This window comes from Ischnura elegans, chromosome 8, assembly GCF_921293095.1.
Source record: "Ischnura elegans chromosome 8, ioIscEleg1.1, whole genome shotgun sequence".
NCBI lineage: Eukaryota > Metazoa > Arthropoda > Insecta > Odonata > Coenagrionidae > Ischnura > Ischnura elegans.
In genome coordinates, this window is record NC_060253.1 from 3,874,988 (window position 1) to 4,019,166 (window position 144,179).

A 144,179-nucleotide genomic window follows, 5' to 3' on the forward strand; every position below is an offset into this window, starting at 1 on the left:
ATTGGTTCCGTATAATGCTATTTATTCATGATTTGGTAATATAGTTGTCATTAAGTAAGTTCCGTTTAAATGTTATCAACGGAAGGTTATGCCATTGGCACCGTAGCAGACGAAAATAACATACCATGGAACGTGAACGTAGGATTCAATTGGAAATGTAAATGTCATATTAGAGGAACAAGTTAGGAAATTGTTATAAAAATATGGAGCTGGGTGCAATTAAAAGAAGTGTAATGACGAGGAAGTAAATAAATTGTGATTGGGTGAAATACATATGTTTAAGTTGCGCATTCCAAGTGAGAGAAAATGATAATATTGCGGTAAACCTCATACTTATTAACAAATATCTTCTATTATCGTCAAGGGAATCAATGGCTGACGATGAAATGAAATATAGTTGCCTGTTATAAATGAAAGAAACTGATACCGTTGTGGCAAACTTCATTCTTAAATAAAAAGATCTTATTTCTATGCTGAGAGAAACGCCAAATTGATGATTGAGTGAAATAACAGTCGCCTATTCAGAGTGAGATAAAGTGATAACATTGCGGCAAAACTCATATTTAATCAAAAATATCTTTTTTATGTCAAAGGAGCAAATAAATGATGATAGAGATAAATAAAGCCTATTACAAGCGAGTAAAATTTCACTTAAGTGGTAACATAAATGAGAGAAAGTCATTATATGTTAGCAAACCTCATGTTTTTGAACAATTATCTTATATTTCTGTCGAGGTAATTAATATAGATGATGACACAGTGAATTATAGAGGCGTATTCGAAGGGGCAGAAAAAGATAACATTGCAGAAAACCTCATTATTTACTCGGTGATGAGGTAAAAACAAAATAAAACGTACAATGCGCACATGCGTTCATCAAACCCACTAGTCGGTGGCCGTATCGACACCTTTTTGCTGTCGGTAGGGATACCGACGATCTCCCGTCCTCTCCTCGGTGCCGCACCGATCGGGTTCGTACAGAATCGCACGACTTCTTACTGGGAGTCGGTGTGACGTCGCACCCGACGATCGGTTTGGAGTTACAGAATACGGCCCCAGGGGCGCATCTAGGAATTAAGGATTGAGGGGGGGGGGGTTTGGTGCAACTGACACCGGGGTGTGTGGGGGTGTGGAATACCCACCAGGATAAGCAATAGGTGCGAGATTAATAAATTGTGGACTTTTAAGATAAATGGTTCAAAATGGTGAGTTTTACGGCTTTCTTAGGGATATTTTATTAATCCTTACAATATTCTATTAGTAATATCAATACAATTAAGTGAAATGGATTAAAATTAATATTTCTATGAGCTCTGGGGGGGGGGTTAATCCCCCAAACCCCCCTCCCCCCCGCCCCCCTCCCCCCGTCGCTGCGCCACTGGCTCTGCCTGTCGGCTGTTGTAAAACCATTTAAAAGCGCAAGGAGAGACCGACCGAAGCCATTCTCTTCCATTCTAGATCGCAGCAATAATAATAATAATATTCGTGGTGTTCCGCGGCCGAGGCTATCCCAGAGTGGAATGAGGTGTGAGTCTCCATGCTAATCCCTCACAATGCACTCAGCAATTCGATGCTTAACCGTAACTCTGCGCTTCTTAGCTCTAGAAACTCAAGTTCTGCTCGTTACGCCTGAACCAATCACGCGATCATTCTTTTTTCGTCCCTCCGAGTGATCGCTCCAATGATGTCGGATCACTTGGCGCGAGGGATGGAATGGACGGACCACACAATCCATTTTTCCATCGCCCGGCAAGTGCCGTTTTCCGTCATCAAGCTCAGCCAATCGGGTCACACGGCCGCTAGCAGCGATTTCAACGCCACGTCTGGCTTTTAGCGGGATAATAGTCGTAAATGAGCAAATAGACGGGATAAGCGAGGGACAAAGGAAGGGACGACCGTGAAATATGCGAAAAAAAAAGAGATCAGGGAATCGGGCATTCATTGGATGCATCTATCTCACGATTTGAACTCGGGCGCACGGGCAGGGGTGCCAACACTACAGCTACCACTCCAAATTCAAAACTATTTTTTTTCTAAAGTGCTTCAACTGTCAACTTCGATGATAAATTGTAGGAATAGATTGGCGATTCGGTTGAATGGGTCCTGTCTGCACTTTCCTCCGAATAAGTGCGCATCTCCGCATAACTACACTGCAAGGGCGCTAATCAAAACGTATCATTATTTTAGGTATGTTACAATCATTGGTTAACTTTACCTTTATTAGTTACTGCCGGTCAAAAACAACTTTTTTAGGTGTGAGTTCGTAATTATGGTGACTATAACCATATTTTATCGTGTTTCTTTAATTCCCGTGAAAAATAATTACTTGGATTTGGGTTGGTCGTAGTTTTTATGAACACCACATCCTAAAAGTTCCTTACTCCTCGTGGTAAGACGACTTTATTTTATGTTTTCATTTTTATTTTTTGGATAATGCTTAACTTTTATATTATTTCCTTAAATTTCGCGGAAAACATCAATTTGGGCAACAAAATATATAAGTACGGACGGCCGTCGAACGTTATCAAGTCGATGTGAGTGAACGTCGCACAGTCGAGAGAGAGAGGGGATATGATGATTCGGCCCATCCGTGCTTGCGGCGTCTTTCTTTGGGTGCGAATGGACGGAATGCGTCGGATTCGCGTGCATCTACAGCGCCTCACGTTGTGCTCCACTGGCGAATGGAGCCGTGAAATCGGCCCTTCGGAAACGGAGAATTCGCTCGCACGGCACAGACACGATCAGATCGCAAAAACGATTATCGGCGAATCCACGACGACGATACCAACGGTAAACTGGAGACGAAGAGACGGATTTACAAAGATTCTTTTTCAAGGCCGGACGAGATTGCAATCGGCGCAAGTGGAGTAGAATTACACATTTGCAAGTTGTGTCCAATTTTTTCTATTAAATTTTTATTCTCAAACCACCAAATACAGCTCATATTGGCCCGGGTTATTAATCAAATAATCGTACACGAACGACCATGCCATGGATAAAGGAAACTTACCCAGGCGGGACTCGAACCCGCGACCTCGTGTTTGGCAGGCGAGGACCCCGCCACCACCGGGCCGTGACATTAGCGTTTTCGTGGATTTCCAAATGGAATTGGCGAGAAATGTCGATTAGACATTTTTAAACATTAAAAATCAACCATAGTTGGAATTAAACAAAATAAATTCTATTAAAATAGAATCTCTAAATTCAAAGTCCTATCTTCAAAATACGTAATCAAAACAAAAACAATAGAGTCTCTACGACAACTGGGTGGAGTGATACACGGAATTATCATCATTGCTGATGGAAACGCATCAACAATACGAATTCACTCAGCAACGCATGCACACCGAGGGGCCCAACAATCACCATAGGAACCATTCCCTCCGCGGCAACTCTGAGTCTAAGCTCACGACTGAAACATGAAACAGCAATGGGTCAGTGGGCTGGCGTCTCATTAGCACGTCGAGGAGGCGTGTATGTACATATGTGGGTCGTTGGGAGCAAGGCCACGCCGAACGATCAATGGTGCGCTCAAATAGTATTTCCCTTCGATTTGCGATTATCCAGATGCGATTGCGATTCCCTTCACTGCTCATCCTGCTCATCGCGACCGAGTGCTCAACAAGGGTTGATTTGAGCGATGGTTCCCGGAGGAACGCTCATGAAATAAATTCTCAAGTGAATTAACATACTTTTTGTACTGAGAAAAACAAAATTTCCAGTAACTTGCTAACATACATCTACTGGACAATATCTTTTCTCCTAACACCAGTTGCCAAATACCAGGTACAGAGAAACTAAGTTCTAACGATAATTTTCTTAAAAATCATAATTAATTTCTAATACAAAAATCTTAAGTCATCACCAACTGCATTACTTTAAGAGGAGTATAATCCTATTAGTATCAGATGAAAAGGAAGAGCGTGCATTTTAATATTCCAATATTCCAAAATTCTGCGCACCAAGGAAAAAGCATCGATATTTCAGGAGTGTATCTCGTGCGTGATTTTCAGCGCTTAGGCAGTGCAAAACACAGCGTCAACTCAATTTTAAGACTGACGATTAAAATCGTGGGAAACCACCCTATCTTTCCAAGATAGGGTTTTTTTATTGACTTAATCGGAAGATTTTTACTCCTGGAGTACACATTTCACAGTTTTAGATTTTTTAATGACGATATGTATTTTTCGCGATTAAATGAAAAGTGAAAATTTTCAAGCGCGCAAAAACGCGATGGGTAAGTATGAATGATGGGTAATCGCCGTGTGACGTCAGCGGTAGGTGACCTTGGTACGAGAGCGCCGCGCCGCTTCGAGCAAAAACTATATTTCTCAAAGAAAAACTCAACAAAAAGTTAAACCTGCACTTCAAATGCACAGTATCTCAGATAACCGCTTTGTAATGGATCTTCCAAGATTTTTAAATGCATTGACAAAAGTGGTGCACGTCTACTTCAATATAAAAAATGTAATAGCATTGTTAACGGTTGGTTATGGTACATACAGAAGTGAATATGATGAGAAGAACTATTAATTAGAGGAAATTAATTGTATTTTAATGATAGCAAAATATTACGCTGGATGGATATTATGTCGAAATGAATTAAATTCATTTAAAATTCTTAACAGTATTCTGACAAGGTTTGGGGGTAGGGCTAGAAGCATATTCCCTTCTTTCAAAGGAGAAACACAAATATCGACTTGTATTACGACACAAGTGTTGAGTTACAATAATGTAAATATTAACTGTTGGGTCATAATACCTTCACGATGTGACTCCAAATAGTTTTCATACAATAATTAGTAATTTATTACTACTGGCAAAAGAAATTCACATGGCTCTAGCCGCCTCGGATCCGCGTCGTAATTAATAACGACTGAATACGAAGGCTTATATCATTATTGAAACAATGATGCAATGCCTTACGTAGGGCACTCCTCTACACTGAACACCCTCCTCCCCAAAGTCCTTAAATCCAGTGTTTCATAGCGTCTGCTGAGTGACTTGAATGTCCGTGGTAGGATGGATGCCAGCAAAAAATCTATATATAAAGTGTGTTTTGTGCCAAAATGTCGTTCTACAACGCTTAAAACTAGCGAAAAATCGTTTGTCACGGTTCCTCTGAGTGAGAAGAAGAGACTTTGTGGTTTGGAGCGGTCAGAAGGGATTATACAACCCGTAATAAAAATACTCGCTTTCATTGCTGTATAGACCATTTTAAGGTTAGTGCTTCCTTATCGACGAAGTGGAAGTAAAACGAATATTCATACACGGAGAGGAGGTTGGTTTACATTGAAAAATTACTTTGATGATCTCCACCACCATGGCCATATCGACTTTCGGTAAATTGTCCGAACTCCCTCTAACAAAGCCAGACTGTGAGGTCATTGAGCTTGGCATGAATAACCTAAGCATTTAGTGAAGTTAAATTTCACGTCAATATTAATTGAGGGTACTCAATTGAAACACAAGTTACAACGAGAGTACAACACTGAGACCCTTCAAAACGAGACAGTGCGAGAGAATCTGTAACGGCATATGTATTATAATATAACGGTACTACCGGCATACAAATTTCGTTATTCATTTTTATGCGCAATGCATGCATGCGCATGCGCAAAGAAATTCCGAAGTCGAAGAAAAGCAGAGCATGGCTGTAGCGTAGAGCACCTTGCTGGCAGGTAGCACTTGGCTTAAATAAGGATTATTAATACCTTACCAAGCGAAGAAAACTTTCTAACCATAGGTAATTTTAATAGGTTATTAATGACAAATGTTTCCCTGAGCTCTGTGCCTCATGCATGCATTGGTAATCTCAGACGACGTGAAACTCCTATCCTCTCGTGTAGAAACTAGGTCCCTGTGACGTCACGTGGAGTGCCCTCACATGGGCGCCATTATGGTCTTTTTCAAGTGAGGTTAAAATTGACCACTGAAATTCATCTAAACTGGGATATCTAAAACCAAATAATTTGTAAATTATGAATAGACTAATGATGGGTAACAAATCGCAATCAGTGCCTTTCTTTTTCTTTGATGAAGGAAACTACCCTATTGTCTTCCGAAACATTTTCAGATTCCTTTTTGATTGCTTAATTTTCAAAAAAAATGCCATTAATTCTCAATTATTCTCCGTTTCACATCACATTTACATTTTGTGCTCCAAAGCTCATTTTTGGAGTGTTAGACAGGGATGGACTCATACGAATATAAATAGAATTAAAATTTTTAAAACTGGAATTCTTTTGATGAAAACAGTCTTTAAAATCTCTACATCGGAAATAAATTGAACAAAACCACACGGACTCCACGGGCACAAATCACTACCGCACGTATTATTGTCCCAGCATTGTCGAATATCTGACGATCGCAGTAACCGGGAAACAATGGAGGAGTTTGTTTGGTACCGATCTTATTCTGGGTGAGCTTATGCGGATACAATTGCCGCGTCTTATCGCACTCGATGCTATGAAAAATAACGCCCAGCGAAGATTGTTCGCGAGGATTAAGGAAAGCGGAAGTCAAGGCGACGATATATAGAAGCATCGGATACCAATCTCTATCCCAGAGAAGGAGGAACAATTGAATGGCGATCACTCATGGCGGGAAAGAGAGAAATAAAATGTTAGGCAGGATATTAACATGGAATTATATTTTACTTATAAATAGCATTTCATGAGATGGGAAGAGATTTCGGCGAGGGTATGGCAGGGAGGGCAAGGCAGGATATCGCATCGGCCGGACATCAAACGACCGCAACAACGCGGAGACAATGGAGGCGAATGTTTGGTAGCAACCGAAATGGCCACTACCACTAAGCTGGGGCGAGTGCACTCCGGGCGTCTTATGATCAAACAATGATGCTATCAGAAAAAGTCATTCAACCCATCGACGAGTTATAAAAATATCTATTTCGGTTAAAATAGCAAATCGATTTTTAACAGTCTGAGACCCAAGAAATAGATATCGAGCTATGATCTTCTGCCTCATTTACATTACGATTGTTCCAGCGATTGTAGGAACTATCGTGCATTCATACGACGGTGGTTAAAACCTGTGCTGCCCTCTATTGCTGAAATCTAAAGTGTACGGGAAATTGACTGCTAGCAAAGCTGTTGAGGTATGCAGGGCGAAGAGTATACTGTGTCCAACGTGTATTTACCGAATAATATTTCTTCCACCCATATTCTTCCTTCCAAGGACAAATCCATGAAAAAAATAGAGCTTTACGAGCTTTTCGTCTTTCTCTTGTCACTTCCGATTCCGGTCTCCCAGCGCCTAACCATCGTAAAGTGGCAGCTTTAGGAACTACGTGAACTATTGTCAGCAAGGGGGCGACATACCCATAAGGATAATGCGTATAGGTTTTGATACACCAGTGCCATCTATGCCAGTGGTCCAATGCTGCCGCGAAGTTTGAATGCACATCTCGGCGCGTGTTTCAATTTTTTTTACGCGTCACGATAGAGCGTGCTATTCAGGCCTAATAATGATACTGCAATTGCGAGAAACTTAAAAGCAGTGAATGTAGGAAAATCTTCCTGAAGAACTTCCCCAGGTTACTAAAACAGTAACCATAATACAAGATTAATGTACAAAGTCAACTGGCGATCTGGTGGTTGGTAAGAAAAATGATCTCGGAAACTTACTTCAGTGGACATTAGTATTTATTGATACAATAACTGGCAAAAGAAATACAACAATAACAATTTCAATATGACATACTAGAGATGAAATCTGAGAAAGTTAACCATTCTACAAGCACATGAGATGCACAAGCAACAAATATCAATGACAACATGTGATGAGCAGCCTTTGCGTAATAGGAGAAAGATTCCATTACTTAAGTAAACACTCCACAGTTATAGACAAAGAGGGTGACCCAATTTTCCTTGAGGTAGATGTATCTTGCAATAGCTCTGGTACAGGGAAAACAATGCTAATCCTGAAACCATAGACCATAACAATACTTCACTAGAAATAAGCATGCAAGTTTGGATATCATTTCATGGAAGATAATTATTTAATTATGAAAGGAGGACATTATTTCGTAGGAAGTTGTTCATGATGAGTACCCATTAAGATATGCAACATATCTTGGCAGAGGAGTCTTAAAATGAAAGGTTCTTATAAGTTAATATCAATCACTTATACGAAAGAAAGTATTCCAAAAGTAGAAAACGAGAAAAGTGAAGAATATTTTATACCAATGTAGTAGAAAATAAGTTCTTACTTCAAAATGAAAGAGATTAAAGTTTTAAGAAATGTAAACATCGTAGAACACTTAATGAATAATGCTCAATTAATGACAATTAAACAGTTGAAAGGACAGAGTTGAAATAGCAAATTACATACATAACCAACAAAATGATTAGCATTAAACAAACGAAAGCATAGCACTAGCGATAAATGTGTAGTTTGAACACTAGAAAAACTGCTAGTACAATGAAAAACTTATTGAAATATAAGGAATACAAGACACCATAAAATTTTGAAAACATGAGAAAAGGTTAGCTAATCACAGGTTGAAATCAAAATGGAATAATGAAGGAAACAGAATTACTCACATTTTCATCACCAAATACATTTCATACCCATGCAATTTTGCAATAACCAAGATCATTGAGACTCGTATCCTTCATCGAGCACATTCCAAAATCGTAAGGGACACTGTAAGCAATAAAAAAAGTCTGCAGTTAACACTAATGACTATCAATAAGCCTCAATATCACGTTTGTTTACAACGAGATTCAATATGGCAGCCCCCAGTTCATTACTGCACAGAAAAACAGGCTACACCAGCGCCTCTATGTTGGGTAGGCCGTTGGACCACTGGGGCTCCGGAAAAATCGAATCGAAAGAGGTTTTCTATACGATATATCGCAGTTCTGTCGCCCCCTTGTTGTCAGGATGTCATGCATTCACACGGCTAGTTCGGACAACTATCGTTAGGACGATCGCTCGGACAATCGTAATGTGAACGAGGCATTCGAGTTTCGATCCAAACTCGATTTTTCAACTTCGATCTTGACCATTTCGTTCGATCTCAGCTACTCTGCCGCGGCCCGCTGAACGCGGGCGGAGACCATATGTATAGAAAAAGCATATACTTGTGTAAGGGGTCGAGTCATGTCTGGTGTTGAGTACGCGGAGAATGCAGAGTTAAGTATGAACCATGTTTGAGTTGGACCATGTTGCTGTGTGTTGTTTTCCATCGGCGTCGCACGGTGGGCTGAAATCGAAAAAAGCTGTCAAAAGCCTCAAAAACGAACTTTTTGAGCTAGGAAGTTGTAATTACACATGGACGTTCTCAAATGAATGATGCATAACTTACCTGATTTCTTTTTTCCTGAGCTCTCACGTTAACAATATATGAAAGGTAAAATTTGAACAAATTTACCGAAAAACGACTAACCTATATTTTTTTCTGGAGATTGCAAACTTAACTCTCTTAAACTCGCTTCATGAATCACTTTATTTACAAAAATGTTGTAATATATTCATAAACAATTCTTTTTCATCTATTTTCAGTTTTTTGGATTATATTTTATCACTAATCGTAGATGTATAACAAAATGGTGGATTTGTTTCCACCCAATTTTTTTATATAAATGTATAGAAAAAGCATATACTTATGCCCACTGACTTGCACCACACCTTTCTATAAAGCTTCTACATCGTGAATCTAAATTAAAATCCTGCTCATACCATCGAGTTTGGATCGTTTCTTCGAGCGTGCGGTGAGTTTGGAGAAGCGATATGCCCGCATTCACTTTTTCTATCTTGATAATCGATATGATAAAGATAGTAAATGGCCGCGATAAAGTAAAATCACTAATAATAGCTGAGAACGACTTCGGTGACGTGTAATCGCGGGGCACTGCAAGAGGCATCCATCGCATCAGAGTAACAGAGGGCTCTGCAGTTGGCCACCGAATGTGCCTTCATCCACTTCAACTGGATTTACAAAAGCCGCCATTCGCGTCGCTGTCGGCAGAGCGATCCGAATTTCACGAAAACATTTCACTGGGGCTATGAAACTAATTTTATATTCACCACGATGTGATTTACAGTTTCAAGACATACATATGCTATTACTCGTAATTGCAAACAATCACAAAAAATGGATCGTCTTATCGCAAATGATACTGATTTATAAGGAATGGGATGTTTTTAACCCCCCCCCTATTGAAGCCAATAAATTCGCCATCTGACCCCGAGGAGAATTTCGCTACATTTGAATTAATGGAATAAATGCACGACTTTTAATTTTTTTCGTAAAATCCGGATTAGGTTGCGCTTTAGAAAAAAACTACTTGGACCACAGACGGCATTTTCTTCGCTTCAACTTACACCCTTTTTTCAATCGAAGTTTGCGCAATTTTCCATTTAATATGTGAAGCGTGGGAGTCAGCCACATTTAGAGGTTGGGCACGATATCCAGTTCAACTCCTCCCGTAATGCATAGCGGCGCTTAGCCTTCAACTATTTTCAGTTTAGAGGCAAACCATCGAAATTAATGGATTGCGAACAATCGGCATAAAGCATCGTTTTGCGTACATCACCGTGAAGGTAACCGATTATAAATCGATCGAATAAGTGTCAGAATAGTAAACGAAGCATTTACGTACGGGAGGGACCTCCGACATGCAGCTCCCTTGGTCTCAAGTCCAACGGAGGAGTTGAAACAATAGAAGAGCAATCCACGCATCACTTACGTCGAGAAAGGGAGAAAAAAAAGTCTGTTCCGGCGTCATCCTTGGGCGGGAGTGGTGTTTAACGAGATGGGAGGAAGCGAGCGTGTTCTTCCTTTGCAAGTTGCTGCCTTCGTCAAAGATGAAATCGCCAACCCCCGTTATGGAGGTCGCTCATGTTTTACGTCACCCACGTACACAGTTGGAGGGGGAGTTGGAGGTGCTGCTTTGGTAAGCTCTCCGAGGTCTCATCTCAACGTCAATTAACCATGCCTCTGCAATCCACTGCGATATGCCTCCCACCCCATGCTTACAGCGGAGTTGCTTTGAAAATAAACATATTTGCATGAAAAAACCTATGCGTTTTAGGGAGGGTTTAAGCATAAATCAATGTTTTTATTTCAAAGTTGCCATAGCGCGCAATAGTTGTGTTCGGTCGAAAAACGAAAATAAGTCGTAAAAATCGGATTATGTCTTTCGATCGCGCAATGCGTCCGAATATTCGAAAAATCCATCATTTTAGTTTATTTCTTCCGAAATTATCTAGGGCTCTCCAGCATACTTTTTTATGCTGTAGTAAATAAGAGATACGACTTATTCTAAGCAATGAGATGTCTCTCCGGCCAAACTGTTTACTATACAAATGAAGACGGACACATCCCGTAAGCCCCACCGCCGAATGTTATGAACAGTCTCCACTCCGTTGGAGGCTGTTCGTCAGTTGCCAGTCTAAATCGTTTTTTTTCGTCATCAAGTAAGTTCTTTTCATTTAAGTTAACGTTATTATTGGCGCTTTCGATCTCGCCTTAAGTCATTGAAAGTTAAGTAAGGCTTTTCAGGCATTAAAATCTCCAATATGTCTTCCGTTCGCAGTGACCAGAAATTGACCCTTCAGTTTCATGAATGGACCACATAGACCAGAATAACAATAGCAAGAAAATACTTGAAAAATGAATACTTTATTTTTTATCGATATATAAATCATTTGTTCCACTCATTGGATGAGAAAGTACGAATTGAGCTGGGCCACCCCATTGGATTACACATAATTCCATCACGAATTTCTTTCGCCTATTCCTCAGTCAAGTATTTAAAATTAAGTTATGCATCGATAATCTTATCTATCCCCTGATTTTCATCTATCTTAACTGGTAGACTTTTCCCATGATAAAAACACAAACGCTAATTTCCAAAAATGACGCAAAGTGTTGATACTATGGTCGGTCGTTGAGTGTTAAATTAAAATTGATGTGAATATGAAAATGTGCGAAAAGATGTGAAAAAAGTGAATATCATGGAAATTACCATTTTTGTTTTTATCAAAAATATAGCAATTTTCCACGAAATCAAGCCTTAAACGATTTTATACGTTAGTAGACGTTGATAAGGCCAAATATCTTTGAACGACCTTAGATAGTAGGCCTTAGTACGTCGAAATAGCATTCTCAACATTTATCACATCTATATCCACAAATTAAGGAAAGAGCGATTTATAGCAGGGAGTGTTGGGACACGAGGCATATATTGAAACAGGCAGGTGGAATATGGAATTTATAATCATTGCATTTGCGAAGGTAAGTTAAAGGCAAATGACAGTATGAAAGCTAATGAAAAATAAAGCAAAGGAGAAGCTGGATTGGATACCCATTGAACGAGTCGCTAAAATCCTGCAGCTAAACTCCTAGGAAATGCATGTGCAAATAATGGCTCGCACATTTCAGGCACGTGGTATCAGAGGAATTCCGTATTGCGAACAATTAGGCAGTTATTGGACTTGGGACAGAAAGTCTAGTTCAGAGAAAAACAGATATTTTGAAACATCGACTCCGTATGAAGCAACTTTATCAGACACTTCTCGTTAATACGAATGCTTTTAATAAGTACTCAGCGCGTTTAATTGAAAAGTTCATCAAAATATGAATTGAAGGTTACATTTTCAAAAGCTTCTCATGCATTGAAAATGCTTGAATTTTAGCAAACAGAAATCCCAAATGTTAGGAATCGATATTGGGAAGGTTAATTACTGAGTTAATTGTCCATTATCCTCAATTCAAAATTCCTAAGCAAGACAAGCACCTAAGCTCCGCAATGTATTTTCCGCTTATGGAATATTGAAGATAAGGAGACGTTAAAGTTAATAAATAGATGTTAGTGCAAATAGGTTCAAAATCGAGATACTCATTAGGATAAATACTTTTATTTTGATAACAGTAACTTCTGAAGTAGTATTCCAAAATAAAGTGAGAATAGTCCTTGTAAAATAGACAAATTTCGTTCAAGCGAGGCTGATATATTCATTTGAGGAGGATCGCCTTCATTGCGTCTCATATATCTTCCATCAGACACGTCTCCTTTACCTCCCCAACATATATATGAATATGGTCATCAATTATTTCAGATCAAATATATGTAAAAGAATTATACACACTTGACGGATGTTAAACGTTAAATGGCGATTTGCCCGCTAAAAACAAAGGGCTTCTACAAGCTTTTCCTAGACAACACCGATTCCATACCCCCACTGTGATGGAACAAACCCCAAGTAGGTAAATATTCATCATTTGAGAGGCCGACCAGGCGTCCGGCACCCCACCGAGATTGCCAGACGAGTCCCTCTGAGTCAATGGATGTCTGAGTCTGGCGGATGGAAGCAGAAGCTTGGATGGAAGAGCACGGCGAGCGATGGCAATTGGGAAGGCCATTCGATGCGCGCATTCCGCGTTTCATGAATGAACTGGGCAACAATGCGAGCGTTTCCTAGAGATGAGGTTGCGGAGATGCAATTGTCATCCGACGCGAATGAATGATCTAGCTGAGAAATTGGGACACTCCAGTGAACTGGAATTACAGCTGAACAGTTACGCGCGTGATAACGGCGAACTTGGCTGAAAAAAGAGGAAAGGTCGTGAAGAGGTCGTCTTTTCTGTGACGTATTACGAAATTGCATAAAAATTAGGCTATCGTTTTGAAATTGTCAAGGAATGTTCTAGATTCACTTGATTCTCAAATTTGACTAATTTTCCTCGATATTTATTCAGATGTCATTTTTATCTGAGATACGAGGAAATGTTAACGCAAATCCACCGGGTAAGCGATGAAAATTTCAAGATGTTGACACCTCATCGGGTGCTACATATGGGAAATGTTTCTCTTTAGGAGCGAGAATTGGACGTTGATAGCAGCAAATAAGTCAAGAGTTCGAAATTTAGTGCTACTGAAGAATGATGAAGATAAAATGGATTGACCGTGTTAAGAAACGAGGAAGTGATAAGAAGAGTGGGAGACTTTTAGGTTAGCAATTGTGAATAAATGTACAAGGTGGCTGATAATATTTTGGAGTGCCTCGCTAACTTACTTTTATTACACTGGAGTGCTTTTCAGGTTACTTCACTTTAAGCAAGATTTCCACGAACGCCATTTAGTTAACGCCAGTCTCCATTCTTCTCATCCCGAACCTCCCGCATAGGTGGCGGGCAGGAGAGCAGCGGTCTATCCCGTAAAATAGATTCACTGATTGGCGACGAGTCTCTAATGAAGAATCCCTGCTTGAAAAAATGAAGGCCGCTCTCTCCTAACTTTTTCTCCCTTGGACTACTTCATTTTAGAGTGCGGATAAATAGGATGACGTCACTACTTTGGCTCCTCGAGCGTCTCCATGGTAACGTGAGTATTGTGTCACAAGGCTTGCGTACGATAAGCGAAATGGTGACCTATTGCTTTGGAACTATTGCAATCGAGTCTCCTGCTGGAAGCACTGGCGCTTAGTCCATCTAGTTTTAAATCCATGCTTCACCAGTGTCACGGATATACATAAATTCACCCGCAAATTTTGAATATTTTCATTGCAAGTATAGAATTTGAACTGGTACTGTCGTTATTGGCGTTATGGCGCTTGGAGTTATGGATTGCAAATACTTGGTTTAAAAATCATAAAAGAAGGTTGTACACGTGGAAAGCACCTGGAGATATATCAAGATATCAGATAGATTTTATTATTGTCAATCAAAGGTTTAAGAATAGTGTTAAAATGGCAAAAACCTACCCAGGAGCAGATGCTGACTCTGACCACAATCTTCTAGTTACTGATATAAGAACACGATTGAAGCTTGTTAAGAAAGGGAGGTTGATAAGGAAATGGGATGTAATAAAGCTGAAAAATGAGAAGAATGAAGCATATAATAAAAATGTTGAGAAAAAATTGGAAGATGTAAGACAAAGTAATGAGGTATCAGAGGAATGGAATAACATTAGGGATGTAATATGGGAAGTCTTAGAAGAGGAAGTTGGTGTTGTACAAAAGGAAAGAAATAGGAAGGAATGGATCACTCAGAGCATGATAGATAAAATGGAGGAAAGGAGAAAGTGGAAAAATGTTCACACTGAAGAAGGAAAAGGACATTATAGGAAACTTAACAATGAACTACGAAGATTAACTGATAAGGCAAGAGAGGAGTGGATGGAGAGAGAATGCGAAAAGATGGAAGTCCTAGAAGAACAAGGGAGATTGGAAGAAATGTATAAAACAGCTAAAAAGTTCACAAAAAGAGAGCCAAAGAAAATAAGTAAACAAGGAATGTTAAATAAATACGGAAAGATAACAACAGGTGTTGAGGAAAACAAAAACATATGGAAAGAATATGTGAAAGAACTATATGATAGTAAAGACGATCATTCTGAGATGGAGCTGGAAGAGGAATGGGAATGTGAAGAGGTGAATAGAGGACCAAACATACTGAGAAGAGAAGTGGAAAAGGCAATCAAGGATCTCAAGGAAAGGAAAGCAATGGGATGCGATAGAATACCATCAGAAGCATTAAAGAACATAGGTAACAATGCAATGAGTCGATTAACAAATTTAATCAATAGGATATATGATACCGGGAGCTGGCCTGATGATCTACTTAAAACTATTCTAATACCAATACCAAAGAAATGTAATGCCAAAGAATGTAAAGACTATAGGACAATTAGTCTTATATGCCATGTTACCAAAGTAATTACAAGGATTATATTAAAAAGAATCGAAGGAAGAATTAAAGAAAATATGGGAGAAGATCAATTTGGATTTAGAAAGGGTAAAGGGACTCGTGATGCAATAGGATGCTTGAGGATGATAGGAGAAAGAATGATGGAAGTGAATAGAGATTTGTACATTTGCTTTATTGATTGGGAAAAGGCATTTGATAAGGTTAATTGGAATGTGTTATTGAACATTTTGAAAGACATTGGCATTGATTGGAAAGATAGGAGATTAATAAAGGAGATGTATTGTAGGCAGGTAGTAGTTATAAAAATTGGAGATGATGAAACAGAAGAAATTGGCATAGGAAGAGGAGTGAGGCAAGGGTGCTGCCTTTCTCCAGAGCTCTTCAATGTTTATGCAGAAAAAATGATGGAGAAAGCTTTAGAAAAAGCTAGAGGAGTTGTAATAGGAGGAGAAAGAATAAAAACAATTAAATATGCAGATGATCAGGCAGTGCTGGCAGAAAGTGAAGAAGATTTACAACAAGTGATGGATGATATAATGGATGTGGGGAGGGAATTTGGAATGAACTTAAACATAAATAAAACCAAGGTGATGAGAATCAGCAGAAAAGAAGGTTGTGTTTGTATATCCTTAGAAGGAAATATCATACAGCAAGTACAGACTTTCCAATATTTGGGAAGTCTGGTAAGATGGAATGGAAGTTGTACTGAGGAAATAAGAAGAAGGATATCAATAGGTAAAGGAGCGTATGGAAAGGTAAAAGCATTGTTAACAGCAAAAAGAATTCCAATAGAGATGAGGAAGAGGTTTATGAAATGTTTTGTGCGGAGTGTAGTGTTGTACGGATGTGAATCATGGACTGTTAAAAAGAAGGAGGAGAGATATTTAGAAAGTTTTGAAATGTGGGTATGGAGACGAATGTTGAAAGTGAAGTGGACGGACAGAGTGAAGAATGAGGAAGTTCTAAGAAGAATAGGCGAGGAAAGAAAATTAATACATATGATTCATAAGAGGAAGGCAAGTTGGTTAGGGCATATATTAAGAAGGAATTGTTTGGAACGGAGAATAATAGAAGGGAAGATAGAAGGAAAGAGAGGAAGAGGAAGAAGGAGGATGGGAATGTTGGATGATATAAGAAGAGGAAGAAAATACAAAGACCTAAAGGAGGATGCTCAGGATAGAGAAAGATGGAGAGAAGTCCAGTGGAAACCTGTCTAAGGACAGTAATCACTGATGATGATGATGATGACTGTCGTTAATGCAACCTTAACTTAACATTTGTATTTACAAACAAACAATGCCAATTATTTATTGTTTTTAGTTTATTTATAGGTATGCATATGCATTTGATAATTATACTTTTATATCATCATTTAAAACCCTGGCACAATTTATTCGACAATAAAACCCAAAAAAAAACCAGTGGGTAGGTCTTTTTTAAACCCAGGTATTTTTTTACAATCCTGATTGATTACAGCTCCTAGATGACGGTCACGAAAATGGTAACTTGGGGAGATCACCCGAAAAAAAACTGGGAATACCGATTCCTATACAGATATCGATAAATCGCTGAACATACGTACGCATAGATTGGACGCATCGCCACAGCGAAAAAAAAAAGAACACGATGGGGCCTCATGACGGCGGAATATCAAATCTCAAACGAATGAATATCAGTTATAAGTGGCGATTTCTTACACACAGCTATTACTCAAAGAAGTTCATGAGTATATTTCAAATTTTATGGTTTGAGGCGTTACTTTATGGAATTTATTCATATTGAATGAAAATTAAATGAATTTAGTCATATTCAATGAATGAAATGGCTTGAGGATGACGCGTAGCGTTGTAACCATGGAAGTGATCTAATAAATATTTTATGTAGAGAAACATAGTTTAATTTTCATTCAATAAGTATATTTCAAGTACAATTACTTTTATTGTTGACGATAACAAATAAAAAATACTCAAAAAGTAATCGTTACCGGAAATTGGATCACTTGTACTGGATCGCCGGCCACCAGTGGGAGCAGCCCAACATGGAGCACATTAAACAAACTAGGAGGCTATTAAAGGATAAGAGGAGACCACGGTCATAATATAACCCTCGTTCATGCGGCGTGCGATATTTGAATTTCAAGCCTTGGAGTGTCCCACGCAGAAGGGAGCGCGGCTCCTGTGAAAAACCTTCGCCACCTTCAGAATTTCAACCCTGGCCTTTGAGGTGGGAATTCAACATGCATACCTAATCACAATGACCAATTAAGATTCGCAATTCATCTCTCATAATGTATTTTGCACGCTTCAAAACACGACAACTTCACTGAACATTTATATGGTAACATTATAAAAAATACTATACATTATAACCCTCTAATTTTCTGATATTATTGTTAGTAATTCTCTCGTATTGATACAACTTGAATGATGAATTCACGATCGATTTTGGAGAATAATCACTGATAATCTGCTCTTTGAAGTCTACGGCTCCGATAGTAGAAAACCCAGAGGTGATACTGCTCATGAGCAAGGAATCATTAGCACAATGTGATTAATTAATTAAATATGGGGTTTCATGGGGAACTAAAACCGACAATTTAAATAAAAACATATTCAAATAGATCCTGATTAATTTTCCTACAAAAAAATCTAAAAAAAATAATCATTTACTTTAAATTTTAACTGGTTTCTTTCAAAATCTGTTATGAATACTTTAAAGAGCAGACTAAAACCAAGTTCAGGAAATTTTTAGAACATACTCTTCCAATGCTATTCAGGGAAAAAAGACATAATTTTCCACGAGAGTAGTTGACATCAATCGACCGGTTTCGACGCTCCCGCATATGACCAAGGGTCACACCCTTGCACTCCCAGCAGTTCACACCCAGAGGATAATTTCGCGGCTGCCCTGGGCAACCTGCCTGGGCGGGAATCGAAGCACCGACCATCGGTTTGGAGGGCGATTCCCACCGCCATCGAATGAGTATTCCATATCAGTGAATTCGCGGGTCGCACCGCGGTAAAACGCGTGGTTTCCGTTCGGCGGCAGAGGAGAGGAAAATTGGCGAGGACGAGCGGTTCGCGACATTGCCCGCCCCACGTATTCCGTGCGGAGGGGTGGGTGAGCTAGAGGTCGCGCCGTGAGAAAGGGAGGGGTGGGGAGCGGAGGGGGACGCCGGCAGAGCGGTGGTCTCCGCAGAGTGGTCGCGGGGGCCGCCGAATAAGCATCGCTATCACAAGTGAGTGCGATTCGCTCGTTGAAGTCTCCGCGAGCGATCCAGTTGAGGAGGCGGCAAAGTGCTTCTAGTGCTTGCAGTGCGTGTGTTCTTGCCTGGAGTGTGTTGAGGAGTGGAGTGCAAAGTTTTCGGAGTGCGGTTGGAGGCGAGATGGGGACGAGGGCGGCCGCGCCGTCGCTCCAAACGTGAGTGAGCCGCACCACACGCAAACCTTTACACCTTTTCCCCCTCCTGGCGCTGCCCCAAGGCGTTTCAGCGCCACGCCGAATTCGAAGAATCCCCGAAAAAGCATGCAGTCCGATGAACTGCGCACCTATATATTAGCTGTGATTTTTGGTAAATTCGTGCGAATACTGACAATGAAAAAGTGTTTCAGTAAACTAAAAGTCTCATGAGTGCCACGGTAGAATTTATGTATAACGGAGATAGAAAAATAAGCCCTTCAATTTTACGTTGGCAACCAATGGCAACAGCAGGGTGAAGCATTATAATCACTTGATCCTGTGGTCATTAACACTGAGTCGTGCACCAAAAACTGCATATATTTGGAATTGCGACAGCTTTAACCGAGGCGGAACTTTCATCAGGTTTCGAGAGGAGTTAAAGGGTCCACGATGTCCGCCATTAATTACAATAATGATTATTAGCTCAAGTGATAATGTCCGAAGACAGGAAAATTGGAAAGCCAACTGAATTGGAAAAAAATTAATTGGTACGTCCGAAACCGGATTTTCGATTGACTTGGAACATCTTCAAGCGGGGGTGCGTCTCTTGCTCTTAGCCCCTCTCACAATCACACTCTTAAGCCATTGTTGGGTTCATCTCCCTCATTATGAGTGCTAATTCGCTCGAAAAACTGTTTCCGATATTTTTTCACTTTTATTGCCTTCCGAATTATCCTTTTTCGGACTCTCTTGATAATTTCCGAAGTTTCTTCTTCCAACTCGGGAATTGAATCCAGTTTTAAGCCATTCATCAAAAAAAAAACGACAATAAGAAAACCTGGAAGGTTCTCTAGTGAATTAGTTCCACCAAATTTGTGAAATTCCACAGCATTTATATTCTGTTTCGCCCAATCATTGGAGAACAACATGGTCTATTGTCGGTGCGGCGATCGTAACTACTGATGTCCTGTATGGGTGAAGCAGATTATAATCTGACACAAAAATACATTGTAAATTCAACGAATCAGTATTATTTTTCACACGTTTAAAGGCCCTGAGGATATTAATTATTAATTTTACTATGCAAGTAAACCATGAACATGGCCGAAGAAAACAAGAACGCCCGAGTACGAGTTGAACAACCATCCAAGCTAAGAAACCAAATTCAATATTATGGAGTCCACAAAAGAATTTTTCTCTTAATTAGCGATTTATTCGGAAATCATGAATCAATACGTATTACTTCAAAAGAAAAATTAGTGCGTAAAATATCACTTAGACTTTAAGGGATTTACGCAAAAAATTAGTAAGAAATGTTAACTTTTGTGGTATTTATTGGTGTTCTTGAAGCATGTAACTACTAACAGAAAATTTTCAACCTGAGAATATTTTTAGTTTTCCGGGAGATTTCAGATCGTTCCGTAAACAATATTTTCCCTTCTCCAATAGCGATAAATTTAAATATTGGTTGGCAGATGTTAGGTCAACTTTTCACGTTCCTCCACTCCCAGTCTTATTTCGTCTTGATATCTCCACGATCTGTTTTATAAAGTGTACCCACCCGCGGTCTTAGCCGTCGCCCTCCCTTCAGCACCCACATTCACCATTTAGGGTTCCGCGGTCACATACACTGGCTATTGCTCGTATCTCTACGCGATTGATTTTCATACCATTCTCCGACTAATTTGCAAATTGATTTATTGTCGTAAATATACGACGAAAATTGGCAATCTAATCTATGATTTTTATCAGAGGCTCCAAATAATTACGCTGGGCATGAGTTTTAGTCGCCCTCAAATCAGGACAGCCCGCTCATGCCATGAAGTTCGGGATAATGATATGTGGTAAAATCAATGGTTATAGATTTTTAAAATCTATTGTTCTATCACATTAGAATTACATAGTTTCGCAAGCGTCGTATATAACCTTTTTAATCTTCGAGGAAAACTAGAGGTGGAAGGATGCATTAAAAATTTGAGCTACAATCCTGAGAAGATAGTAAAAGTTTACTCAATGCCAAGTCGCGCCGTGGTCCGCTTGGCGCTTTTCGTTTGGAGAGGGCTAATGCCGTCGCCGGCCGCGTCTCTCTCCCCCCTTTCTTCCCTCATGGCGCAAATGAGCTCAGCTGTCGGTCGGCTCCCCCAAATACCACCACCAATATGACAACTATTTCTACCATCGAAGGTTTCCTAAGTTATCGATCAAAAGTTATTAGTTGACGGTAGTTACTTAGTTCTGATACTAAATAACTTTAATGTTATTTTACACGATTTCGTTAACAGTCTAGCTTCGTGCCAAAAAAGAGAATTTACTATCACTATGACAAAATAAATGCGGACGTTTATATTTTACAATAATTCGTCGGTATTCCTCAAAAATTAATCAAATATTACCTCCAAATTTGGGAAGAATGGAATAATTAATTTTCCACGCCTTTAATTGGCTGGTTTCGGTTGTTTATAAATTATGTTAAGGATTAAGATTGAAGTTTATTTGATTGTAGAAAGAAATGAGAAAGTTCTAAAAATTAAAATAAAAAATATCAGCTATGGAAAAATAAGTGTTGGTAACAAGAGGTAATGCGAGGGCATGACATCTATGATGGAAGATCACCTCCAAAGTTGTGTATCGCAAATATAATGAATTTTGAATCCATTCTCCCCAATGAGCCAGCCACTAACGGTTTACATGTTCATATTTATTCATTTAATGCGTAATATTGCTCGTAGACACTCACCTGTTGGCAACGTGAACATTAAAATAGGTAAAGTGAGTCTCAAACTCACGTACGAGCAAGGTAAAGTATAAATATACTTTCTTGGATATAACACTGTTCACAGAAATGAAGTATGAAACAAAATTCGCAATTTCCAGTGCTTCCTAAAGAACGGAAAGGAATTTGACAAAGAAAGAGGAAAACTTACTCTTAAAAACGTTAAATTATGCGTGAATTTTTTTGAAAATCCATTCCCCTATGTAGGAAGTATTCCTTCACAATGTGCGTTTTCTGCTTCTTGATATTGATTTTGAGTTCGTGATCGTTCGTTGCTATGCAGCTGGGTGAGTTCAGATAGATCTTCTTCCCTTTTAAAAACGCTGGTTTAGGGAGACTCGACAACGTTCATGATCAGATTTCAACCCTGTCATTTTGACCCTTCCCCAAATATATTTAAGAGAGAATCAATCATCAAAAGCTGAACGTCATATCCCAGAGGATGCTCCTTAAAGTAATAGACGTTAGTGAAGTAAATTCTAAATTATAAAATACTATGGGTGAAATGCAGAGTCCCTTACTTTCCTAAGAGCCAGTTTTTTCCCTTTGTGTTTGATTTGAATGTGTGGTACGTATCCTATTTTCCTATTCTTTCGTTTTAAAACTACTCACACTCACTTAATATTTTTATTTTTATTATAATGTATTATGGAACTGGGTATTGGTAGATGAGTCTCAATTTTTAGCCTTGGTTTTTCCACTTACTTTTCATATTTTGTAAAGGGAATTTTTTATGGCCACAGTTGCCACACCTACTAGAATTAGTCATCTTCATTTCTTAAGTCTCGAAGTCCACGATGAATATCGCCATATTTCAGTCCTATGTCTATCTTCACCCTGGATAGGTACAAGAACTTTCAGGGTTCAAGGCGAACCCTGATGAGGGTACAACGCACCGGGGCCCGGAACCAAGCCAGGGGCTTATACGCCAGGAATCCCGGGGAGGGGGAGGAGAGAGGAAGGAAAAAAGGATGGAGACGCCGTCGCGATCGGAGCCCGCCGGCGCCTCCAGGGAAAGGAAAGGGTTGGAAGGGAGGGAAAGAGGGATAAAACACTCCAGTGCTATGGAAGCAAAGGAGGCCCAATCTAGCGAAACCAAGCAAAGCTATTTCTCTGCCACCATCCCGGAAGGATTTTCCTATGAGGAAGAAAAATCCCAGATAGGGACAGTGGGAAACCCTGGATAGGTACAGGTAGAGCTCAGTCAACGCTAAGTTACAGGGTGCCCGTAACATTCACACATTCATGGCAAGAAGGTGATCATTACCTCTCCCGACCCCACTTTGAGGTTTTTTGGAGAGTCCGACACAGGATTTGAGCCAGCAGTTGAGCACCCTGCCCACTAACAATAAGTAGTCCACCATGTTTTCCCATTTACATGAATTGAAGCATGAGTCTTGTGATTGCACTTCCTTCTGCGGTCCACCCTTCCGTCTAACACTGCCATTCAACCCTATAGTTGCTTCGGAGGCCAATCCACCCCAGACTAACCCATAGGTGCATGAATTATCGCCCGTTCATGGCCAAAAGTTCTCTTCTAAAAGACTAAGACTTCTATATGACTCTGTGTGTATGTAAGGACCATGCGCATGTCATTAGAATTGGAGAGGCGGGAGTAGGCAGCGACGGTGGGGGAGAGAAGTCCCCGAAAGGGCAGCTGAGTTAAGGAGTAGCGGGGGCACCGGGAGGGGATTGTTGGGGGAATAAAATGGAGAAAAGAAGAGAAGGAGGGATGGGCGGACGGACGAAAAAATCCCATTGGGGGTTGGAGTCGGGTAAAGAGTGGCTGGAGTAGAAATTGGACCATTTGTGCTTTCGTGACCAAAGGCATCTCAAGAAGAGCTGGTGACAAACGCTTGCTCATTTATGAGCATACCACTTTGCACAATTATCAGTTGCCCTAAAATGTCTGGCCTTGGGCCCTTACTTTCAAGGTGGGGAATTTCTGGTTGGAAATGGTAAGAATGAGAAGTCTATAGCAAGTGTTTGACGAGCAGTGACGTTTCATCCCCAATTTTCCAGCACCTTTTGTATTCTTTCATTCTCATAATTAATTTTCTATCTGTTTTGCCTATGTAACACATGTTACATGAAACGCAATTTACTCTGTACACGCCGATTTGATGGAAGAATTTTATCTTTATTACGAGGAAGAATTTTACCACGAGGACTATGGTTGCAAAAAGAAACATTGAGTGTATCTTTTAGAGTTATTGGAAAGGCCTCTCACGAGCAATAATCGGCGTTATTTTCATAGATTTTTCTATAATAGGAGGATAGGAACAAAGCTGTGAAATAGGTTTTCTTTCTTATTATCTCTGAAGGATTTTGGTCACAGTTCTTAAGCTGCAGCCATTATAACCTGCAATCGATTTGATTGTGGAAATTAAACGTTTTCAATTGGTTCAATTTAATGCTAAATTGGCAAGTCTATGTAGTAGCATCGAAATAAAAGTGGATCGTTTTTTGGAGGTCATGAGGCATGAGTCACTAGGAATAATTCTGTCACCGTAGCAGGGTTTTCTGTGAACACAAAATTCGTGTTTGTCACCAACTATAGAATTTAAGTATACCGGGACTAGCCACGGTGATAACTTTACGGGAGTCACCCGCAATGCACAATTGTGCGAAAAATCCACAGAGAAAAAATCATTCGCCTTGACCGGGATTCGAACCCGGATCCCTCGATTTCCGGCCGAGTGCTTTAGCCAGTTAAGCTACCGAGAAATTTGTGGACTATACCGGACATGGTGGTATGCACTGCCGAGCATATTATGCGACGAGCAGTCCAAATCGTGCGCATGGCGCCACAGCCGGAGAGTAAAGCCCGAAAAGTTCGGGCTTTACTCTCCGGCTGTGGCGCTCGGGACTCGGGATAATTTTTGGATGTTGAATGTTCAAAAGATTAAAAAAAGTTATCTAATTGTCTGAGACTTCCACTCCAGCAGCAGATTATGTCATCAACGCAACGATACCAGTAGAATATGTTGGATAAGATAGGGTCGTCTAGAATCAAATAATTGTAGTTCTAAATTGTCCATAAATATTTCAGCTAATACAAATGCTGATATGTGATAAAAATTCTTACTGAACAGAAAGTAATTTTGGTTAGCACACAGTTCCATGAGTGGATGAAGTTCAATAGCCACCGCAGCGTCTATGTAGGAATTTCTCAGTAAAGCTTCAGTGAGTGGCTAGGCTTTTGCATAGGTTTTGTAAATAGAGTTTTCACATCAAAAGAAAATAGCTGTGAGTTGGGAGAATCCCAGATAATTGTCTTAAGATGATATTCAATTTGGAGGCAAATGAATGAGAAGGTGAGCCCATGCAAGAAACCACTGGGCGCCATCTTTCTTAGGAGGGTCATTAAATCTAGGAGGCAGCGGATTCATTTGAAATTACTTCCTTTCCTCACTTTCTCTGAACAGTTTTAAGCTGGATGATGAAGCTGCTTGAACACTTTTTAGAAATCTCTCGGTTGGATCACGAGGGAGAAGCACAAAAGAGGACAACACTTATTCACATTTGTCCGTGTATGAGAATTAAAACTAGTGAATGAAAAACCTACCTGCCAGAGAAAAAAGTAAAGGAATATTAAATACATCTACAAGATGCAAAAAGCTCATTAATGTGAATACCATACTACAATCAAATGACATTTTATGCAAATAACCCATGTCAAACGGTCCCAAATTAATCACAATGACATCGATCGAGAATCGAGGAGCGCTCACTCTTAAAAATTTAATATTTGCGGCGAAGATCTTAAAAATATCTTCAGGTGTGTCATTCCACTCCTTTATTCCCCTATGCAGCAATGACTCCTTTCAAATATCCGCGTTCTGCTTCTTGAACTGAATTTCAAAATTTTGATCTTTCCTTCCGAGGTACGGAACTGACTCGTGCATTTGAATTGAGCGTTGATTAAATGAAAATAACTGAACAGGGTGGAATTGTACCAAATAAATGAATCTCCCTCCATATAGTTGAAGCTTTAGTTTGAATGAAATCGGATTCCCCAACCCGTGTGAGATGTCATCACAAATGCGTCAAGCCTTTCCGAGATTTCAACCGTTGTACGAATCGTTGCAGTGCATCACTAACGCTTCAACGGAACACTCGTTCATCGTCATCAAGGAGCGCGAATGACCCTGATGAGGATCAAAGAGTGGTCCTTTGAAACGTTGGCCATACGCATACTCGTGGAAATACAGACGAGATGACACGCAAATAATTCGCCGAGAAAGTATAGTAGTTTTTTTATCACCACATTTGTTCATGAATTACAAATAAGAGAAGAGCTATTGAATTTACAGGCGATTTCTTCAAAAAAACACCTCAATATCGCCACCTGACAAATCGTTTTGCCTGGCGAATGTTGACCTAGGTCATGGGTGCGATTATGTGAATCTGAGACTCGTGAAAATGAACAGGCTGTCGCATAGAAAACTTGAATGGAGAGCTTAGTCGCACCGAAATAAGGACGTTCTTCATATGCCGCGAATCTGCTTATCGTATGACGACGATCCAGGAAACATTGAACCATTGACGTCGAACTTATTTTTGAGCTGACCTTGGACCCACGGACAATTCGAGATTTCACCCAGCATCTGTATCCACGAATTATTCCGTTAGCTTGACCTTCATTCCGCTTCAGTCTTATCCTCATCGCCGTACATCACCACGCCCAGCATTTCCATATGTTACTTCAAAACTGTGTACGGCCAAACTAAAATACAACCAGCTCCATGTAACGGACGGACTTTCCTTGACACTGCAGCGTTCACTCGTAAATAACTCAAAAATCATTTGCTGCTGTGCCCACTAATGAGCACTATTTAAATCGTGATTCTCATGGTTTAGATAAGTTATCACCAATGTTTTCCTGTGACAAAGTTTATATTCTGATTGTACTCAAATATTTATTTCTAGGCTGTAAGGGTAGAATGTAAAAATTGTGATCTGAAAATGTAATTTCCCGACAAAATATCATTGAAAGCTCAATTTTTCATGTACCCTCGATTAAGTGCGTTTATAAAAGCATATTTTGGGATCTTTATGGAAATAACATCGACTTCGACTCTTAAGTTTTGCCATTAAAAATTTTCCGGATTCAAAGATATAGATTCATAAATTAGCAGCGAAGCCAGGCTATAAGAAGACAAACGCACTATTGCATACAAGGCGCATTACCATGTTGTCTTGTGCTGTAATTGTGTGATCAGACATCTGTCGACATCAGAATAAAATCCACTCAAAAGTTTCTTCTTAATAACGAAAATTTTCGCCTACTGAAAAGCCGAATTATTTAATAAAATTAGTAAAAAAAGTAAGGAAACAATTCATCACATGCTCCATATGTCCACAGTGCAGAAAATCCGTAGGCATGGTCGTGCATGTCAAGCTCATATGAAAGCCATTTGTTCATGTGAAACGAAGATAGAGAAGAAATGTTGCAAGATCGGAAATATCACGGAGGTTACAAGCAGCCAAACCACTCATTTACGTAAATGTACGGCCGAGGGTGATCGCATGGATGATGAATGATTAATAACAACGTCTAGTGAAACTTTTATGAGAAATAATTGAACCTGCCCACTTCACAATTTAATGCTAAAGAAAGGAGAACTAACAATTCAACATTTTTTTATGAAATTGAACTTCATTGGGAAAGATCTGCTTAAGGTTTTTAGGAGGCTCAGGCTTCAGGTAAGAAGGTTCTACAAAAAGAAGAAACTTCTTACAGGTACAAGCATAGAAGTAAGGAAAAAATTCATCAGATACTACGTATGGAGTATGTTTCTATGGAAGCGAGGCTTGGACGTTGAATTTAAGAGTGCAAACATTTGAAATGTGGTGCTACCGAAGAATGATGAAGATGAAATGGATTGACCGTGTGAGTAACGAGGAAATGACAAGAAGAGTGGGAGAAAAGATAGGCAAGTATTCTAAAAACCTTACGCAGAAAACGGGACAACTTAGCTGGTCACACTGTGAGACATGATTACTTGATAAAGACAATCGTTGAAGGACAGGTGGAAGGGAAGGAGAGCAAGGGATGGCCTCGAATGAGTTACATAGGATAGGTTCTTACGGATGTAAAAGAGAAGAAATATGTAATTATGGAAAGGTTAGTGGGTAGGAGAGAGGAATGGAGAGCTGCGTCAAACCTATCGTAAGGTTGTTGACTAATGATGTCGATGATTATGATGAGAGATATTTTGAATTGAGTCTTAATTTTAAAATATGTAATCTCGGCAGAGGAGCGGATTATTCGCTTCCGCGCCTTCGGACTTTTTTAAATCACGTATTTCTTGTGAAAAACTTAATTTTCGTACTTAAATATTCATTATAAATGGAGTTTTATTAGTAAAGTATTTCACCGATTAAGGTAGGTGTGTACAGAGCATTTGATAATCACTGTGGCTGTATCCCCCCAGTATAGTATATTGGAGGCAGTATATTGCAAATCCCCCTTCAATTCACAATAACGCCCAATCCCCCTCATTCAATATAAAATTCCTTTGATATCTATGCCCTCCTCGCCGACCAACCATTCTTCCCACCCGCTCGGATAAGTCAACGGTAAAGTCATTTAAAAAGCTATCAATAAATTTCAAAATCGAGCCCCCAATTATTATTATTATTTCAGATTCCGACTCTTAAGATACTTATACCTACTCATCGCTTCCACAATAATGTTCACCTCGAACTTCAGTGTCTATTTTTTGCAGCAATCTCATTTTTTCGCCGGTACATTTTCAATCATTCACTTCTTCACTCAACACTTTCGTCCATCAATAACCACAAAGTCTTTTTAGAAGCAAAATATCTCGAGGTACCGACATCGGGGATGCTCATTTAAAAATAGTTCAATCGATGGAGAAATTGACTTCAAAACCCTCGTTTCAATTCCAACTGAGAATAAGATAATAGACCAGCTCGTCTTGGCGCAATGTCCCGAGTCTAAATTTGACAAATGCAAGAAAATATATTCAAAATCAAAAACGTGATTCGCATTTACTATATATTAGACACTAGAGTGAATTAAATTCATATTCGTGCATGAAAGAATTTCGTTGAAGTATTGTAAAGAATATTCACAAAGAAAGAATTTCATTTAATATTTTGAAATCGATGGGCAGCACTGGTTTGGATTTGAACATGTAAGTAGCCTTTTATCTGTGAAAGTAAAAGCTTGGCCCGGGATTAAAGTACTGATATATTTCCTTCTGTTTATAGTTGAACTAAAAGCGCAGATTTTTAAATTAACTTTTGAATTTATTTTTATATTCTCTTCTTTCCAAGTTAAGTAAAGAAGTTGTTTTTTCGTTTAATTCTTTTATTTGCCGAAATATTATTTTCCCAATTTTGTTTTATAAAAGTGAGGTCTACAAGGCTACCAATAATTACCGCATAAAAAGTGCGAAATAACAAAGCCTAAAACGATGGAAGACGGGCAAAACCATCTTGCAATAAAAAATCCATAAAACATAAAACAAATTCGAGGCCGCAGTCAGGGTTCGAACCAAAAATCTACTGCACCACGACCGAGCGTGTTATTCATTTCGCGTTCTTCCGATCCAATCCTGAACTCCGTGAGGCGTCCCTGGTGCTATCTCACTACCTAAGTTATCAAAATGCTCATTGGCGTCGCCACAACATGCGTTTTTTCTCTTGCACTGATTGGCTACTGTTGTGTGTCACGTGAGAACGTGTTCAGTGAGATAGAAAACGCGACGGCAACAAAACGAGATGGACGGTGATTGCCATAATTGCACCCATTCCTGAAAATGATGACGTCAGAGAGCCGCCGTCACTTGCGTTGTACATATTTGTCGGCCTCCCTGAGCGTGATTCAGGCTCAACTCATTTCACATCATTATAAATAACATCTTTCCGGGTGGGTATTTACCCAGATATGAGTTTATACCCAATAATGTATACCCTACCTTGCTGGTATTCTGAATTACCCGTCCCAAATTAATAGGGGTACTAAGTTTCGAACGCACTATTCAAGGATAGATAATAATAAGTGAGCATTCTGCATAAAGGAATTCCCACGACAAAGATGTGAAACAGGTGGAAAGGAAACTCATTGGTACAGACGCAGAACACGAGTTGGTAACGCTATCGCAAGAACAAACAACTTATGACGCGAAATAAGTATACACTGACATTGAGTTGAATCGCAGCTGTTCAGCAGCTTCACTTCAATGCTTGGTCGGGGATTTTATCTCACCTTTTCCCGCCTTTGTTGTTTGGAGTGGACGACCGCTTAGTCCTGCGAAGTTACTAGAACAATCCTGGAGCCCCGATTGTCTTTAGAAATTAATCGCTAACCTTGGGTTCGACTCTCTCGGATCGAAGAATTTTTTTCATCCAAGGTCCACAATTCACTATTGGGATTTCTCTTTATTGGGCTGGCGGTTACATTTCTTGACAAATTATACGTCAGGATTCAGTGATGATGAGCCATTATCATTGGTCATTTTCCCACACATTTCATGAGGTAATCGTGCTGAAGTTTGTCATGTTATTAAGAAGCAGGCTTAACACTAAAATACGTTGAAATGCTCTATGTTTCATATTTGCCCTAAAAAAATTTGTTGAAATTGTCGCTACTGATGGAAAAGACATTTTAAAAGCATTTCCCTCTTTCGCTTAGGAACCAGTGAAGTTCATCATTCTGATATTGCAGTGGTCTAATTAAGTGTTCTGTGTGGCTCTGTCTCTTGAAAATGTAGTTTACACACACATAGATGTGAATATTATTTGGGTAATCAGATATTTTTTAATTTTTTTAAACAATAAGAATATCCGTAGGTATCATCAATTTCCACATGAAGAGTAAGGTTTGATGCGTATTAGGATTCATTAGTTATACGATTTGTTTGCACTTATTTTATTTTCCCCAACTTCAGTATTTTCCTCTATTCCTCTCACTTTCGGCAATTTTTTTTTTCTGTGAAAGAAATATTCCCGCAATTTCCTGCCGTCGCTGTTTTCCGGATTTATTTTGGAGCATTCCAGCAGTGGCTTCCATCTCAAACGCTGTGTCACTCGAACAATTCATCTCATTTTTCCATCTTATGATTTTCATAAAACAATGTGTAAAGTTTACAGCTGATGTCTCGGCCACAATTAGTCTTATTATAAATAATAAATCGCTAAAGTATTACTTACTGCCTATAGAAACGTGATAAATTCTTAACTCCAAAAAAACGGCATTCAAAGACCGGCATCAAAATATTTGAGAACAAATTACCAGATATAGGAATAACCAGTGACAGGGATGCAGACGCAAAAAAGCGAATTATGATGTTTTCTCGGTGGAGCAATTTGTTTCATTGACTTAATGAATTACCTGCCCTTTACCTGTTTTATAGCGTTGGAAAAAGTGTGAGTCAATCTTATTTTCGGAAAAAATTGTTTTGACTGGTTTACACCGATAACTGGTGGCTATACTATCTGAATTAATTCTCACCACAATGGAAAATAAAATATTAATGCATTGTATAAGGTTTGATGAGTGTGTGCGGTTCATTCCACCAAAGGCAAATGGTTTCTGTCACGACGTATTCCACCGATCTGTAGCCGAGCGCGTGATAGTCACTTGTTTCATGCCACTTGTGACGCTCACGAGTGAAAAATATGGCAAACTTAGCGAGCTTGATAATTTTATTTGCCATCCTTGCCTGCCTTCGATCCTCCAGCGATGCTAGTGATTGCTACTTGGTTCAGGGGCGCCGCTAGGAATTAAGGCTGGGGGGGAAGGTTTTAGGTGCAACTTATACCGGGATGTCTGGGGGTATGGAATACCCACCAGGATAAGCGGTAGGTGCGAGATTAATAAATTGTGGAATTTTTAGATAAATGGGTTCAAAATGGTGAGTTTTACGGCTTTCTGAGGGATATTTTATTAATCCTTACACTATTCTATTAATAATATCAATCCAATTAAGTAAAAAGGATTAAACTTAAATATTTTACTGAGCTCTGGGGGGGGGGTTTAACCCCCAAAACCCCCCTCGCTGCGCCACTGACTTGGTTTACATAAAAGTAAATTCACTATTATGTCAGTCGTCATTATTTTTAACTTTCAACGCTTAACGTATAACTGTCCGTTATCTATGTCAATTCTCCAATCACATTCATGTTCACAAGCGGTAGGTTGCGTTCGTCGCAGACCTGTTTCTTTGTTCGTCGATTACTAACCTATTTAAAGGAATCAAACTATTACCTCTGGATGTTCTTACTCCAATTTTCGTGGTAAATATTCATCAATATTAGTCATGAATTACGAAGGGTTTTTTAGTTGACACGAGCCAAGATAATTAATTCGAATCGTTTCGGAACAAGGTCTTTTCCGTTGAATATATGAATTTCCGCCGAAATTACATTGGCTCATTGGACGTTGGAGTTGTCGAAGTTTCACGCTGTTTTTTTTTAAGGCATTAAATCGTCACTAATCCTTCTCATGCCTTCATGCGGCTTTTTGCCCAGGTGAGACATATTTATGGTGTCATTCCTTAATCTTTTCCGCCTCTAGAATTGTAACGGTATAGTAGCGTTAGATTACCTACCTACCTGTGTCAGTGGCGAATACATATATGGGGGCGGAGGGGATCCGCCCCCCCCCCCCCCCTTGCGGGTCTGCCCGCATTGCCGAGCATTGCAGAATAACAACTGTATCTTTTTCATATCATAAGAAAGCATCGTCTTGTATACGCGTATAATTAGTTTAAATAAGACTATCTTAAATTTTGCATGTAACTTGATTATTTTTCATTACGATAAAAGTATAGGTAGCTCAAGGTATCTTTTGAGCCCCCTCCCCCTAGAGTTTTTTCTGTATCTGTTTTTTCCAGTTGAATACAGGTTACTCGAGTAACTCCCTAAAGTTACCACGCAAGTAAACAACTGACGCGATTTACGCGCAAAGTTAGGAAGACGAGTTAACATGGCAACTTTTATCCGGTGTTCCCATGACTAGCATTCAGCGATTGGTAGCAGTTGAGGCCGCTTTACACGGTGAATGATCATTCAACGTGTTACGATTAAAGTCATGTTAGTGTTGGAAACTGATCACTGTTATTTTCTATCAAATAATTCCTCATTCAGATTCAACGCATCTTCTTTCGCTTTTGAAAAAAGTTCCCTATCCTATCAGGAGAAAACTAAATTTTCGATGAGTCTCAATGATCCAAGTTTACACCGGAACAAGGTGTTGAGAGCTGTTTCTTTTGGAATCTCCGATCAGAAGATTGAAGTGCGAAGATAGATGAAATGAAATCCTTGACCGAGGAGTTTCCCCAAACGCAAGGTCGACGGTCTGCTGATGAGATAGAAAAAGTACAAGGGTAAGGCACAGATAAAACAACCACACACTCTTAGGTTTAGATAGGTAGTTGGTGAGTTTGAGTATTACAGGAAAAAGATATTTTCCTGTAAAAGAAAAAGATAGCACGTCTTCGAGCCGATTGCCAGTTTTATGGAGTCTAACACACATTTTACCCTAATCTAGACATTTGAAATCTACGCCATAGATTGAATGCTTTTATTTTTTCTTCTTTAATCTTTCAGTAACGTCAAAGAAAGTATTCCGGGTTTAAAATGTCATTCGGCATGCTGAGAAAGTCTACGTGCGTAGTAATCACCGCGAGGGTTAGAGTTGGCTCGTGGAAATTCGTCGTTAGTGTTTGTGGGACAGGGCGAGGAACTTTATGAGGGACATCTCAGCGCTTCTGCTAAACCGCTCTTGTTTTATCTTTTGCTCCTCGATGTGTTTCTCGTTTACGACTTGTGCTTCGACACCGAACATTTCTGAGTAATACGCAGTTATCCCCTCTTGAAATCTTCCTCTATCTTAAATGCAAAAAAATATATTTGTTTAAATAAAATGACAAAATTTGTAAATCTTAGTCACCAGCGAATACTGGTACTTGCTTCTTCTCTAAATTGATAATTCAAAGTGAAAAATCAAGTAAGTATTAAGCTGATAACATGCAACAAAATAAAAACAAACGAGTTGTATTCCCCTGATGCCATTCAAGGTCTTGAAATGATTATCTGCATGCTTTGATCTGGGAAGTCTTGCAGTGAAACAGTGGAAGCGGTTATTTATAAACGACAAGGAGAGGGTATGTAAATGTTTGCAGGGGCATGGAAAGGCCTATCGGAGGAGCACACTATACACACACGCTGAGGCGACGGAGACGGGCTGAATGCTGTCAAAATATTTCACATAACGACCGAACAGAACAGTCTTCATCGTCAACAGTTTGTTATTATTGACCGACTTAGGTTACCAAGGTAAACGGCAGAAATTGTCGAAACTTCGGCCGACGAATAAAAAATTCTGTGGACCATAATAACGTTTTTCCGTTTTTTTTTTACTTGTTACAAGACTCCAAAAATATCGCCTTCTACCATAAATTTTGCTATTTCATATACATTAAAAACAATCGCAGCAGTCCTCTTGATGGTATTCATTGCCTTGACGAGTCGAGCGGCAGGCACGAACGTAATTTCAGCACATCTTTTCACTTGCGTTGCATCTCCACTCGTCTCGTGAAAACAGTCTCGTTCGTTTGCCTGCGCGGAAGCGTGTCTTTCCCCGAAGCCAACAGCTGGCCTTTGCATCGCGGAAACATATTCGGCGATCCTCGCCGTTCCGGTGCTTTGAGCCGATAATTAAGCCAGCCCTGGGTCCCACGAAAACAGCCGTCCGGTCGAGGTCGAAGCGATCTGAGAATGTGGCGATCATTTCGAAGCGGAGCCAAGACAACGGGCGTGCTGCCGGAGAAACGACTTTCGACAGGTCAAATTTATCGATTAGTTCGAATGTCTACGATGGACTTCGATGCTTAGATTCTGAATCAACGTAAAATATTTATTGAATTTCATGAAAATGCAAATAAATCCGACAATGTAGAAGCCTGCTGAGACGTAAGAAGTGCAAACTAGCACTAAATCACTGCACTCTGTAACCAGTGGAGTACATATGTAAGTCTAAACTATCTTAATTGTATTTAACGAATGAGAATAATTTCTGTATGGAGCGAAGGGGTCGCTTCAATGAGCCACGCATGAATCACGCGTTTAATAGGGTGGTTTCCTATTATTTTTTTATTGCCTAAATCGAAAGATTATTACTCCTGGAGTACGTATTTCACGCTGTTATATTTTTAAATGACGATATCTATTTTTCACGATTAAATGGAAAGTGAGAAATTTCAAGCGCGCGAAAACGCGACGGCTAAGTATGAATGTTGGGAAAAGCCCGTGTGACGCCATTCTGGTTCCCGGCCCCGTCGTGTGAAGTGACCTTAGGGCGAGGATATAAGCGCTGCTGCGATTCAGGCTGCCAGCAGGTAGCAGAGTACCCGACTAGCAGGTAGCGCTTGGCTTAAATAACGATTATTAATACCTTATCAAACGAAGGAAACTTTCCGACCTTAGCCAGTTTTCGTAGGTGATTATTGAGAGATGTTTCCCTGAGCTCTGTGCCTCATGCATGTATTGGTAATCTAAGATGATGTAAAACTCCTATCTACTCGTATAGAAACTAGATCCCTGTGACGTCACGTGGAGTGGCATCGCATGGGCGCTAATCTGGCCTTTTTTTAACTGCGGTTAAAATTGACCATTGCCATTCGTCTAAACTGGGATTTCTAAAACCAAATAATTTTTATATTATGAACACACTAATGGTGGGTACGAATCGCAATCAATGCCTTTCGTTTTCTTTGATGAAGGAAACTACCCTGTTGTGTTCTCTACAAGCTAACACGTCTTACCTCAGGTGACAAACTGTTTTTAAAAAAGCGAAACTTAAGTATAAAGAGGTTTTGGATAGCCCGTAGCTTTCAAGTTGTAATTATAGGCCGGAAAACTATCCCTCCCCTCTATACGGCCTACATTTAGACGGGAAATTCCCCTCCAATGGTATTCTAATGGCTGAGTTCTGTAGGGATTAACTTTTATATCTTGTTGGACGCTTCATTTTATACGCTAATTCAATTTCATTTAAAATATTTATTCTCGAGGGAAAGCATCAGCATTATTTAACACGGAATCTTACGCAATTATTACGAACAGAAAACAATATAAAGTTTGGGCGCTCCCTCCTATATTATTGATGCACGCTTAGTTAGAATTGTTAGAGAAAAATAAACAATTTAATAAGTTCGGAGAGTCATCTTATGAGCCAATGCTCTTTCTTGTGACATCAGTTGATAACTGTGATAATTTTATGCAGAAATTCACGGTACCAACCAATGTACTCAGCCCAAAAACGTCATGAAATAAAATGTTCATAAAGCTTAATGACGTGCATAAAAACAGGCCCCCACAAATTTCAATTAGATGGCAATCGAAATTTGGATGTTCGGCTAGTGTATGTGCATACATCTCGGAGGATACGGATATATTTCAGTTGGGCATGTAACCCAACGGTCCCTGTTCGTTTATTGGGCGAAGCATTAGAGCACCCCTGAATCAAAAAACCTCAATGTGCGAACTGGCCCCTTGATTAACGCCAGTCTATACGGAAAATAGCAATAACTATAAATTAGGATTAACGAAAATATTAGTCTCACAGTTTATAAAAAAATAAGCGTTGACTGAAGGCCATCTATTATTCTTCTGCAGAACTATAATATAATAGCATGAATAATAGAGATTGAGTTGTTTCTTTTTGTCATAGCATCGATATCCATTCCGCAGCTTAATTCCACATGGAATCCATATCATTTCTCATTCCGAGGTGTCTCATTCCACGGTGCACGCAAAGCGTAAGCAAAAGAAGTCCAATCCGTGTTTTAGCTCTCGGTGCGACCTTTGACAAAATATAACTTCAGCAACAAACACTTGTTGGTAACACATTTGTATTCGGTAGCAATATTCCTGGAAATCACGGTATAGGTAATGTCTTGCTGTCGATTTCTTCTTAAATATTTAGGAAAGAAATCTGCTGTATCCACCCCTAGCGAATTTCTTAACCATGCCAAAGCATTTTATATTAAGTTACGTGGTATATATATTTGAATCGAAGCTTTAAAACAAGCACGATATTTCGTAAGGCAAAATATTTTTTAAAGTACTTAGTTTCAAATCTCCAAATAATTTCAATTCTCAAAGAGGAGCTTCCGCTCTGTCCAACACGAAACACCCATTAGTATGTCATAATCTCCCGAGCCTATTCACGATATGTACCTACCTTCTGAAATTTGCCCCTGAAAATTGCCGGTTTACACCCGATAATAGCGTGTAACATATCTTTTGTATTAAACTTTGCATTTTTTGCGAAAGAGCAGAGAAATTGCGAGGTGAGGTGGTAGAGGCCCCCCTAAATATGTGAAATTCGCACGGCTGAAGCTAATCCTGGGGAAATCTACGCTCCCTTGTCTGATTCTACCATTGGGCTGGATTTTTGGGTATTTTTATTATAGAAGAGGAGATAATGACCGTGTTCACTTCGTAGTTACAATATTTCCAATAGGTCACTTCTCATGGAAGAACATTGAAATCAAGTGGTTCAATAAACTGATTCACTTCCGACATGTCACCCTGTCGATTTCTGAAACAACAATGCCTGTTCGCTGTCCGTTTGAAGTCTGTTGATAGCCTGTTCGAGATTAGTGAACAGGGTATAAACAGCCAACGAACAATCTCGGGTCACTCACAAGTAGGAACAACTTACGAACAGCCTACCAACAGTTTGTACTCTGTTTGCAGCTTGTTCCTTAACAGGCAGGAAACAAGCATTTCGGGAACAATAGTGAACAAGCTTTTAACAGGCAGGGGCCGGTTGGTAGTATGTTTCACCGAACAGGGAATGAACAGACAACAGTGAACAAACACTAAACACCCTATCGATTTACGTAAAAATAATGCCTGTTCGCTGTCGTTTGGAACCTTTTGGAGATTTTGAGAACAGATTATGAACAACGTACGAACAATTGTTTCAAGTTTCGGAATTTGGACAACAATTTGGATTAATCCAAATTTAATTGAGTACAAGGAAGTTTGATTGAATCCAAAGAAAATATCATATCTACTTAAACAGTAATTATACACGGTTGAATTCATTATCACGATTACCATCAACCACGGATGACGGTTATTGAAGTGAGCACGCAAATTATATTACCTATCCGCTCGGCTTACGCACGTTAAATACTTTACTTCGCCAATTACAGGCAGGGGCCGTATGTTTCAGCCAAAGAGTATGTACTCTGTGGTTTCAGCGGACTGGGAACGAACAGACAACAGTGAACGGACAGTCAACAGGCAAGGGCCGGTTCATTGTCCGTTTCACGGTACAGGGGTACAGGGTACGAACAGAAAACAGTGAACAGCTAGTGAACAGGTTCTCAACAAGGACGGAAAGATAGCGTGGTGCTGCTACCTACCTATAGAAGATAGCAAACGCAAACAATGACGCCAATAACCGATACCGTTATCCGGACAGTTTACGAGCACATGGTCGACTGTGTAGTGGTGAAGTTGTTGGTTGCGGAGAAAACAGTTATTTATTTGAGTATTATTTAACCTGTGCTAAATGCCCGCAGTGACGAATTAAGTAATTCGGGCATCCATTCAGTGATAGTGAAAGTCGTGAAGTGATATTTGTTCTTGAGTGTGTTTATTTAATAATTTATTGTGTCTCTTAAGTTTTTGAGCAAGTACTGAGATTTGTATTGTATTTGTATTATGCGTATGTGCGTTACGTCGCCAATAAGAACCGACAAACATTGTCAGAGGACTGTCTTTCTTGTAGGTTTGTTTGTGAGAAGTGAAATCATCGTGTTCAAAAATATTCTTTAAAGGCGTGTTTCTCTTTTAAAATCACACGTATTATGTTGACATAGTGCAGAATCCGAGTTGTATTAATTTAAGGAAGTACATATTTCTTTGATGAAGGCATGTGAAATATTTTGTTGGTGTAGTGGTTGTTCTGTTAATGATGACAAAGCTTGCTTTTCTACAACTATTCAAGATGTTTATAACTATAATGGAATATGTGGAAAAGCACAATAAAAGTTTTTCTTACAATCATTCAAATGAATTTCAACTTTTAATTCTATTTTAACATAAATTATCTCTTGTCTATTATGCCCAACTTAGCAACAGCGAACAGTTAAGGAACAAAGTATGCGCATAGGGAGAGAACAGACAAATAACAGTCTTCTCACAGACAAGGAACAGACAAGGCGTTCCAATTTACATTCTACGAACAGTCGCCTGCCTGTTCTCTCTTGGTCAAGGTACAGGGAACTAACAGCCGAAGAAAACAGGCAATGAACTGACAGCGCACAGTCCCCTGCCTGTTCATTGTCTGTGGTCCAACAGGTAAGGAACAGAGAATGCCGCTTTCTTAACAGGGAGGGAACAGACAAGTAACCCTTTCCTCACAGACAAGGAACAGACAAGGCGTTCCAATTTACATTCTACGAACAGTCGCCTGCCTGTTCTCTCTTGGTCAGGGAACAGGGAGCGAACAGCCAACTGACAGACAATGAACAGACTTTATTGTTACAGAAATCGACAGGGCAAGAACAAACATTAAATTTGAATTCGCGATTATTCGGAGGTTATCTTTACATGGCATGGCGGAATGGTTTTAACAAAGGGAGATGTAAACACTGTTTGATGACACATTCTCATTTCCTGGAAACTTTAACTTTTAAAATTGTTTCTTTCTTATTATTAAATCACAGAAAAAGGGCAACAACGAATAACTATAAAGAACTAAAATGAAGAACAACTTACATTAGTAGTCAAGACGTACCTTAGAGAAATCTCAAGTTTTCTTCCACTTCCCCTCAATTTAGAAAGGTCATTCTAATTCTCCTCAATCTAAGAAATAGATTAGCATAATTATTACGAAACAATGTGCTTCGTCCACGCGGTCCAAATTGTCGAAAGCAATTTGTCCTCGGAACTCAGAAAATACATAACAAGTAAGGATGTGCGAGTAGTACTTTTTGATTTCGAGACGAGTTGAAAACTACTCGGGAGTATCTAGTCGAATATGGTAATTTTCTAACTAAGCAATACAGCAATGCATGCTCCAACATATTGTCATTTTTTTCAATCCCCTTTTGCGAATTTTCTATTTTGAATGCTTAGCTTGATGTAAAACGAGGAAAGTTGATGGTAATTGAGTCACAATGAGGAGATGAATGACACTTAATGTGCCCTAAACTGTTCCATAAGCATAATTGAAATTAATTAATCTCTAGTGATATGACGTCAATGTGTGTATCCAAACTGCTCAGAAGAGCCCTCAATAAAGATATTTGTACAGTTTTTATTAAGATTGCATACGTAAAAGTAATATTTTTGCAGGTTTTGACGTCTCTATGTTAAAGTATTACTGCATGCAGAAAAATATCCTCGGAAACACACTTGTGTTGCTGGACAAGTACTTTCTATCCAATGTTACAAGGTTTGGGACCTTGGAAAGTTTTATTACAAGTTATATCAACGATTTATTTGGTAAACGATTTTAATTTTTCCTGATGAATACTTCTGACGAATATTTCTCGGGTTCTCAGCCAGGTTAATGCTTTTATACCAGCCGACGTTTCGGGAGACGACTTGTCTCCCATACTCAAGGCTGTCTTACTTTATGGAAGTCCAAAATTTCAATCGGGACACCGGCTTTCATCTTATCAATACATGGAGACTTGTAATCAGCAGTTTATAAAAAACATAAGGGTTGAACGTGAAGAATTTCAAAAGACCTGCAGCCAATCGGACGACACCTGAGCCGCATTGTTGTCCTCGGTAAACGGTCGATCGGGTTCAGTGTGAAATTGGACTTCCATAAAGTAACACGGCCTTAAAGATGGGAGACAAGTTGTCTCCCGAAACGTCGGCTTATATAAAAGCATTAACCTGGCTGAGAACCCGAGAAATATTCGTCAGATTTATTTGATCCTTAAATATTATTGGAATTTTAGTTGACGAAGCGAACGAATTCTAGAACTTAGCTTTGTAGATCAAAAAAGAAGTTTCTTTACTTCTTACTTCGTTTAATCCACCATGGACTCTATTTTCTGTTAGTTCAAGAGAGAAACTAAACACAAGGAGGGAATCAACGAAAATTAACATTGGACGTACTTACTGCTCAAAAAGGCTAAAGTCGTCAAGTCGTACTTGCGACGTCAAACATCGGGAAAAATCGGCATTGCCCGCTTAAGCGCAAAAGCTGCATTTTTTCCCATAGAAATCCTAACTATTTTTACGCATTTTCTCGGCGTTTGAGAGAAGAAAGTATGTTAGGGTACAAAAGTATCGCATAAGAAAGTATGAGCGATGCTGTGATCCACTCCAATTACTCCGAATACGCCGCCGCGGTTGGCGGAGGACGGTCGGACGCTGACGAAAAGGGATTCGATACTCACGGCGACTACTATGGTGGTTGACTGCTGCGTATACAAAAACTGAAATTCCAAGGCCAAGGCATTAGGACGACTTTATAAACGATATTACTACACGAGTTTAATGATAGCGCACTCTGTCGGTAGATTTCGGAACTTAACTGGCTTCGACAGCTCTGTAACCGAAACTACTCGACTCGACATTCGTAATATTACTCGAATCACTCGAGTCGAGTATCAACTACTCGACTCGAATTTTTGAGTACTCGCATATTCCTAATAATATGCAGGGATTGACAGTCAAACACAAAAGTCATCAAAGACTTAAGTGTTCATGTGTTATTAACTTCGTGTGCATACTACCATGAAATTCAACAGCGTAGTACGCATCAGGCGAAGAAAAACAAGGCTCTCTAAAATTTATAATTGCTATAGCGCCTCAGGGCACATATTTCCTACATTTCACATTACTTTTCAAAACAACGATGCATCAAAATCCAATATCCCCTCACCTAATCAAGAATGCTGTTAATTAACACGGGGCTTAAAATAACGTCCTCGAAAAAGTTTTAATGTTCCCTTATTTCCAGATAAAAGTAAGCAATTGAATGAATTGGCTAATAAAATCACATTTTCTGCTCAACGCCTAAATCCGTGATGGGAATCCATCGGGCCGCGATTCCAAATTGGCATTCTCTATTTCACTAAAACGTCCTCCATTTCCAAATAATAAACACCTGACGGAGCGCGCGGATTTTTCAACAATTTTACAAATATTCTCCTCAGATCTGTCTTCGCCACCTAAAAATAAATGCTTAAAAAGCGCAAATGTCTCGTGAGTGAGGGTTACCTCAAATGCGGCGACGGTCCGTTGTCCTTGACCTTGCAGGGCACTCCCTCACATTACACATCGAGCCCTTCCCATCTCCTGTAATACAAGGGGTCGGCCACTCACCAATGAGCCATCTGCTATAACAGTGAGATTTTGTGCAGTCGATTACTATGGAAAACACTCTGGCTCTGGTGCCACACTTACACGTAACTTACTCTCGATGTAATTGGCCTTCTGATTCAAACCCAGCGTTAGTCTTTGCGCGAGAGCTCTTCACCGTGCGAAAGTGAAGGTGCCAATGAGACAGGAAATAGAAACTCACGGATATCATTTTAATATTCTCTCGGGCAATTGAGGAAAGATATTCGAACGCATTAATAATTACATCTCAATTGAAACAAAAGCAGAGCGAAAAAGAGTCCGCACTTCTGGAGATTCTTTTCCGAGAAATTGGCTTTCGGCAGAATAAGATCTCTGAAGGTTCCAGTGATCATTTGCCATAATGTGAGTATTCCATCTTCCTGATTCGGATGAAATACCTCACCTCAGTAGCGCAGCTAAGAGGGGGGGGTTTGGGGGATAATACCCCCCCCCCCCCCAAAGCTCAGAAGATTTTTTAAGTTAAATCCATTTTACTTAATTGCATTAATATTACTTATAGAATTTTGTAAGGATTTATAAAATATCCCTCAGAAAATTATAAAACTCACTATTTATCCTAAATTTTTTTGGGGGAGGGTTCCCGCACCTCTCGCTTACCCTGGCGGGTATGCCATATCCCCAGACACCCACGTATTAGTTTCGCCTGAACTCCCCCTCCTAGCCTCAATTCCTCGCCGCGCCCCTACCTCTCCTTCTTCTTCGCTTGTCTCAGCCTAAAGTCTCTGTAAAGAGGTCCAAGTGGCTATGTAAATGGTTTTCCTTGATACATATAATGCATCCAAGGTCCCTAGAATTTAAAGGATCTCATTTGCTAACTCTACAGAAGTATCAGCTTTGTAATCTCCCAGGAAAACGGCGCACAGCATCAGAAATGGACCTCAGAAGAAGTTTCAAATGCTGTATCCGTTTCACTCTCACACAACTCTCTGGGCGCTGGCAGAACTTCGGAATAGGCACTTCATCGAAGTGAGGACCCCAGCATCTCGCAGAGGCAAAAGTCCACTTGCTATGCTTTTAATAGTTAGAAGGATACTTTCCGACCTTAGGCAGCTTTAATAGGTTATTATTAAGAGATGTTTCCCTGAGCTCTGTGCCTCATGCATGCATTGGTAATCTCAGACGATGTTAAACTGCTACCTACTCGTATAGAAACTAGGTCCCTGTGACGTCACGTGAAGTGACATCGCATGGGCGCCAATCTGGCCATTAACTGGTCAATTGACCATTAACATTCGTCTAAACTGGGATTTATAAAACCAAATAATTTGTATATTATGAAAACCATAATGGTGGGTAACGAATAGCAATCAATGCCTTTCGTTTTCTTTGATGAAGGAAACTACCCTATGGTGGAAGAACTCACCTGGGAATGAAGAAATGGCACGGATAAAAATGCAATTGAGAAGTTAACTCTGGAAAATAAATCGATGCATGCAGCTGAGTCCGCCTCTGCCGCATTCCCTGGTCCTTACGAGGCGCCGCCATTTTGGGCCGCAATTGAAAATAGAATAAAAATCAGTACAAATTGGTAATCCAACAACTAAATCAAGGCCTTTCGACCTCTTGAGTTACACTACAGTCTTCTTCTATATGTAGTCGCAAGGGCGTACCCAGGATCAAAACTAGGGTGGGGGGGGGCAAGCTATGGTCATTCCAGCTGCAACATTTTAGCACTGAAAAGCTTAATGAAACCAACATTTTAAGAAAATGATTGCAGCGCTTTACTAATTTTTTTTAATTATTTGCTAGAAAAAAAATATTTTCATTTTAGTCACTAGTGTTACTCTAATATCATATTTCGTAGGTTTAAAGAAACTTTGTTGAAAACTTTCGTTTCAATCCAGCCCTGATTTCCCTTAAAGACATTTGCGATTTTTGCTTTCAGGAGAGGAGGGGGCAGCTGACCCTTCCCCCCATGGCCCTGCGATTTATTCACCCTGCTTCACGAGTGTTTTTTGTTTTTCGAGGGCTGACAATGGATTGACCAATGACCGGCTGATCTGTCTTCTTCGATTGGGCTCAAGGCTTAAATGACTGAGGCCCCGTGCCTAACGCACAAAACAAAACAAGCCTAATCATGAAAACCCTAATAAAAACCTTGTGTGCAGTTTTAAGGGTTTTTTGTCTAAGGTTTCTCTCATATCCTCACCAAAGTGGATTTTTAGGGTTTTGGAAATATTGAACTCAACTTCGTTTTTTTTTCGGAAATTCTCGCGAGGTATAAATTCCGACAGAAGATCAAAGAATTTGATTGAGAAAAAATTCAATCTTTAAAATCAAAACGGTTCGGAACCTTCGCAGTGTAGGTATCGCATTTAGCGTCGAGGGAAGAATGACAAAACATCTTGACCCCTGCCCAAGACTGTGTCCGACCATGTTCTATGTCCTTTATTATCCTTTTGTAATTTTTTATGCCTGACCGAGGATTAATATAATAACCTAAGCGATCGCTGCACGCATTCTTCTTTCAAAGTTCCTTCGGATGCGTCACAAAAGCTGCCTTCGCGGGCTTGTTTACACGAAGAATTTGAGCGTGCCAGTTGACGGGTGAACAGAGACTTTCACCCGCTGAGCGTCGCTTCGAACGAATTCGAATGCATCCGCTTGTAACGCTGCATTGCAGCATCAACAATTCCCTCACCTGTGAGTGCATGGGCGTGCTAGGGACTAAGGATGGGGGGGGGGTTATGTGCACCTAATACCGGGGTGTGTGGGGGTATGGAATACCCACCAGGATAAGCGGTAGGTGCGAGATTAATAAATTGCGGAATTTTAAGATAAATGGTGAGATTTACGGCTTTCTGAGGGATATTTTATTAATCCTTACACTATTCTATTAGAAATATCAATCCAATTAAGTAAAATGGATTAAACTTAAAAATTTCTCTGAGCTTTGGGGGGGGGGGGCTTATCCCCCAAACCCGTAAGCCCGGAGCGTAATTTCATTGAGGATGCACTTCGGGGAATTTTGATGACTTCGTTCTCTCGAAAAATAAAGCTTTTTCATAATTTCACTCCTGAATATATTTCTGTAATCTGGGTTTCGGCAGTGCGCTCAAGGAACGGCCTTGATAATGACAAGCTTCAATTTTTGAAAGCTAGGTCGGGGAAATAAAAAAGCGTGGAGTGACTGAATTCACTCAAAGCTATGTTTTTCCGAAAGAATGATGTGAGGTGTAATGCTTTCAGAAGCAGTTTTATGAAGATTTTATTGTAAAGGAAATCCATCAGAAAATTAAGACCTACACTGCCTATTCTATTCCTTCCTCTCCCTCGTTTACCCAACAGTCTACCCTCTAAACACTGTTTTCAACATCCCCTCCCCGCTAAGCACTCCCTGCAGGTCTGGCCAGAGGTCGGCAATCGCAGAGGTCCTCCCGCTTCATGGGACCACCCAGAGCGGTCGCGTGTATCGTGAACATAGCATACTTCTACGAAAGGTGGAACAAAGAAGGACTCAGGTTACTTGGACCAGTATTTTTTTGTAATTATAAATTTCAACTAGTTAATTGACGAAATTTATGCACAGCATACTCAGTGTAAAATGATTATATAAAATATGAATAAAATAAAAGTGTCAGAAGAATAAAGAGAACCTGATGCTTATTGAAAGGGTTATTCGAAAAAGCTTTTTTTTATATTTCAGTGCAGTTTCATGGAAAAAAAATCACTGAATAATAATAGAACCATATTACATTATTTATTTTATAAGCTGTGAATTTCTCACTTTTCATAGTATTTTTTTACGAAATTTCTATTTATCTGGTTTTTCAGAGCCATAATAGCGTCACAATCCCAAAATCCATTTCCAGGCATGTAATTTCCCAAAATTTCCCGGAGGGGGCCGAATCCGCCAGAAAAGGGGGCCCAAGCCGAGGGCCCCAAATCACCCCAGACTCCCTCCATCCATACCTTCTGTCTCCTCCGTATCTCATATCTAAAAGCTGCCTCTCCTCACCCACCATGTCCAGCACTTCGTCGTTCCTCCTCCTCTCTATCCATTTCACCTTCTCCATTCTTTACCACACCCACATCTCAAATGCCTCCTATCTTCTCTCGTACTACATTCTAAGTGTCTATATTTCCGCACCGTAAATCCTTAAACTTCTTCCTTTAATCTTTTCTGAACACACACTACGATCTTTCACAGGTGTGATTTTTATCCAAATAGAATATCTTGTCACAATATTTGCCTCAACTTTCAAATTTAAACAGAAACAAAGAAATTTACCTTGTTATATTTTTCACAGGATTGAGGATGAAAATCTGAGAAAGGACTTTGAGTACACTCAAACAAAAACCATTGTGGAGTGTGTTGGCCAAGAGAAAGGAATTGGCTACACTACCTCAAATCAATGCTTGTCACAGGCTTAGCTTGGAGTAGGCTCTACCCTCTCCAATCCAAATCAACCCTTGGGTTACGCACTTCAGTGAGTGAGTGAGATACCATATACGTTTTTGGACGAAGATGACTAATATTGGCCAAAAAACATCAATATACACTGGTTTCGTGGCAATTGATTAGTTGACTTGATACAACGTCCCCAAAAATCATCAAAGTATGGAGTACATATTCCACCCTTGATACATATTCACATTTGTCTCAATTTCTGCCCATGAATAATTTGATGACAGTTTTAATCACTGCTGATACTGTGAAACACTCATTTAAATCCAAGTCCATTGCTGGTCTCAGTGGCGCAGTGAGGGAGGGGGGGTTTTGGGGGCTAAAACCTCCCCCCCCCCACAGAGCTCAGAGAAATTTTTAAGTTTAATCCATTTTACTTAATTGGATTGATATTACTAATAGAATAGTGAAAGGATGAATAAAATATCCCTCAGAAAGCCGTAAAACTCACCATTTTGAACCCATTTATCTAAAATTTCGCAATTTATTAATCTCGCACCTACCGCTTATCCCGGTGGGTATTCCATACCCCCACACACCCCGGTATTAGGTGCACATAACCCCCCTCCCCCCCAGCCTTAATTCCCAGCTGCGTCCCTGGCTTGTCTCGCCCATAATTTGTCTCTTCAGACTCCTCCGTTCTGTGCCATCTCTCTCCCCCAAACCCCCCCCAATTGTCTTCAACCGCTACTTCAGCTCATTCATTCCATCCTTCCCCGTGACTTCGTCTTCCTTCTGGGGTGACCTCTCCCTCTCATCATCCTCCCTTCTTCTTCCTCCAATGACCGTGCCACCCTCCGCTTCTTATCACAGCCAAAATATCTGCCCTTCTGTACACGTACAATTCGGAGGGAAAAACAAACCTACTGGCATAGAGAAAGTAACTTCATATCACAATTATGTAGAATGAAAGGGTCTCTAAATCAGTAATGATGTAAGCTTGTTTTTAAAACATATTATGCATTTGGTATATGTAAAAATGAAAGCTTCGCAAACATTAATCCTGAAGAAGCAAGCTAGAATTCTTGTTAAACTCTCATCACTAAATCACCCAAATAAAATATATGCCCAGAAATGGGGAGCAATCTTTATTACTCCACTTAAAAACTATTAAAATAGAAAAGTGTTCAATTATCAAAACATTAATGGCTTAATCACTGGCACCTATTAATTGGTAAAATGTCCAATGAAATTGTTTACTAGCTAATAATTTGATGTAGCCCTACAAGGAACTATCAGATACAGAGTGATCCCTACCTAACATATCTTAAGAACACACAATTACAATCACAATCCTTAAAAAAATTAGACTACTCTCAAAGCAAAATGAGTAACTGCATTTTGCTAATTACTCTATGAAGAGCTGCAACTTTATTGTAGCAAATTAACCTAAACTAGATGGTTTTTTTGACCAGAAACTTATTTTAGTCATTATTATGTCTTAACCTTAGTAATCTAAATAATTTATACGTGCATTCTCTAATTAACTTTGTCCCTTCTTCAAATCCAAACCAGGTACCGACTCCAGGGTTTTGTGCTGCTATGCCTACTACCAAGCTACTTTTTTCTAAGCCAAGCCTCTATTTTGGCTGAGTCCGAAGACGATGAATGTGCCATTTTTTTACTACGAAAGTAAGTATGTATAGGTTCATACAATAATACATGGCAACTCTAACATCACTGGCTTCCAGTATGATGTATGTATGCTTCTATTTCAGTTCAGGGTTGCAAGTAATAAGTTAAAATATGGTGAAAAGTTAAGACAGTTGTAAATACACAGCATAAACTTATTCTCATGGTGAACAGCAAAGGTATGTGGACTATCCCCGACTATGAAGGTCAAAATAATAAAAAAATGCGAGCCAAGTAGTGTGAAACTAGTATTTTGTCCACATCAAATTTTCAAACATAATAAAGTTTGAATGACCATTTACTGTAGTTCTCTGAATATAGTCCCCCTCCAAATTGAGTACCCCCTCTCTAATTTTGAAGCTTCAATATTGGGGAAAATTGTAAAAAATGCGTAGGAATATATTCCCCCCCTTAACTTTTACCACAGGCATTTTAGGAAAAAGAGGGGACTATTATCAGATAAATATGGTACTCTCCTTAGGATGGAGATTAATTTTTTATCATTGTGATAGACAATGAGAAATGCTTTTCCTTGAATGTAGCCAGTAGCAAGGAAATTAGCAACATCAATTGACAATCAAATAAGCTCTTGAAAGTCTTCTGCAATCTATCTCACAATTTTCTCTCATTGGCTTGGGCAACTAAAATAAGTCCAATTGTTTCAAACTCAACGGAAGACTCACCCTTCCAAAAAAAACTGACATAAAAGCTTTCCTAGCCTTCTACTAAGGAACAAAGGAAGTTCCACCGAGAAACAAAGAAAAAGTCATTAACATATAAATTCTAAAATATATGTGCTCTGCTAATTGAACTTCTTCGACAGGTGAAGCTTGAAAAGCATAAGATCTAAAAATATGTGCTTTGAATTGCTCTATCAAAGTGAAATTGCAAGTGTTTGGCTCATTGCTAGTGCTGGATGACATCAAAGAAAACAAAACTTTTCCACTAAATATGCCAAAGTATTTGTTTTGAGTTATTAAGCAATGGCCCTCACTTCTACCCAAAAGTTTACATTTTAAAAAAAATCTAATTCAACGGCCTTAATTATTAATCTAAAATCTTAAATCAATTATTTCTTTGGAAGCTGTAACATAGCTATATTTAGCTATTCCAGGGTAAACAACATCACCATCACCAAAGTCCATTTTACGAGAGGCACATATAATTGCATAACCTAGATCACGTAGGAAAGGCACTGCAAAATTTAAAGGTGTAAATTGCATGAAAGCAAGCACAAATGCATGAATGCAAGGGGGCAAAATAGCCCCTCCCCAAACCTAAAATGATTACATAGGCCTAAGATGTAGCTTGAATATGTGCAAGCTTGTGCCCTATGTGAAACAGGCTCAAGAGATTAGAGGTCATTCACCGGTTTCTTCTTACTTTTGCAGCGTAGAAAAACCCGAGGGAAGGGAGGACGAGGGGGACTATGAAGACGGCCCTTCACACCACAAAACACGCACCGGTGGACGCAATAGGGAAGAGAAGGTAGATTTAGACGATGCAGTCACCATATGCATCTCATACTCATCAGTGGACGATGCCTTTGACAAAGCCAGGAAGGTCACGAACCTCCGTTCTCCTTTTTCGCCACACCGACCCATTGACAATGCTCAAATAGCTCATCTGGGGGAGACATTGCTTGAGACATCAAGGATATTATCACAAGAGTAAGTGCTCACCTCATTCACACCACCAAAGCCAGAATGATGCTTAACTCACATATGTACAGTGCAAAAGACAATATTTTTAACCATTAAGTTGCAGCTAGTTTACATGTTCGCGTTTGCACTTGGCAGAGTTGGCAAATGGAAAAAATTAAAGTTCAATATCTTCAAATCTCACGGGAGTACTCTCCAGAAGCCAGGTCATTGACTTTTCTGCTCATTCTCAGACGGATTTTAGGAATGATTAGCAAACAGGTGTTCTGCCGTGAATAGCCCAACAACGTCTCAGAGTAAGGACAGGTAAGGGGAGGGAGAAGCTCAGACTGCCATTGCACCAGTGACCACTGCCAAAACCACTCAAAAATTCCTCGCTCGTGAACTGAAAAAATTTTCCTCGACAAAAAAAAAGAAAATTGGTTAGCAAGATATGATGGTCTAAAGATATTTCTCTGAATTGCAAAACATGCACATATGATCATATCTTCCAACCCTATTCCTCAGCCCATGCTTGCTATAGAAATATTTATTTATATGTATATGGTCTATTTATCTATAAGATGGGCTTCCAAATCTTTCAGAACAGTATACATATTTGGTTTTGCTAGAACAACTTAAGTGCCTGATCAAAAATCTGCTATCATAACTTATTACCCAAACACCCATTCTTATTCTGTCTTTTGTTGCACGTTCTTGATTGATTTCAACTGTGAGACTATGGCCTGAAGCAACATTGGTGTAGGCCCTGTCTGTATCTCTGGTCCTAGTAATATGTATCTACAACCAGATTTCTCTCAATGATGGGGAAGAGTAGGCAAACTGTCATACTCAAAGTAATCTCTAACTTTTCCTAAGGAGGTTCCACTATACATGACCTATGACCTTTTCCATTCACAGCAATCTGGAACATAGCCCTCATTGTCGTATTTACTTTCATTCCTGCCCACATACATTTAATACAGAGAGAGTTTCCTGGTCATTCAGTATCATTACTCAGATAATTATGAAAATCATTACTGCAAACATTTTAGACATAGTACCAACTAAAACACATAGTATGACTATTGTTCGTACGTGCCTTATCATCAAGTGTCTGGAGCACCACTGGCTTTAAAAGGGTTATGAGTGGATTTCGCAAATCTACTACCTGCTCCGCATGATATGCTCTTAGAAACTCAAAATATGCTCTGCCTACTCCCAGAAAAATACATCTTCTATCGTCATCAATTAATTTTAGTACTACTTGATTCAATAACAATTCCTTTTGCAGGTATGAGTTGACAAAGGAAGAAATGTGGGAAGTCCTCCCAAGGATAAACACGCTCAAGACAAAAATTGCAGCCTTCTGCCCTCGATTCCTGCAGACAAGAGCAGGTACAGAAAAATGGAAGCAAGACACAATGTCTTGCAGAACGTTAACAAACTTTGAACGCTCAGAAAACTATACCTGCATTGATAGGGTATATGCATTTCATGCACATTAATGTCCTTCCTTGTCAAAATATGTATTTTTATGGCAAAGTCTGATAGTCTCAAAAAAATACAGGATCCTGGCAGTTTTTAAACCACTTTCCAATCACTTGCAGAAACAAACATTAAAATTGTAGATACTTTTTACTTTGGTGGCACGGTAAGTTGAGTTGATTTCACTTACTGCCCACACACAATCACTTCGCATGTAAGTACATATATGTACTTCATTTTCCCTCGGATCTAATTGACTTGTGTCAGTAATAATCAAGTGAGCCAAATTTTGTAATGTGCACTTATTGTTAGTTTTAACCTTTTGTGCCCATCATCGGCTGTAGCCATGAACACATTTTTCAACCAAAGCGAAAGAACGTCGGCAGTATTCAATAGAGGGGACGGGGAAGTGATCATGTGCCAATAAGCAATAAACTCAGGCACCCCACTGCCCCTCGCTACAAAGCTTAACGAGGGATTAGGCCCACTAATTAGAGCACAATAAATTTGCAGCAAACTAATGGTATTGGCAATGTTATTATGAACAAATACTGAGAGTTTAATGAAAATATAAAACATAAAACAGACCAATTTGGTTTACTCTGAGACCCTACAATTTTCAATTGAAACTCTATCATTAAAACTAACGTATATTTTTACAGTGAGGAACATAATGCAGTAAAAAATTGAAAATTTCTTCTATCAGTTAATGTTCACACTAGAAATTGGTTGAAAATGTATTGCTCAAAAGGACAAACGGATGTCATGTTCTACATAAAATCAATGATTGGTACAACCAATGTTTGCTTCAATAAAACTATTGCTTCAGTAGACTGCTGCTAATCCTTTCAAGGGTAATGATGGGGAAGGGGCTGGCATCCTGCTGAGTTGGGTTCCAAGGCATAAGCGCTAAATTTTACTCCCCCAGAGAGCTCCGTATGGGGAAGTAAAAATGTTCCTATGCATGGTGCACACTTCACTGGGAAAGCATCATCCTTCTCAGGGCTCTGGCACAGATTAAGGACTAAGTAAAGGTAAAAGTGGTTGATTGGAAAGAGCATCCCCCACAATCCACCTCCCCATCCAGACATCAATATTTTGAATTAAACATGGATGCGAACCTCAATGAACTCAAGGTTAATTATATTTCATAACATAAAAACTTTTTATTTTCAAAAATTTTACAATTTCACATTTTATTTGGCAATAGCATGGAATTCATGGATGATTTAAAACATATTCTACTGTGAGAGAGAAAATAAAAATTTGAAGTAAAGACATATTTACAGCATGCAAATTGAATAGCACATTGTTCTATTTATAAGTACCTGTAATAGGGGCGGTCATAAAACAACTTTTTTCGAAATTCAAAGTTCGACATGTTTCAAAATGTAGCCCGAGGTACCAAATGAACAGAGAAAATTTTTAGTTCCTGTAGGTTGACATTACACGGTGGTACCAGGGCCATTTATTTTAGCTTAGGCAACCCGCAACACATACCCTCTTTTTGCTCTGTTTCGGCGATAAATGTCGTAATTAAAATGGTTTTTTCAGCCGATTCTACACCAGTCATGCCTGAAACTGTCGAGGTAAGCAACATAGATCGATTAATCACGTTTTTTTATACAATCACCGGTATTAAAATGCAAAGAAACGTAAAAAACTTTGAAAATTTCTTAATTAATGGCATATAATTTAATTTGGTTCACACATATGGTCATGATCGCACTAATATGACCCTACCGTTTATGTAGAACAACACTTTTCCCCTCTCCCATCCTAAAGTAAGGATCTCCTCATCTCCCTATGGCCCTCCTATGAACTAATGTCAACGCACTGCTCAGAGATGTGAAAAGCCCTGATGCCTTCCTCTGCGAATACGTCTTTATTACTTGCACTATCGTTTGGAAGGCTACTCGTCGCACTTTGGCACTTTCATCATTCACCATTGCAATGAGGATATTCTCTGGATGAGCGAAGAATGCTTTGCTCTGGATGAATTTCTCAAGAACTGTACTTTTTAGGGAATTGTCTTATTGTCATAAGTATTTCCCAGGCATGTTTTGCTCCTTCTGTAATCTTCCAATTTTTCTTTATTGTGAACCACAGAGGAATATAGAGTTTCATGATTATCTTGGCTATTGTTTTCAAAGCCACTATTGGTCGTCTTGTTCCCATGTAAACGCGGATAATTCTGTTGGCCGTTGTTCCCCATCTCCTGTTATTTATTTCCCCATTATCACGATCATCCAGCTCTTGTGGGATATATCCCCTGGCAATACCTCGAGCCATGTCCAGCGAATATTTTTGGTGTGTGATGATGAGTGATGAATCTAGATCAGGATCAGGTAGACCAAGATCAATCGTCTGAAATTTCACCAGAGGTAGCTGCACACAGGTCTTCAGTTGGCGACAAATTGACCCACTGTAGCTATTTAGTCTTGTCATTGGCCCATCAAATTTCTCCATTATATGTTGAAGAGGGAGTTCATTTGAACGCAGGACACAAATCCATAAGGCACGCCCGAGGTGCACTTCGATAAAACATATAGTGCCTCCCTCACAGCCGGTCGCGGTGTTCAAAGGTGCTGCATCACAACCGATGCACCATTTGGAAGACGTGTCCATTCTAGCCGCTTCGACAAAGTCGAAGATAGAGCCTCTGAGGCATTCTGCATCTCCTGTCTCAGTTGATGCATGTCCCAAATAAACCCCACCCGGTTCTGCAAGAATACCAACTTGCTCTTCAGTTGAGTCGTGATGCGCACTTTATTGTTGCTGCACAATTCCCTGATTTTCGTCTTGTCTTTTCTACCCTCGAAGAACAATGCTATCCTCGGTTGGTCTCTAAGCTTTTCCATATCCTCTGCAGTTGCAAGCTCTCTGTATTTCTTCCTTCAGTGCACAATTTTCTTCCGGTCGACAGTCATAGTTGCATTTTCAGGTGTGACCTGGCCGACGTCTTCAAACGCTGCAGTCACAAGGGCTACTGTAAACCGCTTGATACGTTGTGCCTTTCCACCAATTGGCAGGTCACAGGCTGCTTTAAGATGTTGCACTACGTGCTATTTGAGGATGAGCGGGAGGATGGCTGCCATTCATCGTTGAACACAGGTGGCAAATCATCTGGAACTATAAAGAACAAAACCTTGAGTTTAGAACCTATTTTCAGGGCAAAGGATGTTGATGCCCTCTTTTAAAATGATTCCTCTGTTTTTATCAAATTTTTTCTTTGGCAGCCTTCTTCCCATGTTTTTCTGTGGTTTTCCAATCAATGGCCCCAATCACTAGTTCTCTGGTTAATCTCTGGTCTAAAAGGAATGATATTTCTTCATTTTTAATTTAAGTCTTTGGCTTACGACTGGACTTGGCCAATTTCGGAAGACACTTGCATTGAGCAGCATCAAATAGCCTTAAAACATTTTCCTTAAATTTTTTCAAGTCTTGATGGACAAAAGATGAATTTTTCTTCTTAGTGCTCATCATATTTTTTTTACATTTCAACTGGTATCTCTAAACTGCCATGAGGATGCCGCGGTTCGACATTACAGGTCCAGATGTGTCGTTTCACACTTGGTCCACTCTATCGGCGACAATATGGGCAATCTCCTGGACCGATTGATAAAATTCTCTCCTTTATTGCATCTTTTTCATCTCCACCTACTTGTAAAACTTTGCAATAATTTCATATGTGGGAAGATATGTCCCAGACAACTGTCGAGCAGCGTCGAACTGAAGATGACTCTCCACTGAAGAACACGCCAATGCATTCATTTTTAAAAATTTGCTTCTCCAATAAAAAATTACTTTGGCACGCAATCCTTGCCTCCCAAACCTTGGGAAAGGCCATCCCCATGTACAAGACAATTCATCAATAGCGTACAGGGAATATATATAGCAAGGGAGAATAGAGGGGAAATGGAGGAAGAGGAGAGAATACCGGCAAATGTTACTTCCTTTTAATTTGTATTTACATGGTCTTCAGCAGATCACCTCCTTCCAATCTGTTTACTTCCCATTTCTTTCCATCAATTTTGGATCCAAACAAGATTGCATCTTAAGTGGTACATCATAAGACTTGAAGGGTGGGTAAAAATGGGAGAAGATCGAGTTGGAGCCACCTCCACGTGGCGAGTTCTGGGTCTCACTGAGAGCCGGAGTGGCACCTGCTCTCGTGGTGGGCGAAGAATGGCAAAATTTGGAACACGGAGCCATTTTCTTAGACGATGTTGCCTGAGCAGTGCGTTGATGTTAGTTCATAGGCGGGGCCATAGGGAGATGAGGAGATCCTTATTTTAGGATGGGAGAGGGGAAAAGTGTTGTTCTATATAAACGGTAGGGTCATATTAGTGCGATCATGCCCATACGAGTGCACCAAATCAAAATATATACTCATGGTTAAATAAAAAACACAGTACTATTCCACAACCTTATATTTTTGCAGTAGACTGCAAAAATATAAGGTTGTGGAATAGTACTGTGTTTTTTATTTAACCATGAATATCTCATCGTTCCACCAAGTAACGCCTAAATCTGTTGATTATATTCAAAATATATACCATTAATCAAGAAATTTTCAAAGTTTTTTTAAATGTTTATTTGCATTTTAGTACCAATGATTGCATAAAAAAACGTGAGTATTCGGTCTTTGTTGCTTACCTGGACAATTTCAGACATGACTGGTGCAGAATTGGCTGAAAAAACTATTTAAATTTCGACATTTATCGCCAAAATAGAGCAAAAAGAGGGTATGTGTTGCGGGTTGCCTAAGCTAAAATAAATGGCCCTGGTACCACCGTAGGATGTCAACCTACAGGAATAAAATTTTTTCTCTGTTCATTTGGTACCTCTGGCTACATTTTGAAACATGTCAAACTTTGTATTTCGAAAAAAGTTGTTTTATGACCGCCCCTAACCTGTAAGTAATGGAGTTGATTTCTGTGAAAATACCAAATCTACTCAAATCTGCTCTCATTCTCATCAGATGAGAGGAATGTTAAGAGAATTTCTGTTGCAGGGGGGAGGACGTGCGACAACCCAGGGCCAATTGGAGGGCGATTCCGAATGCACGACGGCTCATGCAACAACCTTGCACATCCAACGTGGGGCTCAGCCAGAGTGGCCTTCAGGAGATTTTTGCCTCCTGATTACGCAGATGGTAGGACGATTCCCTAAAATTTCTTAGCTTAAATTAAAATATTACACTCAATGCAACTCTCTCCAGACAAAATTAAGTTAGAATGCATTCCTATACCATTGAGATAAGTTCTGATTATGATGTCTTCCCTTCATTGCAAAAGACAAAAATTATTGAAGTGCATGGCTTGACTCTCCCGTTGTGACAATGACTGAGGGCCCTTTGAAGGCCCACACCCAATAGGGCCGGGGCCCAACAATTCAACTGACACACCGGGCAACCTGGGAGGGGAACGGAGGGGGAGGAAGAAGGGAGGGAAGGGGGTGCCACCGTGATAGGAGCCGGTCGACACCTCCGGGAGAGAATAGGAATGGAAGGGAATGGGATGGGGAAATACAGTCCCCATGGGGACGACAGGGCCCACTACCAGCAAATCCATAACTTAATTTACCAACGAAATTGGAAGAAGGAGAAAATCAACAGATCATTTCGTTGGATACCTCCCACTGTGACACAGAGTATGAGGGTTCAAGGTGAACCCTTCAGGGATACAACGCACCGGAGCCGGGAACCAAGCCCATGGCTTATACGCCCGATCACCCGGGGGGGGGGAGGAGAGGAGGGAAAAAGGAAAGAGGCGCCGCCACGATAGGAGCCCATCGATACCTCTGGGAAAGGAAAGGGACGGGACGAGGGAAAGACACCTCAACGCTATAGAAGCGAAGAGGGCCCAACTAAATAGCGAAACCAAGCAAAGCTATTAGTGTTCTAATGATTTTGGAGTGTCATTCTATGAGGCTAAATAATCCAACGATCAAATCGCTAGGTACCTCCCACTGTGACAAATGGAACGAAACCCCAGGGTGGGCTCGCGAGGACACACTCCCGGGACAGGGTCTGTAAGCGCGAGCTTTTCACTCCTGCACCCAGAAGGGGGAGGACAGGAAGGAGAAGGGAAGGAGGCGCCGCCGCGATGGGAGCTCGACGACGCCTCCTGGGAGGGGATAGGGAAGGAAGGGAAGGGACGAGGAATCCCGCACGTCACAAAGGCGGGCAGGTCCTACTACTAACGAAACCAAGCACACGCAATTAATGTTCCAACAATCTTGGAGGACCATTCTATGAGGAAGAAGGATCCAACGATCAAATCGTTAGATTCCCACTGTGACAGTCAGTAAATGTAAGACTACAAAATTTTGGGTATACTTTGATCCAATGGTTAACTTAGGTCCTTGCCATGGAAAATGTATCTTTGGCCACAACAGTCAACTACGGAGGCAAAAAAAGTTAAACTCATTTACAGGCAGTGGCACTGGCTCCATGGGGCCTGAGGGGGACCAAGCCCCCTCAAACACTATGGGTGAGAGGAAAAAATGTGCCAGGCTCGTCAATTTTCCTCAGAGTATCCAGTTATAGAGATTCCAGTTATCAGGGTTGTAATGTTGATCATATGACTCTTCTAAAATGCTTAAAAAATTTAAAACTCACTACTTATAAAATTTCCTGCGGCAAGATCCCCGGTTTGGGCCCCCTCCAATATTTTTTGTAAGTCGGCTTCCCTGTATACAGGTTTAAATAAGTTTTTCATTCACCATTCATGTTATTGAATGATTTTTTTTGGAACTAAGAGAACAAAACAGATACGAAATAAAGAGTTTATTAAGAGAAAATCTATTAATTCACATCCGTGGACACATCCCAGACGGCACAGAATCCTCCGTATCTAATTCGTATGCAGATAGTATTCATTGACTACCGCTCCGTCGCTTTTTGTAGCGGTAGTCAATGAATACTATCTGCATACGAATTAGATATGGAGGATTCTGTGCCGTCGTGGTTTTTGGTGCCTCTCAAATAACATACATGGTCACTCTTGCTGAAAAAAAATTATTACAATTAATTTTTGTCGAAACATACAGAAGTTTAAGAAAAAATCTTTGACAAAATATTTATCAATAGCAACAAAATCACATTTGCTATTTAAGCTTGGAGAGTTTTGCAGGGTTATTCAATTTGCTTCCAGAAAAAAAAACAAGGCACCTGGACTTAAGAGCAAATACAGAGGCAACAGGCATCTGACAGATAATCAAAAAATTTCCATAACCTGCCAATGCACCACAATCAAATCAATTACCAAAATGGTTCATGACATTGCTAAATTCGTCTCCTCTTGTATTTAATATGGACAGAAAGTAATCATTTAGACAAGCATAAATTGTATGCTTCTCTTTCAACATTAAAGTTAAATATTATCATTTATATAAGTTAATCAAAAGTTCCCATTGTAGTAGGTTTAAGTTCCTTTATTAGGTACCTGATCATCATACCAATAATTAAATACTTTATTGCTTTGAATACCAGGTCTTAGTATCCCCAGAGCCAGTCATGATGGAAAGCCTCTACCTAATCCACGTCTAATCTCTGAGAAGGTGCACCGGAATGAAGGCTACCACGACAACACAATAAACCTGCTGTTTGTTGCATGGGGACAAATGATTGACCATGACCTAACCCTGACAGCAGAAACAAAAGGTGACAATGTAACATAAAAGCTTCAAATAAATTTATTAAAATTTAAGACTTTCAACGGTAAACTATAACACAAGTGCATATGTAAGTTGCTGTGCCCAGCTTTTTTTGCTCATGGTTCATACTTGGTACATATTAGGATCAACCATCTAGCAGAATAAGTGCAAAAGATAACTATGAGTACTTGAAAATTTTCCAGTAAATATAGTATGTATTGAAGAAAGAGAGAAAATGATAACCCAATTTTTCTCAATATTCTGTGCAAGTTTTCCGCACTTTCCCTGAAACCTATTTATGAACATTTGGCTCCAAATTGTGAGAGTAATTCTTAGGGCACATTCAAGATCACCAATAATGCAAGAAAACAATTAGCCAGTTAATTATGCACTGCACTTCAGCACTGAAAAAGTTCGCTGACACGCATGAGCGCTGGCAAGAGTCACAACGTCATAAGGACAATGTGTAACATAAGATCATAACTGACACACAATTAATGTGACAGTTTGTACATCCAACCCTGACCAACCATAATGATAGCTTAATACAACCTTTGAACATTCCTTCCTCTTTGTTAATCTTAATAAGATCAAAGGACGAGGGAGGAACCAGACTGCTGTCTTTCCCCAAGGCCTCATCCCAACTGCATGCCCATCATATTACCCAATGAGGACCCATTCTACGGGACTTGGCGACAAAAGTGCATGCATTTTTCACGCTCTTTTGCTGGCGTCAGAGAAGACTGCAGGCTGGGTAAGAAAACAGCATGATTACTTAAGTTCACTCTGTAACTAATCCTGTTTAGAACCAAAGGCATTAGCAAGGTTGATATGAAAACCCCTTTGGATTGAGAGGGAGGAGGAAGAAAAATTTATTTCAAGCCTGTACTTCATATTAAGATATATGCCAGCTTTGGGGGGAAAATTTTTGTGATTTCAAATTTAGGTACACAAACAATAAAGAAATTATTGCAAAGGAAACAAAATTTTCATTAAAAAAATCAGCTATTCAGTCATTGGTATCCTATGATGTTTACAAAATGCAAAAAATAATATAATTTTGATGAGCTATCTGGAAGAGAAGTGCTGCAAATTTTACTCCAATCACTCAGATCAGAATTGGCACTACACTGGTTAATAGAATACCCAAATTCGTTGACAGGACCAAGAGTGCAATTCAACCTGCTCACATCATATATAGATGCAAACTTCATCTACGGATCATCAGTAAGGGTGTCTGATTCACTGAGAACTCTACAGGGAGGCCTCCTTGCAACTTTACCTATATTCAGAAGACTTGGCCTTCGAGATCTGTTGCCTCTGAAGCTGAACTTTCCTGACGATGGATGCATTCGCCCAAATAAGGATGTTTTCTGCTTTTTGGCAGGTAAAGAACTAACATGCATGAAAACACATTGAATTCTTTGAAACGACCCTTTGACTATGACCTTGCTGCTATTCCCAATCAGGCATCACCAAACTGCAATAATACTATTATAGCAAATGATTATAGAAAGGGCTAACTTGTTTTAGAACTCCAAGCATTCCCGTGCAATAACTTCTCATCCTCCTTCCATTTAATAATTATCACCACTGCATAACACAACATTTTTCCTTGTAGCCAGCTAATACATGAGCATACATGGCTGCTGAATTTACATTATTTACAAAAACAAAAATTTATATTCCTTATCATTGTGAGCAGGGGCGGATCCAGGATTTCTTTCTGGGAGGGGCACAAGCAAGGCCATATCCAAGATTTTGTTCAGGGGGGGGCACAAGGATATCTCGCAATACAAAACGAACGCAATAATAATGGGACCGAATTATAAACCTTGCATATTTTTGAGGGTCTGGGGGGGGCACGTGCCCCCGTGCCCCTCCCCTGGATCCGCCTATGATTGTGAGATTGATTTAGCATAAATTAGGGGTATCTAATAATAATAATAATAATAATTTATTCGCTGAAGGCAATACAATTGCATAGCTTCGTCAAGTTACATTACATAAAGGATAAAACACAAACAAACGATGGCAATAGAACACAGTGTGTATGCAAATGACAATTAAAGATACATCAGGACAATATTTAATACATTAATTTACATTTAAGTTTTTCCTTACATACAACATAACTCATTTAAGTTTTTCTTTACATACAGCATAAAATTCATCAGTAGAATATAAAGGTTTTTGTATTAAAAATTTTTTAGCTCAGTTTTGAATTAAAAAAATTGTTGATTTTTTTAATATTTTGAGGGAGTGAATTGTGGAGTTTTGCTCCTTTGTGGTATGGACCCTCAGTATTTAGTGTGGTAGATCTAGTTTTGATGTGGATATCTAGGTTTGACCTGGTATGATGCTGGTGAATGTTGCAGTTTAACACACTCAATGCGGATGCCTTGAATTCAAGGCATCCCGCGCTAGCCTAGGACGCGGATGCCTTGAATACAAGGCATCGGTCCCATTAGGTTTCTCGGCCCGCCATCTGCCTCCGCGTCTTCTACTAGACCCTGCAATTGTGCCCAGCGTCTCAGTGTGTCTTCTCCTGTGACTGGATACAAGTCGTTTGCTTTCAGCAGATTTTTTGCCTTCTTTTTATTATTATATATTTATTATAATTTTATTATAATATTTAATATTTTCTTTATTAATAGCGCAAATTTTAATAATTTTGACCTATGTATGATTGTATACGATTAAGGAAGACATAATATCTGATATTATTGCAAAATATTTTTTCCGCGTGGCGGTGTGTTATGATAAATTTTCTCAGCATTGAGTGTGTTAACTCATATAAATTCATGTTATTTTTAACAAACAGAATGAGTTCAAAAATATACAAGGAGGGTAGGGGCATTATACTGGCCTTACTAAAATAAGGTCTACAGGACTCTCTATAAGATAGGTTGAAGAGAGTCCTTATGGCCTGCTTTTGCAATTTAAAAATTTTTGCACTGTGGCAGGAACTGCCCCATAAAATGATGCCATATGCCAGTATGGATTGGAAGTTAGAAAAATATATCATCTTCAGAATATTAAAGCTTCCGCTAAGGCGAAGATATCTAAGCTGATACAGAGATTTACTTAGCTTGGGTATTATTGAATTGATGTGTGAGGACCATTTTAAGGATGGCTCGAATACAACACCAAGGAATTTTACATTGTCTGCAAATAAGAGGTCAACATCGTTAAGTTGTACTGATGTACATTGTTCTTTGCTAAAATTTAGGCACACAGATTTTTGGACATTTATGGCCAACAGATTATCATGTAACCAATTTTGAAAAGATTTCATGGTACAATTTATTTTTTATTGTAATGACTCTGGAGTAGTCCCTTGAATTAATACATTAGTGTCGTCTGCAAATAAAACAGTTTCAGCTTCTGGGACACAACTTGGTAAGTCGTTTATATACAACAAAAAAAGTAGGGGCCCGAGTATCGAGCCCTGGGGGACGCCAGATTTCATTGCTCTTTTGGCAGACTGAAAATTTAGCTTTAGGTTTGCCGATGAATCAAAATGAGAAATTTCAACCAGCTGAAATCTTTCCTGTAGATACGAATGAAACCATTTATTAGCTATTCCCGAAATCCCATATTTATTTAGTTTTTCCAGAAGGACTTCATGGTTGACAATATCAAAAGCCTTTGTGAGATCAAAGAATACCCCTATTGGCAAATTGTTTGTATCAATTGCAGTAAGTATTTTGGTGACGAATTCGTGAAGGGCTTTAGTTGTTGAACTACCTCTTCTAAAACCATGTTGATGCTTGGAAAGTATAGAGTTTGTTTCCAAGTATTTCACTACACGGTTAAACATTATCCTTTCAAATACTTTTGAGATTCCTGGTAGCAAACTTATTGGCCTAAAGTTTTCTACATCATTTACTTTTCCTTTTTTATGAAGTGGTAGGTATGACTTTACTTAGTTTGAGGCAGTTTGGAAAAATTCCATCAGTTAAAGATAGGTTACAAAGATATATTAAAGGTTTGCTCATAAAAGGTATGGCAAATTTTAATTTTGATTAAATTTTAATTATGGCAATTTTTAATTGTAAGTATGAATCCAGATCACAGAAAATGATTTTGAAATGAGGTCCCCACTCAAATTGTAGCCTTGAAGAACCTCCCCTCAACCCTGAATATGATTCTCCTTCTTACAGTCTTTACTCTTACAGCCTTTGAGAGCTTTCTATTGCCCTCCATTGAGTAATTGAGTGATCTTTTGAAACAGGAGATGACCGCGTGAATGAGCAGTTGGTTTTAGCAGTCTTGCACACAATGTTCGTGAGAGAGCACAACAGAATGGCAACAGAGCTCTCTAAACTGAATCCACACTGGGACGATGAAAGACTGTATCAGGTCTGTATATGCATACAATCCAAAAAAAAATTCATAACAAGTTAGTTTTTATCACTCTTCACTGATATGAAAAAACTCTCACTATGCAAATGGGAGCTTCAAAATAAGAACATACATATATGAATGATTAACCGTTTCCCTAAGAAGGCTGTGTATATGCACGACGTGAACATCTGATGCTAAAGAATGAAGGCCATGTAAATCAGCCAATGGTGGTGTAGAGTGATCTGGAATACTAAGTGCATGAGAACCAGTTTCTAGCACAAAAAAAACCAAGTTGAAAAATCATTTCGACCATTCTTAACACTATAATGAGAAGTAAGGAAAATTATATTTCTTTCCTAGGAAACTCGACATATTATGGCAGCCATTGTTCAACATATTACATACAAAGAATTCCTGCCTTTACTCTTGGGGAAAGATACAATGAAGGCATTTGGATTAAATCTACTAGATGAGGTGAGTTAAAATTTTTTTTTGTTTTAATTTAAAAGAATTGAAATCATGAATATGAATAGGAGGAAGAGTTCTCGGGTTTCCAGCCGGGTGAATGAATATACCCTGAAGACGATGGCAGAATTAGCCTTCGAAACGTCAGTGCTGAAAAACCCACGGACCCGGCAGGAAACCCAAGAACTCTTCCTCCAGTCTATTCGCCGGGAAAACCTTGTATCCTTCATGAATATGAATAACACACAGAAGTTTTTTTGATCTTGAAGGCGTAAATTGTTGAAACTCAGGTCATGGAGCAAACACAGAGTGGAATCACAAGTGCTTAATCATTTCCTTTAGCCTTCATGAAGAAATTTCCAATCCAGCACATAATAAGATCCTTCATAATAAGTCAAGCTATTTCTGTTATCTTTACAGGGTTTTTCCAACGCTTATGATGAGAACGTGGATGCAACAGTCACAGCTTCCTTCATCACAGCAGCATTCCGATTTGGACACTCATTACTTCCAAGCACTGTTGAAAGATGGAGTGCAGCCTCAAATAGTTACATAGGTGAGATAGAGTGTGATCATGAGTCCTTTATCTGAAAGGGAATGCATGAATTAAGAATACAATATGAGCATAGGAAATTCTCTACACATCCAAAATTTTGAAAAAAAAATTCTTACATATTACGGTAGTTTTCCAGAAAAGCACCATAGAACTACAAATACAGAAGCCCTTCATTTTGAATTGGTGATGTAAAAGAATGAATAATTGATAAGATGGATGGGTTGATTTGGTTCTTGGCAGGGGCGCAGCTAGGAATTAAAGCTGGGGGGGGGGGGGGGTTTAGTTGCAACTAATATCAGGGTGTGTGGGGGTATGGAATACCCACCAGGATAAGCGGTTGGTGCGAGATTAATAAATTGCGGAATTTTAAGATAAATGGGTCAACACGGTGAGTTTTACGGCTTTCTGAGGGATATTTTATTAATCCTAGCACCATGCTATTAGTAATATCAATCCAATTAAGTAAAATGGATTAAACTTCAAAATTTCTCTGATCTCTGGGGGAGCCCATGACTGGAATCTGAAACGGAGCCAAAAAGAATAAGCACCCAATAAAAACTGTGCACAAACCCAATTTGAAAACAAAAGAGCATTTTTACTCCATAAACACTTTAAATAGAGATGTCATGAAGGAAATCATTTGTGAGATACATAAATGTGTCATTCCAGGTAACTTTCATAATACCTGAACAGCTTTTGAAAATTAACCTATGAAAATGAATCACTTGTTTAAGAACCATAACTGGGTACGACTATAACCAATGCCAAGAACCAAAACCAAATTGGAAGCAGCAAATTAGTGGATCGGACCCCTCCTTTTTTTATTACATTTCTCAAATGGTTCATCACAAGTGACAAAACCTGTGCCAGTGATTTTTGCTGGCAAGGAACTTTTAATTACTATTGAGGCACTCATCTTTTTATCACAAAAATTCCTTCATATTAGTACGATGAATCGCCTTTTCCAGGATCACAGAGGCTAAGTGAGATGCTGAGGCAGCCCTTTGACCTGTACAAGCCAGGACGCTATGATGAATACATTGTGGGACTTGCTAATCAAGTAGCACAAGCCATGGACGATGCGGTGACGCAGGAGGTTGGTTTGAGGGTTTACAAAGGCACAAACTTCTCTTCTCTTGCACTCATATTGACCCTTCACTTAGCAACACCACTCACGAGCCTAGAACAGTCAAAGCGTTTGTTAGTGATGTGTAAAATCACTTGTAGTTCAATGAGCCACTCATTGGACTACATATAATCCATCCCTTGGCCGCTTCCCTCCCCTCCCCCCCCCCCATCACAATCAAAACATTGCACCACATATTGCACATGTCAGCTATGCCATTTGTTGGAACTTCGAGATTTAGTGAAATTAAAACACATAGGTACTCTTTATACTTATTCGTGGGGTCACCAAAGAAAACCAAGTAGCTCTGGCGCCATGCCAGAAAGCCAAGCCCTCTTATTGTCATCTCCAATTCTGCTCCTATCATTCCCAATTCTTCCTGTTCTTGTCCTTTCCACCTCAATGTTGGCCTACTTGCTTCTAGACAGTGGTGGATCCACAATCAGTGGCTAGGTGGGAGGCCTCCCAGCAGTTATGGGGTTCCAAACAAAATAACCATTTTATCTAGAGTAAATTGGATCCCCAAGGGTAAGGCTATAAGGGTAAGGCCCCCCCCCCTTACACCCTACCTGGATCTGCCACTGCCTCAAGTGTTTCTTTGCATTCTCTCTTTAGCAATGCATTTCAATCCCTCCACAGCAAATGGCTCAGCCATCTCAGTCCCTTGCTTTTGACTATTACTGCAATGTCTGACTTCTTATGCAGCTCCCTTATTAATGGTAAAGTACAAGATTATGTAGTTTTTTTAATTGTATAGAAATAGAAAATTATTATAAATAAATAAATGTTTTAATTTATTCAGCATACTACATTGTTATAGGTCCATCATGAAGCAGCAGTGTTTCTCATTTTGAACAAACTTAACGAGTAAGATGGAACCTCAACTCATTATAAGGGCATCAAGCCACACTGATGACAGATATGTTTCCATTAAGATATTTTTATTCACTAACCCTTTCACGCCGGGCTCCTTCACGGAAAGTTGGTTTTGCCTCCGCGAAGGCTTTGAGCATTTCTTTTTCGTCCTGTATAGAGTTGTTTCTTGGTGAGGAATTGTCCAGGTATGTAGTCGCTTCCTCCACTGAATGACCTTGCCAAGCGGGGTGCCGGACCCTTTCCTCGGCCCCTGGGCAAATATAATCCTCGACCCTTTTCTTGAAGGCAGCCCATCACTGCATACTTTTGCGGTCAGTTTATTGTTGCTAGGGCTATTTAATTTTTTTCATTGTTACTATTGCAGCAAATGTCAGTTCATCAATGTACACCTTCCATTTTGCAATGCCTCTAGAACTTTTAAACCAAGTTCTATGGTTATTTTTAGTGTTTTCAGCAAAAGGGCATTATATCATAGACCAGTGGTTCCCAACCCTCTATGTCTAGCGACCCACCTTTTAATTTTTTCCATTTTCGTGACCCACCCCTACCCCACCCATGATTACACACAAACATACAAATACGTATGTATGCATATTGTTCACTTAATTGGTATTTATATACATTTGGTCAATCTTATGAAATGGAAACATACTAAGTATAAAACTTAAGGATATGGGAAATGTAAATAAACATGTACACATCTTAGTAGTGAAAAAAACTATACAAAATTGGTTTATTAATTACTCAATATTACAAATAAACAGTCTGTGAGGCTAGTGTGACTTCTGGCATTGTTTTGACTGAATTATCTGGTGAATCAGTTAAATTTGGTACATTTTCAAGAGCCACGCCGCGACCCACTGGTTGGGAGACGCTGTCATAGACCAACAAGTACTTTCAAGGGAATGAAATCTTTCAATGTACTAAGCATACTTCTAGTTATTTACGATTTATGATATTAAAATATTTTAGATCTATGATGCCCAAATTCACACTCCTCATTCGCATCTCCTCTCCACGAGCATTCTGAAAATATAAGAATGAAACCTTTCGAATTTTTTTCAAGAATATTTTCCAGAAAAATTCTCATAAAACTACTTTAATCTTACAAATTTGTAGTTTGAAATGGCTAAATTATATTTATAAAGCAATTTCACTTAGATAAATATAAATTCATAATACGCATGAAATAAGAAAGAGAAGAGAATCATATTTTATTACATTACGAGCGCTTTTTTCATAGGAGTTCAATCGGATATTTCACCAAATTTCACCGCAAATGTACACTTAGAATGTGGCTAACAGAGTAATGTATATCTTTAGATTTAAATCATAACAAAATCGCTACTGTAAATTTGCTAATAAGGTTTAAAAATTACAATTAAACATCTAACCTTAGCGTCTCCAAAATTTGTTCTAGATGACGATGAACTCCGTTAATATGAACGCTAGCATTCCGTTTAAAATTTGAAATGAATCAGCAGAATATCTAGAATGTAATTCCTGGCATTGATTTTTAATAAATGCAACATGTACGTTTTTAGTTATTCTAACTCATAAACAAATAAGTGACCATGAGCACCTTCCTTGAGTGGGGCACTAAGAGCCGGAATGGGCCGAGTTAAACCCCACACGGACAATAGGAAAGGGTCGGACTGCTCGCGCCGAGGGACCCTAATGGCGGTTGGAACCCACTTGGCATGCTTGACCGCAAAGCCGTGAAAACACGGCCTTCGTCCTTTTGCGTCAAAAAATTCAAGCCGTGAAAACACCTCCTTCATCCTTTAGCGTCGAAAAATTCAAGCTGAAAAAACACGGCCTACGTAGGGAAAAGGTTAAATATCTTATGATATTCCACAACTTCCTTACCTGTGGTACTGCTTCAACTTTAATGTTGAAAACAAGAGCGTAGCCAGAAATTCGCTATGGTCGGTATGCAGGTTGCCTGTATTACAATTTTGCTCCCTGTTTGCATGCCTCAGAAAACCATATATTTCATCAATTAATACATGAATTTTGTTTGCATAGAGCTAAAATGTATAGGGGTTCTTATCTGAATGGACATAGTTTTGTCTCTCTTGGACACAATTTTGCCTCAAGCTTGGTCTCCGCATGTTTTTGCTCCTGAAATCTGCCTGATTTATCAATATATTTCTTAAAAGCGATTTGGCAGCAGTCATGAAATTTCACTGCAACGAAAAACTGATCATCATAGGATTGGTGGTCCCTGGGCAATAGCCTCCACTGCAGATGTAATGCAGGCAGTTGCCACAGCAAATTTTGGGAGGGCCCCGAAGCCACGACCCAAACTATGACCCTCGCTGAGAAATACGGACCAACACCACTCAATTTCCCCACCCCTAGTGCGTGCCCCATTCCATAGGTTCCAAAGCTCTATCCTCACTTTAATCATGAGAGCCAAAACATCAGGAAAGAGACTATTTGCAAAAATTTAAGCTGCTCATACTTGATGTTTTGCATAACATTTCAAGAGAAGGGGAAGTCCTTGCGTAATCTTACATTATCTTAGGAGACACAACATTTTCTTGCACCATATTAATTTATATTTCAGTATTTACATTTCCATGAACTTACCAAAGATGATATGGAAATGATTCAACCAGTCTGAAGACATTGTTAGCAGTCGATATAAAAATCATGGAAATAAATAGTTAAACTGAAAAGAACATCTTACCACAGTAAACAACATTACATGCCCCTAATTATTTTATATGGAGGAAGCGGCATTGAAAACTGGCATTAATTGCCAAATAGAAACTTCACAAGAAAATAAATCCTTAATTATAAGTGCAGGCACTCAATCTAAGTGGCAGACTGAAATCCTGGAGCACCTAAGCCACTCTTGAGGAAGCTTTCTTACCAACACATCCTTTTGGATTATTTTCCATAATGTCGCATAAAAGTTGTCAAGACAGATGTCATAATTATAAAATTTTGTTTTTCTGCAAGAGGAAAAGGTAGCGATTCCACCAAAAGGCATGCAACTTCCAATTCTTCTAAAACGCACAAAAATTACTCTTTTTATGTACTGGCCACTGAGTCACTAGAATTTGTCAAGTGTATTTTAAAAATAAAACAGCTATCTTGTGGTCTTATAAGTGCACTTACTATAGTCTTACTATAGTTGCAATTGCAAGAATCCAAAACACTTCGAGGCATCAAAAACTTTCCAAGCCATGTTCAAAAAATTCCTAAACCCTTACGAATGAAAAACTTTTTTGAGGTCTTTAGCACTCCAATGCCATCAGTGTACTTCAAGTTGAAATCTCCTCTTGAACTATCTAACACTCATAATATTTTTGAACAGGTAACAAATCACTTATTTGAAAAGCCCAACCGTCAATTTGGAATGGATTTGGCATCAGTCAATGTTCAAAGAGCAAGAGAACATGGGGTGCCATCCTTTGCTTCATTTCGAACACATTTCTGTGGTTTAGATGCCATGCCTAATAGCTGGCAGAGCATGATGGAATCTGGAATGATGCCCAATCGAACAACACAGCGATACAATGGAGTTTTCACGTAAGCAATGAGTAGTATTGCATCAAGTTTTGGGAAATATTTTGGCAAAATATAAAATCTGACAAAGGTGGATTGTTATTTTTTCAGCAACCCAGAGGATGTGGATTTGTGGTCAGCAGGCATATCAGAGAGGAGATACTCTGGAAGTTTAGTGGGACCAACGTTCAGCTGCATCATTGCACACACCTTTCGCAGGCTAAAAGTTGGTGATCGCTTCTGGTATGAGAATGGTGGACAGCCAGGTTCATTTACCCCAGGTAAATTAAAGAACTCAACAAGTTATTCATGACATCAATAAAAATTTATGCATATAAATTTGAATTGTGGTTTGTGAGGCAGAAGCCAGCTGTGAGCAAAACTTACCACATTAATTCATTGCCACCAAAAAAATAAACGAATTTGATTTACTTGTGCATGTGAGGGTCTTAATATGAATGAAATGAGCATTGAAGTTTTAGACTGAAAATTTGAGTCGGAAAAAGTTACATATTTAACATGGATCATCCAATGTGAGACTATGTAATGCATTGCATGGCAAATCAGAAAAATTAATATTTTTAAAAACATGTGTCACTGAAAAAAGTTGTGGAACTGATTCAAAATGTCTTAAATTAGACATTACAAATGAGGTCAGGCTTGCCAGCCTACAAAGATTTAAAACGATTATTTACCACTGGTTTTTGTCAAGAGCATTTTACTCATTAGAGGAATTTATTCTTAGTGACACCTCTGTAATCAAATTTTAATTACTTGTTCATGTGTTATTTATTCTTCCTTACGATGACCATTACAGTTTATTTCTGTTTATAAGTCAAATAAATAATAATAATAATTACAGCAGTAAATAAAACTGGGACCCAAGACCCTTGTGCTGTGACCATTTATGGGGATATTTCCACTTTTACTACTTTCTGCCTAAATATCAACCTAAATACATTCAAATATTTCTTATCCCATCTGTTCCAACCAAATATCTTCAAGATATCTAGAGTTCAATTCTAATATACATGCATACAGTTGAGGACCTCAAATACGGAATCCTGAAACCCGGAAAACCAGAATGGCTCACGGCTTACTTTGCTACATTAGCATCCACATATGTGTGTGTGTCATGAGTGAACGCATGCACACCCTTCGCCATGTGAAAATACGAGCGATGAAACAAGTCCTCAGCTTCACTCTCCTTGATTACATGACTTAGAGAAATGGAGAATTCGCTTGTCCTGCTTTAAATCAAAGAGGAGTTATTAAAAATGGGAAATATCTTTGGGAAAGCCCTCAAGACCAGAAATCCAGAAACCCTTTGGTCTCAAGCTTTCCGGATTTGAGGTCCTCAACTGTATTTGTAAAAACAAAGGGAAACTAAAAGCAAATGCTACACCCAGAAGAAATAGACAAATTACTAAAAGCAAAATCCCATCTGCCTATTCAACCTTTGTTCTCAGCATTTGTGCGTACCCCACTGCTTTGCCTCTCATTTTTATGCCTGAATCTTTCCCATCTCTCACAGATCAACTCCAAGAAATACGGAAGGTTAAACTCTCTCGCCTGCTCTGTGATTCTGGAGACTACATACGATCCATGCAAGTTTACGCACTGCTACTGCCAGATTATGAAAAGTTAGTATTGGTTTATTAAATTATAACTTATTGCTCATCAATGCACTGGAAAAACAAGAGACTTAATGAATAGTACAGAGCCATGTACACAGTCAAGTAGAATAAGTTTTTTACGATTAATTACTTCTTCAGATTTTTATATACTTGCAAGCATGTGCATACTAATTGTAAGTGTACAAAGTAATTTGTTTATGGGGTGCTTCAAAAAATGTGTCATGCACGAAAGACAGCTACTATCATTCACCCAGCAGTAGATTCGTGAGCTTCTTCTTGTCACCCCTTCCATAGGGCTAATAATATCTTTTCAGTGAAATGCCTTCGGAAATTCCCTTGAAATAATGAAACCAAAAGAGGTATAACAGGTAGCATAACTGACAACCCACACTGTCAGGAGAAACAATTGACAAAGGTGGTTAGGCGTGAGATAACCAAAAATACAAGTAGGATCAACTTCCAAGACACGAATATGTTTAATATCGATCAAATGCTACTTGGATACAATACTTGATTACTCGTGAACAGTGGCGCAGGGTGGGGGGTTTTTGGGGGAAAACACTCCCCAGAGAAATTTTTAAGTTTAATCCATTTCACCTAATGGATTAGTTTTACTTATAGAATAGTGTTAGGATTAATCAAATACCTATCTCTCAAAAACCAGTAAATCTAGTCATTTTGAACTATTACTCTTAAAATTTTCTGGAGGAGGGCCCCCGCAATTCCCACTTACCCTGGTGGGTATGCAATACCCCCATGCCTCAAAATATTAGTTGCACTTAATACCCCATCTAGCCTTAATTCTTAGCTGCGTCCCTACTTGTGAAACATGACAGGATTAGGCGATTCTTCCCATTGGCTACACAAGGCGAGATGATCAGCACAGCAGGGGGGGGGGGGGGAGGGGAGAGAGAGAGAGGGAATGGGGAGAGCATCCAGCTGATAGTGGAGGAAACAAAGAGTGTGAACCAGTGCATGTGCAGCAGGACAGTTGCCGTTTGGGGGGACGAGTCCAGGGGGAGAGTGCCATTAGCTGGTTTGAGGTTCATAGTGTCGAGAAGCAATCCGGTTGAGCCAGCAATAAAAGGGGTCGCAACTACACTCCACCCCTCTCCCATCCATGTGTTAGGAAGATTCAAGTTCCATTTAATGTCCAATTATTTTCCTTGCATCAAATGTCTTCCTTGTTTGTATGTTTGAATTTTACCCAGTAAAATGCAAATATATTTCAACCGAGGACAAGAAAAAGCAATATGTACTGTATATACAGATGCGTCTACATACATATATTATGTGAATACATACTACAAAGCATTGAGGCAGAAAAAGGGATATCATCTGAACTAAAAAATCCATTAACTTCTCCAGAAAAATTAAAAGTCTCTCAATAATACCCAAAGCACCAATAGCAGCTTAGCCAGTAATCAAGTTATTGCCAAGATCCATTATCAAGCAGCTGATGAAATCCAACCACTAAACATGATGTTCTCTAGTTAAAATCAGCATTTGAAAAATAACTCATATACCGTATTTCTCAAAATATCCCCCCCCCCATAATTTTGAGGCTTTGGGAAAAGTTAAAAAAATCCATTTGAATATAGTCCCCCACGTTACTTTTAGCAAAGGCATTTTTGGAAAAAATGGGGGGACTATATTCAGACATATACGGTACATTCAATGCAAAGTATAAAATATTTCTTTCATAGCTTACCATTAAGAATAAAAGAGTATATTTAAAGGTTGAATATTTCATTCTCATAGCTAATGATGAAATCTTCCAGTGACTCAACTGAAATCCAATTCACAACTACTTTACGAGAGGCGATGATATGATATTGAGGTCAGTCTCATCTTAACAGGCCACACAAAAACTTTTCCATTTCCCCAGGGAAATGACAGCAGTTAATATTTCACCTCTTCCATATTTGATCAACATATCACTATGAGGGTGTCAACTTTGTAGCAATTTAGAAATTCCCTCAGATTAGATTTCCAGCTTTTGTAGGGGGCATTGCAGTTTTCTCTTGGGGTGCTATCAAGGCCTAAACACAAGCATCTAAGGATGAATACCTATTCTTCACAGGTATGACTGACTTTACACAAAACACCAGGGTAAATACACTTCACCAACTCATCCAAAGGATGTCTAATTGTCAGTAAATTAATCAGTAGGATATCAATGAATTTTATCCCATGAAATTGTAATATTTTTTTAGTACCCTCAGAAATTTTCCTAGGAAATCTTCCCTCTGCGGAAATCTAAATCCCAGGACTTAGCTGCAAGGACTTTAACACCAATGATTCTCGTTCAGAAGCCTTCGACTCGAAGGCTTGGAGAGACTAGTCTCAGACTGCCGTCTCCAATTCTACCAACCCAACAGTTCAAAACTTACCGTATATGTCTGAATATAGTCCCCCCTTTTTTCCAAAAATGCCTGTGGTAAAAGTAAAGGGGGGGGGACTATATTCAAACGCATTTTTTTAACTTTCCCTGAAACTGAAGCCTCAAAGGGGGGGGGGGGGGACTATATTCAGAGGGGGACTATATTCGGAGAAATACGGTATATAGCAGTCCTGTGGAGGGATACATAGATTTCGGAAATCCAGGGAAAGGTGGTGCTGACCCGTAGACCTCTGTTTGGAATGGGAAGTAGTCCACATCTGACCAATCAAATCTTTCTCTCCCTCCAAGACCTCATCCAACCATTTCTCTACCCCCCCTTACGTTGCCTATCGGAAATTTCCCTCACCCCATTTGGAAACTTATATGTACATAACAGAGAAGATTGTGGAAGTGGGTGGAGGTGTTCTCCTCCCACTGTGGTGTTCCCCTAACCATGTTTGGCAGATCAATAGGGTCCTGGGAGTTTCCGCATCTGAGAACTGGGAGAATCTGAGTGCTGCAGAGAAAATTGGGCAGAAACGCCAGCTGTTGCCATTTGGGCAAATGCAGTTCCGTAGGATACATGTGACATCTTCCCTTCGCCTTGAGCTCAGAGCCAGCCATCTCATCCCCTAAAAAACCTCCCCTCCACCCACTATGGAGAGTTAGCTCTCTCTTTATTGACTGCCTCCAGAGTAATGTCTCTCATGTTCCAATAGGGATGTCGAAAAGTCTTATCGTGTGGTACTACCACAGGCTGTTCAAGGTATTTATTGTATGTATAAGGTTCACCTTGGTAAAATACATAGTACATAGTTTGCTGTGCTTATATTTTTATATACTAACATTTAAGAATTTATAATGTACTTACGACATAATTGTTCAATTTTATGTTACTGAGTTTTTCCCCTTACTTGTTCACCAACTTATGGAAAGAGTTCTTTGTGTCAGGGCTAACATTTAAGAGTTGGGGTTTTGACAACATTACGCCACCAAATACCCCAGGTTAATCAACAGAGACCAAGCACTGAAGTCCAATACACGAATAATTCTGCTGATAACCATTCAAACAAAGAATCAGTAACTATTTGAAGAAGCTGAAAAAATAAAATGAGCAACTATCCTGACACAAAACACATGTAGAGGAACCTGGGCTTCCTTCACAGGGATTTAGATTCCACAAAAAATAAGAATAAAAATCTTATTGAAATTATTTTACTCTTTGCTTTGGGGGCTAGCTTTTAGTCCATCACAACAACTTAATGCATCCGGCGAGTTTCTGTCGCATGCTCCATGCATCAACTACAGACTTTTCCAGGACATTCGCAATGAATTTTTCCAGAAAACTGCAATTCCCTATGTATTCCAGGTTTTCTCAGTTGAGGGACACCCAACATTATTCATAACGTATTTCATTCCAAAATTTAGAGCAAAATAAGCAGTCTCTAATTACATTCCCTTTGATCTACTTTTGCCTGGTGGTCATGGATCTAGTTTCCATTCAAATGAAACTATAATCTATTTTACAGGAACCCGAGAGTAAGGTGCAATAGCCGCATTCTGCCAAGAATTGACCTGACAAAATGGAAGGAAAAACATCCACGAGATGGAAATGATGAGCACTTCAGCAGCAACGAGGCATGAAAACACGCCAATGTGAAAACATGCAGAATCAGGATGATTACAAGGAAGAAAAGAAACAAAAAGAAATGAATCCTGGACTGCAATGATGGCGTAGAAGTTTAAGCCACAAATATTTCCAATGTACAAGCATAAACATGCCCCAAGGGAAAAGACTTAAGGGATGGCAAAGTTCCTTAATTACTAAACCTAGTCTCTTTTAAGTACATATAATCGTTCATCACCAAGGTGTACACGGTGGACTGGTGTTGCAAATAACTTTAAGAATCAAGTTATTTAGGCACCACATTGTTTTGGAGAAAATCAAGACAATACCATAGTTTATCACAAAACAATGATAAACTAAAACTTCCAGTTAAAAGTGATGTGTTGTGTAAACTAAGAACAAAGTGAAATTAACAACTTCATTGAATATTTATTACTTTAAGACAAAAATTAAAATACCCAATGATGAATATCCGAAGGTATCCAAGTCATTTTAGAAATAAAAAAAACTTTCACGATGAGGAAGATTTCATGCCAAGAAATTAGCCCAGGATGTCTCCAAGGAAGAGAGGAGAGAAAGAGATTTTGTCCAGAGTGGTCCAAATGTTGATATGTCTTACCATCCCCTCTCCCCTGAGGGGTTCGAATATAAATCCTAGATATGGCTCTATCCCAGATCTATCCTCTCTATTGTATTAAAGGTGCCCCGGGTAAACTTAAATTTGGATCCCCAAAACAGATTTCCCTCCTTAGTTTGCCTTTCGTACATAGATGATGAAAAGAAATTCTCACATTCAGCAACTACATATACAAGCAATGTGCTTAGCTCAAAGGGCATACAACAACAATTTGTTTGTGGTTTCATAGGTGTACCTGTGAAAGGAAATGGCTGGATGAGAAAAAGGCGGTATGTTTGGCCAAAGTATGAAGGAACAGTGAGTGATGAGGGAAGAACTTCGGCGAATGGGGAGCGATCAAACATAGGATGGAAGAAAGATTACATCACACTGAAATGCGGAGAGAATTCCAAGTAAGGAAGGTTGAGCACTGATTTCACCCTTCTGAGATGGTGAACGAGTTCTCTCCTCGGCGTGACTGCTGTGCTGAGCCCCAACAGACTCTCTTCCGTCCCCTCTGTATGGACCATTTTTGCAGGACATACGTTAAAAAGGGTCTCGCTTGTAATCACGCACTCTCAGCACCAACCTTTTTCGACCCTTCCTAGCAGGGACTCTGCATTATCTTGGACTCTGAGGGTAGTTGGGATCCCTCCTTTCGGGGTTTAAAACCCTACAAACGGCATTGCTTTGCTGTCAATCATGCTTTGCTTACATGAATTAGCTACATGGATTTGCACATAAATTACAGACTTTGAATCAAATTCCTTGTTTTATTCTAAGAACCGTCAAATTTTGAATGAAGCTCCACCGTCAATATTAATGCAGCAACAATTTCCTTACTAATGTTTACACTGAATTCGAGATATAGGTTAATATTTATGGTAGAATTTTGTTTAAAAATTGTAAAACACTGCTCAAAAGACAAAGAATTCAATTCTTAGTCAATATTTTATGAGAAAGGGGCAAATATTTATTTCAAAAACTGACTGAATGAACAACTGATTGACCGCGGTCCCATACCACAAAGAGGGGTGATATACGAAGAGGGGTCCAGGAACCTGCTCCCGGATTTCAAAGACACCTACATCCTAAATCCCGCTTTGTTGGGTCCTGAAACTAAGACTTTGCGAACCCACGACCATCATAAAATGAGGAGAGTAAGGACACACATATTTTCGGCATTCGCTCTCCTGCATAAAAAAAATCTCTAACAAAAATTTGCTGCTTTCGTCTCCGGGGTCAAGAAACATCCTCCTGTTGTCATTCGTAGCGAAAGGTTTAAATGAGAATGCACCTTGGCCATTCCTCTGCTTTGACCATTACGATAGTCCATACTCAAAGAGATTTCAATTCCAATTCGTCCCAACATGTGTGAAAATGGGAAACACCTTAACCAAAAATGGTAAAAATTAATAGCATTGAGTACCCACCTCACGTCTCAAACCTCAACGATGCCATTAATGGTTTCATTTATCCCACATGGATTACCTACATCATAGACGCTAAACATGAATTTATGTATTTGGTTGTAAATTAATGCTTAGAAATAAACCCATTAATAGAGTAGAAGTAGAATTGAGAATTAAGGTGCGTCAACAGCTGTCATTTGGCACCATCCATTAACGGAATGGCACCCACACAACACAAATATCTTCTGGGTATCTAGAGCATGTCTACATTGTCTTGGATATCCTAAGTATATATGTACTAGATGTCTAAAAAATACCTTCAGTGTCTTGGATACATTAAATATCAACTAGATGCCTACAACATGCCTTTTTTGGGCATAGACTCTTACTGTAGATATCCACTAAAATTAGCCAAAAAACACCTGAAGTTTAAGAAGAAGTGTAACTGCAATGCTTTTTGGTGGATGGATAGATGAAGTCATTGAACACATGAGCAATAAAAGAGCCAAGACAACTCTTCTGGCAAAGTGATTTTAACCCTTTCATTGCGTAACATTTTCTCAGAGTTGTTTCACATTGGCGGAGAATTTTTTTTCACTGCATTCACTTTATTTTTCGAAAATATGAAAACAATTACAATAAAAAAACGATTTTTGTATTCATTTGCCTATTTATTAAACAATTTGTTTATGGCATCACAGTGATGCCATCCGCCCCCATATGATAAATGCTCCGGATATTTATGCAACCCGTTACACAAACATTCGGAACGACGGACAATATATTTTTACGTAGCGACTAAGAAGCTTGAAATAATTTCTGAAATGATGGCGGAATTGAATTATAAAATAAGACTAATATTTTTTCAGATGCCATCCACTATTCATGCATCAAGTTTTGGGTAAATAAAAGTTTTCGAATTTTAATTTTCACATTTCTAAATTTTTAAATTTACAAGTAACTTAGATTTGCATGCAAACATATGAAAATTATTTTTAGCTTTTTGACATTTTCTTTTGCGTTAATGCTGCAAAAATTAACTAATAATTGTGAAATTCTTTGAAAAAAGGGTTCAAACACAGTCCTTGAACTTCTGCACATCATACACCATCAGAGGTATACTTATTCGCCACTTCTTAGTCGTTCTTAGGACGTGAGGAGGATTATTTCTTCTGTTTGTCCTTAGAGTTTCAGTGGTGTAAGTTTCTTTTTGAGTAACTCAATAGATATTTGAACAGATTATTATAATTTCCATGCATAAACTCAGTAGGGTAGTCACGGGAGGGGGGGGGGGTTATGGGTTTCAGAAAGAGATGTAAGCGTTAACATTTAGAACCGACGTACAAGAAATATCTAAACGTGTATGTTCCAGGTAAAATGGCAATGTATAATAATCCAAAAATAATTGTTTCTCTTCGCATAGAAATTTTGCTTACTTTCTTTTCTGATTATAATAGCTCCATTTGGTCGAAGTAAAATATGTAAATTGATTCAAAGTTAAAAAAAAAAACCTTGGCGTAGAAGACCCAATGCAGTGTTTCATGTATACGCTTGAGTAAATTGTGCCAGAAGTAGTTTTATTGCGAGGAGATATTCTAAGCCTAGTTCACCAAAAGCTGATACATAAACGGTCCTTGGGGTTTGAAAATAGGAATAAAATTAAAGGTTTCTCCCATATTCCACGTAAGTGGCTAAATGTATGTTAAATACTGAAATATCTAATAGAAAAAGGCCGTACGGTAATATTAGAAAAAATAAAATCTATATAGAGGAGTGAAAATGCACGCAATCGAAAGATTTCCGAAGGAAAGACTGTACTAATGGCGAGAGTCGCAAAATCTGAGAAGGAAGAGCTGACCTTCTCCACGACATGCACAAAACAAAATACTTTGATGCATTTATAATAAGAATGGCAAAAATACTTCTAAAAATAGAGATAACAGGCGACACAGAGCAAATTGTAGTCTGTTCCGCGGTGACGTAAAACGACTCTTTTATTTGAGCCCCGAAATTAGATTATTTACCCAAGGATTTCCCCAATTCTAATTTCTCATTCAAAATGAAAAAAATATAAAAGTTTTCCTAGAACCTTCATTATTTCCCGTGATTAACGAATTGGTGGTCGTAATTATTCCAACCTAGTAACTTTAACAAACTGAAACGAAATAAATGAGAAAAAGTCGAAAAAATCTATTTCTTTTTCCGTAACCAATATAACCACACCTCTATTGAAAGGATCGTTCAGGAAATGAGTTGCAAATATATTATGGAAGAATGTTATGAGTTATAATGGCATTATGTAAATATTAAGTTTAAACATTAATAAAAACAGCAATAGATTATTCAACTGTGTTAAGCGTGTGTATAGTGACCGTATTTTGAAATACGAAAATATTTTTCGTCGATGAGGTGGAAGGAAGATTATGACTAAATATCGTTTAAAAAACCTTAAATAGGACTAAAACGAGAATAATAACCTTCAAATGTGGCTACATTTAGTACAAATATTCAGAAGAGCAAAGAAAATATCAAATTTAAATATTTTGTAATGGCGAAAAATCTTACAAATTAAAAAGTACTCCATAAATGTAAAAGAAAGTATTAAAAAAAATATAAACTTTTTTCAAAAACGGAAGGCATATCCAGGTAGCCTAATCCACTGCGTGTGCGGTAAACCATCATGAGAGTAGATAGAACAGAGCGGAGGAGCGTAGGGAGCGATTGAAGGACATAGGCCGGCGTGGCATCAATGTGATGCCACCCGCCCGTTGGCAGGACCTACGCTGGGCATCAATGCTATGCCATCCGCACTCAAAGGGTTAAGTTAGCATAGAAAGCTTTTTAAACACCTACTAGATTCCTAGAATATATTTGTCAATTCTATGCAAGTATATGCCTACTGCTTAGCCTTCATAAATACCAGAATTTTAGATGCTGAAAGTAATTTAGCAAAAAGATTATTTCAAGAAATAATACATATTTGGGGAAAAAAATATATTTAAGGTAAAAGAGCAGACATCCACAATTAAATCAAAATTTATTATTATTTAATCAACCTAAAACTTATAGATAAATATATGACTGTCTCAGCTTAGTTGCCATCAAGAAACAAATCCAATTCAGTGGAATAAAAAGTACGTCGAAATTTTATCTCTTTTTAATTTATTTTTAACTACCTATTTCTTATTACTATTGTAAAAAAATTGCCACAACATTTCATGTAACGCAGTTATGTATGTACTCATTCATTCATATCTCTGATGAAGGTGTTTAAATACACTAGCAAAAACTTGCATTAAAAATTCTTCAAGGCCTATACTGCAAAATACTGAATTAACATTCATTGATAATGTTGCAGACTCCTTCGAAAAATCTAATAGGAAATTGTAAGCTGCTTTAAAATTTTCAAACTTGGAATCAGAGGAGGAAGCCCCTATTAGAAAGAAGCGAAAGCCAGAGAGGTTCCAACATTCAGGAAGAATCCCCTGAAGACACCATACCATCACCTCCTGCTCCACCAGCAGGCTGTCAGTTCAAAAATAAACTCTTGTTATACCGAAACATATTATATTCGAGTCATTTGTCCTGAATTTCCCCAATGGATCAAATTTGAATATGAATGTCTAGAAAATATCTTCTCAAGATACCTAGTAGATATCAGAAAAGTGGACACTTAGATATCTAACAAATGTCTAGGAGATATTACAAGGCATTTTTTGAGACATTAGCTGAAGACGTTCTATATATTTTGTAGACATCTAGTAGATATTTTGTGCTATGTGGGTACTCATACCTTTTATCGTGATAAAAATACAGGTACTGCAAGGTTAAGTAATTCGACTAAAGGCTGACCCCGCAATGAATAACAATAATGAAGTAGTCAATGAATTAATAAGAAAACTACTGTTATGCATCTTCGTTGCATCTAATTCCAAAAAACAGCATCATGCATACTTAAATAGTGCCTCTATAAATGATCCACTGTATTCATACAGACAAACATCTAAAACGTAAGCCAAGCATGTAGCACGAGAGGAAGCGCTCTTTGCAGATTACAAACATCACGCAAAGAGCAAATAGGTCTTACATACATAATTCAAGTTATTACAGTTAGCATTTTCTAACAGATGAGCCACATATCTGAAGGCAGTCGAGATATATTGAATTTCAAGCACGATATCGACCACAAAAACTGAGTTCAAATTTCTAATCAGTATTATTTTAAGCTCTCCAATTTACACATAAGAGCACTGCTGAATGATTGACGAAATTTGGGGCTAACACTATCCAACAAAGAATATGGAGTCTCGTAGTTAGTACTTCCAATTTTGTCGATCACATCATGCTCTTTACTGACAATTTTAAAGCCAGCACACGTAAGTTGAACACAAAACCGCTCTTCCTCAAAGGTTATCAAGTTGAAGAAAATTTCTTTATCGCTCCCTTTGAGAACTTCGGAAACAGAGATCTCTTTAACATGATCCCTTACGTCTTGAATCACCGCCATGGCTTCTCTCCTCCACTGTTCCTCATCGAAAACAACCTCCTGCCCCACCTCCATTGCCTCAAACAGCGTAAAAAACACCAAATTACCAAGTATTATCTATTCACGCACCGACCCTAGAAGGGAAGACACAATAATGGATACAATCACACGGAATTTTCCATGGCATATTAAGGACCATGGGATTTTAGCACATATGTTTCTTTTACACTCGCTCCGCACCATCCCTCACCGTCCCTCACGATCACGATAGTATGAACAATCGATTTTCTTGTTTCCGATTGTTTCGATTATCGGGGGTCGATTTAACCGTTGAATCGATTGTTTGAGCTTCACTTGAAAAAATCGGCGGCAGTTTTAATATATTTGTATCGCGTGAGAATCAAGTACTGGTGGCTACATATTTATAATGCTTATATCGCAGAATGTTTGAATAGCTCGTGATAGGGAAATTTTGTATTGAAAAATCGTATGATTTTCTCGCGATTATCCTACGTAGAATCGGTGGAATCCCATGGTTACAGATTGGTACAGATAGCAATTCCCAAACACGGGTTCCCAAATTCAAATATGAATTACGACAGGGGCGCTCATAAACATACATGTACTTTAGAGACAGGTGCGCTGTTTTTTGCATTCTGAAAATAATTATCACAAGATCATCTAATCTCCTGTTACCTTTCCGGTTAAGGCAATGGGTTTTCAGTTTGTCGTGAAATGTTTCCACAAACATATTGGTATTAGTGTTGGCATTAGGAAAATTTCTAAATCACATAGCCCATTTATTACACTTACTTGATAACTATAACTCCAACTTACTCAATTGATCATAGGAAGTCATGAATATTAGCTTTTTTTACCATTTTACTGAATTTTCTATGAATAGAAAAATAAGTTTCTATAAATTCCTTGCATGGAATACAATCATGGTTGGAGAAATTTGTGTAGTATATTAACAGAATTTTTCCTGCTTCTAGGAATTTATATTGGCATCTGTCCTTGTTTATTTAGATCAGTAGAACACCAAGAAGAAGTTGGGTGTTTGGGTTTCATGTTCACATGGAAAGCAGTGGCGTAGCCAGGGGCGGAGGGGTCCAAAACAATGACCCGGCTCACCGGCAACCCACACAAAAATGGGGAATAGAACTCGCCGCTCAATGATAGGGCGAGTAGGGCTTTCCTTTATGTCTATGCAAAGTACAAGTAATTATGTTTCATCCAAATAAACAGAAATCTAGTGTTGTAGTTATCTGGAGCTTCAAACTCTTTCAAATATGTAAGAAAGGCTATAAATACAATACTGAAGGGCATTAGTTAAAATATATTTATAACATTTTAACATTACGTAAATGAATAATTAACAAAATAATGCTCTAAATTACAGCAACAATATCCTAGTATTTCCACTTCTGGCCATTTCATCGATTACTTCCTCACTGCTTATTGGGGCTGGGTAGTGAATAAATAGCGGAGCAAGTCCATTTAATCTTTCACTGCCCATAGAATTTCTCAAGTAGCTTTTAATTCTTTTGAGAGATATATATGGGAAGGATCTCTCTACCTCTGCTGTTGAGACTGGTAATGCAGCAAGCACCTACAAAAGAAAGGTTATTTCCATTCTTTTAGTTTGGACCAGAAATCAGTTACTTGAATTATTTTAATTTTTAAAGTTTTATGTTCCGCAAATATTTTTTTAGTATTTGTCAATATAAATAGTTTTGGTTGAAATATGTTTCAATAATGTATCTGAAAGAAAACCTATGAAAAATGTGTATCGTTAGAGCAAACAAAAATACCAATATATAATTGCATACGCCTATGCATATGTTTATAAAAATAAATAATTACCTGAAGTAAATACATAGTTGATAGCAGGGTAGAAGTTTAGACGTCTAGAACAGACATGATTTTCTTGGGAAAATCAGATTCTTTTACATTCATCCATTTCATATTCCACAGCATATACTCACAATCAGACCACTGACTATCGTAGAACAGTTTCAGCGGTTTCAGTTTATGAATATTTTTCTGTTTTACATTCTTTGGGAGTAAACAATCTAGGGTTTCCAGAATGTCTCTGTTTTTCCCGAACCGGACAACCAAACTTGATATAAATGAATCGATGCAAGGTATGAATACTGATCGACGATAGTATTCCTCAGGAGTGAAGTAAGGGGGGTCGTCTCTCTTGGTTTGCTTCCCCACTTGCCGGGGCACAACAATTGCTGTTTCATAATTGTCTTCAGATATTTTTTCAGCCTAATCAAACAATGAGGAGAATTGTTTAATATTGCTGCTATCTTCATTTTCGGACAGGTTACGCAAATACTTAAGTCGTTCGACCGTGTCATCACCAAATTTAAGGGCAGATGAGATGTCACTTTCAGGTTTTTGGGGTTACTTCGAAAGAGGATGAGTGATGCTAAGTAAGAATTCACACACCACCATTGAAACAAGGAAACCTCCTTTTTAAACAGAGGCTAGGAGATTGGCAGCTGAAGACGATATCACTCTACTAGAAGTAGATAACTCTTGCAGAGTAGCAACAATAGCTGGAAGAACTTCAACAAATGTATTGATAGAATCTTGTCTTTCAATGAATCCTGTGTCACACAGGTGGAGGAGGTGTGTTTTTTTAGAGCCTGGTACAAGATTCTCAACATGTCTTTTTAAAACATCACCACTTCGAGTATTTTTTCTCATCATATTGATTACTTCATTTATAGTTCCCAAACAGTTCCTTATATAAGGGATATTTAAGCAGTCACTCAAAACCAAGTTCAGACGGTTTTCAACACAGTGCACATAAATAGCTTTGGGATGTGATTCGCGAAATCTTTTATGTACGCCAGGCAACTAAACGTTGAAAAACCATCGTACCAATGACCAATGACTTTATCCATGTTGAGACCTACACTTGCGCAAATGGTTAAAATAGACTTGTAAATGCTTTAACACATTCCGTGCTGACCGTTTTTTGAAGAAAATGCCCTGTGGCTGACTTTTTGGCAAAAATTTGTATTTTTTTATTATTATTTTAACGACGTCATCTTATGATTTGTGATGCCTGGTACATGTTTTCACACTTTTTTTCCAAAAATAACCCTTCATTTGTTAAAAATTTGAAATTAAAATTTGTAAGTATCCTGTCAAACCTGTGATACCTTCCCGCAACACACCTACATGTTCCCCATATTTCTTTGCTCTTTGTCAGTACTGTGGCGAAAACCCGTTCAGACTTTATCACTTTCTGGAAAAAAACTAATGGAAATAGTAATGCAGCTAACATTATTTTTTTAATCTGGAAATGATACATTTAAATACGATTTTAGATGTTATATTGCTCAAAAGAAAATATTGCGAGTATTACCAATATTTCCAGCAAAAGTGTTGCTCCCTATGGTGGAAAAATTATTATGAACGATATGATATCCTCTGGATAAGATTTTATAATTATATACATTGGTTTATAAATGAAAGGGAAAATTTGTATAAACGAAGAATTGTTGCAATGAAACATATTGTTTTACAAATAAAAAATTGACCAGCATTTTTAGAATAATTTTTCAGTTACTAAATACTTCACATAAAATAATATCTTTTTAAATAAATATTGAAATAGAAAATATAAAAGGTAAACATTAAAAAATAATTTTTTCCCGCTGGGTAAATAATTTTCTGCATCACAAATTCTTGTGACACTTCTGGAAACAGTCAAGACACAATCGAGGATCAAATAGGCAGGTGGGGCTATAATATGATGTATCCTGGTGGACATTCTTCTTGAAGCACTGCCTACATCTCTTCTGTTTTCGTCTTTTCTGTGTATCGTGTTTTTCATATAATCGGGGAAATGTCCTAATAAGCCCTTGGTTTTGGTTGAGGCAGGCTAGGATGACTATCTCCTCAAAGGTATCGAAGGTACAGATATTGTCATAAGAGATTCTATAGCTGGAATTAGAAAGTCGATGAGAGGAATTTTTTTTTTTAATTTTCTTTGAATAAAAATTACGTTTCAGCAACAGTGATTTCAGTAGGCGGATTCCCAATTTTTATTACCATTTGATGAATTTTCTTTCAATGGGAAAGTCAGTTATCATTTGATCCCAATGATCGATGCCACAATTTTAATTGCTATATTCAACCACCGCCTGTGGCTTTCTTGGCATGCACCCTCGCCTTTTCGTAGATTCGTTCATTTTTTGCACTGAATTCAGCGATGATCATCCGCACTTCCCTCTTATCCGTCCACCTTAGGATACCGATTTTATACTCATGAAAGGCCTCCACCACCTCACTTTTCTTTAATTCGTAGCAGAGCACCAAAAGAGGAATAACTTTCTTGCCTCTCCTCAGTGTCCCCGTCAAGTTAGGTTTCCCATTTGGATAGAATCTAGAACTGGCTACATTGTTATAAAAGTTATCAATATGAAAGGATTAGCCTCAGTCTAAATGATCCTCCATCATTTCTTTACCATCTTCTCCGAATGCTCTTTTCCAGACACTTCTGAGTTGGAGGACCTGCAGTGCCAAACCCTTTGCTTCCGTCAACATATACAACTTCATTGCGTACCTGTAGCGCTTTCCCCTCATATATTCACTATATCCCAGCCTAGCTCTCCATGGAATCATAGACTCTTCCAAACTTAGGTCACGTGAGCGGGTCACTACTTTTTCCATTGTTTCCTTGGATGCGTCTACATGGGGCTAATTTTGAATATTCAGTGAGCCAGAGGAGTGTTAGAGTCAGAGAACGTAGATAGGTTCTTGTTGATTTGAAGGGCTTGGAGAATTGACATGAATTGATCAAGCGACTTCTCTCTCCTGAAGCAATGCAAGTATTATAAAGATCAAGCTTTTCAATTATTGGAGATACGGGAAATTTTGATAATTCTTGTATGAAATATGAGGCCAAAAAGTGGGGAAATTCTTCTATGGTTAAATATTTCCATCTAGTAAATTTCCTTCAGGACACGCATTACCCATTTTATATCCTCGGATGTATATATCCTCGGGCCGGATCAGTTTCTCCGAGTTCGGCAGCATGTGCCTGGGTTAGTGGAAATTGTTCTCTTAGGCATTTTTTTGTTGGGGAGGATGCCAAATAGAATGCTTGTAAGTATTTCGGATATTATGGAAAAAATCAAGTAATGAGTCTAATTCAAATGCTAGGGAACATAAGGTTGGGGAAGTCTAGCTATTGTGCATGAAATGTAAATAGTAAAAATAAATCGCAATGTGGAACCAGGACTTTACTGAAGTTATTGTAAAATTTATGCAAATATATTATTTCATGCATAGCAGCAAATAAACATAGGGATAACAACAAATTTTGCCATGATGAAATCATAGCAAATAAAATTCACTCTGAAACTTTAAAAGTATAAGAACGGAAGCATTTATTGTTATCGTAAGGATAAAAATACACACCTGGATTATGTCCGAAATTAGGCAACCTGATAAGCAATTTACCACGATAGCGTTAATTGACGTTAAAAATGAAAATAACAACAAGGGAAAAATATCTGTATTCCTTCTTGTAAAAATCAATTAAATAAACACAATCTAATAATTGCGTTAAAAGTCATAAAGAAAGATAAAATACCTTGTAATAAAGTAATAACCTATCCTCGTCAAATGTAAAAGTATCTTTTTATTATTTCGATACCTCCACTGCAAATACGCTCACCAATCGCCCACCGAATCAAATCCGCTCATCTAGTAGCCCAACAATACGAATCCGCTCAGCTGGCAGTGTCCGGAGCATAAACGCTCACCTCCGAAGCTCTCCAGCAAATCCGCTCAGCTCCGTGGCCTGATTTGAAACCCGCTCAATTGCCAATTTTGGACAAAATATTTTTATCGCCGAACCAGAGAGAGACGTTTTTCCGATAGCGATACATCATCATTTTGTCACGCAACTTAGCTTTAGAGCGGAGTAATTGAGATATGAAATTTGGAAATGGACACACCCTTCCCGTGCACAACCGCTCATCTCGTCATCTCGGATCGCCGTCCTCGACTTGCGCTTGGTCTGCGTGTTCATCTAAGGTCGACAGGAAAAAGTAAAGTTGAATGCATGGAAAATTATGAAGATTATGAGTATGTCAGAGGGGAATTGCACAAGAACTCATTGTACCGCTGAAAACCCGTGGTTGTATATTATCATAGAGTAAGTATATTATAGAGGGCTCACGGCATAGGAGGAAATCGTATCGACAGTTTTAATTCTCAAAAAGCAGGAAGGTGGCACGAGAGTAGCTAGCCAGAGGCGAGAGGGTCTGTTTCTTCAAGGTCACCTCGCCTATCCCCTTTCCTTCCCGCTCCCCGTCTTCCAAACTCTGTCAGTCCCCCAAGCATCGAAGGAAGGGAAGATCAGATTCATCGAAGGAAGGGAAGATCATCAGATTCTTCCCAATCCCACCCATCCCTCTCTTCGCATTCGCTCGCAGAATTTTGAGACTCTAGCAAGACCAAGATCACGAACCTCCTGAGAAAGATCTTTAAGGCCCCGATATTTGTTCAGTCAGTTCCTAATGTGCTAATAAAAGGGTTCGATGTCAGGATCAGTCACCGGAAAATATCCTCATTCGTATGAATTCGAGATATTTTTCCGTACCGCCTTAGACCGTCTTACCGGGGTATGTCCACGGGAACATCTAATATCTAATAAGAATATTTGTATAAATTTTTACTATTTCAAACTGCTCTAAAACGTCAAGCCTTGTGCCGTTACTGAAGGGGTGGAGAAAATTCTGGTTGAAAATGACAAGAATGAAAAGTCTGTACCTAATGTTTGGCGATAAGTGACGTTTCATCCCAGTTTCCTGCACCTTCTATGTTCTTTCATTCTCATAATAAAACTTCTGCCTGTTCGACCAATGAAACTCAAGTGGCATGATTCACAATTAACTTTGTAAATGCCGGATTCATGGATGGGTTCGATTTTGTCTTTGTTATGACACAGCGCTTCACCGAGAGTGCAAGGGTTGTAAAAAGAAACATTGAATTTATTTTTGGGGAATTTGTTTGCAAGCCTGTTGGAAAGGTCTCCCACAAAAAATGACCGGTACCAATTTTTAGAATTCTCTGTGATGGGGGAAAGGAGCAAAGCTGTGAAATAGCTCGCGTTTTCAACTTTCTCTGAAGGATTTTAGTTTAAGTATCAAAGCTGTAGCCATTTGAAATTGCAATTGATTTAATTGTGGAAAGTTCACAATTGAAATTGACTGCATTTAAAGGTAGATTGACCAATCTATGTAACATAGAATGAAAGGAGGATAACTTTTGGGAGGTTGGATGGCATCAGTAACTCGGAATGATTGTATCACCATAACAAGGGGTTCTGTATAAACCAAATTCATGTTTGTCATCAACTATGGATATGGAGAGATCGAGAAAGTTTAGGTGCTTTTTGGATTCTATTTCTACTACGAAGGTAATATTAGGATGTCGAGGATTTAAAAGATTCAGAAAATTATCTAATTGTCTGACAATTCCGGTCCAGCGGCAAATGATGTAGTCAACATAGCGGTACCAGAAGATGTTAGATGAGATAGAATGCCCGAATCAAATAATTGGCGTTTTTAATTGTCCGTAAATATTTCGGCTATTACAGGTGAAAGGGAACACCACATCGCAAGGCCGTCTGTTTGGTGATAAATATTCTTATTGTACAAAAAATAATTTTGGCTGGCAAGCTGTTCCATTCGACAATGAAGTTCACAAGACACACTAATTTTAATACTGTGGTCTCTCAATAAGTAAGAAAGTTGTTTGTACAGGTACAGAAGTAAATAGATTAGGAATATAAACTCGGAAAAGTCAAGTAACTAGCCGAAATTCGAGAAAATATTTTTTATAACAATTGTTATAAACAAAATCGAATAATTAATGTCTCCACTTAATGTAGTAACCCTTTCTGCTTCAGGATATATTTTTAGACTTGTGGAACGAGCAAATTTAAAAAATTGCCAAAATTCTTCTAGTGACATCTGGTTAATCGCTCTAGAACTACACCAAAAACGTATACGATTTTTGTACGTGTGGTGAGCTCTCTATATATACTTACTCTATGGTAATAGCATGAGAACTCGTTTATTTGGCAAACCCAACATTAATTGGGGTAGGGTTTGTACATTATCAACAAGGCCTCTTCAGTGGCGTATACAGATGGGGGGCGCGGGGCCCCCTATCCCCTTGCGGGTCCACCCATATCGCCGAACATTGCAAAACCGCAATTGTAATTGTTTAATATCATAAGATGGCATTGTCTTCTACATGCGTGTAATCATTTTAAATAAAATTTTCTTATAGGTACTCTGCCTGTGACTGTGAATATACAAATTATTTGGTTTTAGAAATCCCAGTTTAGACGAGTGTTAACCTCATTTAAAAGTAAGACCCAGAGTAGTTAGGAGTTTTACATCGTCTGAGATTATCAATGCATGCATGTGGCACAGAGCTCAGGGAAACATCTCTATAATAATAACCAATTAAAATTGACTATGGTCTGAAAGTTTCCTTCGTTTGATAAGGTATTAATAAACCTTTTTTAAGCCAAGTGCTGATGATGATGATGAAGCCAAGCGCTACCTGCTAGCAGGGTACTCTGCCACCTGCTAGCAGCCTGCATCGCAGTGGCGCTCATAGCCTCGCACCAAGGTGGCCTCACAAGGCGGCAGCCGGAACCAGCAGTGGCGGGACCAGGAATATGCTTTGGGGGGTTGTGGGAGGTTTGGGGGGACGAGGGGAGTTGTTCGTGGGGGGCTACACCCCCCCAGGAAACAGGGATTTTAGGAAAAGTTTTGAAAAATAACATGCCTGGAAATGCATTTCACATCATTTTGCCTCATAAAATTATACTTTTTAGCAGATGCAGTTATTATCAAATCCAGATAACATTTTCATATAATTTTTTGATTTCTCAGAGGCTTTGGGGGAGGGGGGATACATCCCCCATTAGTTATGCCACCGGGAACCACTTAGACCATATAAGCAACTTGCTTATATGGTCTAAGTGGAAGCAGAATGATGTAACACGGGCTTTTCCCAGCATTCATACTTAGCCGTCGCGTTTTTGCGTGCTTGAAAATTTCACTTTTCATATCGCAAAAAATAGATATTGTCATTTAAAAATCTAAAAGCGTGACTACCCAGTCAACACAACAATTGTGACCACAATGTGGCTGTACTGTGGTCTTAGTGGGATGCCATTATGGCCATAGAGTGGTTTTGATCCCCAGCCATAGTGTGGCTTAGGTGTGGACAATACACTTTCATTATATGAATTGAATCAATCAACTTCCATTTTAATTACTTACCAACTAACCTGTATCAATGGCAACCGTAATATAAATATGTTTACAAATGTTTTGATTGCCAATCTGTGGAGCTGATCCACAGTGTGGCCATAATGGGGAACTTGCATGAATTTTTTTTTATTTCACAGGCGGACAGAAAATTACTTTCTGAATTCAACAAAGAAAACCGCTTGTGAATGTGAGTTTTCCTTCGCAAGACATTCAATGATAAATATAGTAAATTTTAAAGCACACCAAAGACTCCCTCCCCCCCCCCCCCCCCCCCTAAGGCACTGCCAACGAAGCCTTGATGACGTCAAAGGTGCCTAAACATCACACGAAGCGATTTTGGTGATTGTTTGTAATAGTTGCCAGCAGTTGTGATCGCTTCATTTGTGAGACGTGATGATTATTTTCTATTTAAAGACAAATACCCTACGATAGAGGCTCGGAAGCCCTCATATTTTGTATAATTTATAATAGTAATATCTGAGTTAGGACATAAAATATAAAACTGGAGCAGCTAAACCAAAACTTAATAATACCTAAATAACATCATTGTAGGAGTCTGAGCCACGGCCGTTGGAAGGGGGATACGTTAACTGTAAGTTGATGTTATCGACGGCATATCATTCATTTAAGTATGTAATTAGAACAATTTAGATTTTTACTAATGTCTGCTATGCTTTAATACACAATAAATTCATCCATTTATTCGTATGTACCGAAGAATTCGTCGTTTAGGACTGCCTGTGCTTGTAGTATGACGTGAATTCCAGTCAATGCAACTTTTGCTCGCTGATTGAAGACATCTAGGAACATTTTTTGTGCCAAAATAGTGTTATTTTCAACGTGAAATCTTCCGTGAAGATATTGCTAATAATCACAGTGACAGTGGTTGTAATGCACAAAGTTTGACAAGGTTGAAAATTATCGGCCAAGAGTTATCAGTGTTCCATCGTGATTGATTTGTAAAAAGTGCTATTACGCTATCGATAAATGTCTAACTGTAGTGTAAAAATTGTCAGTGGCCTGATAACCTCTAATGTTCACCGTAGATGAGGCCAAAAGAATTACCAAATGGTCTAATGATCACATACTATTACTATCTCTTGAGGAGGTTATTGAATTTCATGTACTCAGTCCGATCACCACTTTTTAAAGGTTTAATGGTAAATTTTATTTTGAGTGATCCAAAATTTTGAGAGCAGGGAAGAATCATTTACGATAATTACTCTTTCTAAAGAAATTTACAGGAGTGAAAATGCAAACAGCATCTTAAGTACTGCATAAAAACTATTCACCATCGTAACGATTTTGGTTTCATAAAATCTCAGACCAGTTAATATAACTGAAATAATAATTCAAACCACTAAAATCAGTTTTGAAAGTCATACAACAATGAGATAAATACCACAGACTTAATGGCAAATATTTTCCTCGTACACTGACATCCTTGATGGAATACTGTGTTTCCATGTGCTTTTAAGAGTTCCAGTCTTCTTCTGGGCAAACCGTTATTTGTATTGTTAGTACAGCAGACTCCCGATCATCCGGCTGCGGTTTATCCGGGTTGCGGGTTATCCGGGTTGTGCATGATTTTCACTCTTGCTCATATTTTTTCTGCTATATATTTATAAAAAATAAAATTGGACCCAAAATCATCAGAATTACTGCATTAATGCAAGGATACGCCGGGCTTATTATTTCTGTTCTTCGGTTGAAGAATAGCATTAGGAGGGGCCGATCCGGCCCCTTCTAATAGCCCGGCCCCTTCTAATAGCCCGGTCCCTTCTCAGCATTAGGAGGGGCCGATCCGGCTCCTTCTAATAGCCCGGCCCCTTCTCAGCATTAGGAGGGGCCGATCCGGCCCCTTCTAATAGCTCGGCCCCTTCTCAGCATTAGGAGGGGCCAATCCGGCCCCTTCTAATAGCCCGGTCCCTTCTCAGCATTAGGAGGGGCCGATCCGGCCCCTTCTCACCATTAGGAGGGGCCGATCCGGCCCCTTCTAATAGCCCGGCCCCTTCTCAGCATTAGGAGGGGCCGATCCGCCCCTTTCTAAGCATTAGAAGGGGCCGATCCGGCCCCATCTAATAGCCCGGTCCCTTCTCAGCATTAGGAGGGGCCGATCCGGCTCCTTCTAATAGCCCGGCCCCTTCTCAGCATTAGGAGGGGCCGATCCGGCCCCTTCTAATAGCCCGGCCCCTTCTCAGCATTAGGAGGGGCCGATCCGGCCCCTTCTAAGCATTAGAAGGGGCCGATCCGGCCCCATCTAATAGCCCGGTCCCTTCTCAGCATTAGGAGGGGCCGATCCGGCTCCTTCTAATAGCCTGGCCCCTTCTCAGCATTAGGAGGGGCCGATCCGGCCCCTTCTAACAGCCTGGCCCCTTCTCAGCATTAGGAGGGGCCGGATCGGCCCCTCCTAATGCTGAGCTTCAACGGTCACTTCAAATTTTCTGTCAGTAGCCGTGAGAATGGGTAACGAGTCGGTACACGCAACGTCGGCGCTCTCATATAATCTTACCCACGCGGTATCCCGAGAAGACTTTTTATACGTCTGAATTTGATTTTGAGTGACTGCTTAGACATCCCTTATATAAGGAACTGTTTGGGAACTATAAATGAAGTGGTCAATATGATGAGAAAAAATACTCAAAGTGGTGATGTTTTAAAAAGACATATTGAGAATCTTGTACCAGGCTCTAAAAAAACACACCTCCTCCACCTGTGTGACACAGGATTCATCGAAAGACAAGATTCTATCAATACATTTGTTGAAGTTCTTCCAGCTATTGTTGCTACTCTGCAAGAGTTATCTACTTCTAGTAGAGTGATATCGTCTTCAGCTGCCAATCTCCTAGCCTCTGTTTAAAAAGGAGGTTTCCTTGTTTCAATGGTGGTGTGTGAATTCTTACTTAGCATCACTCATCCTCTTTCGAAGTACCTCCAAAAACCTGAAAGTGACATCTCATCTGCCCTTAAATTTGGTGATGACACGGTCGAACGACTAAAGTATTAGCGTAACCCGTCCGAAAATGAAGATAGCAGCGATATTAAACAATTCTCCTCATTATTTGATAAGGCTGAAAAAATATCTCAAGACAATTATGAAACAGCAATTGTTGTGCCCCGGCAAATGGGGAAGCAAACCAAGAGAGACGACCCCCCTTACTTCACTCCTGAGGAATACTATCGTCGATCAGAATTCATACCTTGCATCGATTCATTTATATCAAGTTTGGTTGTCCGGTTCGGGAAAAACAGAGACATTCTGGAAACCCTAGATTGTTTACTCCCAAAGAATGCAAAACAAAAAAATATTCACAAACTGAAACCGCTGAAACTGTTCTACGATAGTCAGTGGTCTGATTTTGAGGTCGAGGCAGAGTACATATATGTATGCTGTGGAATATGAAATGGATGAATGTAAAACAATCTGATTTTCCCAGGAAAATCATGTCCGTTCTAGACGTCTAAACTTCTACCCTGCTATCAACTATTTACTTCAGGTAATTATTTATTTTTATAAACATAATTAGGCATATACAATTGTGTATTGGTATTTTTGTCTGCTCCAGCGATACACATTTTTAACAGGTTTTCTTTCAGATACATTGTTGAAACATATATTTCAATCAAAACTAATAATATTGACAAATACTAAAAAAATATTTGCGGAATATAAAACTTAAAAATTTAAAATAATTCTTAACTATTTCTGGTCGAAACTACAAGAATGGAAATAACCTTTCTTTTGTAGGAGCTAGCTACATGACCAGCCTCAACAGCAGAGGCAGAGAGATCCTTCTCATCTCTCAAGAGAATTAAAAGCTACTTGAGAAATTCTATGGGCAGTGAAAGATTAAATGGACTTGCTCTGTCATTTATTCACTACCCAGCCCCAATATGCAGTGACGAAGTAATCAATGAAATGGCCAGAAGTGGAAATACTAGGAGATTGTTGCTGTAATTTAGAGCATTATTTTGTTAATTATTCATTTACGTAATGTTAAAATGTTGTAAATATATTTTAACTTATGCTCTTCAGTGTTGTTTTTCTAGCCTTTCCTACATATTTGAAAGAGTTTGAAGCTCCAGATAACTACAACACTACATTTCTGTTTATTTGGATGAAACATGATTACTTGTGCTTTGCGTAGACATAAAGGAAAGCCCTACTCGCCCTATCATTGAGCGGCGAGTTCTATTCCCCATTGTTGCGTGGGTTGCCAGTGAGCTGGGTCATTGATTTAGACCCCCCCCCCAAACGAAATTCCTGCAGGAATGGCTACACCACTGCTTTACACGTGAACATGAAACCCAAACACCCAACTTCTTCTTGGTGTTCTACCGATCTAAATAAACAAGAACAGATACCAATATAAATTCCTAAAAGCAGGAAAAATTCTGTTCACATACCACAGAAAGTTCTCCAACCATGACTGTATTCCATACAAGGAATTTATAGAAAAACTTATTTTTCTATTTATAGAAAATTCAGTCAAATGGTAAAAAAAAGCTCAAATTGATGACTTCCCATGATCAATTGAGTAAGTTGAAGTTATAGTTATCAAGTAAGTGTAATAAGTGGGCTATGTGCTTTAGAAATTCTCCTCATGCCAACACTAATAACAATATGTTTGTGGAAAATGAGTACTCCTCCTTCTGCCATGCGGTAACTTTATTGAAACTAGCTGTGTTATTTCAAGAAAATGTTATCAGGTATTTTACGTAAAACTTGTCTTAGGTGTCCAAATCGTAGTACTGTTTTTCAAAAGTTCATGGCAGAAAGTGATTGATACAGCACACGTGGCCGAATCATTTATAATGAGCTTCTACGTAGCTGCTCTTATTATTGCTAACAAGAGCTTATGATCTTAAGATTTACTTTTATTTTTCGGGAATACAATATGTGCTGGTGCTGTTCTTTTCTCTTTTCCTTCTAAATATTTAATTCCTCATTCCCCGTTTTAATCTCTGAATGCCTGGACATAATCGATTTCTGTTCGGATATCTGCGAAGATTTTACCGCGGTTAATGCTCTCTATCTTGTCTTGAGGAAAATGATGATTTATTGTTAATAAGAAAACCCTCAAATAGAATTCTCACAAATAAATTGTCATCTGGTCCTCCAATTTCTATCAGGTCATTTTTAACAAGTAAGTGGTAAATATAAAAAAAACTGATACAGTTGATGATGTTCCAATGATATGAATGATAACTTTTGAAAGTCATTGTTAATAAGTTATAAAGTAGCACATACTACATAAAAACGTCTCTCCCTTGCATCACTGGTAAAACTTTGCAAAACTGGTAAATTAAGTTTGCTTGCTCAGGCAACACTCGTTAATGGCCACTACCAATCATGAAAGCAGTGGCATAACTAAGAATATGCTTTGGGGGAATGGGATATCCCAGCGACCCCCTACCCTCAGGTAACTTTTTCGGGAATGTTTTTGAAAAATGACATGCCTGTATATACATTTCACATCATTTTGGCACTAAAGATTTAACTTTAAGCAGATGCAGTTATTAAAGTTCAAAACTAGACAATACTTTTTTAAACTTTTTATTTCTCAGAGGCTAATGGAGACTCTGGTAGCAATGGATATCCATACAATATCCATAGATGGTTACCAATATCCAATAAGCATTATATCTAAAAGTAATATTGTATGGATATTGTGAGGATATTGATGTGAGCTGGCTTTTTGAAAAAGCATAATATTTAAGAGTGTGGATATTGTAATGATGTTAATTTACTATTGATTTTTGGATACATATTAATGGAAATGTAGACATTTCTTTAATTCCGTGTTAGGGGGGTTTTAGGCGCAACTAGCACGTGTAGGTACTGGGGGGTCTGAGGGTGTGGAATACCCGCTAGGGTAAGTGGGAGATGCGAGGGCCCTCCCCTAGAATAATTTTCAGATAAATGGCTCAAATGGTGAGTTTTACGGCTTTCTGAGGGATATTTTATTGATCCTTTACACTATATTCTAGAAGTAATATTAATCAGTTTAAGTGAAATGGATTAAACTTAAAAATTTCTCTAAGCTCGAAGGGTAGGGGGGTTTATCCCCCAAAACCCCCTGGCTGTGCCACTGATGTATACACTAACCATGGTTGCAATGCAAAAGGAATGCAAATAGTAAATTGAACAAAATAATTTATGCAACAAAATGTGTATCCTCCATCCCAACGATGTATCCCCCCCATTGTTACGCCACTGTATGAAAGGAAAATCTTTCAAGTGGAGAATAAGGTACATAGTCAAGACTTAGAAGTCACAGTGTGAGACATATTTAAAACTAAGGCGGTAACTATGAGGGAATAGATACTACCCCCCCCCCCCCCCCGCTCTCCCCCAAAGCCTAGGGAAAATTTAAAAACTAATGCCTAGTTTTGACTTTTAATGACTGCATCTGCTTTAAGTTAAATTTTTGTGTCCAAAATGATGTAAAATGTGTTTCCAGGCATGTACCCATTCAAAAATTTTCCCAACCCACTGTTGCCTGGGATGATGAGGTCACCATCCCATCCTCCCCAAAGCATATTCTAAGGTACGCCTCTGATTGAAAACATTCTCTCTACAATCATCAGGCTTGGAATACTATTTTGAGTTTAATAGATGATCAAGGCTCCTATTGACTGACGGTATATGTAAATGATATTTTGGAATAGGAAATGTGGGGGTCCACCCAGTGGCGGATAGGGACAAGAAGGGGCTGGTGGTAATAAAATCTAGGGTGTGCATTAGAGCATAATAACAATTATATTATGTTAATCCTAATCCATGAGCATCATATTTCGTCGTAATAGAATACATAGCAAGCAAAACATTTCACTGGTACATTCTACCCTTAAAATTGAATAGAAATAATATTAATATTAAAAAATTAATAGAAATAATATTTGCATGCTAATGGAAATCATTATTCTAAACACACCTTTACAAGTGATGGTAGATGAAATTCATTCTCCTTTCCTTCTTCTGAGCAAACCTGTCTATCACCTTGTCGTTGAAACCTTCGATACCATCCAGGAACTTTTTTTCAATTGACAACATCGCCAAAGCAGTGAGCCTGTCTTCGTCCATCGTGCAACGTAAAAATGTTTTAACAGGCTTAAGGGTTGAAAAAACACCTCTCTGCTTCACTGGTTTTCATCGGAATTGTCACCAGAATTTTCAGTAGTTTATTTGTTTCACTGAATGTGTTTTGAATGTTATTGTCAACAACGAATCCTAGTAGAGCAACGACACTAGAGACTTTCCGGAAGCCTTCCCGCATGTAAATTATTTCAAGTTTCAAAATGAGTTACATTCTATGAGGAAGTAGTGTAGAAAACGGCCATACAGATGATAGTCAGGCGATACGCATACCGGAACGACACTATACGCCACACAAATAACGCGCCCATTTCATGTAGCGTTGCGCCTGTTGCGCCCAAATACATATCTTATGGCATTTGTTATATTGAATTTGAACTGACGACTTCGCAGAACGTAGCTTCTAGCACTTGTATTTATTAAATATCCATGGACGAGATGATTTGAATCTTTTGAAGAAAAAAAATCACAAAAATTCCTGAAGCGGATTGTGTGGAACAGTCACGAAGGTTACAACAGGGAATCCAAGTAATAGAAAAGTGTACCAATAATCTTGTGAAGAGTGGATTTGAAGTCACGCTAGAAATGCGTGAAATGTTAGCATCGTAAGCACATTAATACCAAGTTTGCACCAGCAAGTCTTTTTCTAGCTAATTTTATCGGATAAATGTGAAGTTTTCGTAGTGTTTAGTGTAATGGGTCCTGTAAGTGGTCGATAAGAAGTTTGCCTTGCCACATCGGGGATGATTTGCCCGATTTTTTTCTTTAAAGCGGTAGTTTTTGTTGTCCGTATTTGAATTTTTTCATTATTTTAACGATGATTGCTAGAACTACGAATGAGATAAACCCTTTTCGCGCCGAGGGCTTGGGAAAACTTCGAGAAGTGGGATCCCAAGCAATATGGAGCCTCTCGTCTTGTAAGCCAGGTTAGTATTGTTTATCTTCATCTCTGATCGTTCGCTAAATAATCTTCTAGTATCAGCCTACATATATTTACATGTTGGTTGGTGCCACGTTGAGTACCTACTTACCTGTGGATGAAATGTGATAATCAAAAGGATTTATCAGTTTAAAATTTAATGAATACAACTGTACGTCATGAAATATTAATCAAGAATATTTAAATAGTTCTTCTCAGTTTTCCTTGGTCTGTGTATTTATTGTATGCCTTTTCTCGTCCACATCTCGCTCAATTCTTAAATTCATCTTGATTTTTAATAAATTAGGTAATATGTAAATTTTCTTCTAAAGACTAGTTTTTGTGTACCTTATCTGATTGTAAATATAATTTGTCGGAGTTTAAATTGTAGGAAGCCCTTGGAAATGACTGTAATGCTGGTGGACGCAATGTGAACTTGTCATTCAATGATTAAGCTTGTTGTCGATTCCTTTTCACTTAACAACTTAATCGATGTCATAACTCAGCTGTTTGACTTACTGATACAGTATTATCTCAAAACAAGCACGGTACAGTGACGTACAAATATACCCCTTATTACCTGTGATTCGCATCATCATGCTCTTTTTGTTTAGATTCCCGCTGATGTGTTCTCACCGAAGAAAGTTTCCAGTCCATTTTACTATTTTAAAAGTAGTGATTAAAGTGCTTTCAATTATTTTACTACTTTTTATGATTATTTGTACAACAATATTTATCTACTTACCCCTCTGAAATCAATTTAATCCTCGGTTTATCTAAAGTGAAGTTTTGAAGAAGAAATAAATGCATGTCCACTCTTGCATTGTGATAACAAAGTGTGCCTTATATTTAGTGAGAAATTCCTTTGTGGAAATCAAATGTGATGAAAATCTTTCTCCACTCAATATTATCATGAGTACATGGAGAATGTTGGGTAATTGCTGAGTATCTGTTACTGTATTATGTAACCAGGCATTTAGGAATGCTGGTTATTTTTGGTTGTATATGCTATCCAATATCTTATAATATGCTATGCACGTCCAGTTTGTTTGATAATATTTTTCATCTCTCTCTCGTGATATTGATCTAAGTGACTTCCCTACAGAATGTCCTGTGACTAAAAAATCTCTGTCCAATATGCATGTATCTGTCGATTAAAATAAAACTATTGATATCTCACGGGATGTGGTCCTGATAACATTCCTGCCTTGATAATTAATAATTGCATTGTTTCATTAGAGTATCCACTCTTTATATTAATAAATATTTACAATATGGTATATTCCCAGAGCTACGAAAATTATCAAAGGTAATTCCTGTTTTTATTAGTGGTCAGAGAAGTAATATTAAGAACTACCACACTGATGTAGGTTGGTTTTGTTCTAAAAATTTTGTTTTGCATGTATAGACCCTATTAAGTGAGTACAGCTAGTTAGTTAAATTTTTGAAGTACAGGTTTGGTCTCCATATTCATGATTATCATTGTATTCTTTTGGCGCCAGATCTGGAGCCGCTTCATGTTCGTATGAAGATTATGGGTATCCTTCAACTGTGGAAGGTAGTCACATCAACTATCAATGTGTGGGAATTATTTAGGGCAATAATATTCAGAATTCCTACTGGTGGTGTCAGAGACAATAATATTCCTAGCCAGTCTTAGACACTACTCACACTTTCAACTCTATCTAGGATTATGCAGGATGTAAAAATGTTGATTTTTTTAAGTTCAGAAAATTAATGTTTACTTATCACTCACTCAATTGATTGGTGGCATTTTTATTAGATGCATTTATATTATATTGTCCTTTACCCATCAATATGTCCTTGTAATATTTTCCCTTATTTCTATTTATATATATTTTTATTTTACTATATGGATTGATATTGTTTAATGTACTTATATATGTTTTATGTATTATCTAGTTAAATGACTGTAAGCTAGTCAATAAATATTATTATTAAATTATTGATTCGTACTGTTCTGACAGGCTTTGGTGTAGACCAGCTTAGAGACAACTGCATGGACACTTACTGGCAGTCTGATGGTCAGTTACCCCATCTAGTCAATATACAGTTCCGCCGAAAGACAACTGTGCAAGACATCTCAATATACACCGATTACAAACTTGATGAAAGCTACACTCCCTCAAGGTAAGTTGAAATTGATGTTGATTCCAAGAAAGGCTAATTTTGATTATTTTGCTTGTTATGAATAATTTTCTGATGATGTTTCATGGCAATAATATGCAGTACATACTTGTTAATACATATATTTTTAAAAATCTTAAGTTTTACAGTGGTATGAAATTTTTATTTTTGTGCTTTCAATTAGCATTTTAGAAAACTAATGAAAATTCCTGAATTTGGGAAAAATTCACTACATTTTGTGAGTTTGATAGTGATTTTCCCAGTGAATTGTTTTACTCGGTTACAAATCACAACTTTTTCACCATTTGTTCATAATACTGCAAAATTTTCCGATCCGTTAAAGTAAGGGTTGATCAATATCCTCTCATCTCCAAATTTTAAATTGTGTAGCATGTAGTAGGAAAAGAATAGGGTAGTTTCCTTCATCAAAGAAAACGAAAGGCATTGATTGCGATTCGTTACCCACCATTAGTGTATTCATAATACACAAATTATTTGGGTTTTGAAATACCGGTTTAGACGAATGGCAAGGGTCAAATTTTATCCTCATTTGAAAAAGGCCAGATTGGCGCCCATGCGATTCCACTCCGCATGACGTCACAGGGACCTAGTTTCTACACGAGAGGATAGGAGTTATGCATCGTCTGAGGTTACCAATGCAAGCATGAGGCACAGAGATCAGGGAAACATGTCTTAATAATCACCTATTAAAACTGCCTATGGTCGGAAAGTTTTCTTCGATTGATAAGGTATCATTAAACCTTTTTTAAGCCAAGCGCTACCGCTCAGCAAGGTACTCAGCTATCCGCTAGCATCCTGCGACGTATCAGAGCTAAGCCTCGCCTCAAGGTCATCTCTACGGGCGGGAGGGGGAACCAGAAATACGACGTACGGAGATATTTCCCGACATTCATACTTAAGCGTCGCGTTTTCGCGCGCTTGAAAATTTTTACTTTTCATTTAATCGCGAAAAATAGATGTTGTCATTTAAAAATCTAAAAGTGCGAAATATGTACTCCAGGAGTAATAATCTTTCGATTAAGGCAATAAAAAAATAATAGGAAACCACCCTATTCCTTATATATTTTCCATGAGTGAATTATCCTGAAAGTGATGTAAAGTTATGGCATTGAAGCTTTTTACCCGTTAAGTTTTTTGCAAATTTCCTGGTACATAGTACTTTCTATGATCTTTGTATATTATGATTTATCTTTCAAGTTTACATGCACCCTATACATATCTACTGTCTGTAAAAAAAAGCAAGATACTCGAGTTTGAGGAGCTCTAGCGTCTAAATGAAGCAATCGATTTCAGTGCAATAAAAAGCATATGAAAGAGAATTTAGTTCTACGTTATATCATGGACTTTAAAAATTCTTCGGCTCAATAGTATTTCCTGTACTTAATTTTTTCTCAAAAAAGTACCTGTTTTTTGCGCGTAAAATCAAGGTGCCCAACTTTGAGCGCTTGGCATTCCCATAGTTTTTGTTCCTATAAATTGCAATTTTGATACAAAGAAGCCACATCTATAACTAGCAGTTTTCCATAAACAAATTGTTAATACCACAAAAATTAACGCAGTTGTTGTAAACAACGCAAACCTCTGCTAACTTCGAAACCAGTGAGTCAATTGAAAATTGATTGGTACTGTTGTCTTCCGTAGAATGTTAGTAATGCAAGCACATATGAAATGCATATTAAATATCAATAATAACGTCAATATCACTTATTATTTATCTAGAAGTTTCTATGCGCGTACCGGCAGCTCCGTCGTGGGAGGGGGAGGCGAAAAGAGGCGCGTGGCTGCCACCGACTCAGCAGAGGGCGCGCTTCCTTTAAATGACCGACTCGCACGATGAAAGTATCATTGTTGCCTACCTATGTGCAAATTGATTACTCTTTTACCAGCTCCAGAAGGTGTCTTAAATCCACCCTGCCAGCCATTCACCTCCTGAATATTTCCCAGGTAAACGTTGTAGTTCTCATGAGATGAGACAACATTTTCCACCCTGGAGTATTTCACTGAATGATGCTGAGGACACCATGTCTCGTCCGTATAAAATATTTTGTAGCCGTCGTTCCTCAAACGTCTAATTCGTCGCAAAAAGTTGTGGCGAGTTGCTGCAATGGTGACAGATTCCATCATCACTGGCTTCTTGCTCAACTTTTTGTCCCTAAATCCCATGTCTAACAGAATGGATCTTAACTTTGGGAGAGAGAAACGTGGGCAATCGGGAACATTCTCTAGCAGGTGATCCATCATTCTGCGTAACGTAGGAAACATATTCCTCAAATAGAAACCGTGCACTGTCCTCCTTATTACTCCAATTGTGAAGTTGTCAATGAAGATCTTCGGCCTTCCCAAAAGACGAACCCTCTTCTGTGCCGTAGGAAGGTCACCGCTTGTGTTCTCCTTTTCACAATCCTTCTGTTTAGCCGCGACTCTTTTCACTGATATCAAGCTGATACCAAGACAATCAGACACAGTTTGATACACAGGATGTCTTTTGTCCATACTTTTTTCGGCTTCGCAGTGAAAAAAGCAAATTGCACTCAATACCATTTGGACTTCCGTCTCCGAAAAACCCGTTCTTGGACGCATGATTCACCAAGGGAATCTGCACTAACAATAGTCGAATCATCCCTAAAGGTAAACGTTTTAAAGCAACCAGCGAATGATTCATTAACTGCTAGGGTACTGTGAGTCACGATGCGCTATGTGGCAACTGCGCATGACTTCGAGAGACTTTCTCTTTTCTGTTGCTTTGTTTAGGCCAACCCCGTCAGGCAGGGAGAAGGCGACAACAAGAGCTAAAAACAAAAATAAATATAAAAAGATATTGAATATACTGCTGACATTTAACGTGTATGATCTACATATATACATTACTAACATTCTTAACGAAGACAACAGTACACTTAATTGTGCATTATTTCTCAAGCAAAACCCCCACACACTCTCCTCTCACCATGATGTGCACCCTTACCACACATGAAATAGTACTGGCATCCACCTATCCCAAGCCTCTACTTCCCTTTCTCTATGTAGCCCTCATCATTCAGCCTCAATAATCTATAAAAAATTACCATCTGTTAATTAAATCACTTCTCTGTCAGTGTTCAAAAACCGTGTAAAGAATTTACATCTTGAAAAAGAATATTATTGCATCTCTGAATTCATGGTATCAAAGTGTGACTGTTGTCACTCTTGAACTTGTTTTTTATTGAGTCCTGTAGTGTTTTTTTATTTTCTATTATTTAAGCAATGCTTTTTGCTATCTTTATGTATCATATTTGGTTTTTTCCCTTTGGCGATTTCTCTGTTACTTGCTAATGAACAGAAGTAAAATCACTATTATATTGTTATTATTATAGTAAAGATTCTTTGAATGCTTATCTAATGCTTAATTATGAATTATATTTTATGATTTCTATTAATTTTATGTGTGAAACATTTTTAATTTTGAATTAAGTTTTTAGGTGAATGAAGTGTGCTCAAAGTGGAAATACATGAAGTGGGTAACCATTTCTCGAAAGAAAAATTAACTGAAAAACCATTTTCATTCTCAAGGATTTCAGTGCGAGCTGGTACTCATTTCAACGATCTGCAGGAAGTTGAAGTGCTGGATCTGAATGAGCCTTCAGGTTGGGTGCACATTCCCATCAAGTCCCTCTCCAACGGGAAACCTGTGAGGGCATTTATGCTTCAGATAGCAGTGGTGAGCAATCATCAGAATGGCAGAGACACTCACATCAGGCAGATAAAGGTGCACTCCCCCACAATCAACAAACCAATCAGGGTCAATGACTTTGGGCCTTTCTCCACCATTGACTTCAGCCAGTACCAGTACTTGAGGTGATTCAAAGCAATCATACTCCCAAAAATGAGTAATAGGTATATTCCCGGGGAATACTCATCAGGAGAATTTTGCAATGAACATCAATATTTCGTATTTTTTTTATTAACTTTTTGTGCTTAAGTTCTCATATAAGTGTTTGTCATCCATCAAGTTTCTATCATTGTGAGTGAGAATGTGTGAAGGTGAAGAGCAATGTCAGAAACCAGTGGAGGATATCATTAAGTGATGTTGAGTATGATTTCTATATTGCTGTCAAAAACAACTAGGCAATGTATTTATTACCATGTTAAGTATACTTCAAGTTAATGTGATTAAAAATTGTTCCTTTTTGGAGAATAGATTAGTTTTTATGATTGGAATTACCCATTTATAATTAAAACAGTTTTATACTGTTTGAATGAGGAGACATTTTTTATGTGGATTACATTTTGCAAATTCAAAAGGATCAGATGATATAAATTTTTAAAATATATTAAGTTAATGATTTGCAGATTCAATATACTATTTTAAAACAAAATTGATGCATTTTTAATTGCCCCCATTCTGACCTTGTGTTTGTATGTCTTTCCTAATGTGCATGATACTGCATGTTTGTGATTTATTTGATGGTACTTAAGGTTTATTTGATACATTACTTGAAATAAAGACTTTTTCTTCGTATAATTTTTTTGGAAGTGCCTGAAATGAGTTTGAAAAATCAATGTAATTCTCAAGATTTATTTAGAAAAAGCTAAAAGATCAGGCAAATTGTATTTCCCTCATGGGATTTTCCCCATTGTTAAACTCTGTGACTGCCAATGAGAGATCCAGGTTTGAATCCTTGTCATGACTAATAACTTTCCCTGTCTCCAAGGGACACAGTTCCAATTCGGCACACTCCAGTGCATGTGCCAAACTCCACCTTAAAAAAAAAACAACTGTAATTAACTCACCTAATTGAAAGCTAACCTTATTCATTGTGATGATGTTATGGGCCGAAAAAAGGCCCAAGACTATGCTAGGTGTGAAGCTGGGGTTCTCTTATCCTAGATACTTCTCTTCTTGAGCCAAGGGAGAGAGTACCTACATACAGGTTTTAAAAATGACCCTTCTCCCAAGGAATTGCATTTTTCCCAACAATAGCAAACATAATTGAAGTTGCCAGGACAAAAGGAGGAAATAACATCTATTCCATCCAAGGGAAAAAGTACATATCCTGTACACTGCAGTGGAATACAGCTCATGCATAAAAAATTTTGACAAGAAAGTACCATACATAATTACCTAATAAATCTAATGAAAACCTAGCCTAATTTATGCAAAAAATATGGTTATCAAGGCCCAAAGCTAAGCTAGTCCTTTTTCGTGGTGTCTTCTCTTGCTGTGGCCAGTGATGTCTTGTTACTGGGGAAAGAGTACACGCAAGGTAAATAAAATACCCTTTCCTCAAGGTAACACATACACCTCACTACTGGATACAGGATGTCACAATGACACACAGAGGATATTACCACTTTTCCATCCAAATGTCTTACTTCCAATCCTATGCTCTGCATTGTTACTGTGCAAGCAAAGCCTTGGTTTGATGGAAAGCAAGTATAAAGGCCGGGACACACATAACCGCACCGAGCCCGCGCCGCCACACGGCCGCGGCATGGACGACTGTTGGTGACGGTGGTACGAGAACACACTGGCCCGTCACTGCCCCGTGCGACGGCCGTCAGTATTGTCTCATTTCTGTTCCTAGCGTGGTATGTTTTTCTGATCTAGATCATGTTTTCAAACTTTCGGGACAGTGATCTAGCGGTGATTGCCTTGGCTCTAGATGAAGAGGAAACTTTGAGGAGGCGAAGAAAGAGAACTTGGGTGGACAGTGCTTGGAAATCAAGAACCATTGAGGGAGAATTTCCTTTAATACCCTGTTTCATCGTCTCATGTATGATGAAATCAAGTTCTTCGGATATTTTCGAATGACAAAAAATACCTTCTTCTCCATCTTCTCCTCAACAAGCTCCAACATCTGAAGAAGAACGATACTTTTTGGAGGAGATGTATTCCACTAAGAGAACGTCTGGCTGTGTGCTTAAGGTATGTGCCCATATTTGTGCGTTTTTAGGAGCGTGCGTACATATATGCGTGTGTGTGTATATATATATAACACACACATGACCAAATATTCTTCTTTTCTAATTTCTGTAGTTTTGCATAATTGTATAAGAGAGTCACCAGTGGTAATAGAAACACAATTTCAAAAAAATCAATACTTTAATTGCCAAATTTTTAATACTGAACATGTTAATATTATTATTTTTACAATTTAAAAAACGAGGCGTGGTTCATCGTATGCACGGAAAGTGGATTCGTTATTCGTTGGTTGCTTTCGTTAAGGGAACTGTAATGAGGTGATTCATTGATGAATGATGAATGTGTGGAGGAATCATTGGTGCCTGCGACGCTTTCATTTTTTGATAACTGCTTCAACTCAAAGTCTTGCACAGTGGTGAAAATTAAAGTTTTTGCCTGGTTTAATAATACGGGGTCCAAAGATTTCAGAACTGGAGCCAGGCTAGCAAGAAAAATATCGATAGGGTACTGTTCAGGATTGGTTGGATTAACTCTGTTTTTTTCTGCCTCTTTTTCGGCTAATATGTACGCCATAAGTTGGCTCGAAGGAGACTTGCGCCGGTTTTTCATAATTTGATCCCCTTCGTTTAGCATTCAATGGCCTAATAAATTGGTTTCTTTTCCCATAAATGGCTTGCGTGGACTCAGCTGGAGGAACTATAGAGGTAGGCTGAACTGTAATCTGTGAACTTGTACCAGGATATTGAGAAACATCGTTTTGGCTTTCAACCTCACTTTCGGGATCATGTTCAGGCTCTTCCACTCTTGGGTCAAATTCGGAATCATCCCTTTGGTATTCTATTGATGGCACATTTGAGAGGGCTTCTCTTTCCACAATATGATGGAGCAAAAATTCCAAAATGTCTTCGTACTTGTACTTTTGTTTTTTGGCTGCAGCTTGTCCTGATTTTGTCTTCCTCTTCTGTAGAGTTCGACGGAACTGATCTCGAAACGAGGCCCACCTTTTCCTGCACTCTTCCGGCCCTCCTAAAAAAATATTCTTTTAGAATAATAATTTTATGTTAAAATCTATCAAAATATCTTTTTTCAGGTTTCTTGCAACTGGGGATACTTTCAAGACAATTTCATTCAGCTATAGGCTGGGCAGATCGACTGTAGCTGCTATCATTCACAGTACATGTAAAGCAATAGTGGACGTTATTCAAAACGAGGTCATACCTGTGCCAGATGAAGCAAAATGGAGCACTGTGGCATCTGAGTTTTGGGAAAAGTGGCAGTTCCCCAACTGTATTGGAGTCTTGGATGGGAAGCATGTTACAATTCAAGCTCCGAAGTTATCAGGCAGTCTATACTGGAATTACAAACACTCATACTCCATTGTACTTCTAGCCTTAGTTGACCCAAGCTGCAACTTTATTGTGGTAGACGTCGGAGCTTACGAGAAAAACTCGGATGGAGGTATTTTTTTAAAACTCGAATTTTGGAAGAGCTCTGGAGCATGGCCAGCTCAATGTTCCCAGGGGTGGAGCACTACCTGGAACAAATTTCGAACTGCCAATGGTCATTGTAGGTGATGAAGCCTTTCCTCTTAAAAGGTATATGATGAGACCTTATTCTGGAAAAGGTTTGACAGATGACAAAAGGATATTGAACTACCGTCTAAGCCGAGCTAGGAGGATTTCTGAAAATGCATTTGGAATTTTGGTACATAAGTTTCGCATTTTCTCCCGACGGTTGCAAGGAAATCCTGAAAACATTACGACTTTAGTACTAGCTGCTTGCGTTCTCCACAACTTCATTAGACAAAATGAAGGAAGTAACATGTCAGCATGAAATGAAAGCAAAGATGGGACTGAGAACACCAGACTCCCTAGCAGGGCCTGCAATCTTGAAGACCTACCCCGTCTACGAGGAGGGTCAACAGGAGAAGCGTTTGCTGTTCGAGAAAAACTCAAGGATTTCTTTAACTCTCCAGTTGGAAGTGTAGAGTGGCAAGCGAGGGCTGCACTGGGAATATAATACGCCCAAGATTTAACGCCAAATGACATTGGACTTTAACGTACAAGTAGAGATAATATTTTGAACTTCAACTTTCAACTGTGTTAGTGCGTTAATTATTATTATTAAATTTTTATTCTTTCTTTACCTCTTCTTAAACTTATTTATTTATATTTTTGTGAGTTCTTGGGGTTTAAGTCCAAATAAATAAAAACCAAATTTAGCCAACGCTTCGATATAATTGTATATCTTCTAAAGGGCTTGGTTATGAAAAAGAAAATGAGATAAACATATGGATGAATTAAATATAATATGATAGTAGAATTTGGAAGCATAAATATTTAAAGTTACAATACTGTTTTTAGTTTATAATAAAATAAAATTACAAATTCAGTATTAAGTAATTGAGAAAAGGGAAACACACGAGTTCAACGTAACTTAATTTGTGTTGTTTGTTTGTTTATGGTAACAATGATTATTTTGTAGTCCATGGTTACATTCAGAGAAAATCAATCAAGAACTGGGAATTTCCGCACTTCTTCAATAAGTTTCTCGCTCTCCATGTTGCACGAGCCCGCACCGTCACCGTCAAAAAGTAAACTGAACTAGTCGGTGACGGTGCGGACTCGGCGCGGTCTCCAAGCACGATGACGGTGCGGGCACGGTGCGGTGGTGTGTGTCCCGGCCTTAATTCATGGTCCTCATAGAAACCAAGCCTAATTTTGATGCAATATTTCACAGTCCTGAGGCTATGCTAGGAGTGAAGCAGGAGTTCTCTTCTAGTGTAGTTTTCACTTCTTTGGTAGCAGTGATGTCTTCAGCCTTGGGAGATAGTGAATACAAGTTCAATAAATGACCCTTCCCCCAAGGATTCATGTACTCCACACTACAGAATTAAGGAAGACGGTGGGAAGATGGGGAAAATAATAATTTTTATTTGACGTTATACTAGTTGAATTTGTAATAGTCTTTGTCGTAAATTGCTTAATTATATATTTGGAAAATAAAAAAGTAATTGTTATTGAAAAATACGCAAGTGAGAGAGTTGGAAAATACATAAGTTATACACAAGTGTTCAGAAACAGGTAAGTTACATAATAATTATGCAGTAAGACAAAATGTTAAACAACTCCAAAGGAAATGGCAGTATTATCTGATTCAACATATTCATTTAAAGAGTAAAAAGTTTTATGAATAAGCCAGGAACATAGGTATTTGTGATTTAATTTTATACAAACTTACATACTTAGCTTTTGTGGGCAACCCATTGAGGAGACGATTTCATAAAATGTGAAAAAAAAATTTGTAAATAATAAGTAAGGTACATCAAGGGCATCAGTGTTCCTCGTGTAATATACATATGTGAAAAATTTGACATTTTCATAAATTGGCAGAATTTTCTTTTACAAGTAAGGAAAGGATTCATCAGATGGTATTATATGGAGCATGTTACGGAAGACGGAACAACTGAAGGCGTGCACAGTGCCATGTTCCTGCAGAAGATCATATTATGGAGAAACATGCCGAGGAATGGTGGCAAGGATGAAGGAGCATGTTAGAGCCACCAATCAAAAGCAACTGCTCTAGTATCCATTCCAGAGCATGCTTGGAGTGGGGCGGGCCATAAAATTGATTTCCATGGAGCGAAGATTGTGGCAAAAGAGAGTCGCTACTACCCAAGGCAAATCAGGGAAGCATTAGAAATCCATAAAATACCAAATATTAACAGGGACAATGGCTACCCAATCAGCAACGTGTGGAAGAGAGTACTGACCAACCAGCACTCAGGGGAAGGACGGCTAGTGCTATATAAGGCGGCGAAAAATCAACACTTCTCACCTTCCACCTGAAGACGGAAGCAGGATGGCTTTCGAAACTGTAGTCAGCTACTTACCTATATACGACAGATGCAGCTGGAGAACCCAGAACTTGGCAGTCATCACGGGACAACTTAGTTGGCCACATTTTGAGGAATGATGGCCTGATGAAATCAATCGTAGGACAGGTGGAAGGGAAGAAGGGCAAGGGATGGCCCTGCATGAGTTATCTTGGACAGGTTATAAAGGATGTAAAAGAGCAGAAATACGTCTCTATGAAAGTGTATCAAATAGGAGAGAGGAATGGAGAGCTGTATCAAACCAATCTCAGGATTGTTAGATAATGGTGATGATTATTTCATATTACTTTCAAATGACACAGTTCCAGTGCCATGCACTGCAGCGGTATTTAGCACATCCTTAACCTAGGCTCCACAAATGACAACTATAATTAAAGTACCCTGTAAAAACTAGTCTCAAAAGATGCAATTTTTCATTTTTGTCAGTGCATAAAGCGGAGCTGAAGTGAATTTCTTGCCATTGATGCCTGCTGCGTCTATAGCCTTGGGAGAGAGAATGTGCAATATGTACATACATGCATTAACCTTCCCCCTAGGAATTACAAATGCCCCACCACAGCATGTACTACCAATCCCACACGCTTCAATGGTATTCAGCAAATGCCAAAACTCAGTTCAAAAAAACAATTATAGTTAAGGCCAAGCGTGGATCCAGAATTTTTTTCTGGGGGGGGGACAAGGGTCTGACAGGCGAACAGTCTTCTCATTTTTTTGTGACTAAAAAAAACAACAAAATATGTACTGTACGAAATATTCTTCTTTATTTTAGTTTGAAATGAATGTAATGATAACTGTATTAAAAATCTTGTGCACTTTTCTAGGGTCTGGGGGAGTATTCCCCTAAATCTGCCTATGGTTATGGTATATAAGAAAAACCCAACATTACTCAGTGTGATGATTTATGGCCCTCAGGGTCTAAAGCTAAACTAGGTATGAAACTGGGATCCTCTTGTTTTGGAGTCACTATTTCTTCTGGACCAGTAAGGTCTTGAGCCTCGGTACATATTACTGGCAAGGTAAAAAATGATACATTTGTGAAAGAATAGCATATGTCCAACTACAGCATACAGGAGGACACTATGACAGAAAGATGGTATGTATTCCTGTTCTTCAGTACAAGTGAGACATTTAGAATCCCACACATTGCAATGGTATACAGCACATGCCAAACCTGGGTTAGGGAAAAAACCAATCATTTTAGCACCTAAATAAAATCTTACTTGACGAGATAATTCATGGATCTAAGCTGAGTGAGTTAAGATGCTTTGGTACTCATGCCCCTGATTGCCCGTCGTTATAATGCCAGTGATGACTTGACCCATGAGTATGTGCAGGATAAACATAAAACTACGTATGCCCCTGGGCAGTGATTTTGTTCTGGTGGGGTCTGGGGGAAAATTTTTGAAAAACAGGGTCCAAATTTAAGGGTTTTCAACTAATTTTAGCACTTTTCGTAATAGGAAAAACTTAATTTTTCTAAGAAATACATATTTTGTAAAGTCATTTTTTTCTATACTGTACTTAGTTTTATTTTATGATGAAGCAAAGAATTTATGTTTTTATATTTTTTTGGGGGATGGGGAGGCATCCAGACCATCCTGCTACACCACTGCCCCATAGGAATCACATGTACACCACTAATATATTTAGGGAATATTAATGGCACAAATTACCGCTTTCCCAACCAAGTGACAAAGTTACATTCTGTACACTGCAGCGGCATACAGCATTTGTAAGACTGCTGTTTGACAAAAAAATACAATAATTTGCATACGTTATGAAACATAAACTTGCTCAATGAGATGACTCACTTCTATCAGTGTGCAAATCTACATTGCTTCACACCTATGATCTAGGATCCTCTTGTGTTGGAATCTCCTCCTCCTTCCATGTCTTCAGTGGCAGTGGTGTCTTAACCCATTTATGCCATTTTTGGAACACCTGACGCGACTTTCTAATTTAATGACTACGACTCATTACACACCGATATGTCATGGTTTTTCTTTCTATACCTCTTTATAAATGGTATATTGCACTACGGGGCCCAAAGAATTAGTCAGTTTTGCCAACTCATCGCAGCCAGTGTGTTGAGAAATATCGGTCTTTTTTTTCGAGGCAGTTTTTCTGAGACCATCTCAAATGTTATATTAATAACTATTTACCATTACGCCCGAATGTTGTAAATTTTTCCCTGCATGTTCAGTAGCAGTTAACCTATCATGCTTAAAGAAGATAATTTTTAAACAATGTATTTTGTTTAAGTAATAAGCGCTTGTTTAACAGTGTTCCATTTTTGGAACACTAGGCAAATCCACTACTATTATGCATGCATTCAGGCGCTCTGAAATATTCACTTTAATTTTGAATCAAATGAGCAATTAGATTTAAAACAATAAATAATCTTCCCGGTTCATTGCTGCGCGATTCTGCTCATCTCATTCATGGTTTTTATGATGAGAACTTTGACCATGCTGACCTTTTGCTGACACCGGATGGTGATACTAGTGAAAATGACGGTGTATCAGCTTCTGATTCGCCTCAGCCTCTTCTTGCTCAAAGAAAAAAGGTAACCAAAGTTGTGCACAACAGGCACGCAGCTAGGACTAAAGGTTATGGGGGGTTTAGGTGCAACTAATTCTGGGGGGTATGAAATACGGGAGGCTTGGGTGCCCTCCCCAAGAAATTGTGTATGATAAATGGTTCAAAATTGTGAGTTTTACGGCTTTTGAGGGATATTTTATTAATCCTTGCACTATTATACAAGTAATATTTATCGAATTAAGTAAAATGGATTGAATTTAAAAATTTCTCTGAGTTCTGGGGGGGTTTTATCCCCCAAAATCCCCCCCCTCGCTGCACCAATGGTGCGCAAATAGAAGAAAGCCGATCTGACTGCCCAGCCAGTAGGAGGTTGAGTTTCAGAAGAAAAAATCACGAAAATGAAAACCTCTTCCGAATATTTAGAACTCTTTCTGGGTATTGAAGTGATTGATATGATTGTCAAATATTCCAATTTATATGCTGCAAGTAAGGGCGTAAACCTTGAACTGACTGTCGGTGAGTGTCATTTTTTGGGAATAATTTTCCTGAGTGGATATAAATTCTGATGTGGTGGAATCTCTGTTCCGAGACGGCATATGTTTTGGGAGTAAAGACCAGATTATAGATGTGGATTCCATTAATTTGGCCCAACAGAATTTGTTGTGCACAGTCAAAAATTGTATTAACAGACAAACGAACTCCCGCCTCAGAAATCTCTAGTTTATTAACATATTAAAAATATATACATATCATTGGCAGGTCTTCGCCTAACCTGAAACCATGCCCATACCCTCCGTGCGTAGCACATTGAAGGTGGCAGGTCTGTCCTAACGAGTCTTCAAGTCTCTAAGTAAACCAAAAACACACAAAATGCACTAATTTATCACTGGCGATGCAGCGTCCGAATGATATGAATACAATTCAAACTAAACAGCTCAATGCACTTCAAATTCACACTGGCACACATCACTCACTTTCACTGCACACTTCACCTCTTCACCACACATCCGCTCCCTCGATTCTCACCTACCGGCACCTGTAGAGAAGAAGGAGAGAGAGCATAGCATCAGACAAGGTGATGGCAGGGGGTGCACAGGCAACCGTTTGCATTTATGTCCAGAATTATCAACCATCAATATCACTGTTATTGATGTATTTGCTAACAACAAAATTAATGAATTATATATACATAAAGACACAATTTTGAATTAAAAAATTAATTGAAAATTATTGAAAAATGCAAAGTGAGAGTCATAATAAATTTCCGTGGTCTAGCTGATGGCGCCCACCCCACTGCCGCTTTCCAGAGACATGCTCTACGAAGATGTCTCTCGTCCACTTTATGGTCGCTGAGACCATCTGACGTCGGAGTTTGGTCAGCCGGCCCCTAAGAATCCGGAGACGACGGATCAGAGCCTCGTTGTCGCGATCCCAGCTGCCCAAGGCTCCAACGACCAGAGCATCCAGGTGCACCGGCACCCGCTGTAGCCTCGACGAACCCGCATTCTCTCGGCGAGCTCTGCAGATCTTTGCCGCCCTCGCGGCTCGGAGGGCCTCATCGTCGGTTATCGAAGGGAACAGTCACATCCACCACGTGAATTGCTCCCCACGGAACTTCCGTGATCACGAGATCCGGCCGGAAGAGGGAGGGGTCGCCCGCCACCCGCTTGTTCGTCTCCACCTTCCATGTTGGTGGTAAGAGCGCTAGGATTTCATCGTGCCGACGCACAGTGGTCTGAAATCGAAAAAAGCTGGACAAAAGTCCAAAATGACGTTTTTTGAGATAGAGACTTCAAACTTGGCGTAAATACTTATAAATGATTACCAACTATAGATGTATGTGCCTTTTTACATCAATACGACTCGTAACCGAGATACAGTGGCCCAAACATGACCAACTTTTTAGAAATACGCGCGATCTCGTTTTTCTTCAGAAACCTTTGAGTTTAATCAGGTGGTGTTGCGTTGGCATGATTTTTATGGAATAAAAAACGCAATATTCCTTTGACCTGATGCTTTGCCTATACTTTCCATGAATTTTGAAGATTTTGGTTCTCATTTGACTGGTTTTACAACGCAAAATGGCGGACCCGTTTTTCACGTGAAATTTAACGTTAAGTAGACATTATCTTTCGTTCACGAAATATATAACTCGGGAAATTCACATTATGGTGTAAAGTAGAGATTTCTTAATAATACTAAGCAGAAATCTTGGAAAAAAGTCTGCGACGAAGGAAATGAGAGCGATTTTTCGATCGCGAGTCAAGACTGAGCTACACGCCGCGGGACCCTGAGGCTCGGTAACAGAGGTCGATGTTTCAAGTTTTTTGAAACTTTATTCTTGAAATCCGTCATTATAAGCACAGAACCTAGTCAGTATTGATCTAAAACACTATACTGATGACATTAACAAGCATTATGGATCGACCGAATTGACCATTTAACGCGTTACTCGAGTGAAAATGCTAGGGATTGGATATTTGTCGGAACCAACGTATAAGAAACATGCTTCGGGTATTGAAGTGAAGTTAAGAGATTAAGTTGGCATACTAAAGAGAGAGAAGAACAAACTGTTTCCGTGAAAGGCAACTACCGATACCCTTTTCCATTTCCAACCTCGCCGAGGTGGGTCGCGCGGAAAGGGGCAGTCTCTTTAATCTCCTATATAATGTATTCTCCATGATTTACACCAATATTGGCCGTTATAGGGTTCTAATACCCCACTAGAGAACGCCACAAAACACAAAATGACAAAAGAGCATCTCAAGACGCAGGTTAATTGCCAATGAGCTACAGAATGGGAGGTGGCATAATAATTGTAAATTTAATAACTATTTCGAGGGGCTGCAAAGATATTCTCGAATTGCTCGGAATTTCATTCGGGTGAGTTCCTTGAATGATGAGAGATAGGCAATATGGTGATCTCATAGGTGAGCCAAGATAACGTAGCGGCTCGTTTTGGCTGGAATATGTTCATCGAATAAACAGAGATTGTGTCATCAATTGGGACTTTCACCCGAAACTTTAGCGCTCAAATCATGAAAAATAGTTTAATAATTGTAAAATAAACAAAATATAGACGCTATCGAGGAGAAACACGACGTTTTTATTCATTAAATATCCGAAATGTTATTTCCGAATTACCCACTTTAGACAGTTGATGTTTGTGAATTTATATTCTCTCAACCCAGTCAACACAGTATTCGTAATGAGGTCTTATATGAACTCATACGTTGGACTCCTTTAAGATTCCACATTAGGAGACATGAAAGGGCCTTTAAGACCTCACACTTCCCCTAGTAGCACAAAAAGGATTATATCTGTATATTTTTAAGATTTCGAAATACATCGGTATACATATTTGAAAATCTGTATATTATACATATTTTATACATGTCTGATGATCCATGGTTACACCATAAGGATATTAATTGTATATTTTAAAGATTCTGGTATACATCATATACAGATACACATATCTGTATTATATATATATTTATCATATATTTTAAAATCTCTGCTTCTCTTTCAAACATCCCCACACAGCACAAGAACTCGCTTACATAATGTATTTACCAAAGAAATTGATGTATACTGTACATAATGTATTTTGTAACGTATTATTGCTGTATTACAGCGTTATTATATGTAGGGATTTACATTAATTATGTATCCATACCGGTAGAATGCATAAACCTTTGAGTTCATATTAGCGACCAAAAATATTAATGTAGCATATAGGAGAGTACACTGCCGAGGAAAATTATATTTGTGGATTAATATTCACTCTGAAAACTAATAATTGCCTAGTTGCACATTATCGGTTTTAATGAGTCCACTCATAAGATCATCTTTGAGCGAAGTAGTGATATCCTTGAAACTCCTATGTTGTTTACGAGTGAATATACGTTACGTTTCACCACTTTTTAGGGATTTTTGTGGTGTAAGTTGTTGAAAATTGAAGTTTCTGAGGATAGTGAATTTTCCTTTATTCTTGAATTTCATTCGCTGGGCTTAAGAAACGTGTGTTTGTGAGACATTTTTGATATAAACGCCTTTCATGTGTTCAGTACCGGGGTGCGAAGAAAACTCCAGGAGTGGACCCAAAGTTAAAGTTTTTATCTTTCCAAAATATCTTGAGTTGGAGATCAAGTGGATTCGGGCGATCAGAAGAGACAATTTCACCTCCACGAAAAACAGTAAGGTATGTACCCTTTCACGCTGTAATTATTTGGATGTAATTTCTAGCATAGATGTGGCTTGGGGATGTTGATGAATGTCTCCAATACTATAAGTGGTGATTTAAAATATTGTAGCGGCAATTCGACTGAAAATTCTTTTATTTTAGTTGTTTTTTGTATTATTTCGTTCAGTAAACGTGTGGTTGAAGGAGTTAGTGGGAATTATAATTTAGCAGCCAAGTTTATGGTATCGAATATTATTTCTTAGCTTGCCCTTTGGTGTGTTATGCGTCTGAAACTCAGTACTCAGTTAAAAATACTTATTTAACTTAGATTTGAAAAGCTGTTTGAATTATTTACGCCCTAATAAGTTATATACTAGGGTATTTCCGATGAGGCTTCCTGAGTCATTGTATTTTTAGCGTAGTACCGTATATTACGGGGGAAAGCACATACCTTTTAAGGTATTCATGCTTTCGAATTAATTTGAGCTTATGTATCATTTCGCAAGACCAGCGATACTCACTTAATAAGTTGCATGGAAAGCAATGCTGAGAAATTCATTGAGTCTCGTCAGAAACTTATATACTATTGGTGTGTATGAACCGCCGTGAATGGAAATATGCGTTTTTCTCTTACAATCGTGAGTGGTGCAATGAACCGGAATTTAACTGTGTCCGGCTTTTATCATCACAAATTATCTTATGCTTATGTCTAGTTTTTATAAAAAAAATCATTGAGGTATATAGTTATCTCCTGTATTTACCAGCCAAGTCATTAGATATATTTCTCATTCAGAAATGCCTTAAATTGAAAATGAAATGACTAAGTAATTTACTTGGTATTTTCTTATTTATTAATTTTAGGTGTGTGAGCTGCACTTCACATCGATTGATATCAGAAAAGAATCTGTGGCCTTGCACGAGAAGATGGGGAGATAATTCGTGTTGAATTAAAGGTGCCGAGACTGGAGGAAGGTGCCATTTCTTCAGTTACCAAACTATCATTCAGAAGACAGAAAGACAGTGGTATAAGTGACGTATAGAACTATGGTGGATGTGGATTTTTTTTAAGTGGATGATGTGACAATAGACATTCGTTGGAGAAACTATTGAAGATAGTATGGCTTCTGTCAATGCACTTAAAAATAATTTTTGTTCAAAAGAGAATGACAGTATTTGTTTCAGCAAAGTATTTCATGGTAACAAGAGAGGATTGCAGCTATTATTCTGATTGAATAATGAAAATAAAAAATATCTGTATTTTAATTGTTTTTTTTCCTGCCACTAAAATTCTTTATTCTAAAATTATGGTGATGTCCTCATGCATGGTAAGAGCTGAGATGTGATTTAAGAGATGTCATATTCTTTATACATATTTTTATGCTGGTGGTTTGGCAGGACTTTCAAATTTTTATTAGATTGATACATCTACTGAAGTGACATTGAAACTTTTGCTCATCCCAAACAATATTTCAAATACATATCCACCTGGGACTGGTACGTTTTAGTAGCTGAGGTTGGACTAGTAGTTGAGGTTTAGATTGATCTTTGCTTTTGCTGGCATAGTGGAAGTACAATCCTTTCAGACATATTTATAGTTGAAAATATTATTTTTCTCGTGAATTCACATTGTTAATAGTTCTTTGTGGCAAGTATAGTGTCTCTCTATTATCTCGTAGGTATATGGAGGGTTAATATATAATATCTTATTATATTATGGATTATATTTTGATTATATATTATGGAGGGTTATATTATGTCGCATATTTAATCTGTATAAAATCCATATTATTGCAGCAGATATAATACGTATAATATCTAGATATTATATGCGTGGTAGAGGACATTTGCATGGATTTTATACAGATATAATCTGTATACGGTGTATACAATGATACGTATTATATCTAGATATAATCCTTTTTGTGCTACTAGGGTCATGAGGTCACATGAATGATGTCTTAAAGACCGCATACTTCATGAAGTCTTGAAGACCTCACACTTCATGGGGTCTTCAAGATCACACACACATGAGGCCTGAAAAATCAAGTCATGTATATGTTAATGAATTATAATTTCAATCGTAATTATATATTTCTGCGTGTATAATATTTTTTCTTCCTTCAATTAACTCTTTATATTAAGAGATGGGTTCGTAAACTTCTCCCTCCGATTCTATTAAATAAGCTGACACTTCCACTTTCCGCTAGGTCCGCCATTGTGTTGTCGTGTTATTCTACTGCCTTGAGCTCAGACGTCTAGTTTATGATTATAATTATATTATGATTATAATATCGTGTGTACTCCATGGCCTAGTTCTTGCTCGTGTTTTTCCTTGTGTTTACGAACGTGAATCAGGATTCCATCGGATCTGAGATCGGCACGAACCTTGTGGACATCATGATGTGTTACGTGCACGGAGACTTGGAAGGTAAGTTTCAATGATTTTATGTGTACGATTCTTTATCCACTTGTTAATGAGAAATTAATCCATTAATTATACTATTTTCAAAGCTGGTTAAGTTCATGCTTATCATTGATTATCGGTAAATATATGCATGTAAAATATTTATGTGGAACACGTTTTGTAACGTGCCTTTGTTGTTGTTCATGTTTCATTTCATTCATTCATCGTATCCTGTGGCAGTGGCTGTATCAAGCGGAGACCGCGTTAAGTATGCAGAGAGGAAGAATTAAAAAACTTGTGATGTTTGTTTATTGACTTAATATTATGAAGAATAAATTTATAAATATCATGAAGTTGTCTATTCCATTTTGTTTTTCTGCCGTATTTCTACCTATGGTTCTCATTAAATGTATTATTTTGCTTTATTTTAATTGGATACGTCGGGTACTTATGTCATCGGAGAGTTTTCTTCAATAAAGGTGCGTTAAGTATTTTGAAATCTTAATTAATGGGCTGGTAGGGGCCCCGGCGTTTTTGTAGGCTATTTCAAAGCCATCTATCGGAATTATTACGAAGTGGGTAATTTTTCTGGTTCTCCAGGTAGTTCCATTATCACACACGTGGAGGCGCCACATTTGCGCCTATATCATATTGGAACTGTTATATGAGTCCTATAAGGCCTCTAGTATGAGCTCCTTCAGAGTCGTGTGAGACCGCGAAAAGAATTCCTATACGAGTGCATATGACCTCACGGAGACATCATTATGAGGCCATTTGGGACTCTTTTGTAGGAGTCCTACAAATTCGTCAGACTTCTTTATGACCTCATGCATGAGTCATATGTGTTTACTGGGAAAGTACACATTAATTATTTGAGCTATTTCATGGGTTGCTATGCTTGTAAAGTTTTTATATATGATATTAAAATTCCGAGGTGAAATGTTTTGCAAAGAGCTTCTAGTTTTGGCCACTAGGAGTCGACAAGACTGAGTTCTGATTGGAGATTGGCCTCGAGAAAATAGAACCCGTTCTAAAATCTAGATTGGCCAAGAAATTGTGCCCAATATTGTGAAACTAAGATTGGGCTAGAAATTGGCGTGTGTCAGTGGGTACACAATCCAATATCCAATGGATTGGCCAATAAATTGGCAAGTGTCATACGGGCTTTAGAGACTCTCTACAGAAACCAAAGAGACCGTCTCCCGGAAGCGGCAAGCGTCTCCGGAGACAACAAGGAGACGGCCGGACGATACGATGACGAACCCATGACGAAATGTCCGCACTACTCAAGAGACGGTCTCCGATTTCCGATTGATGCGCCATCAAGCGATAACCACGCGAACTACGTCGGACACATCAACTGTGCGACGGTGGCGCCATCTGTTGTCATTTATCAGCACTAAGAGCAGCGAGCTACAGCCGACCGCTACTTTACTATTCCAAATCAGGATACCCAAGTAACATTGACCGTTGGGCCTCGGTTGGGGAACCGTAGTCACGGTTGGCTCATTGTGGGTGGATATGCCTACCAAATTCCGCAGTTGGCCCAACGCAGATATTGTTCGTCGGCCCAACGAAACGGTTTATGCTGTTGGCCCAACGGAAATCCCCAACGATGGCCCTACGAAATAGATTATCATTGGGCCACCGTTGGGACACCATACCATTTCCTCAATTTCCACCATGAGAGCTGCAAACAAAATTCCGACAAGATCTTCAACGTAGAGATGGGTGAAATTCCATTGTAATCGATTTATCGTATCAAATGGTTATCGGATCGGTAGCATCTATTCATTAAAAAATAGGGATGGCATAATCCCCAGACGGCACAGAACCCTCAGTATCTAATTCGTATGTACATAGTACCCATTGACTAAGGGGATACTATGCCGCTCCGTCGCTTTTCGTCAATGGATATTTTCCGTTCGCGGCCTGTCGACGAAGCGCGTACGCAGCATGTGAATGTCCGCTACTAAGCACGTACGATTGGATACGAAGCGCGCAGGAACACGGCACTCAGGCTAATCTCAATCGATTAGGTCGAAATTAGACATATCGTAACTCGCACGATCGAAAAATGTATCGAACGCAACACAATCGATAGCTACCGACCGTAGCGAGAACCTGTAAGTTCTCAATAGGTAAATAACACCATATCATGAATTCTAATTACCATGAAAGACTCACGACCGACAAAGTTTTTGTCGGTTGTGAGTTTTTCATGGTAATTAGAATTCATGATATAGTATTATTTACCCATTGAGAACTTACAAAACTTACTCGGCCACTTAAATAACTCTGCGAAAAATGAGATTCTCACGGCTAATTCACGCACCCCCAGCATCCAGCATTGTTAAGTGGCTCGTACTTACTTGGAAACCTTGAGATGTTAATGAGAGTAAATTCTTATTAATTTTGACACTAAATAAGACATCACATAGCCCACGAGCATTAAAAAGCTTACCCTAAAGCCTGACGAAATAAAATTTTTAAATAAAAATTGCCGATGAAACAGGATTGCTGACACATCTGCTATTAGTATGATCGAATTCATCAAAATGCAAGCAAAAATTAACGTATAGTTCAGTCTCAGCTACTAAAACTTACCCATATCAGGCGCTAAAGTATTTGAAAAATTATTTGGTATGAGTAAAAGTCCCTAGGTCACTGCAGTAAATGTATCAACCTATTAAAAATATGAAAGTCCTGCCAAATCACCAGCATAAACACTTGTAAAATAAAACATGTTATCTCTTAGATCACACCTCCGATTTTATACTTACTTTGCATGAAGTCACCACCACAAGAAATTTTAAAGAGGCAGGAAAGAAAAAACCCACAGAAATACAATACATATATTATGTATTTTCTATTGTCAACCACAATAATATTTCCAATTTTCTCTTCTATCCCACATCTAATTTAGCGAAACAATTACTCTTATTCTCTTTCGAATAGAAAATTATTTAAAAGAGGACTGGTCGATACATACAAACTATCGTCAATACTTTCTCCGATGAACGTCCACTATCACTGCACCAACTTGCACAAATCAAATCCACATCCACAAATATGTCACTTCTGCCACTATGTCTGTCTTCTTGGCGACAGGTAACAGTGAAGCAATGGTACCTACCTCCAATCTGGGCACCTTCAATTCCGCAAGAATTTTCTCCTCGTCTTCTCGTCCAAGGCCACAGATTATTTTCTGATATCACAAGGTGCGATGTAGCGTGTCACGTGAAGCTCACACACCTAAAATTAATAAATAATAAAATACCATGTAACTTATTAGGTCAAATCATTTCCAATTTTTGGTATTTCTGCATGAGAAATCAAATTACTATAGGCTCGTAAATATAGTAAATATTTGTATGCCTGATATTTTTATTGTTTTAAACTATAGCATAAGATCATTTGAAATGATGAAAGCCGACGTGTAATACACCATAGGGCAAGCTAAGAAGCAATATTCGATCCTATAAACTTGGCAGCTTATTCCTAGTTTCTCCTTTAACCACACGTTTACCGAATGAATTAATACAAAAAAGACAACTAAAATGCAAGAATTTTCAAAAGATTTGCTGCTACAATATTTTGAATCACCATTTTTAGTACTGAATAGTACTATAGTACTTCAGTACTGAATAGTTCGGGATGTTGATGCATCAACATCCCGAAGCCACTTCTAACTTAAAATTACATCCAAATAATTACAGCGAGAAAGAGTACATACCTCACAGTTTTTCGTAGGGGTGAAATGTTTTCTTCTCATCGCCCAAATGCACTTCTTCTTCAACTCAGGATCTTTTGGAAAGCTAAATAAACTTGAGCCATGTCCCGGAGTTTCCATTATATCCCGACATTACACACACGGAAGGCATTTTTAACAAAAAATATCTCACAAACACGTTTCTGAAGCCCAGAGAATGAAATTAAAGAATAAGGGAAACTTCACCATTACCAGACACTCTATTTTTCACTAACTTAACCACAAAAATCCCTGAAATGTGGTGAGACGTGACGTAGACCATGCCATCTCCAACGTCTCCAACGGCTTGTGAAGGCATGTGATCTTTCTAGGAGGATATGGCACGATGGCACCAGATGGCACCACCCGCGAAAGAAAATAGTCCCAGACCGAATACAGTTTTATCGATGAGATACAATTTTATCGATGCATATGAATTTGCCAGTCCTCTTGCATCTTTTTTCGTCATTAAAGGAAATAAAGAAACAAAACCTTCTAAGTAACTTCCTAAGCGCGATTTTTGTATCTTGATTGTCCACCCTCGTATTTAGGTACGAAAACTTCCTGTGCCGTCTGGGTCGCTTGCTTTGACAGTCAGTGCTATCGACTATGTGCAGGCAGAATAATTATTTTAAGTTAATTTTTTAAGAATATATTATATGATAATTTTTGGAAATTATGTATAACTCTTTTTTAAGTAATGTTCTGCTAATTTTCTGGTGTTTTCAGCATGGTATTTGACATAAATGGTTCCAAGAAGCGGAGGCTTCTTTAATGCGACTTGTAAGTATATATATCCCGGAGGGCACATGAAAAATTGTAGACTTATCAGATCTGTCTGTTTCGAGTCTAAACTTAACCGATGGAAGTTCGATATGGGCCGTGAATAAGCACGATGTATACCTCGATTGCATACGTTGCAGGATACGGTTCACATGTTTCCCTAGCAACCTAACAACCAAGACTTGTTTGGTTGTAAGGGCTTTGTCTTTGTGATAGCTGTTAAATAAAATAAGTCGAGTGCTTCTAACAAAAATAAGGCATTGACCTCATTTGGTAAGTCTTACAAAACTGGCATTCCTAAAATCATGTTACCTTAAACAGATAGTTTCGTGGAATTTTAAACTTTTCATCATTAATTTAGATAGATCGATATGTATATTTTTTCAGATTGTGGCATATCTAGTATAAGTGGAAGTTTTAATGAAAACAGTGTTTCAATGGACAAAGTGAGTGATTTAGTCCTCTCTGAAGAGAATGAGATTGAATTTGTATGAGTAAACCTTAATAACAACTGCACAATTATTATTTTATGGAAAATACATCAACTATTATACTCAATCAGTGTTTCTGTGATTCCTATTAATATCCCTAAATCTTGCACTTATTAATCCAATTAAGTAAAATGGACTAAACTTAACAATTTCGTTACCAAAAACCAGAAAATAGGAATTGTGAAGGCAATTGAATCAAATAACTCAGGGGTGTACATCTTGCAGTGTGGCATGTTAGAAGTGGTACCATTGGTATATTTGTAGTAAAAAAATTAGTACCTGGATGCAAATTGCAGTCCACCCAGATTTTATCTAAGTGTGTTTTGTTACCCTACAAAGAAGATGGACAGTTTTTGTGTGTGCCATCTTGTAATATGGAAAGGTGCTGTTGAAATTTTCCTAATTTTGTCCTAATAAAAATTGTCCTAATTTGTGAAAATAAAAGTTGGGGACCTTCTGAACTGATATTGATTTTTTGTTTTCCACTTTTAACCACTGTAACCTTACTTTGTCCTACAGCATTGATTGTTAATGTATTTACCCTGTAAACCATAATGGTTGCCACAACGTTGCAGCAACGTCTCACGGCAACCAACTGGGAGTTCCATGCAACGTTGTGACAACGTCTTATTTTCTGCCAAACGTCCTCCGTACTACGTTTTCACAACGTCTTCACAACATCTTTGCAACGTGACACGTAACATGATTGCAACCTGCCTGCAACCTTCTGTAAACCATATAGGTTGCCACAACGTTGCAGCTACGTCTCACGTCAACCAATTTACTGCCAAAATTTAATCCTTACTACATTTTCACAAATCTTCGCCACCAGAAGCGTAACGTGATGCAACCTTTAATAAATAATACTTTAAATTGTGTCGTTTCAAAGGAAATTTTTTTATTATTCCTTATTTACAATTTGTTTTCCTTTCCTCCACCCTCTGATGCCTTGACTCAGCGTGCCTGAACCAGTCAATTGCCTTCTCCTTTATGTGCTTATGGCCATATTCCTTTAATGTGGGCTTGCAACGGAAAGCATCTGAAATTAAATTTTAGTAAGGATTTTAGACACAAGTAGTTTTATTGAACAGTTCCCATTTTGAAATAATTTTATAAGCACAACATACCAATAATACAGGCACACGTTCTGGTGGCACAGAACTGGATTTTTTTAGTGTTCATTTTGGAATGGCCGAAAAATGAAAATCTCCGACCAAGGTTATTGGTAAATAGGTGGTATAACATGCCGAAAACACCCTCAGTAATGTTATTCCGACCTCGTCTGCATAACTCTACAGTCTGAAAAATCAGAGGAATTTTTACAACACAAAAAAACTCACAAATAGCTACTTATAAAAGCCCATCAAACAAATGACACTCAAAAGTTTTATTTTACCAGAGCTGCGTGGAATGGCTTTTTGAGGAGTTCCACCTCCAGGGCATCAAATTCTTCCATTGTATCCATGGGGAATTTCCAGGTCAATAATAAGTCGTTGTCACTTTCATCTGGCATCTGGCAGTTCGACTTAGCTCTTTTCAAAGCCCGAATTTCCTTTAAAATTTCCAGCTGCGTCTTCTCAATTCTCTTTAAATACTGAAGAAGGTCTTCAGAAATAACTATGGGACCAGAAAAAGTTTACATTACTAAAAAATATGTATAATGTACTTTTCATCTTATTATAAAGGTGAGAAGTAAATTGACTATAATATAATTAAGACAGTAGTTTTTATAGGGCCATTTTTAAATAGATGCACATAACCAATAAGATGTGATGGTCAGCTGATGAAATCAGCAGGATTAGTATTGCACTTGCCACCTAGGTCAGAGCCCACAAATTTGGACTTTCTATGAGGCAAGAGTTGGCAAATTACTTCATATGAAATGACAAACAAGGGTTTGAGACACGAGCTTGGCTGCATATACTTAGTCATTTTCTTGAGCGATTCTATTATCATTACTGTCATTACATGAGATCTTGAAATGACCTCGATAATTAAGGCGTAAGCAGTTAATTTTCCCACAAAATCCACCTGATAAATTTAAGGCTGGAGAGTGGTTTCTTTACTTTAGAGAAATAAAAGTTTAGTCCAAATGTTAATGAAATAAGCACGCACAACAATAATTGAATGTCATTCAAAGAAAACAGAAATTATCTCATGATATTTTTTAGAACAGCCAATCTTGAAAATCATAGGAATGGTAATAAAAATAATCGAATGCTAGGGTTGTATTGAAAGGGAGAGTACTAACTTTGAATACAACCCAAGAGACTAGAGAGCATAATTCAATTCTGGGCGCTGGACAGCACAAAATAACAAAAGTAATGTCCTTGCAAGAATTTCAACAAAATGCAAGGATGGATTGCTGATAGCTCTCAAGGAAAATACCTAAGCTACTGACATATGTTGGTCTCATTGAAGTATTTAATTAATAGAAATTTGAAAACTTTACTTACAGCTTAGAGCCAAATGAATGTGTGTCTGTCCAAACTTTATGTTCCCTTTAAGGCCTTCCAATAAATAATATTTTGCAATATCATCTAAGAATGATGCTCTCAACCCACGCCTTGTTGCATCTGGTGGAGTAGAACCCCCAACTCTTTTCAAAAAATCAATCTGAAATAAAAATTATTATATTAGGGATAATTCATTGAACCAAAGGCTGTACACATCCACTATGACAATTTTACATGAAGAATACTGGATGTCCCATTTATCTTGATCACCCGAAATAACTTTTTGTCCAGATGGAAATTCAAAAATGTGTCAAGCAAATGTTCATTAGCCGTCAGGGGGACATTAATTAGCATGATTGACTTCCTTGTAGCTTTATTATTTACAAAGATATGAACAGCGGTATGTCTTTTTAAAATGGCACCCTATATTTTTTATTTGGCAGTTCATTTCCTCTCCTAAAGACTTATTCAAAAATGTAGCACAGTGGACCATTAACATAAACACAGTGTTATGAAAAATGTCTGACTCAATAGCACTTAGTGCAGGAAGGCGGGTATTGGAACTACTCCACCAGTCATTCATAAAAAATATAGGGTGTCATTTAAAAAAGACATACCACTCTTCAAATCTTTGTAGAAACAAAGATACAAGGAAGGCAGTCATGCTGATTAATGTCCCCCTGAGGGCTTATGAACATTTGCTTGACACATTTTTGAACTTCCATCTGAACAAAAAGTTATTTCGGGTGGTCAAGATAAATGGGATACCCTGCATAATTGGAATCAAGATCAAACAGTCTGCTTGCTTAGAAGAAAACAATATTAGGGAGCCAACGCATCTCAAAGTCTTTGATCACTCTATTGAAAAGTGCTTCAAGCAAACATAAAGGAAGATGAATCTAAACCATTTCCTATACTGGGCTGGGTATTAATAATATTACCACAGATGGCACCCTATATTTTTTATTTGGCAGTTCATTTCCTCTCCTAAAGACTTATTCAAAAATGTAGCACAGTGGACCATTAACATAAACACAGTGTTATGAAAAATGTCTGACTCAATAGCACTTAGTGCAGGAAGGCGGGTATTGGAACTACTCCACCAGTCATTCATAAAAAATATAGGGTGTCATTTAAAAAAGACATACCACTCTTCAAATCTTTGTAGAAACAAAGATACAAGGAAGGCAGTCATGCTGATTAATGTCCCCCTGAGGGCTTATGAACATTTGCTTGACACATTTTTGAACTTCCATCTGAACAAAAAGTTATTTCGGGTGGTCAAGATAAATGGGATACCCTGCATAATTGGAATCAAGATCAAACAGTCTGCTTGCTTAGAAGAAAACAATATTAGGGAGCCAACGCATCTCAAAGTCTTTGATCACTCTATTGAAAAGTGCTTCAAGCAAACATAAAGGAAGATGAATCTAAACCATTTCCTATACTGGGCTGGGTATTAATAATATTACCACAGATAAACTGATATTCACTTTATCATTATGGCCCAATGGTTTTATCCCTGAGTAATGTGCACAAATAGACTTGCCTCCAACAAATCAAATCCCATTACTTATCCCCTCTTTAACAAAATCACAGTGACATCTTTAACTACAAAAAATTATCAAAAATGAGACACAAAATTGATTGAAATGTTTTCTTTTAATAACAATTACCTGATTGGAACTTTGATCCAAAACTTTTTACATCATCATGAAGATGTTTTTGACATGAAGCTACACTTAAACCCACTACACCTAAATGAAAAATAAACACTATAAAAAATGTAAATAACTTTAAATGACTCAATAAATAGTAAAGCCGAGAAGTTTTTCTTCATAATTCTCCCACACTACGGTGATGCAATGCGTCAAGCATTAAAATAAATTTAAGTTTATGCATATGTAATGTTTTTCAATCCACAGAAGATGGATTGACTGAGCTGTCTCAGGAAGTGTGAGAAGGTTGAAAAAATTAAGAATATGCTTCATTTAAAATAAAAAAATGTTGCAATAAGCAACACTTCTACTTACCCAGATTCTGATGAAGGAAGCAAAAGTAGAACTTCTGCGGTTGATAAACTTTTGTTGGAGAAGTTTCGCAAACATAACACTACAAAATTACGTAGTAACAGTAGATGATTGCCTAGGTGCTGGTGAAACAAGTAAAAGAAGAACTTAAGAGGCTGATATGCTTCGGCAGGATCAATTCCGCTCACGAAGAACACAACACAGTTCACGTAACATTATTAATGTGCACATGTATACGACAACGGCCATCAAACGGCCATGGCCGTTGGCATGTTGTTTTTCTCTCGATGGAAATCGACTATTGGTGGAATCGACCATCGATGGTATCCACAATCGATAGCTCGACATCGCGGGCGGGAGTCTAAATCTTGGTAGGCGAAAAATTAAGTTTCGCCTTATGACTTGAGGAATAAATCCCACTGGGAAATATATCTTTTTTGTATCATCGCCTTAGTAGATTAAAAAGCACGAGTGAAATCACATTTCGAAGAACATTCTTCTTTATGAAACGAGGAAAACTTATCATGGCAGGATTTTTTTTACATCTTAAGGGAATTGATTGATTTTTAATTAATCTGCATTTCGTAGCACCCCAGGTGGACGGCGTTCTTGGGTGTTCCGAAAAGAAATGATGAAACACACTGTATCAACTGTGACTCAGTTATTACATACACAAAAGCCTACTGTCAAAATATATACCGCGAATATCCCACAATGGTTCGCAATGTCTCTGGGACGAAATAGGAATATAACGGATCAAAATAGGATATTCCAGGAATATCCTCTGCTGTGTGGGTACCTATTCTTTTAGCTCAATATTTTCATATTTTAATGAATGAGGGAAAATTGTTGTAAGGACGTTGCAAAGCAACCTGTCTGCAACGTTTCAAGAGACCTAAGTAGCTCTGCAACCTCGTGCAACCTGTCTGCAACGTTGCCAGGACGTTGCAAAGAGACCTCAACAGCCCTGCAACCTCTGCAACCTCGTGCAACCTGACTGCAACGTTGCTGCAACTCATTGTGTTTACAGGGTAATTTCATTTTTATTTATAGGGAGTTAAAGGTAAAGATTCTATCTACCGGTATCATATCAAGTGAGAAGGTAAATTAATTTAACTCTCATTCTATAAAAATGAGAAATGCCAGTAAAATATAGCTTTTGTTGGGAAACGGATGGCAGAATTTAAAAGGGCCAACGGTGTATCGTTGGAGAGGGGTTGGCCTCTGGTTGGGAATACGAAGGCCCGACTGTAATGCTCTGTTGGCCCATCGTTGGGGAATCGTTGGTTGGGATACGGTTGGCGAGGTGGCCAAATCATACCATGGGCCAACCGCTGTGTCCCACCATCTGCCAACAGAGGGCCAACGAAAAATGTTACTTGGGTACATTAACCGTCCACTTATAAATCCGCGGCGTATGCGAATTGACATTAAAGCATATTACGCACGAACATGATGTTAATGGACTGCTAGCAACAGCGATGACAACACACAAACAGAAATCTCGGTGACAAACGCAGGAAATGTCAAAGAAAATCAGGCATTTTCAAATATTGGTTTATTAACAAAAAGTATTAGAACAAGCCACATTGAATGTCAGAGAAACTTCAAAGATGAACTCCTATTACATAGAAACAGCTTTTCACAAGGCCACTGGGCATCAAGGGACTGAAGCAACACCTGAAAAGAAAAAGCAGAATACTCGCATTAAGAAAATGCTACGACTACACAAAAACAATAAAAATGCTTTGAGAACTTTAACACGTATTCTCTCAGGCCAGCTAAAATACTATGCAATGCCCACTTAATAGAGCCAATACATAATATATGAAAATAACATACTTGATACACAAGAACAAGATGAGATTTTAAAGATAAAATGAACAAAAAAGGAAATCTGTAAAGAATCCTCCCTGAATTAAAAACTGCAGAATCGCAATAACAAAGCTATGCATTTTAGAAAATAGCATCTTCGTCCTCACAGCAATATCCCAAGAATGTCACCATGCCATATGTTAAACCCACACTTAAGAAAAAACAATACACGAGGGATTTCCATTGTTCCATATCTTAAATGAAACATCAACAGAAAAACACCAGGCATCTCTGCCAAGGATTAAGTGCACAACCTTCTAATTCTACTGCAAAATTGCATGTCTGCTTCACTACATTGTGGAGATTCATCATGGCTGTGAACCTTGCTCACCATCAGAAGATATTAACATGTTCCATCACAACCCAGATAACACGGCATTTGTATTACATCAATAATACACAAAAAATACGTGACCAAATACATATGTATAAGATGGAATACGATCGTATTACATCGGTATATTTCACGTAGAAGTGGTTCAAAAGTCCCTATGGATGTATGTATTCGTGCGTATTACAAATTGGAAATCTGAATATCCTTACATGTAATATACATATGTATCTGCAGGCCCTCGTACACGAATTATACATATTGATTTTCTGACCCACATCCACTTAATATCAATATGGATCAAACGGATGAATAAATATAAGGAAACCAGAACATACAGATAATAAAACATTTATTCAAAGAGAAAAATAAAATAATACACACAAAGAACAAGTGTGGCCATGAATATTGCTAACAAGCATTAAGGGCAAGCAAACAGTAGGTGAAACTTAGTTTAAAAAAATGGCACAAAGATAAATCAAATACAAACAATGGTTTGAGTTGGAAAGTAGAAAAAAATATTAGCACGGAACAAGCGTTGTAACCCATTGCACAAGAAGAAACCTGAATTCAGGAAACCAACTCTGCACTATCAGCCACTTCCTGAAAGGAGAAAAGAAGAAGTCAAGTTTAAAAGTCATGCAAAAATATATCTTTTTGTAAGATCTGAATATAGGAGCTCAAGGCCTTTCAATTTTATTTTTTTTCAATTCATATAGGCAGTCAGTATTCTGTGAAGTCTGTAATTTTAGTACTAATTCTGTATTCTGAATGCAAATGTAAGTTTGGCTTCTCTGCTAGATTCCTGACATGAGTTTTAAAATTTTTCATTTACCAATTATGTCAAGGTCCCAGCTAGCACAGATTTGACCTTGTCCTTTGAAAAATCAGATATTTTGGGGATATGCTTTCATTTTACAAAATTAATAGCCTTTCTCTTGAGAAGAATGAGAAATATGAGAAAAGATCATATGACTACTTTTAAATATAAATTAACTAGGAAAACGTGAATCCATTGGTATGCTTATTTAGTACATGATACTAATATATTAGTACCATGATTAAGTAGCGGATGACTCACACAGAAAAAATATAAACTTGTGATATCAAATTTTCAAACAAATAAATTTCATACATAATAGATAATTTCAGGCTTAACTTTAAGAAACCTCTCGATTATGGTTTAAAAAAATTTTCCCTCATACCTTACCTCGGTATTAACAATTCCACCTGGTCTTCTGGCTTTGCTTCGTCGTCTTTTCAGTAATCCATTCTCCTCTTGTCCAGGCCAAGCTATTTACATCGTCGCCTGCTGGGTATGCGCGAAAGAGCATGAAAAGAAAATTACAATTACCTAATTAATTTGGCCCGTACGCACCTTTTTCTTACATATAATGACAAACTTTCGCATGAAAATTACGTATTTATCTTGTGTTAATAATAATGACGAAATGCACCTTGATTGACTGCATTTCAAGATGAAAAAAATATTACATTTTGCTTTAAGGGAACCGATATTACACGACCAATACTTCTTGTTCGTTAAATAATTAGAAGTAGAGGGCAAAACCGCTCGGAACCTCGAGGAATCTATTAGTGACAAGGCTACGCTGATAAGTCTAAGGTCAAAGATGTTATGACTAAAGCATAGGATAACTAGGAATGCAAGAACTACAATACAGTAGGTTGTGGTAATAAACAGCGATAAAACAACTTACACGTGAACGAAAACATTCCTTTAAACAATTTTTTCTGCTCTTAATTAAGAGAAGAAAAAATGTAACTTCAGCCGCAAAGCACGGAATTACTATACGACGCATAATCTATTAATTTATACGTACAAGATTGACATTACTATGTTTTACCATATAACTTCAATGGACACCAGTCTCCTCGATACATAACTCAACAAAAAAGGAAAACAATAGCCAAACATAAACAAAATAATTACCTCTATTGGCGCAATGTGGTCAACACATTGCGCCAATAGTTGTATCCAAATATACTCAAATAACATAATTAATGTAGTCTATGTATGCGTACAATATAACAAAAGATAAATCATACCTTACCTTAATTATCCAGTGACAGGAAACTGTTGGAGCTGGCTTGCACGAATCGCAATAACGTGCGGGATTGAAGCACATTTCCAGCAAAACATAGCTTCGATTTGAGCACACCATCCACACGCACCGGTTATCGAGGATTAAAACACTATGTCAATTCTTCCAATACGTATAATAATACAAACAAATATAAAATTAACTATACATCAGTAGCCGGAGTTCCTCCTACAGCACGTTCTTGACGTTCTCGTAGTCTCGAACGAAATGCCGAGCTAACTGTTAACGAGATTATCACTCCCACTCACTTCCCTAGCTTGTTGCGACAGAATTGAGAATTTAATTTTTTTGTTTAAACAGTTAATTTTAAATATCGTTTAAAAAATTAAACTTCGCTTTTACTTTTGCGCTGTGCAAGAACTATTTTTTGTATTTTTCATGTATTGTGAACCATTTTCCATGTGTATATTTCGCGGATGGAAACTGAATTTTACATATGTAATACGTCTGTATTTCGCGTGCATTTACAAATTAACATAAATATGGTCGCCATACTACCCTTGCTCACATCGATCAGTATATGATTTATTTTTAAGCTTCCTGGGTATAAATTCAAATGGATGAATGATCATTGAAATGAGGAAATCTGGCGTTTGCAGTGAACATATTATTTCTGCAAAAATGTTTCTGAACATTTCACTAGACGCCACGAAAATCCACCTCTCAAAAATTACAGGAAATATACATAATGTATATTTTGTGTATTTTTGACCACATTTACATATGTATTTCCTCTGTATTCATACATATGTAAAAGTAACAAGTGTTACACGATATTTACATTTGTATTTTTGACCACATTTACATAAGTATTCAAATTTCAAAAATACAAATGTATTTATCGTGTAAACACGTACCACTTTTACATATGTATGAATACGAAGGAAATACATCCAATAATACATATGTATTACACATGTTATACATAACAAAAATACATATGTATGTGACCCATGAAAATACAATATAAATACATTATGTATATCCAAATGTGTGCTGTTGGGGAAGGTAATAAGAACAAATTGCCGGAAAATGAAGAAATTAAAAAAATTGTAATCACTCAAAATATTGACGAAGAATTTACTAGCAGAGAACTTGGCAAGTTTCACATAATCACCCAACAACAGATAAGTACGGGAACAACTGCCAAAGAATCCATCGATAATAGTTCCTCAATTAGATTAATATGCCCAAAACGGTACGGCATGAGGAATGCAGATATGTGGTCAAACGGGTGTGGAAATGAACCATTTATGTGTCACCTACTAAAAAAATTAAGAAATTTCTATTACTCCATTAAACTGCATCAAATATAAAAATGACAATAAAAAAAGAATGAGATAGTCAATCAAGTACATTAACCAAAACCAATTAAATATCAACCAAATATGAGAGGATAATGAGTAAAATACAACCAAAGATAACGTATAAAGCTGTGCCTCCTAAGATTCTTCACCCAAAATGGTATAATAGGCAGATTGTCGCTGCAGAATAATCCTTATTGTGAATGTCTCCCACCAGCAAAAGAAACCAAACAGGATACATCACTCCGACACCGATAACTCTGCCTATTAATAAAGAAAAATATCTGTTACTACAGAAGTAAGCTACACAATAACCAAGCAAGATAATGACAACTAAGAACCTACGGAGTTCTAAACCATCATCTCATGTAAACACACAAAAAAACAGCAACATTAAAAAAAAAGTAAGCTGTATCAATACCACTTTCCACTCCCTATGTAAGTCATCCAATTCTCAGCTGCGATACCAGAGGAAAATCATCCTCACAGAGAATTTTGGCCACCAGAATCAGAAGAACGATTATCCAATGTTGAGGTCCTTGCTTCACCACCTATTAATGAAGATGTAAAAAATTCCATTACTCCAAACATATAAACAATAAGGGTGGATAAAAAGAAATCAAAAGAAGAACTCACCAAGCTTAAAAACCACCACTATTAACAGGAACATCCACTGAAATGCCAATCAGCCAGTTCCACTTTCCATAGATATTTATGATACCAAGTCAGAAGAGAATCATCCTGGAGTAATTGTTGCCCACCAGAATCAGAAGAATGATGATCTAATCGTAAGGTTATTACTTCACCACCTACTAATGAAGATGTGAAAAATTTCTGTTAGTCCATACATATAAACTATAAGGGTGGATATTGATAAATCACAAGAAGCACTCACCAAGATTAAAAACCACCACTATTAACAGGAACATCCACTGAGATGCCAATCAACCAGTTCCACTTTCCATAGATATTTATGATACCAAGCCAGAAGAGAAACGCCTTGCAATATTAACAAATGATTAGTATTTCCCCAACTGCACTGATTTATCGGTACAATAATTTACAACCCAATCATAGTTAAATGCTACTCATTGCAGGATCACATGAGTACTGCGTCTTAACCGATTAACCTCATTTGCACATTTGATTGAATTGAACGACCTAAGTTTGGTCGCCATCTCCTTAGAATTATGAATGATCAAAGTATTAAAATTTCTCGCGCACTTAGAAGTAAATATTGGCGCTATGTCAAACTACAAAATCAACTGACTACGTAAACATCAACAATGAACTCATAGTGACGAAAGTAACGTAAAGTATGTGAAAATCATTTCGCGCACCCTATTTGTGAATAAACAGAGATAAATGAGCTGCCCTTATGATTCAGCCCTGAAGATGCGTGCCGAGACGGTACTTGAAACGTTGGCCGATATAAAAACATTAACCCGGAGGGAATCCCGAGAAAAGTTTACCCACAATGATAAATGAGCTTTTTATGAGGTAAATCAACAATCAAGGGGATAGTGAGCCTGTAGTTCACTAAATTTTCAGCATTTTTTCGAATACTTTCCCCAAATTCAAGGTAAATAACGCAGAAGACGAAATTCGAGTGCAAGAATGGGAATTTATTTTTCTTTTCAATGTTATTTGCTCCAACTATGTGCAACCATTATCATTAATTTAAATATCAAAAGAAAAGGTTGCAGTCGTTCATAACGAACTTTACCTGTCCTTACGGAAAATATTCAGGGCCCATTCCAAGGCCACATGGGCCCTACCTCATAATATTCTCACCATTTAAACCTTCCCTGAACTTTCACTCACCAACATTTTAAAATCAAAATGAGCCAAATCGGTTCACGAGTATTAGCGAGACTAAAGGACATCAATTCATTATTATAATCTATATCAGTACCCACACAGCACATCGTTGCCAGAGGACGTCCGCTGCGCGTCCGTCGCGTCCTCTCAGTGTCCGCAGATTTTCAGGACAGCCAGAGGACATCCGCCGGCTGTCCTGGCCATCCGTCCGCAAACTGTCCTATCTCGGATGTCCAGCGGACGTCCAGCTAGTGTCCCATTATGCAGGGTTTGGGAGTTTTGGTTTCCTCTTAAAACACTCACCTCCTCAAGGAGGAACTCCGAGAGAAAGTCTCGAGATCCTCCTCCGAGTAGGGAGTATAGGAGAAGGGAGAAAGAAAAAAGCTCTCTCTCGTTTCTGAAGCCAGAATACTTCCTCCCGATCGAGGAAGAGGAAATTTTTCGTGGAGGAAGAGATATTTTGAGGATTATTTTAGGTAACCAAATGTAATCCTCTTGTTGGAGTGTGGACTCGGAGGAAATTATAAACTATTTAACGAAAAAAAAATTTGACATTTTTACCGCTTCTATAGTTTAAGAACAACAAATGTACGCTACTTTTAAGTTTTATATTGTTTATAACAATTAATTAAGTTTAAACAAAGTTAGCAACAAATTAAGTAACATTTACGAGCGTTAAAAATTTCTACATGCCTTACGGGTTAAACAACAACAATTGAACGAACTTATGACTCTCTACATTATTTATAACAATTTTTAAAGTTTAAACAAATTTAGCAACAATTTTAGAAACTTACAAAAAATTAAAAATTTCCGCATGTAGTACGGTTGAGAAGCGTTGGATGAACAATAAACCCGTACTCTTTCATGATTATAAAAATTACTTAAATTTAAACAAATTTAGCAACTTTTACAAAAATTAACAACAGGAATAATGGAATTTATCGATTTTTACTGAAATTTTATATTATGTACCAATGTCCTGAGGACGTCGCGTAGCCGTCTCGGGGACATTCCATTCCTACAGGTTAAATGAACTCTTTCAACTTATTGATTAATTAATATTTACTCACTAGGGATTAAAAAATCTCAGGCGATTGATTGGAAAGTATTTTAATGAAACATAACGCTTTAAATTCATTTTAATTTTTAATGGTAAGAATTCTCCTAAAATTATCACGGCATCGATGGCCTCATTCCCAGATTAGACATTGTAATTGTCCAATTTAAGGATAGGCAATAGAAGGTAAGTACTGCCGTACCTTTACTTTATATTGAAATTCTAGTTTTTTTGGTGGCGAACGAATTTTGAATCTACCGCTACTCCGCGATACAGGAGTTCTCCACATTCCTCCGTTCCTCCTTTCCAACAGAGGAACATGAACGGAACACCGGAGACAGCATGGTGGTTTGGCGGTTACAAAGATGCTGTTGTATTCCAAGTAAGTTTGATGTGACATCTAAATAATTTTTTCTTGGCGTTCACTGGGGGCAGTATAGTGTTTCCGCATGCTCCTTATATTTCTTATAACTCAGCCTGTAACATCTCGAGGAAAAATATGGCTCTGCTTGGAACAACATGACCGTCTTGGTAAAACCGTTACTTGGCAACTAAAGGTAGCGTCTTTTTCCGTTGTTCATGGTGAAATTTTCGCTTTTGTTCCTTGTTTACATGATATAATTTAAAGTGGAAGTTCTTGTACTATAGTCTCTGTACGCGAGAACGTATAGGAAATAATGTAAGTGCTAGCGCATAAAATAGAACCTGTTGTTTTGATAGCGTAGGCTACGGCTGAATTTGTTGGAAGTCCAAACGGTCCGTTTGGTTCCGTTCCTAAATCAAATCAAGTAGGGTTCTTGGCATAGAGTTTACATTACTAGAGTAGAGTAGAGTATTTATGGTTCTTGGCAATAAATATAACTAGGAATTGTACTTACGTGTAACCGGGGGATTTTGCAACACGCATGTATAATTAATAGGTTTCACGTAAATTATTAATTCTTTGAAATCGGACTACACCATGTGATTTCTTTCGATATGTATAATTACGCACGCATCGAAAAATAACATTAATGTTATGATAGGATAACCACCATTGTTTAGCCTTTTTACAACAAGTTTTTATACTCTTTATCTGTTTGATGGAACTAGGTTAATAATTAAAAATTTTAGGTCCTAAATAAATAAATGATCTATTATGTCAGTAAAGATAAGGCTTAGGGATTGAAAAATTACAATGCCGACGTAACTTTTATAGCGTTTAATATATTTTTTCTGCCAAACTTTGCTAACCTAATAAAATATAAACTAATTTAACTACAAACTAAGTAACTGTGCTATTAGTCATCCATGCATTTAATTTAGTGGAAACTATAGGACGACTGTAAGAAACTCGGGATGAATCTAAGCAAGGTCTAATTGTAAGTGATATGTTGTGTAAACAAACCTTACGGCTATGTTTCATGGTTCATTTATTTGCTCAAACTGCTGCATGAAATCTTATACCCAGAAAATAGAACTTGTGCATCTTTTCGTACAGCCATCGGTACACATTTTGGTGTAGAGTATCGTGAACCTGATATATTTACCTGGAGGCATTTACTGACTTTAGCTTTCATGTAGTGGAGTTGAATAAAAATAGCTCATCTGTATTTTTATTTAGTTCCTATCTCTATTTATAAGGTTGTATGTCTCTCTTCTTATAATTGTCTGTATTGTGGCGGACGGGATCGCGTTCCACTAATTTAGAGCAAGAAATATCTCGGGTCGCGGACGACGTAGGAACGAGTAGGTCAGGGCACGAAACGACGGAACAATTGGGGATTTGGGGCTGGATTCGGAGGAAAACACACGTACTCGTGGGTTGCATTAAACAAATAAACCATTTATTCTCAAAAGCATGAGAAAATAACATGAAGCACACAAAATATGAGATACATCACTCGGGAAAAAGGGACGTTAGTGGGGATGGAATGGGGCGACTTAAAACTAATTGACATGGAAATAGCACTCACAAGGAATCAAAAAGCAACTTGACAAAAATTAAAATAAATCAGAGTTGAACTGCGTTCAACAAACTGCAGGGTTTAAGAGTCCACTGCGACACAATATGACTTTATGGTTCACTGACTGTTCCAGCGCAATCTTGAGGAGGAAAATAGGGGATGAATGGGGTAAAAAACGTGGTTGTTTCAGTTTCACACGGGGAAAGTGGTGGAGGGCACGGCTTTACTGCACCTTAATCTGGGAAACTCGCTGTGCGAGAGAAGTGACGATGTCGTCCGGCGTCTCGTCAATTCGCGATGTTTTCCCGTTGGGTGTGGAGCCGTGTCTATCCCCGGGATGATTTCCCACGGTGGTTGGCAGAGGCTGATGGGGTTGCAGTCCACGGGATGCGTCTACATCGGGCTGTTGGCTAGGAAGTTTCCACGCGCCGTAGCTCCTGACGCAATAGTGGCTCAATCGCTCAGCTGTTGAGCAGGCAGAAGTTGAACTGCCTTCCCCGATCATCTGCCGTGTTCTCTGGCTTCCTTGACCCACTTTCTTCCACGTAAACCTCGTAAGAGGGGAAGGGAGGGGAGGGCGGTGGCCAGTAGTACACTTTATTCTCTAAAGGCGGAGCACTTTTCGCTGTGCGCGAGATTTAAATATGGCACACGCACGCGCACACATAGCATAAAATAAGATGAACCTTCACAACACAAAACAAATGAAACAAAACAAAAGGGAAGGGAAGAAAAAAGGAAGAGTGCTTCTCAATATAAGGGTGAATAGAAACATATCAGGTGCTGCCGTTACAGTATACTTATTTGTCTTCATTCTTTACAGATGTTGCACTTAACCAGGACGATACAGCCACCAATTCTAGTGTGGAAGTTACAGTGAAGAGTTGGCTGGAACATGCTAAAGCAAGGCATGAGAGAGAGGTGTAAGTATTCGTTTGATTATTATGTAGGTTTGGGCAAGGAGGAATAATTTTGGTCTGGATACTTTTTTGGCAAGTTGCTCCTGTTAAGGGAGCTCATATAAAGTAAATTTAAATAATTATTAAACATCTTGTAACACAAGGTTCACCCTTCCATGCTAAAGGTAGAGAAAATAGTATTGTTATGTATTATTTTCAGATGCAGATTCCACTACCAAGTAATTCAAACATTTGAAAACAATTTTTGTTCTGCATATGGGAGGTATAATTACCAAAAACATGGTCGAAAAGGATCTCATGCTCTATATAAGTTCGATGCATAACACCTGTAGAACTTAAGAATGGGATAACTTATTCAACAGGGATGGTAGTTGCACAGTACTACAGAAGCTACTATTTTCTAGTAGCTCTAGCTAACTAAGATGTTTTGAAGTAGGTGTTATTGTAGGAGCTATAGAAATTTCAGTAGCTCACAGCAGGCCTTAGCTGCTATTCCCCTGTTATGTCTCTGTCGAAATGTGAATATTGCCAGTGAGCTAGGTTGTCACTTTTGCCTCGATACCAGACTACATTAGAAGATCTATTTTAATTATTAAGATTGGAAGAATTCGGAGATCTAAATCATGGAATGGCCTTAACTACAGCAAGTTTTTGCTAGTTTTTCAAAGTTTCTATTTTTTTAAGTTGCATCTCGGCCAATGCAGCTAAGTGGTTTGTGTGCCAAATCAGTGTGGCTGTTTTCACACTAATCCCAAGAGATCTAGTCCACTTAAACTTCCTCCTTTAAATTTTCTAGTTTCCATTACTCCTATATCATATTCTGCTCTTCTGCATTAGTCTTCCTTAGCTACAGCTTATGTAACACTTTTCTTCACCTCCACAATTCACTCTAGTGTAGTCATAATCTTCAAGTAGAGACCAATTGTTCAGAAATATTATCCTCCATTTGAATGCTTTTTCCAATATCTTTTTCGAGACCTCTACTAAGCTGTCTGGCAAGGATGGATCAAAGAATTTTTTTCTAGATGGTGCACCAGGGTCTAACAGGCAACAGTCTTCTCATATTTGGGATTAAAATCTAGTTCAACAATTGTTCTATGAAAAATGTTCTTAATCATAATATATACATTACTAACATATTAATGTTTTTACTCAAAATCTTTTCTTATTTAAGAACAAGAAAAAGTCAAAGAAAAGTTTGTAAAATGTATTCAGCCTGTAATGGACAGGTTTCCTAATTTTGAAACCTTAAGAATGTTAAACATGTGACTAATAAGACTGTAGCGTCCTGTCTTATGTAATCTGCTTGTTACGTACAAGATACAATTTCTTGCTACAATGAAATGTTAATATACTTCATTATTACAGGAGCAGTGCAGGAGAGCATGACCGCTGAAAAAGATGTGGAGGTTGCCATTCAAAACTGGCTAAGGCACGCCAAGGAGCGGTTGCAGGGGAAGAAGAAAATTAAATAATATGTATGTAGTTTCTTGCATTGTATTATTTTAAGAAGCCAAATAAATATTGTGCATGGAATTGATGCCTTATTTATTTAAATTCTTGTCTGGTCCTATTATTTATTTGTATCGAACAAAATGCAATCCTAACCTAAACGTGTCCTGAAGGTGTCCGGAGCGGACACTTTCAGGACGTCCGTAGGCCACCTTTTTTACTGACATGCGGACTTGAAGCGGACATCCTTTGGCATAAATTCGCCTTCCGTAGGACGTCCATAGGCCACTTGGCGGACAATCAGCGGATGTCCGAAAGGTGTCCGTGTGCTGTGTGGGTAAATGTGACAATGCACCTCGTGCCACACAACATGGCGGCTAGCCGAATATTAAACATATCAACTTTCATTAATTTTAATGTCTCAAAATAAATCTGCTGTTTACATTAATTTTCCTTATTATCGGGAATTCAACAAAACTTAATAATAGTTCACAGAGTAAATAATAGCGTCGGAAGGATAACGGCCATGCTTCGTAAATATTTTCGACCCGCACGAGGCGATTTGAGATTAACACTAAGGTAGGTACATTAGATAACGAATATTATCACTTATCCTTAATGAGGTTAATGAGTAACACATGAAAATACATGTAAAAGGCAACCATAAGCGAATCGAATACACTACCGAATAAATGACAAAATCTAAGTCCTTTGGGACACGTGAAGACAATATGATAATACCATAAAATTAGCAGGGATACAAATTAATCAGTACTTACCTCAAACCGGTGAAAATGGACGCAGTTGAAAAAGCGATTGCAAGAACCGGCAAGCTCAAACAATGAGGATAAACACGTGCGGTGATCGTAACTTCGAAGGCAGGACCTCTCAGATTCGAGTTATGGCACAAAGTGAAAGAGACGAAGCGGATGTTGCAAGGGGGAGGAAGGGCTCTTTTCCGGTATCGGCTTAGTCAGTGATATAACTATACTAATTAATGTCTAATTCGTGTTGTATTACGACGAATTACCAATATAAAATTAGAAAATAATTAAATATACTGCCATGATCACTCGGTATCCGCATAATGCCTCTTCAAGATAATGTAATTTCGGAAAGGCGAAGTGTTGACCTCGGAAAGAAGCGGAAGTGGGTGGGGGTGAACACTCGAAAATTGACGAACCAAGGGAGAAGGGGGAGAGGGCGGCCATCTCCTCGGGGTCTCTTACCTGTCGTCAAGAGACAGTCTCCCGTGTGCTTGTAG

At 38.4% G+C, this 144,179-nt stretch overlaps 2 protein-coding genes and 1 long non-coding RNA gene across 4 annotated transcripts; 2 read left to right on the top strand and 1 right to left on the bottom strand.

Annotated features, from left to right (window-relative positions):
- Nucleotides 1-18,896: 18,896 nt before the first annotated feature.
- On the top strand, nucleotides 18,897-76,082 carry LOC124163908 (peroxidase-like). Its single transcript, XM_046541016.1, has 16 exons — nucleotides 18,897-19,102; nucleotides 48,166-48,282; nucleotides 49,674-49,952; nucleotides 51,217-51,320; nucleotides 56,428-56,568; nucleotides 58,909-59,079; nucleotides 59,662-59,826; nucleotides 60,235-60,459; nucleotides 63,310-63,437; nucleotides 63,783-63,896; nucleotides 64,308-64,443; nucleotides 65,412-65,539; nucleotides 69,774-69,988; nucleotides 70,076-70,245; nucleotides 71,499-71,607; nucleotides 75,514-76,082. The coding sequence occupies exons 1-16, from the start codon at nucleotides 19,068-19,070 to the stop codon at nucleotides 75,626-75,628; spliced, it is 2,352 nt and encodes a 783-aa protein (XP_046396972.1). The 5' UTR covers nucleotides 18,897-19,067; the 3' UTR covers nucleotides 75,629-76,082.
- Nucleotides 76,083-98,908: 22,826 nt separating this feature from the next.
- LOC124163879 (anaphase-promoting complex subunit 10) lies at nucleotides 98,909-105,999 on the top strand. The gene is made up of 3 exons (XM_046540983.1): nucleotides 98,909-99,482; nucleotides 101,464-101,626; nucleotides 105,194-105,999. Exons 1-3 carry the CDS (start codon nucleotides 99,374-99,376, stop codon nucleotides 105,480-105,482), a joined length of 561 nt encoding a protein of 186 aa, XP_046396939.1. The 5' UTR covers nucleotides 98,909-99,373; the 3' UTR covers nucleotides 105,483-105,999.
- A 25,627-nt stretch (nucleotides 106,000-131,626) lies between these two features.
- Nucleotides 131,627-136,499, bottom strand: LOC124163771. 2 transcript variants are annotated; one of them, XR_006865838.1, is made up of 4 exons: nucleotides 136,353-136,499; nucleotides 136,138-136,267; nucleotides 135,828-135,980; nucleotides 131,627-131,763 (listed from the first exon to the last, which is right to left on the bottom strand). It is a non-coding gene; the product is annotated as an uncharacterized LOC124163771 (long non-coding RNA). The 2 variants fall into 2 exon arrangements; XR_006865839.1 differs by lacking the exon at nucleotides 131,627-131,763 and adding an exon at nucleotides 135,426-135,674.
- Nucleotides 136,500-144,179: the final 7,680 nt, after the last annotated feature.

What these genes read in the sequence shown, in the direction of transcription:
- LOC124163908 (XM_046541016.1), top strand. Translation starts at nt 19,068, where the DNA reads ATGGGGACGAGGGCGGCCGCGCCGTCGCTCCAAAC. An exon ending in CCTGACAGCAGAAACAAAAG is followed by an intron (nt 59,080 to 59,661) that starts GTGACAATGTAA and finishes AATCTTAATAAG; the next exon opens with ATCAAAGGACGAGGGAGGAA. An exon ending in GATTAAATCTACTAGATGAG is followed by an intron (nt 63,897 to 64,307) that starts GTGAGTTAAAAT and finishes TTATCTTTACAG; the next exon opens with GGTTTTTCCAACGCTTATGA.
- LOC124163879 (XM_046540983.1), top strand. Translation starts at nt 99,374, where the DNA reads ATGATTGCTAGAACTACGAATGAGATAAACCCTTTTCGCGCCGAGGGC. An exon ending in CCTCTCGTCTTGTAAGCCAG is followed by an intron (nt 99,483 to 101,463) that starts GTTAGTATTGTT and finishes CTGTTCTGACAG; the next exon opens with GCTTTGGTGTAGACCAGCTT. An exon ending in GAAAGCTACACTCCCTCAAG is followed by an intron (nt 101,627 to 105,193) that starts GTAAGTTGAAAT and finishes TTCATTCTCAAG; the next exon opens with GATTTCAGTGCGAGCTGGTA.